This window comes from Somniosus microcephalus, chromosome 30 (assembly GCF_052327205.1).
Source record: "Somniosus microcephalus isolate GS21.2 chromosome 30, FLI_Smic_1.0, whole genome shotgun sequence".
In the NCBI taxonomy this organism is placed as follows: Eukaryota; Metazoa; Chordata; class Chondrichthyes; order Squaliformes; family Somniosidae; genus Somniosus; species Somniosus microcephalus.
In genome coordinates this window covers 30,729,127-30,851,022 of record NC_141016.1, presented here as the reverse complement: position 1 = coordinate 30,851,022, position 121,896 = coordinate 30,729,127, and the positions used below count along the sequence as shown (strand labels likewise).

Here is a 121,896-nt window from a genome sequence, read left to right as displayed (position 1 = left end):
GAGAATGGTATAACCAAAAGAGGCCAGTTCCATCCTCCAAAGTTGTATTTTATTATTCTTAATTTTGGTTCGTTTTCGATTATCGAGCATGAAGGCGACTGATCGTTGGTCCGTGATCAATGTAAAGTGCTGGCGAGCTAGAAAATGGTTCCACTTCCGTACTGCCTCTATGATGGCTGTGGCTTCTTTCTCAACCGGAGGATAATGTAGCTCGGCACCTTGTAAGGTCCTGGACATAAATGCTACAGGACGACCTTCCTGATTCAGAGTAGCCGAGATCGCCACCTCCGAGGCATCACATTCAACCACGAAAGGGAGATTCTCATCAATGGAGTGAAGAGCCGCTTTCTCCAACTGTTTTTTGAGAAGGTTAAAGGCTGCAACAGCCGCTGTTCCCAGTGGAAATGATCTAGCATGCAGCAAGGGTTGGATTTTGTCCGAAAAATGAGGAATCCATTTAGCGTAGTATGCAAACAGACCGAGAGCCCGACGTAAAGAAGCCGGATTCTTAGGTGACGGGAGCTCTTGGAGCGGGCGAAGTCTTTCTGGGTCTGGCTGAATGATACCATTGCCTACGCAGTAGCCAAGGATGTTGATGGTCGGTTGCGACTCAACAGATTTGGATTCATTCAGGGTCAAATTACGGCGATGGAGGGCATCCCGAAATTTTTGGAGGTTGGAGTCGTGTTCCTGTTGATCGTGACCTGCAATGGTAATGTTATCAAGATAGGGAAAAGTGTCCCTTAGGTTTTCCTGCTTAACCAGGCCATCCATTGCCCGTTGAAAGACAGCCACTCCATTAGTAACCCCGAATGGGAGGCGACGAAATTGGTACAGCCGTCCATTAGCCTCAAAGGCTGTGTACTGCTTATCTGAGACCTTCAAGGGTAACTGATGATAGGCACTTTTTAAATCGTAAGTTGAGAACACTTTGTATTCGGCCAGTTTATTAACCATATCATCAATGCGTGGCAATGGGTAGGCGTCCAAGTCGGTATATTGATTGATGGTTTGTGAATAATCGATGCATAGTCGCTGTTTGTGAGGTTTTAGAGGGTTCTTGACAATGACGACTTGAGCCCGCCAGGGCGACGAACATGGTTCAATGATATCCTCTGCTAGAAGTCGAGAGATTTCAGCCGCAATAAAAGATTGGTCTTCCTGATTAAAGCGCCGCGATTTCGTTATTATCGGTTGGCATTGAGGCGGAATACTGGCAAATAATGAGGGTTCATCAAGTGAAGCTGCTGATAATGCACAAAATGGTAATTTAGACGGTATATTAGAAATAGTAAGTCCGGGTTTGGATCCACCAAACTCAATGGTGAGTTTCTTATGCTGTTTTTGGAAGTCCAGTCCTAAGAGGAGATCACTACATAAGTCCTTGAGCACCGAAAGTCGGGTGGAGGGATACATACGACCATGAAGTGTCATATCAACAACACAAAAGCCGGAGATTCTGGTATTAAGTGATGACTGGGCCATCGCAATTGCCTGGTCCGATGGGAAGACATGTAGTTTCAATTTCGCAACAATCTGTTCCTTAATGAAACTATCAGTACTTCCTGAGTCAATTAAGGCATCTAAGGTATGCCCTTTAATTGAAATTTTTGTGGCAGCATGAGACAGGTTCTGTGGGCAAGCAGCTGTAATTGGTGTCGTTGCACAGAGAGTGGCTAAAACTCTCGGTGTGCTTCTTCGGGAGAGAGCTCGAGAGGAAGCTTGATAGGTCCTAGCTGGAGCATCTTGATAGGCCCTAATTGGGGCAGTTCGGTAGGCCTTAGCTGGATTGGCCCTCGTAGAGGCCCTTGATAGGCAAACTTTAGCAAAGTGTCCTTTTTTCCCGCAATAACTGCAGATTGCATTGCGAGCAGTGCAGGTTTTCCTAGGGTGAAAAGCATCTCCACAAAAGAAGCATTCCTTCCTAGATTGCCAAGAGGCTGCTAAAGTGGGGTCGTCCTCCTCTTCTTCATCAGAATTATCAGAATTAGATTCCCCCATGATAGGGTTCACCTGAGACCGCTTGAATTGTCTGGTTGCAGCTACAGCAGCAGATCGAGATCTGGGCAGCTGATAGAGGTCTGCATTTCTCTTTGCCAAATCCAGTGAACAAGCTAGGTCAAAAGCTTTTTGTAGCTCAAGTGTTTTACTTTCTAGTAGACGCTGGCGTATAAATGGAGAGGCAATCCCGCAGATGAAAGCATCACGAATCATTTCTTGGCGGTACAGCTCAGCTGAGGCTGCCTGAAAGTTACAATCTACGCTGAGCCTGCGAAGCTCTTGCAGGAATTCGTCAATTGATTCCCCTGGCCCTTGTCGGGCTGTGGCCAGTAGATGTCTAGCATAGACCTCATTTGGGGTCTTGGCATACAGTTTCTTAAGTGCCCGAATCACCTCATCGTAATTATCCCATTCATCAACATATTCGAACACTTTTGGGGTCACATAATTGATAAGTATCTTCAATCTAGCAGGAGCATCCGCTTCACATTCATCCAGAAAATTCTCAAAAGTACGGTACCAATGCTTCCATACCCTGCCAGCTGCTGGTGCATTCGGGTCCAAGTCCAGACGAATAGGTCTAAGGATTTTCTCCATGATGGGTGGTTCCCTGGATCCTTAATTCCGAGTTTGTCCGAAGGTCTAGTATTCGTGAGTGTAAATACTAAGTTACTTAAATTGATGTAAGAAAAAGGAGGCTTACCATCAAGTAACTTTAAAGTAAGCTTTAAGTAACTTATAAACACACTATATACAAGAGAGGTCTTTACCATGCCTCTGGTAGAAGCCTCTTACAATACTGAACAGACCAGTATTTATACCAGTCCAACAGGAAGTGACACATGACAGGAAGTGAGGTATGTACACAGTTCATAGTTCACAGTTCACAGTTCACAGGAAGTGATGACATAACTTCCCGGAAGTTATTATTTTTATCACATGTTCCTTAGACCTTAAGTGCTTCATCCGGATTTCAGCACTTCGGGAGTTTTCATCACAAGCTGGGCAGACCACATCCTCGTAATATTCAGTGTCACTCAACAGGTCATGGTAATATTCGGGTTCGTCCTGAGTTAGGCCAGCGAGAGAGCCTTCTTCTTCCTCCTCACCCATCTGGACGTTAGCTGACGGTGGTTCCTTCCCTAGACATCTTTCTTGAAAAGACTTCTTCATGCATTCATATTCATCCCGCTCTTCCTGGGTTATCTGCCATTCCTTCACGACGGACCTCATTTGTGAGTTCAATACCTTCCCTTCCATCGGGAATTGCGTTATCAGGCTATTTAATCCTTCTACTGAAGTAACGGTTTCCACATTCTTCTGTTCACCTTGACGTGATTCAACGTACTTTTGGCATCCTTGTAAAATTTGTGTTGCCACCTCAGCTATCTCCGTGACTTTTGAGAGCTCCGAACTCGTTCCCCCTGAAGATTGAAGCTCGTGTTCAAATTGTTCCCCTTGCAGAGTCTTGTCCTTCAGCATATGAAGGAGTTGGCTGACCGTTAACTCTTCCCTGGGAACACGGTGGATCAGAGTCTTCTCCATTTCATCCACCTTTTCCTCCAATACTTCCACCTTCTGTTCCTCTTGAACTTTGGCTTTCAGCGCTCGGAAAAGTTGCGCCCTGATGCTCTCTAGTTCATGTTCAGGGACCATTCTTACAGTCTCTGAGTTTCTTACAGTTTCCTTTTCTTCCACTGAAAGGATTCCCAGTTGAATCTGTTCTTCAAGTTGTTGAACCTCGGTCATTGCTGCCTCATATTTGTCTTGGGTGTCCTTCAATGTTTTTATGAGTTCTTGAACATCCTGTCTTTCATGCTCTGCCATGTTTTTCACCTCTAATTTCTCATCTATGGATGGAACTTCTACCGATGAGTCTGTCTTGGCCTTGAGCTCATCAAGAATTTCCTGCAGCCTTTGGACTTCTTGCTCATGTTCAACCTTTAGTTGTTCATATGCTTCTACTGAAACTAGCTTTTTGGAGGTTGCCGAGTTAACCCCCTCCAGAATTGTAGCCTGGGCCTGTTCATACTGTTCTTTCAACTTCTCACACTCTGCTTGTAAGGAGTCGTAGAGAAGAACTGGAATAAAATCCTGGCTTCCTGAAGATTCCTCTTCCTTTGGTTCGTTCTGTAAATATTCTAGTTCCTGAACAGCATCAGGGGAATGTGATTGATATTTGGCCACGATGGCTCTATGGTCGCTCTCTGCTTGAGCTAGCTGTCTCTGTTGTCTTTCCAGGTTCTCCCATTCAGTGTCCCAGAACTTTTCCATATTTTTCATCTCTTGTACGAGACAGTCACGCAACTGTTCTAATTGTTGTCGTGCTTTGACATAAGTTTGCGTCCGAGCTCGGTGTTTTTCCGTCGTGGATGAATCCTTTGCTTGAACAGGCTCAGAATTCTCTGTCAACCTGGAGTTCTGCTCTGCCGCTTTATTCTTCTTGGTACCATAAGTCCTTCTGCATGTCTTCGTTTTCTTCCCCATCGTCGGCAAGTCCCTTTTAGCCTTGTCTTCCATATTCGAATTGGTCTTATCATCATCCATTTCAGAATCTGAGCTAATAGCTTGCACCGAGTCCTCCCTCATTATGGCTTTTAGGTAATGCCATTCCATGTCTATTTTCTTAATCCACTCCCGTCCTAGAAGTGGTGGTCCTCCCTCAGGTAATACGTACAAGTTCATTCTTGGGTGTTCTTTACCCCTATCTCTCACCTTGACTCTTATTTTCCCCACGGGATATACGTTATGCCCCGTGTATGTCTGTAATACGAACTTGGTATTTCTTAAAGGTATGTGAGAGAATAGCCGGTGGTAGTCCCTTCGGTTGATGACTGATAGAGCTGATCCAGTGTCCAGCTCCATTCTTACTTGGACTCCAGCTATTTTTAGTATGACCCAGATGGTCTGTAGATCCGTTTCTTTACCCACATTGTGGATTCTCAGACTACCCAGCTCCTGGTTGTTTGGGTCTGAGTCTGAATTCTGTTCGTCTGAACTCTTCTCAGCCACCTTGTGTACCTTGTACTTTTCTTGTGGTGGCTTCCTTTGATTGTTGGTCTTTTTCCCGGACCGGCATACCTTCGCGATGTGACCCAGTTTGCCACATTTCCTACACTCTTGGTTCTTAAACCAGCATTGATTCTGGTCATGCGTTGTCTTCCCACAACGGTAGCATTTTGTTGTGCTTGAAGTAATTTGGTCCACCCCGAGTGCCGCCGCCTTTAGTTGCATTTCCGCCGTTCCTTTCGCTGCGGCTTCGTGCGATGCAGCTATAAGGACAGCCCTGTCCAGTGTGAGGTCGTTCTCTTCCAGTAGTCGCTTCTGCGTCCCTTCTTTGGACAATCCGCATACGAACTTGTCCCGCAGCGCTTCTGTCAGATTCCCTCCGAACTGGCAGTATTTCGCTAGCCTACGCAGTTCGACCAAGTATTCCGCATTGCTTTCGTCTTTCCTCTGCGTTCTTGCGTAGAATTTGAATCGTTCAGCCAGCGTCAACGGTGTGGGGTTCAAGTGGTCCTTCAGCACAGCCACAATCTCTTCGAAGGTCTGATCCGCTGGTTTATCTGGTGCTATTAGATGCTTCAAGAGCCCGTATGTTTTTGCCCCCATCGAGTTTAGCAATGTTATCGCCTTGTCGTCTTCCTCTATTTTGTTGGCTTCGCAATAGATCTCTATGCGTTCCACGTACGTGGCCCAGTCTTCTATTTCAGAATTAAAATCGTTAATATTCCCTCTCTTAGGCATCTTTCTTCCCTTGGGAGCAGCACCAGTATTTCTTTAAGTATTCTTATTTATTTGTTTTTTTTTTTTTTAAGATGGCGGTTTTCCCGCGAAACTGGCGGTTTCCCGCTCTTTCCTTCTCTCCCCGCCCACTTCACTGGCGGTATGTCAGTTAAGATGGCGGTTTTCCCGCGAAACTGGCGGTTTCCTGCTCTTCCTTTCTCTCCCCGCCCCCTTCAATGGCGGTTTCCCGCTTCTGTCGTCTCCTCCGCCTAATGGCGGCTTCCCGCATTTCTTCCTGGTGGAAGGGGTACGCTTTCCCCACAGCGGACAGGTTCAGCCGCTGAGCTGGCTCTCGCACAGCTCCCCTTACTCGGCTCTGTCTTTTCCTCCCGCCCGCACGGCTCCACCGGCGCTGGGTACCCCCCCGTTAACGGAGGACAGTTCAGCCGCTGGACTGGCTCTCGCGCAGCCTCTCTCTCCGTACCCGGCTCTGTCGCTCTCTCTCCCGCACGTTCGGTTCTACCGGCCCTGGGTGCCCCGTTGGTGAAGAACAGTTCAGCCGCTGGACTGGCTCTCGCACAGTCTCTCTCCCCTTGCTCGGCTCGGTCTCTCCCTCTCCCGCACGTTCGGTTCTACCGGCTCTGGTTACCCCGTTGGTGGAGGACAGCTCAGCCGCTGGACTGGCTCTCGCGCAGTCTCTCTCCCCTTGCTCGGCTCTGTCTCTCTCTCCCACCCGCACGGTTCCTGTTCGCCTCCCAGCCCTCTCGCAGACCGGTGTTTCCCTCCCCGGCTGCAGCTGGGTTTCTCTTCCCGCGCCTACTCCCAGTCTCAGCGCTTCGTGGCTGTGGTCGCTGCCCGGCTTTTCCCGCCGATCGAGGTCCGACTGTCTCACGACGCCGTTGGACCCGACTTTCTGAGCAGCTCCGTTCCCCCTCGACCGTGGTCGAGTGCACAGCCCTTATCCTCCGGATATTCTCTACACCTTCCCCTACTCACAGTCTCCGCGGCCGCCTTGTTCCCTGCTGATCGGCTCACTCCGCACCGTGGTAGAAGGGTAGTCAGTGCCTGTTGCTGATGGAAGCTTTTGTTGCTAAAGTCTTCCTCCTTCCTCCTGCTGCAGCCTCGTGTTTTCTTTCAGCAGCACGACGAGGGCGGTTGCCTCTCTTCGACGCTCTTCGTTGCTTTGGTAGTCTTGCCGCAGGGTACGATCGGACTCGTCGCCACTGTAAAGTCTGTGGGTTGTACAGTTAACAACAACACAGACTTCAGGAGTAACAAACAAACAGGTCTTTACTATTCGAAGGTCAGGGCGAATCTGCCCCAGCAATCCTGCCACAACACTTATATACTGGTGTGGTCACTATCGGTATTACAGTATACAGAAGCCAAACAAATAGTGCCACACCTAAAGTAGTTCTCTTAAAGGTGAACGGTTACATTCAATAGTTCCCTTAAAGGTAGACGGGTACATACACTACAGCTATGTTGGCATCCAGGGCATTGCTGGTGAAGAACGTGGTGGCGGCATTCACCAAGCAACCCTCCTGTCTCATCTGCCAGCCCAGTGATATGGGAAACTGAGGCAATACCAATGTGGCCGTGGTAAGTATGGACCATGGTTACCACAAGTGGGTTAAATGACAACTTCTAAAGATTTGAGGAGTATTGGGAGATTTAGAACAGAGGGCAGGCGAAACTTCTTCACTCCAAGAGTTGTGAGGCTGTGGAATTCACTCCCAGGGTTAGTGGCTGAGGCAGAAACGATGTCAACATTGAAGATTAGATTGGAGAGGGGGGAGTAGGAAACGGGGTTGAAGTGATGTGGAAACAGGACGGGTAGAACTGATTTGGACGATTGGCTTGTGACACGGGCTGGTTGGGCTGAATGTCTTGCTGCCTCGACCAAGCCACGTCACAGCCAACACGGAGAAAACCAGAGTGGCCGCTGAGTGAAGTACTTTCCGGCTTTATCTCCGAGTGTAGAAATAGAACAGCACCTTCTGAACCAGAGGGCGATTCGCCCCCGTCCTTGCTGGGTGTTTTATAATGGACCAAAATATCAAAATAACAGTGAGGCTAACAGCACGTGCCGTTATTTATGCACAAATGCTGCAGCAACTTCAGGCGAGTGGCTAAGCGCTGAAATCCAAATGTTGCTGTCCGAGTTGCACCACTCCGCCATTAGCTTCGCAAAAACGGCAGCTTGCTGTCTAGTTTACCATTGAAATGCATTGCATGGCGTCAAGTTGTTGTATTTGCGCGATAATTATGAACTAACTCGCTGAAGAAAGTTAAATCAACAACAACTTGTATTTATATAGCGTCTTTACCGTAGTAAAATGTCCCAAGGCACTGCACAGGTGTATTGTAAGACAAAAAATTTGACACCGAGCCACATAAGGATAAATTAGGGCAGGTGACCAAAAGCTTGGTCAAAGAGGTAGGTTTTAAGGAGCGTCTTAAAGGAGGAAAGAGAGGTCGCGAGGCAGACACGTTTAGGCAGGGAATTCCAGAGCTTAGGGCCTCGGCAACAGAAGGCATGGCCACCAAAGGTTGAGTGTTGGAATAGTCAAGTCTAGAGCTAACAAAGGCCTGGATGAGGGTTTCAGCAGCGAATGAGCTGAGGCAAGGACGGAGATGGGCGATGTTACGGAGGTGGAAATAGGTGATCTTAGTTATGCTGCAGATATGTGGTCAGAAGCTCATTTCAGGGTCAAGTATGACACCAAGGTTGTGAACAGTCTGGTTCAACCTCAGACAGATGTTAGGGAGAGAGATGGAGTCGGTGGCTAGGGAATGGAGTTTGCGGCGGGGACCGAAAACAATGGTTTCGGTTTTCCCAATATTTAATTGGAAAACATTTTTGCTCATCCAGAACTGGATGTCGGACAAGCAATCTGACAATTTAGACACTGTGGAGTGGTTGAGAGAAGAGGTAGTGAGGTAGAGCTGGGTGTTGTCAGCGTACATGTGGAAAATGACGCTGTGTTTTTGGATGATGTCGCCAAGGAGCAACATGTAAATGAGAAATAGGAGGGGGCCAAGGATAGATCCTTGGGGAACACCAGAGGTAACGATGCAGGAGCGGGAAGAGAAGCCGTTGCAGGTGATTCTCTGGCTACGATTAGATAGATAAGAATGGAACCAGGCGAGTGCAATCCCAGCCAGCTGGACGACGGTCGAGAGGTGTTGGCGAAGGATGGAGTGGTCAACCATGTCAAAGGTTGCAGACAAGTCAAGAAGGACGAGGAGGGATAGTTTACCTTTGTCACAGTCACAAAGGATGCCATTTGTGACTCTGATGAGAGCCGTTTCGGTACTGTGGCAAGGGCAGAAACCTGATTGGAGGGATTCAAACATGGAATTGCGGGAAAGATGGGCACGGATTTGGGAGGTGACAACACGTTCAAGGACTTTGGAGAGGAAAGGGAGGTTGGAGATGGGGCGGTAGTTTGCAAGGAAGGAGGGATCAAGGTTTGGTTTTTCTGAGGAGAGGGGTGCTGACGGCAGATTTGAGGGAGAGGACAGTACCTGAGGAGAGAGGACCGTTAACAATATCAGCTGACATGGGAGCCAGAAAAGGAAGTTGGGTGGTCAGCAGTTTGGTGGGAATAGGGTCGAGAGAGCAGGAGGTGGGTCTCATGGACAAGATGAGTACAGAGAGGTCATGAGGGGAGATCGGAGAGAAACTGGAGAAAGATGTGAGTTTAGGGCTTGGGCAGGGGGGAACCTTAGAGGAAGTTTGGCCCAGTGGGCTAGGGGAAGGAAGGGAAGTGGCAGAGGCAGCTGAATGGATGTTCTCAATCTTAGTGACAAAGAAGTCCATGAGCTCCTCACACTTGTTATCGGAGGTGAGGGTGGAGGAGACAGGGGAGAGGGGTTTAAGAAGACGGTTAGCAGTAGAGAATAGGAGCTGGGGTTTATCTTTGCATTCCAGAATGATTCTGGAATAGTGAGCTATTTTGGCAGACGAGAGCAGGGCCCGATAATGCTTCATGTGGTCCAGCCAGATCTGGCGGTGAATGGCTAAACCAGTTGTCCGCCATATCCGTTCGAGTCTGCATCCCTTGGACTTTAGGGAGCGAAGATGAGGGCCGTACCGGGGGAGCAGCCAGGATGAGAGAGAGTGATCGTTTTAGTAGGGACTCGGGCATCAACGGTGGAGGTGAGGGTGTGGGTGAGCAGATCGGTAGCTGCAGAAATGTTGTGGTGAATGGAGGGCCAAAGGCTGGACAGTTGGGATTACATAAGTGCTTTTGTAAGAGAGTTGGGACAGGATATTTTCCAGGGGCGGCGACAGAAGGAAGTAGGGGGGGTGGCGGGGGGTGGAAGGGGAATGTGGGTGGAGAGCGATACGAGGAAATGGCCAGAGATGGCCTTATCTGCAATTGACACGATGGGAGTAGCAACGCCACGAGAGATGGCAAGGTCGTGAATATGGGTTGGGGAGTTTACATGGAGGGAGAGATTAAGGGAGGATAGGAGGTGAGTGAACTCAGAGGAGAGAGAGCATGATGAATTGAGATGGAAGTTGAAATCACCGAGGATGAGAAGTCGTTCGGTGCAGAGGCTGAGGGAGGAGAGCAGTGAAGATATCTCAGTAATAAAATTTTTATGGTACTTGGGTGGGCGGTAGAGAAGGAGAATTTTAAATGAGAGGTGAGGGGGTGGAACAAGGTGAGATGCTCAAAGGAGGAGAAAGTGCCAGAGGAGTAGGGGGACAGACCAAGGTGGGATTTGGTGACGAGAGCCACACTGCCACCACGGCGGTCTGGGCGGGGCAAGTGGTGGAAGGTCTAGCCAGGTGGGGAGGCTTCATTTAAGTGTAAGGTGTCATCAACCCTCAACCAAATTTCCGTCAGGGCCATAATGTCGATGCAATCATCCACGATAAACTTATGGGTGGCAAGGGCCTTGTTCACAGCGAACGGACATTCTGGATGGAGATGCGGAGAGGGTCGGTGATGGCTGCCCCACTGCCAGCGTCCTTAGGGTCAGTGCTGGTGGGGGAGTTGGACGGGGAGGAGATTGGCAGGATTTGTCCCCAGTGGGCACGCTGGGCGGGAAGGTCGGCGAGAGAGTAGGATGGGGCAGTTGGGGTTGCTGCTCGTAAGGTGGCAGCGACAAGTGCCTCAATAGGCCCTTCGGAGGATGCCAAGAGAGGCACAGAGGGAAGCTATGGGCTTAACTAAGAGGGAGTCAAGCCTGGGACAGCAGCAGAAGAGTAGGGAGGTCGAAGAGTAATGAAGGATTGGGGTAGGGATTTGGGAGAGCAGAGTATCTGAGAGAGGAGAGATGAAAGGAGGCATGACGACAGAAGAGTGCGATCAGGGAGGGATAGAGAGAAAAGGAAAATAGGGGGAAAAAGTGAAATGGCTCGGGTTCGGAGCAGCAGCCAAAATGCACAACCGAATGGACACGGGAAAAGCTCAGGTTGCATCGGCCTGTTTAAATGTAATAATTAATGGAATACATATTTCCTGGTAGCAGGGAATAGGTTGGAGACAATAGTAGGAAGACCAGGGTCAAAGTTAGAGGTCCTATGGAAGGACAAGCCGACGTAAGCAGGATGGGGCCGGTACGGAGCATCGACGAACCGCTGTCCAAGGCAGGTGAGTGAAGTCCAGAAGCTATCTGAAGGGTAGAGAGTTCGAGGATGGAGGTTGTTGCCATAGGAATGAGAGTCGGTAGCGGTGCAGAAAGATGATGGCTAAATTGACACAAGTTGGAGGTCACTGTAGATTAAAGCAGCGGAGAAAAAGTAAAACCATAAACCAGTGACCAGCACAGCTGAAAACCGGTAAAACGAGTCACCGGACCAGTCAAGTCAATATACCTTTTTAACGACGTGATAAGTGTTAATTACTGCCAGTCAGCCTCTCTGGCACTGAAAATTAACTATTACAAGTGGAGTCTCGCTCCTTCAGCTTTTAATTGTTGTTGGAGATTTTGAAAATGTAAAGTTTTACTTTTCCATTCGAAACTGGCTAAGTGACAGGAAACAGAGAGTAGTGATGAACAGTTGTTTTTCGGACTGGAGGAAGGTACACAGTGGTGTTCCCCAGGGGTCGGTACGAGGACCACTGCTTTTCTTGATATATATTAATAAATTGGACTTGGGAGTACAGGGCACAATTTCAAAATCTGCAGATGACACAAAACTTGGAAGTATAGTGAACAGTGAGGAGAAGGATAGTGATAGACTTCAAGAGGACATAGACAGGTGGTGGAATGGGTGGACACGTGGCAGGTGAAATTTAACACAGAAAAGTGCGAAGTGATACATTTTGGCAGGAAGAACGAGGAGAGGCAATATAAGCTAAAGGGTACAATCCTAAAGTGGGTGCATGAACAGAGAGACCTGGGGGTATATGTGCACAAATCATTGAAGGTGGCAGGGCAGGTTGAGAAAGCAGTTTAAAAAAGCATACGGGATCCTGGGCTTCATAAATAGCGGCATAGAGTGCAAAAGCAAGGAAGTTATGATGAACCTTTATAAATCACTGGTTTGGCCTCAACTGGAGTATCGTGTCCAATTCTGGGCACCACATTTTAGGAAGGATGTGAAAGCCTTAGAGAGGGTTCAGAAAAGATTTACGAGAATGATTCCAGGGATGAGGGACTTCAGTTACGTGGATAGACTGGAAAAGCTGGGGTTATTCTCCTTAGAGCAGAGAAGATTGAGAGATTTGATCGAGGTGTTCAAAATCATGTGGGGTCTAGGCAGAGTAGATAGAGAGAAACTGTTCCCATTGGCGGAAGGGTCGAGAACCAGAGGACACAGATTTAAGGTGATTGGCAAAAGAACCAAAGATGACATGAGGAAAAACTTTTTTACGCAGCGAGTGGTTAGGATCTGGAATGCACTGCCTGAAAGGGTGGTGGAGGCAGATTCAATCACGGCTTTCAAAAGGGAGTTGGATAAGAACCTGAAGGAAAAAAATTTGCAGGGCTACGGGGAAAGGGTGGGGGAGTGGGACTAGCTGAAGTGCTCTTGCAGAGAGCCGGCACGGGCTCGACGGGCCGAATGGCCTCCTTCTGTGCTGTAACCATTCTATGATTCTATCTCTTTTTTCTCTGGCTCTTAATTATTTTGTAATTCATTCATGGGATGTAGACGTCTCTGGCAAGGCCAGCATTTATTGCCCATCACTAGTTGTCCTTGAGAAGGTGGTGGTGAGCCTCCTTCTTGAACCGCTGCAGTCCGTGTGGTGAAGGTGCTCCCGCAGCGCTGTTAGGGAGGGAGTTCCAGGATTTTGACCCAGCGACAATGAAGGAACGGCGATATATTTCCAAGTCAGGATGGTGTGTGACTTGGAGGGGAACTTGGAGGTGGTGGTGTTCCCATGCACCTGCTGCCCTTGTCCTTCTAGGTGGTAGAAGTCGTGGGTTTGGGAGGTGCTGCCGTAGAAGCCTTGGCGAGTTGCTGCAGTGCATCTTGTAGATGGTACACACTGCAGCCACGGTACGCCGGTGGTGGGGGGAGTGAATGTTTAAGGTGGTGGATGGGGTGCCAATCAAGTGGGCTGCTTTATCCTGAATGGTGTCGAGCTTCTTGAGTGTTGTTGGAGCTGCACTCACCCAGGCAAGTGGAGAGTTTTCCATCACACTCCTGACTTGTACCTTGTAGATGCTGGAAAGGCTTGGGGGAGACATGAGGTGAGTCATTCACCACAGAATACCCAGCCTCTGACCTGCTCTTGTAGCCACAGTATTTATGTGGCTGGTCCAGTTCAGTTTCTGGTCAATGGTGACCACCCCAGGATGTTGAAGGTGGGGGATTTGGCGATGGTAATCCTGTTGAATGTCAAGGGGAGGTGGTTAGACTCTCGCTTATTGGAGATGGGCATTGCACTTGTGCGGCACGAATGTTACTTGCCACTTTTCAGCCCAAGCCTGAGGCCCGGCATTTATGGTGGGTAATGACGGCGAACTACCATTACCCCTCTGAAACTGACCGCAACTTCAGGATTTAGCGCATGTGCATCTAAACACGGAAATCCTGAAGTTACAGTCATTCACTGCACCAACACTGGCTGCGCTGTGATCCCCACCTCCTCTCATAGCCGGCAATCGGTGTAATCAATGAAATCAGTGAAACTGACAAAAACCTGGGCTTTTCCACAGTAATATCACTGTTAAATACCCCATTAAAAGTTAGGCCTTGTTGGATTAGGTGTAACTGGGGTTTTAACAGTGTATTGACTGCTAAACAAACATGTTGGCCCTGAAAAAATAATTTTCATATTTGTGGAGTGTCAAATTTCTCCATTAGGATAAAAAAATTACAATTTAAAAAAAAACTTTAAAAAACTTTAAAGTTTGTTCATGATATTTCAGCTTTTACCTTATCCCAATATAAAAGTCCCAATCTTTATTTCGCTCCCTGTAATATTTTTAAAAAGTCTGGATAAAAGCAGCTTCTCATTTCCTCATTTCCGGCCTGTGAAAATTCTGCAATGTGATTGGCTGCTCAGACAACTTGATGACGTCACAACAGCATCACACTAGGGATTCCCATTGCAGAGCACTGAAATCAATTGAACGTCGAAAAAGACAAACGTCTCGCCACACAGATCGGGAGATTCATGTGGGCAGCTTTCTTCGGGGCTTGCGACGAGCACATTTGCTTCGCCGCTGACCGCAAATCACGGGCCTGAAAGTCGTCCAGTTCTTGCAGCATGCGGGCACGGACTGCTTCATTATCTGAGGCGTTACGAATGGAACTGAACACGGTGCAATCATCAGCGTACGTCCCCACTTCTGACCTTATGATGGAGGGAAGGTCACTGATGAAGCAGCTGAAGATGGTTGGGCCGAGGACACTGCCCTGAGGAACTCCTGCAGCGATATCCTGGGGCTGAGATGATTGGCCTCCGACAACCACAACCATCTTCCTTTGTGCTAGGTATGACTCTAGCCAGTGGAGAGTTTTCCCCCTAACTCCCATTGACTTCAATTTTACTAGGGCTCCTTGATGCCACACTTGGTCAAATGCTGCCTTGATAGCAAGGGCAGTCACTCTAACCTCACCTAGAACAGAAGAACAGAAGAAATAAGAGCAGGAGTAGGCCATACGGTCCTTCGAGCTTGCTCCGCCATTCAATAGGATCATGGCTGATCATTGACCTCAACTCCACTTTCCCGCCCGATCTCCATATTCCTTGATTCCCCTAAAGTCCAAAAATCTACTGATCTCAGTCTTGAATATACTCAAAGATTCAGCATTCACAGCCCTCTGGGGCAGAGAATTCCAAAGATTCACAACCCTCTGAGTGAAGAAATTTCTCCTCATCTCAGCCTTAAATGGCCGACCCCTTATCCTGAGACTATGCCCCCTAGTTCTAGACACTCCAGCCGGGGGAAACACCCTCTCAGCATCTACCCTGTCAATCCCCCTCATAATCTTGTATGTTTCAATGAGATCACCTCTCATTCTTCTAAACTCCAGAGAATATAGGCCCATTCTACACCTCTAGAATTCAGCTCTTTCGTTCATGTTTGGACCAATGCTGCAATGAAATCTGGAGCCGAGTGGTCCTGGCGGAACCCAAACTGGGCATCGGTGAGCAGGTGAGTAAGTGCCGCTTGATAGCACTGTCGACAACGCACACAACAGTCCAACTTATGGGGTTCATGGCCAAATGTGCACATTCCAGGCCAATGACTTCACATCTGGCTGACTTGTGCACAGCTGTTGCTCTGCACCACAAATGGGCAAAGAATAAAAGGTGATGTTGGGCTTCAAGTATTTCCCCAGTGCAGCAATAAGACAGGGTAACTGTTGGACATTTTACTACATTAAAGGCGCTATATAAATACAAGTTGTGGTTCTTTGAGAACCATGGCAACATTAGAGTTAAGGTGAATTTGCGGTTTAGGCTTCCCGCGGGGAAATGCCTCAGATCCGCAAATAAAATGCCCGCCTACCTGGTGGTCCGGGAGGTACGGAGATTCGCAGTTCTTGGCCTCTCTGGGTACCCAGGGGCGCAGGAGGTTCGCGAGCGACCCTGGGATCACGTGGGCCGACCCAACGAATGAAAGAATGGAATCCCCATTCATGCTTATGGAGGTTCCTTAAGTACGGAAATCCCATAAGCATGAATGGGAATGCCCCAAAAAATACATCTAGACATCAAATACATTTTTAAAAAATCACCAGTTAAAATGAATTAAAATGCCATTTAATTAAATATTTAAAACAAAAATGTAATATTTTGAAAAATAAATTTACATGTTTTAAAGGGGCTAAAAATAAACTTACAAGTTTTTGAATGAATAAAATTACAGGAAACTCTTAGGTATCCGGCACTGACGGGACCGGCGTGTTGCCGGTTGATCAAAAATTCCGGATGACGGAGAGAGTTATCTACCGAGGCTATTTTTAACAAAGAAAAATAAAAAAAATCAAGAAATGTGCAGTATACAGTAATTGGGTACTCACCTACAGAATGTTGTGTTAAATGGATGGTGGAAGATGCTTGATTAAGTACAGTACTGCCAGTTGAGGGTAATGCAATGCAATGACTACCAGCAGCGTGGGAGACACACAGTACCCCTGTAAAATGGCGGATCAGAAGAGACTACCGGCAGCGCGGGAGAGTCAGACTCCTGTTACAGGGGTATTGAGGTGTTCCGACTTCCGACAGCGCCAAGAAGCCGAGTAGTGGCAGTTTGGAGAACGGCCCCCACTGACTAACTTGGTCACCGCGGGAGACTCGGACTCGGCAACATTGCCGGTTATTGAGGCGTTGTTTTCAGAGTGAGAATTTTGCCGGTTAATAGAGAATTCCGGATATTTAGGTGCCGTTTAAGCGAGAGTTTCCTGTATTGATAACATTTTACTTTTCTGTTTTTTAAACTCTTACGCTGGTAAAAGCAGGTCGTACACTTGCTTTTTCCAGGCGTGAGAATTTCACGGGCATTCGCTGGGCAGAAACTGGGCAAATAGCCCGACTCTCCGCCCGCGGAGGCCCTTTTCCCGCGGATGTGGAGCATCTGCCAAGAAAATTCGTGACAGATGGCAAGCTCCGGGTTTTAGCGCATGCGCAGCACAGGCCTAAACCCTTACACGCCTCGTACGCACCCGTAGGGGCCGCAAATTACGGTCCGTTATCTAGGTACCAGTGTAAAGCAAAGAAACGATTTGTGATAAAACCCTTGCATTAGCAGAGTCTTTGTGATCATGGATAATATGACTAAAGCGGTTGCTATGGAAATTAATGGAATATTTAATCCAACTGTCCTGACTGTGTACAATCAATTGGCAGATTCTTTTTTGTGTGGCGTTTTATTAATTTGAGTGGGGATGAAATGCTTATGTCTCTTTAAATAGCTTACCCTAGCTCGTTTATCCGTTCAAACTTCCACCCTATTTCTAACCTGCCCTATATTTTTAAGGTCATTGAAGATGCTGTTGAGACCTAATAATGTGTTCCTTTTCTCATAACGGGTTGTAATCGAATGCTGAAATCCCCATCCACACCTTCATCACCTCAAGAATTAATTTCTCAAATGCTCTCCCCAGCGACCTCCCCGCACCACAGATTTAAGATAATCCAGGATTCTGCAGCTTAAGCCCTCTCAACAACCGTCACCCTCATCCTTTTTTTCAGGTCCGCTAGCTCCCCGTGCTCCACAGAACCAGTTTCAAGATCCATTTTCTCATTTTCAATCCCTCCAGAGCCCACAACTTAGGAAACCATCTCCAGTCATTCATCCCACCAAAACTTCCCTTGATTTGACCACAAGCTTGTCTCCTTTCTCCTCCACGCCACATTGGAAGCTGATCCTTTACCCATTGCACCCCTGCCCTCTAGAACTCTCTTACTAAACCACGTTGTTTTATGTTATCTCTCACTCTCCTTAAAAGCCTCCTATTAACCTACGTCTTCAATGGTGCCTTTGTTTTCCCTCAAGCTCATTCACTTGGTGCTCCATGCCACCATGAAGCACTCTGAGACAGTCTCTTATGCAGGGAGTGCTATATGGATTATTACTATTCTTTGGGGGAAACATTTGGTTGCTTTGCGCCTCCCATTAGCACCCTAAGAGGACGCTAACGGGGCGGAAAGCAACTAGCGCCTGGGCACGGCGCCGCCAACGCCTCCTGTGAAATTCAGCGGGAGGTTACCAGCGGCGGTAACCGTTAGTGCCCCGCGGCGCTGCGCCACCAGCGGTGTCGTCATCTCCCTGCGCGATCTTCAGTAGCTCCCCTGACTTATCGCCGGACGCTATGTCCGATGGGGTTAGGGGGGCCTACCTGCAGCCGGGGCAGCACTATTTAAAGGCGAGATGCCAGGCAGCCATTTTTGTTGCTGGCCACCTGCCAGCACCTGCCTCTGCTCCCATCCCTGGCCTCCTGAGCACCCCCCCCCCACCCCGCGGAGTGCCGGCTGCGCTCCATGAGCACTTCTCTTGAGTGCCGGGCTCTTTTGCCAGCACTCCAATCCCAGTGGCCCAACTGGGCCCCGGGTGGCACTGCGCAAGACCCCTCCCCTTTAAGAAGGGGAGGAAGGCCTGCAATACCGTGGCGCGACGTGACACAGCGCCACGTAGCGCCGCCATATTCCCTCGCAGCGGCCCAAGAGGGAGGCAGGGTGCTTCCAATAGCACCCCGCTTCCCTCTTGGGGCGCTACCACTCTTTTTTGGCAGTGGGGGCACTAATTTTTTCGGGAAAGTAGCGCCCCGGCGAAGTTAGTGCCCCAAAGGGGGCGCGACTCAATTTGTTCCCCTTTATGGTTTTTTTTGTAATTTATTCCACAACTTCATTCTCCTTTGTATAAAAGAGATCTGCTGGACTTACCTTCTTACTCTTAACTCACTCAATTTATCGTGGCTTTTGGGTCTTTTTAAATCTCCTTACCATAGTGACGTAAGAAAATTACTAGGCACTTGGTCTGAGTATAAGCTTAATGAGATCCCCTCTCATTCATAAGAACATAAGAAATAGGAGCAGGAGTAGGCCAATCGGCCCCTCGAGCCTGCTCCGCCATTCAATAAGATCATGGCTGATCTGATCCTAACCGCCAATCCACTATCACAGAACCATCTCCTGAATCTAACAGAATTAGACACACGAAATAGGAGCAGGATCAGGCTACACGGCCCCTGGGCCCGCTCCGCTACCCACAGGGCCATGTCCGATCCGAACCTAGACTCATGTCCAAATTCCTGCCCGCTCCCCGTAACCCTTAATTCCCTTTACTTCTAGGAAACTGTCTATTTCTGTTTTAAATTTATGTAATGATGTAGCTTCTACAGCTTTTTGGGGCAGCATATTCCATGGATCTACCACCCTCTGAGTGAAGTAGTTCCTCCTCATCTCAGTTTTGAAAGAGCAGCCCCTTATTCTAAGACTATGCCCCCTAGTTCTAGTTTCACCCATCATCGGGAACATCCTCCCCGCATCCACCCGATCCAACCCCTTCACAATCTTATATGTTTCAATAAGATCGCCTCTCATTCTTCTGAACTCCAATGAGTAGAGTCCCAATCTACTCAACCTCTCCTCATATGTCCATCACCTCATCCCCGGGATTAACCGAGTGAACCTTCTTTGTACTGACTCGAGAGCAAGTATGTCCTTTCTTAAGTATGGACACCAAAACTGTACGCAGTATTCCAGGTGCGGTCTCACCAATACCTTGTACAACTGAAGCAATACCTCCCTATTTTTATATTCTATCCCCCTAGCAATGAAAGCCAACATTCCATTGGCCTTCTTAATCACTTGCTGCACCTGCATACTAACCTTTTGAGTTTCGTGCACCAGGACTCCCAGATCCCTTTGTACTTCAGTACTTTCCAGTTTCTTGCCATTAAGATAATAACTTGCTCTACGATTTTTCCTGCCAAAGTGCATAACCTCACACTTTCCAGTATTGTATTCCATCTGCCAAATCTCTGCCCACTTACTTAGCCTGTCTATGTCCCCTTGAAGGTTTTTTATGTCCTCCTCACTCACTACTTTCCCTCCCATCTTAGTATCATCTGCAAACTTTGATATGTTACACTCGGTCCCCTCCTCCAAATCGTTAATATAGATTGTAAAGAGTTGGGGACCCAGCACTGACCCCTGTGGAACACCACTAGTTACTGATTGCCAGTCTGAGAATGAACCATTTATCCCAACTCTCTGCCTTCTGTTAGATAGCAAATCCTCTATCCATGCCACAATATTACCCCCAATCCCGTGATTTTTTATCTTAAGCAATAATCTTTTGTGTGGCACCTTGTCAAATGCCTTTTGGAAGTCTAAATACACTACGTCCACTGGTTCCCCTTTATCCACCCTATATGTTACTTCCTCAAAGAACTCCAGCAAATTTGTCAAACATGACTTCCCCTTCATAAAACCATGCTGACTTTGTCCTATTAAATTATGATTATCCAAATGTCCTGTTACTGTCTCCTTAATAATGGACTCCAAAATTTTACCTACCACAGATGTTAGGCTAACCGGTCTATAGTTTCCAGCCTTCTGTCTACTGCCCTTTTAAAATAAGGGTGTTGCATTAGCAGTTTTCCAGTCTGCCGGGACCATTGCCGAGTCCAGGGAGTTTTGGAAAATTATTACCAATGCATCCACAATCCCTACCGCCACTTCTAAGGAGTTGGTGTAGGGGGGAGGGTTTTACTTTCCTGGATCACTGGGCCTGCTTCTGGGAAAGGTGGGACTTGTACAAGTCGGACGGGTTGCACCTGAACCAGAGCGGGACAAATATCCTTGCGGGGAGGTTTGCTAGCACTGTTGGGGGGGGTTTAAACTAACTTGGCAGGGGGATGGGATACAGAGGGGAGCTGAAATAGGGGGTGATGTGCTGCCAATTATAGAGAAAAAAACAAGTCAGCTTGGTAGACAGGGCAAACATATAAGGGCAAGGCTGGATGGCATCTATTTTAATGCAAGGAGTCTTGCAAATAAGGTGGATGAACTGAAGGTGTTGATAAACACATGGGAGTATGATATTGTTGCTATCACGGAGACATGGTTGAGGGAGGGGCAAGACTGGCAGCTCAATATTCCGGGGTACAGAATCTTCAGGCGAGACAGAGGGGGAGGTATAAGAGGAGGGGGTGTCGCAATATTAATTAAGGAGTCAATTACTGCAGTAAGGAGGGATGATATATTAGCAGGTTCCTCTAATGAGGCCATATGGGTGGAGCTTAAAAACAAAAAGGGGGCAAGCACTTTGCTGGGAGTGTACTATAGGCCTCCAAACAGTCAGGGGGAGATAGAGGAACAGATATGTAAGCAAATCTCAGAGAAATGTGCAAATAATAGGGTAATAATAATGGGGGATTTCAACTTCCCCAATATTAACTGGGATAGTCAGAGTGTGAAAGGCTCAGAGGGCGTAGAATTCTTAAAGTGCATCCAGGAGAGCTTTTTGAGCCAGCATGTAGAAAGTCCTACAAGAGAGGGGGCGGTACTGGACCTAATTCTAGGGAATGTGGCTGGCCAAGTGGAAAAAGTGCTAGTAGGTGAGCACTTTGGTGACAGTGACCATAATATGGTAAGATTTAAGGTGGTCATGGAAAAGGACATGGATGGGCCGGAAATAAAGGTTCTAAATTGGGGGAAGGCCGATTTTAATAGGATAAGGCAGGATCTGGCCAAAATGGACTGGGATCAGCTACTTGTAGGAAAATCCGCATCGGAGCAATGGGAGGCTTTCAGAAGGGAGATTGAGATCATACAATGGCAACATGTTCCCGTAAAGGTCAAGGGTGGTTCCAAAAACCACAGGGAACCTTGGATGTCAGGGGATATACGAGAATGGATTAGGAAAAAAAGGAGGGCTTTTGGCAGATACAAAAGGCTAAAGACGGAGGAAGCCCTAGAGGAGTACAAAAAGTGCAGGGGGATACTTAAAAAAGAAATGAGGAGATCAAGGAGGGGCCATGAAATAACACTGGCGAGCAAAATAAAGGAAAATCCTAAGATGTTTTATAAGTATATTAAGGGTAAGAGGATAACTAGGGAAAAAATAGGGCCCATTAGGGACAAAAGTGGCAATCTGTGTGTGGAGCCGGAAGATGTAGGAGGGGTTCTAAATGAATTTTTTGCATCTGTTTTCACTATGGAGAAGGACGATGTAGACATAGAAATAGGGCGGGGGGACTGTGATATGCTCGAACATATTAACATCGAGAGGGAGGAGGTATTGGCGGTTTTAGCTGGCCTAAAAATGGATAAATCCCCAGGCCCGGACGAAATGTATCCCAGGTTGCTGTGTGAGGCAAAGGAAGAGATTGCGGGGGCTCTAACACATATATTCAGGACCTCTCTGGCCACAGGGGATGTGCCAGAGGACTGGAGAACCGCTAATGTAGTACCATTATTCAAGAAGGGAAGTAGGGAAAAACCGGGGAACTACAGGCCAGTGAGCCTAACATCAGTGGTAGGAAAATTATTGGAAAAAATTCTGAGGGACAAAATTTGTCTCCACTTGGAGAGGCAAGGATTAATCAGGGATAGTCAACATGGCTTTGTCAAGGGAAGATCATGTCTGACTAATTTGATTGAATTTTTTGAGGGGGTGACTAGGTGTGTGGATGAGGGTAACGCAGTGGATGTGTTATACATGGATTTCAGTAAGGCCTTCGATAAAGTCCCGCACAGGAGACTGGTCAAGAAGGTAAGAGCCCATGGAATCCAGGGTGCCTTGGCACATTGGATACAAAACTGGCTCAGTGGCAGAAGGCAGAGGGTGATGGTCGAAGGTTGTTTTTGTGACTGGAAGCCTGTGGCCAGTGGGGTACCACAGGGATCGGTGCTGGGTCCCTTGCTGTTTGTGGTCTACATTATTGACTTGGATATGAATGTAAAAGGTATGATCAGTAAGTTCGCGGATGATACAAAAATTGGTAGGGTGGTAAATAGCGAGGAGGGTAGCCTCAGTCTGCAGGACGATATAGATGGGTTGGTCAGATGGGCGGAACAGTGGCAAATGGAATTTAACCCGGAAAAGTGCGAGGTGATGCACTTTGGGGGGACTAACAAGGCAAGGGAATACACAATGAATGGTAAGGCCCTAGGCAAGACGGAAGGTCAGAGGGATCTGTGTGTGCAAGTACACAGATCCCTGAAGGCGGCGGAACAGGTGGATAAGGTGGTAAAAAAGGCATATGGGATACTTGCCTTCATTAGCCGAGGCATTGAATATAAGAGCAAGGAGGTTATGATGGAGCTGTATAAAACACTGGTTAGGCCACAGCTGGAATACTGTGTGCAGTTCTGGTCGCCACACTACAGGAAGGATGTGATCGCGTTGGAGAGGGTGCAGAGGAGGTTCACCAGGATGTTACCAGGGCTGGAGCGCTTCAGCTATGAAGAGAGACTGGGCAGATTGGGTTTGTTTTCCTTGGAGCAGAGGAGGCTGAGGGGGGACATGATTGAGGTGTACAAAATTATGAGGGGCATAGATAGGATGGATGCTGAGGAGCTTTTTCCCTTAGTAGAGGGGTCAATAACTAGGGGGCATAGATTCAAGGTAAAGGGCGGGAGGTTTAGAGGGGATTTGAGAAAGAACTTTTTCACCCAGAGGGTGGTTGGAGTCTGGAACTCACTGCCTGAAAGGGTTGTGGAGGCAGGAACCCTCACAACATTTAAGAAGCATTTGGATGAGCACTTGAAATGCCACAGCATACAAGGCTACGGACCAAATGCTGGAATATGGGATTAGACAGGGCTTGATGGCCGGCGCGGACACGATGGGCCGAAGGGCCTCTATCCGTGCTGTATAACTCTATGACTCTATGACTTCCCTCAAGACCCTAGGATGTAAGCCATCAGGTCCAGGTGATTTATCCACCTTGAGTCCCATTATTTTACCGAGTACCACTTCCTTAGTGATTTTGATCGTGTTTAGCTCCTCCCCCCCCCTTTAGCCCCCTGTTTGTCCAGTGTTGGGATATTCTTAGTGTCTTCTACTGTAAAGACTGATATAAAATATTCATTCAGTGTTTTTGCCATCTCCATATTTCCCACCATTAATTTCCCGGTCTCATCCTCTAAGGGACCAACATTTACTTTAGCCACCCTTTTTCTTTTTATATAACTATAAAAACTCTTACTATCTGTTTTTATATTTTTTGCTCATTTACTTTCATAATCTATCTTCACTTTCTTAATCAATCTTTTTGTTATTTTTTGCTGTCTTTTAAAGTTTTCCCAATCCTCTATCCTCCCACTAGATTTGGCTACCTTATATGCCCTTGTTTTTAGTCGAATACTATTCTTAATTTCATTACTTAGCCACGGAAGGCTGTCTTTTCTTTTACACCCTTTTCTTCTCAGTGGAATATATATTTTTTGGAAGTTGTAAAATAACTCCTTAAATGTACACCACTGATCATGTATCGTCTTACCCTTTAATCTATTTTCCCAATCCACTCTACTCAATTCCGCTCTCATACCTTCATAGTCTCCTTTATTCAAGCTTAGCACGCTTGTTTGAGATCCAACCTTCTCACCCTCTAATTGAATATGGAATTCAACCATGTTATGGTCACTCATTCCAAGGGGATCCTTTACTGGGGCATTTTTAATTAATCCTGTCTCGTTACACAGGACCAGATCTAAGGTTGCTTGCCCCCTGGTCGGTTCAGTTACATACTGCTCAAGAAACCCATCCCTAATACACTCAATGAACTCATCCTCAAGGCAGCCCTGCCCAATTTGATTTGTCCAATTAATATGATAGTTAAAATCCCCCATAATTATAGATGTTCCCTTATTACAAGCCTCAACTATTTCCTGATTGATACTCCGTCCAACAGAGTTGCCACAGTTTGGAGGCCTATAGACTACGCCCACTAGTGTTTTTTTCCCCTTATTATTCCTTACCTCCACCCAAACTGTTTCATTGTCCTGATCTTTTGACCCAATATCATTTCTCTGTATTACAGTGATTCCTTCCTTTATTAACAAAACCACCCCACCTCCCCTTCCTTCCTGCCTGTCCTTCCTGATCGTTAAATAACCTGGTATGTTTAATTCCCAGGCATTGTCACCCTGCAGCCATGTTTCTGTAATGACCACAAGATCATACCCATATGTAGTTATTTGTGCCATTTACTCATCTATTTTGTTACGAATGCTACGTGCATTCAGATAGAGAACTTTCAAATATGTTTTGTGACACTTAGTTCCTGCTTTTGCCCTTTTTATTACTTTACCTTTTACTCCATATCTTCTGCCCCTTCCTGACCTGAAAGTATTAAACAAGGCTTTAATCAACTGTTTTTCAACATGGAGATCTAGTTGTGTCCTTCACTAGTTCCTGTTAAAGAATGTCCTGAGCAAGCTGGGCCCGTGCCCGAGTATTTATACTCTCCCTGGACAGCGCCACCAGCAGGTTGCCCAGTGTCATTTCCACATGAATGACAAGATTCATGTCACATTGATCATTTTGGCTCTCATATCTTACATCACTCTCATGAGTTCTAACTCCCAATATCTACAAGAGTGCCTGTCCTAGCCTTACGATCTAAGGTGAACGGACAGCAAACCCGGTTTGGTAATTGTATTAAGGGACAGGACTATCTGATGCCTCCTTAAGAATTCACTTGCGTCTTCATAAATAGTAGAGATCAGAGCAACCTCAATTAAAAGTTTAAATTATGAGCCAAATTGACAGTAGGCAATTTTTTTATCGAATAGAAAAAATAATAAAGGACCACAATTCTATGAACTTATCTGATCCTTTGTAATTTTTTAAGTGTAAAGGACGGCACATAGGAAGGAACAATGGCCGACACACTGACTCCAGACTGGGGTTGAAATGGCTGTGGTTGAGGTTGAAAGAGACTCTATGATCAACGTGTCCAACCAATGCAGAGCCGTATCAACAAATCCAACACAACATTGGATTAAAGAGCCAAAACAGTGAAGTACAAGTTAGAGGAAGCCGCGATCCAACTGTACAGAGCGCTGGGCAGATCGCACCTTGAGTACTGGGTCCAGTTCTGGTCAGACCGCACCTTGAGTACTGGGTCCAGTTCTGGTCAGACCGCACCTTGAGTACTGGGTCCAGTTCTGGTCAGGGTGCACCTTGAGTACTGGGTCGAGTTCTGGACTTCTTTAATTTTGAATACCTAACTTCTCACATTCAAAAAGTAACCGTGAGTCAAGCAATGTTCCCGTTAAGCTGTGTCTGGAGGTCCCACGCAGGCTGCTCAACGGCTTTACAACTGAAATAACCGCGCATACGCGAGAAATTGAATGGGCCGCGCAGCCAGTTAAAGGGCCCGTGCACCCAAAAAGTATTACAGGGAACATTGCGTGAGTCAAGTATCATCGATGCTTCAATCTTTCAGTAAATGGGTTTTCAGCTTCAGTTCCAGAACTAAAGTCATTTGCTAATGACATTAACATTTATAAAGTACGGAATATCATTAATGTCAAATTCTAACGTTTCTCGTCTGTGAACAAAGCAATGCATTTCCCCTGCTTTTACCAAACCAGCCTTAATCTATGTGGTCCTGAACAGCATTTGATACATGACTGTCATTGCACACATATGGAATATGGAATTTATTCCATTAAAGAGTAGGAGTGAATTAATATTTCTTAGATTTGCAAAATGTAGCTAGTGATGAGCTTGAGTCACTGGGGGGAATTTTAACCCCAAAAAACAGGTGGGTTGGGTCAGGTGGGTAGTTAAGGAGTTAAAAACTGAACCTCAAACCCAACCCACTTCCAATGGCTCACTTCTGGTTTGTACGGAGGCAGGGCGAGGGTGCCGTCTTTTGGATGAGACGTTAAACCGAGGCCCCGTCTGCTCTCTCAGGTGGATGTAAAAGATCCCATGGCACTATTTCAAAGAAGAGCAGGGGGAGTTCTCCCCGGTGTCCTGGACAATATTTATCCCTCAATCAATATCTCTAAAACAGATGATCTGGTCATTATCACATTGCTGTTTGTGGGATCTTGCTGTGCGCAAATTGGCTGCCGCGTTTCCCACATTACAACAATGACTCCACTTCAAAAATATTTCATTGGCTGTAAAGCGCTTTGAGACGTCCGGTGGTCGTGAACATAAGAACATAAGAAGTAGGAGCAGGAGTAGGCCATACGGCCCCTCGGGCCTGCTCCGCCATTCAATAGGATCATGGCTGATCCGAATCTAGACTCACGTCCACTTCCCTGCCCGCTCCCCGTAACCCCTAATTCCCTACAAGGCGCTATATAAATGCAAGTCCATTTAAATATTATAATGAGGCCACAGGCCTACCCGCCCGACAGCCAACCAGCCTTTCCATCTGGCTGGCTGTGGACAGGAATCAGTGCTTTGAAATGCTAAACAGGTCCTGCCTTTAAATTTGGCAGGGCCTGTGGGAAAACTGTTCTCCCGAGTTTCCTGACTGCTTTCCAGCAACCCCCGACCCCCACTCCCTACCCGCCGCCAAATTAAAATTCCGGCCTTCGTGTTAGAACTTTCCCAATATATATATAAACAACTTGGACATAGTCATGGATGGAACATAATTCAAATCCAGCATCAATATCAAATGAAGGGGCAGAAGAATACTGAGGAAAAATGTAGGAGGATGCATTTGGACATTTAACAGGTTAGAGGGATGGGTAGACATCTGCCAAATGCAGATACAATCTACTTCTGATAATTCAAAGCTGCTTTAATTCAATTTATCACGTAATTTAACTTTTTTGCCCCCATTTTGCTGGGTTATTTACGGTGCTTAATTCAAATGATTGGTTTGTTCAATTTTTTTCTTGCAAAATAAGACTTTGAATTATCAGAAGTAGAAGTAGCAAGACTCTAAGATTCAATAGCAACTTTCAAAAGGGCATTGGATATATATTTGAAAGGGAGACATTTGCAGAGCCTCCCCCTGTGCTGGAAGAAAGACAGACTGGCATTTCTATAGTGCCTTTCACGACCACAGGACGTCTCAAAGTGCTTTACAGCCAATGAAGTACTTTTTGAAGTGCCATCACTGTTGTAATGTGGGAAACGCGGCAGCCAATTTGCGCACAGCAAGCTCCCACAAACAGCAATGTGATAATGACCAGATAATCTGTTTTTAGTGATGTTGGTTGAGGGATAAATATTGGCCAGGACACCGGGGATAACCCCCCTGCACTTCTTCAAAATAGTGCCATGGGATCTTTTACATCCACCTGAGAGAGCAGACGGGGCCTCGGTTTAACGTCTTGATGTAAAAATACTACAGAGCACTTGGTTTGAGTATAAAACAAGGCTTTAATCAACTGTTTCACAACCATGAGATTCTAGTTACATCACTAGTTCCTGGTTACAGAAACATCCTGAGCAAGCTGGGCCCACGCCCGAGTATTTATACTCCTTGGACGGCGCCACCAGCTGGCCACCCAGTGTTACTTCATGAGTCATGATAAGATTCATGACACGTCTCATCTGAAGACAGCACCTCTGACAGTGCAGCACTCCCTCAGCACTGCACTAGAGTGTCAGCCAATGCTTTTTGTGCTCAAGTTTCTGGAGTGGGACTTGAAACCACAACCTTCTGACGCAGAGGCAAGTGTGCTACCCACTGAGCCACAGCTGATTCTATGATAAATACAAACTAAACCAATCACGAAATATGTGGATATTTGCAAATGAGCCGGTGTCTCAGACCTGTTACTAGGGAGTCGATAACAACAAACTTCACAACATAGTTTCAGGGTAAGCCTGGTATAAGATTCTGACTTATTTGGCGACTGCAATTTTCTGCTTCAGCACTCCTGGGCAACACTTGGAGCACATATTGGGGCATTGTGCACCCGCAGCCTGTGATTAACATTAACGGTGGGAAGATCGTTGGTTGGGCTCGGGATTTGGGGATTTGTGCACCCAGTGTGTGCCGAGACCGCTGAAGCAGAAATCCCAGCCAATGACTGGGTTTTAAAGAAACAGCCTCCAAATCAACACTTAGACGAAAATACATCGTTTGAGTCACACCCTCTCAGATCTCTTTCTCATTTCTCTTTCAGATTTTCTCTGGCTCAGGGTGGTGGGATGGCGCAGACACTCACGAGGCTGCATAGTAAGTAATTATTGTGTTGGACGTTTTACTCCATTGTCAGGGTGCGGGAGGTCTCTCAGCTCAAACTGAACACTTTCAAGTGGTGTCAGTGCTATGACAGGATTGAAAGAGATGAAACTACAACCATTGTGGAAACAGACTGCAACTGACGTCCTTCATCACTATGACTAGAGCCAAAGGTTAGATAAGCTCAAGGAGGTCAAAGTGCCAGGATCTGATGGGATATACTCAAGGACCTTGGGGCACCCCTAGAAATTATATTTCAGGGTTCTATTGCGTGTGGATGTGTGCCAGAGACTGGAGAATGGCCAATGTAAAACTCAATTTCAAAAGGGAGACAGAGCTAACCTGGGTAATTACAGGCCAGTTTGCAGAGAGGGGAATTTTAGAATCATTAGTTAAAGATGAAGTGACTAAATATCTAGACAAAGAGAAAATACTTGGAGGCAGCCAACATGTATCTCAGAAAAGAAGATGGTGCTTGACAAACCTGATACAGTTCTTACACATGGTGACGGACCTGGTGGATGGGGAAATGCAGCGGATGTGGTGTGCATGGACTTTCGGAAAACCTTTGACAAGATACCACATAGAAGACTATTGGAGAAGATGAAGGGGTATGGGATTAGGGGAAGGGTAGCAAATTGGATTAAAAAATGACTAGAAGGGGGGAAAATAGAATTTACTCAGAGTGGTTGGAAGTGGGTAGTGGTGTCCAACAGAGTCCTGCTCCGGGACCACTTCTGTTCACTGTGTATATCAATGATTTGGGAATAGGTTCAGAGGGAGTGGAGTCCAAATTTGAAGATGAGACTAAAGTACGTAGTAGAGTGAATAATTTTAAGGGCTGAAGGAAGCTGCAAGTGAATATTGATAAGGTGGAGCAACGGACAAAAAAGTAGAATTCAATGTCAGTGAATGTGATGTGCTACATTTTGTGAAAAAATAAAGTAATAATTATACTTTGAATAGGGGAAGAGCAGAGGGATTTGTGAGTTCAGGGTTACAAGACATTAAGAGGAGAGCCTTAAGTGGATAAGGCCATAAAAAAGATTGATGGAATACTGGGTTTTAAGGAAATGGCAAGACCACAGTTGGAGGACTGTGTGCAGCGTTGGGCTCCACACGATAGGAAGGATGTTGAGGCAATAGAGAGAATAGAGTACAGCTCAGATTCACTGGGGTGCTGCCTGGTGTGAGGAAATACAAATATGAAGAAATACTTGAACAACTGGGGCTGCTTTCATTAGAACAGAGGAGATTGTGGGGTGATTTGATATAGATGTTTAAAATGGTGAAAGGATAAGGCAGATTAGATAGAAATCGACAGCTTCCAGTAGTTAAGGGGTTTACAGTAAGGGACATAGATATAAGATTAAAGGAAAGAGATTTAGGACAGAAAGCAGGAGGAACGTTTTTACACAGAGGGTTGTGAGACTGTTGGTGATTGAAGCAGAGACCATGACATTTAAGAATAGATTCGATAGGTAGTTGAAGGAAAAGGGGGATAAAGGGATATGGGAACTGGGCGGGAACGTTGGATTAGGACACTGCTCGGTGGAAGATAAGCACCAGCACTGGATGGGCCGAATGGCCTGTTTGCGTGATGTAATTCACTGACAGGGTGAAGATGATACATTCATCATGATCACACAAAGATTTAAGAGGCTAAACCTATTCACTTTCCATTTTTTAAGTGCTAATTTGTATTCTTTTAGATACATTTTATTGTGACAGAACAGAGCCCAGTCATGCCTTGAACAGAAACATTTCTATATTGTGTTGTTTTATATAATGATTACCTTTGTCTGGCTGTATTTTTAAGAGTTCTTTTGTCTTCGTGCCAGAAGATTACTTGATGGTCTTGGCTGTAGCCTTTGAACTCAAATTATTGATCTTTGGAAAAAGAATGAGTATTTTACTTGTCGACTCTAATCAGACTTTATAGTGTCTGCTGTGGCCGCCTGTCAAAAGCAAATTAATCAATTGATGGCCCGGAGACCACCATTCGACCCTAGCTACGTAACGTTAGGAATGGGTAATATCGCCATTGAGAGGAGTCCATCTTGGCTTTGAATGAGCCGCCTTCAACATGAAAATAATGAGAAATCTAATTGAGGGGAAGCCAACACAATATGCCCAGAAATTCGGGTCGGGGGCTTAACCTGAAAATAATGGTCTAAGAATGTGATATTTACCACCTTTTGGAATCGACAGGAGAATACACTGGGCACCTCAAGTAGCGTCCACAGTGTATATGACCAGGATAAAAGGGCAATTGTAGTCCTGTGACACACTGTCCCATTGATGTCATGCATAAGAATGCCAGTTTAAGTTCACACAAGTCTGCGTATTTTAGCTGTATCATTACTGTAAACACAAGTAAACGGCATTGGCAAGACTGTAACAATGTACTGAGTCTGCAAAGAATCTACAATCTGATGATGGATGCAAAGCCAATCTCTCGCTCTCTCTCCATCTTGCAGTGTGATTTATCATCTAAGTCGCAATGGAGCCAACTTCCAGATGTTTGCCCCAAACGTGCAGCAAACGCACGTCATTGACCACACCAGGAATCAGCCCGTGTCAGGAGACCACAGGTTTGAGACTGGAGAGTATTACACACAGGCACAGAGACAAATATAACATGTGGGGCTTCTTTTAACTCCCCCTTCGCCCAGCAAAAATGGCGTGTGGGAGGGGTTAAGATTGAACCGAGCTCACTTACCAGCCTAGGGTCGCTCCATTCCCTGGTGTCCGAAGGCTCCTGAGCCAATCTCCTGCTCGCTGCCCCTGACGTCAGTCTTGCTGGTTTTGGGTGGGAGTCAGTGCTGCAAAATTTAAATGAGGCCTGGGAGTTAAAACGGCTGCGATTCCCCATGGAGACTCCCCCCTGCCCGGACACCCGCCCACCGAACATCATGCCCCCAGTAAAGCTCAAGGCCGTGGTGTCTGAGAGGGAGGAGGTCAATTAAAGTTTTACTGTGGCGGTACCACCAGGTGTCCCTTACTTATAATGTACATAATTCACTTTGACTTAACTATGTATGTATATAACTTACCTGTTCGGGCCGTTGCCCCTTTAAGAACGCACTGACGTCACATCGCGCATCACGTGACTCACCCAGATGCGAGCCGGCCCAGCGCGGCCTTCCACTCCCGCGACGGTCATCGGCACAACTTGGCCTCCCGCGCCCGCGATGGCCGCCGGCCCGGTTCGGCCTCCCGCTCTCGCGACTTCGGCCGCAACGGCCAGCCTCAGTGCCGGGTAAACGCGCCGACGTGGGTCACGTGACCGCCCAAGCGCGGGCAAACGTGTCGACATCACGACGCAGGTCACGTGACCACCTAAGCGCGGGAAAATGCGACCGAGCGTGATGACGTCATCACGCAATCCACGGGACTGCGGACTCAGTCCTCGTGGCGTCCCCGCTGGGGAAAGACCTACTCCAAGGCTCTCCTGCATCGATCGCGATTACCTGCTGTATTTCATCTGTTCCTGCATTAAAGAACTTCTTGATTGTTTCTCCTGAAGTCGAACTCAATTATTTAGTAGGAATTCGTCCAATACCTGCTTAGGTGAACCCGAGTTCCTACATTACAACACATTGAAAACTAGAGAAAACCATCCAAACTGTCAATTCCACCACTGGAACACAACTATTTGCACAACTCCGCCCCCCCCCCCCCCGCATGGGTACAAGCACAATGGACCAAAGCTCGCACAATATCTGAATGTCTCTGGATTTGGATTCCATTGACGTCCCCTCTGCCACCTAAGGCGCGGTTACGAGATTTGGAACCTTGATGTACTGTTTGACCATCGGCAGAGCTTCCGCCCCACTTCCACTCAGTTGCCACAATCACATTCCTCCTCCTCAGTAACATTGCCTGCTTGTTGCTCCTAACTATTCCTCTCCACCATCAAAATCCTAGTCCCTTGCCTTCATCCTCTTGGGGCTTGACTTCTTTGACGTCCCAGCCAGTGTCCCTGAATCAATCCTCGACAACTCATTCAAAATGCCGCAGCCACGTTCTCACCCACACAAGGTTCCCATGCTCTCATCGTATCCCATGTCCTCTCCAGCAGCCCCTAATTACCTTTGCCGAGTGACCGTTCTTCAGAAGCTCGCTAATCCTGTCCTCACTTGGCAACCCCACATATAATTATCACTGTGCAGTGATCAGGAGGAAGAGCTCCGGCTGATTTTTTTTTCCTAATCCAGGCGCATCTAGGCCCACACCTGTGATCAGCTAAATCAACAAAGGCCAACAATCACCCTGGGCTCTTCTGATTTGTGTGTCTTGGTGCCACCCTAGCCTTACTGTTTAACTTCCTGCCTTATTCTGTGTGCCTAACTGCACTGTATGAATTTCCCTGCAGGAATGTCATGATTGAGTCAGCCCGTTTGGCTCGTGGCAAGATTCAGGACATAACCCGACTGGAAGTTAGCAACTTTGACGCCATCATTTTCCCTGGAGGCTATGGAATTACCAAAAACCTGTGAGTGTCCATTCTCCATGGACACTCATAGAAGTGTATAAAATTCTGACAGGTCTAGACAGACTGGATGCAGAAGGAATGTTTCCCTTGGCGGGTGAGAACAGAACTAGAGGACATAATTTAAGGATAAGGGCTAAACCATTTAGGACAGAGATGAGGGGGAATTTCTTCACTCAGAGAGTGGTGAACCTGTGGAACTCATTGCCACAGAGGGCAGTGTACGCCAGCTCATTAAATATATTTAAGAGGGAATTAGATATATTTCTACGGGCAAAAGGGGTTAAGGGTTACGGAGAGAAGGCGGGGACGGGATACTGAATTAAAGGATCAGCCATGATCTCATTGAATGGCGGAGCAGGCACGAAGGGCCGAATGGCCTACTCCTGCTCCTATCTTCTATGTATCTATGTATCCATGTTTGTAACTGGTTTAAGGACTAACCAGTCTGGTAACCAGCCCCTAAACACTATCTAGAGAAGAACACAAGACAAGTCTGAGTTTAAAATGAAGGTAAAATATTCACATGGTTATAGATACACCAGACTCCAGGGTCCCTGGAGCCAGCTCCACTTTGCCAGTTTGTCATGCTTCCCATTCTACAGACCTATCCGCCTTTACCTACTCGCACTACCCATGTGTCTTGTATTTTTCTTTTATTTTTCTCGTTATGTCTTGTTTTGTCTCATATGAATATCACTTCTTCCATTTAAACATCTCTTGTTCTCTATCAAAACACTTTACAGGTCATTCCATGCATTTTCCTCTGTGTGCGGTCATTGTGTTTTCTCCCCTCTTGCCCTTCTCTCCTCCTCCTTCTCCTCCCCCTCTCCCCTCCCACTCCCCCTCTCTCCCCTCCCCCTCCCCCTCTCCCCCCTCTCGCCTCCCCCTCTCTCCCCCTCCCACTCTCTCCCCCTCCTCTCTCCCCCTCCCCCTCTCCCCCCTCCATTCCCCTCCCCTCCCCCTCCCTCCTCTCCTCCCCTCCACCTCCTCCTCCCCTTTCCCCTATCCCCCTCCCCCTCCTCTCCCCTCCCTCTCTCCCCTCCCCTTCTCTCCCTTCCTCCCTCTCCTTCCTCTCTCCCCCTCTACCCTCTCCCCCTCTCCCCCCCTCTACCCTCTCCCCCTCCCTTTTCCTCCTCCTCTTCCTCTTTTCCCTATTCTGCTCCTTTTTAAACGCTGTCCATCTGTCATGTCTTCCAGTTCTGAGGAAGGGTCTAATCCTGAAACATCGGACATGTTTCTCTCTCTCCACAGGTGCGACCTGACCTGCAGAGTGTCCCCGGCATTTTCTGTTGTTATTTCAGTGTTTCCAGTTCGGTTATATTAAGGGTGGACCCAGCGTCGCAGGATCGGCCCCCAACCTCCCTCATCTATCTGGCACCTGCCAATCCGATTCAATCGCAGGTCAAGGGGCCATTAGTCCTCCTAAAGTCCCTCGACTGTCCCCCTCATCGCCGCTGTGAGCCCCACTGCTCAAAGCAGCTAGGCTCAGTGTGCTGTTTTTGTGTGTTGTGGGTTCGAAGTTTCTATCATTTGCCTTGTGTTCCTTAGATCAACGTTCCATATTGATGGAAAAGACTGCAAGATAAACTTGGACATCGACCGCATACTAAAGGAGTTTCGCCGGAAAAACAAACCAATTGGATCAGTGACACCGTTTCTTGATATGCCTGCAGACTTCTCCCACCCCCTCCAATTTTCTTTGCATTTCTTGTCTTCTTCTGAAGATGCTGAAATAGGGATCCAAGGATGCCACCAGCCCTTTTTCCAGAGACATTCTTCACAAGTGAAATCATTCCAGGAAAAGATAAAAGTGATGAACATGTGGATAGATAATCGTGGGATCCTTACTTATAATTTCCTGATATTTGCTTCCAGCAGGCAAGGCTGGAAAAGCACACGTTAGGGTTACAGGACATCGTGACTGAAATCAATGCTGTCCTCTTCCAAAGCCCCTGCATGCACACACATTAAATAAAATAAATAAGACTTGCATTTATATAGCACCTTTCATGACCATCGGACGTCTCACAGCGCTTTACAGCCAATGAAGTACTATTTGAAGTGGAGTCACTGTTGTCATGTGGGAAACGCGGCAGCCAATTTGCTCACAGCAAGCTGCCGCAAACAGCAAGGTGATAATGACCAGATAATCTGTTTTTAGTGATGTTGATTGAGGTTTAAATATAGGCCAGGACACCGGGGAGAACTCCCCTGCAACGTTCCAACAGGAATCACTGGGTAATGATCAGGAATGGGAACGCTAACGCTTTCCCCTCCTAACCGAGGGAAATGGCTGCTGAAACACGGCACCGTGGTCCTTGTGTGGCCTAGGTCCTGCTGAGGGCCCCAGCCTTGACCACTGATCTCGACTCTTCCTGAGTCCCCGAGAGCCCGATAGAGGTGGGGTGAAACTACGCACCTGGCGTGTGGAGCTCGCCCAGAGATAATGGCCCGCAAGTTGTGGTGGGTAATAACAGCGAATGAATGGCATTCACTGTTGTTACACCTTTGAAACTGACCGCAACTTCAGGATGTAGCGCATGGGTGTCCTAACGCGGAAATCCTGAAGTTGCGGTCAGTCATTCGCTGCTCCGACACTGGCTGCGCTCTGCCCCCCTCCCCCCCAATCCCAACCCGCTGCCGGCAATCAGTGTAATCCGGAAAACTGACGAAAACTGCAGCTCTTCCACGGTAATATCGCTGATGTAAGAAAATTACTAAGTACTTGGTTTGAGTGTAAAGCAAGGCTTTAATCAACTGTTTCACAACCATGAGTTTCTAGTTACATCACTAGTTCCTGGTTACAAAAACGTCCTGAGCAAGCTGGGCCCACGCCCGAGTATTTATACTGTACTTTCCCTGGACGGCGCCACCAGCTGGCCGCCCAATGTTATCTCATGAGTCATTTCTACATGAATGGTAAGATTCATGACACACCCCATTAAAAGTTAGACCCTTTTGGATTAGCAACTGGAGTTTTAACAGCATATTGACTGCTAAACAGTCGTTATGGCCCTGAGAAACTAATTTAAATTTTATGGAGTGTCAAATATATCCATTTTAATAAAAAGTAAACAAAATTTAAAACATTAAAAAAAATTGTTATTTTTAAAAAAAGTTTGTTCATCTTTATTTCAGGCTTGCCTTTTCCCCCATGTGAGAGCCCCAATCTTGGTTTGGCTCTCTAGAACATTTTTTAAAGTGAGAATCAAAGGAGTTTACTCACTTCCTGGTTCTGCATTATGATTGGCTGCTTAGACAGCTTGTTGACGTCACAGCAGCTCGTGCTAGGGGATTCCCACTAAACTACACGGATTTCAGCTGCATGTCGGAAAAGCCGGACTTCTCGCCACGGAGATCGCGAGACCTTTGTGGGAAGCTTACTTCGGGGCCAGCGGCGAACGTCTTTGCTTCCCCACTGACCGCAAATTATGGGCCATTATTTAAAATCTCACCATAATTATTTGAGAGGTCTTATGTTATCAGTGTTTAAAATGATAGGGGCGACACAGAGAAGCTATTTCCTTCGGTGGGGGAATCGAGAACAAGGGGAATAATCTTAAAATTAAAGCTAGGCTGTTTAGGATGGAAATCAGGAAGCGCTTTTTCCACACAAAGGGTGGTAGTAATCTGAACGTCCCTCCCCCAATAGGTGGTGGATGCTGGAGAACAGTTGGAGCGTTCAAGATTGAGATTGCTGGATTTTTGTTGGTTGAGGGTATCAAGGGAGATGGAGCTAAGGTGGGTGAATGGAGTTGAGGTACAGATCACCCATAATTGAATGGTGGAGCAGGCTCAAGAGGCCGAATGCCCTCTTCCTGTTCCTCTGTAACAGGCTCGAGAGGCTGAATGCCCTCTTCCTGTTCCTCTGTAACATGCTCGAGAGGCTGAATGGCCTCCTCCTGTTCCTATGTAACAGGCTCGAGAGGCTGAACGCCCTCTTCCTGTTCCTCTGTAACAGGCTCAAGGGACTGAATGGCCTCCTCCTGTTTCTCTGTAACAGGCTCGAGAGGCTGAATGGCCTCCTCCTGTTCCTCTGTAACAGACTCAAGGGGCTGAATGGCCTCCTCCTGTTCTTGTGTAACAGGCTCGAGGGGCTGAATGCCCTCTTCCTGTTCCTCTGTAACATGCTCGAGAGGCTGAATGGCCTCCTCCTGTTCCTATGTAACAGGCTCGAGAGGCTGAACGCCCTCTTCCTGTTCCTCTGTAACAGGCTCAAGGGACTGAATGGCCTCCTCCTGTTTCTCTGTAACAGGCTCGAGAGGCTGAATGGCCTCCTCCTGTTCCTCTGTAACAGACTCAAGGGGCTGAATGGCCTCCTCCTGTTCTTGTGTAACAGGCTCGAGGGGCTGAATGGCCTCCTCCTGCTCCTGTGTAACAGGCTCGAGGGACTGAATGGCCTCCTCCTGCTCCTGTGTAACAGGCTCGAGGGGCTGAATGTGCCTCCTCCTGTTCCTGTGTAACAGGCTCGAGGGGCTGAATGGCCGCCTCCTGCTCCTGTGTAACAGGCTCGAGGGGCTGAATGGCCTCCTCCTGTTCCTGTGTAACAGGCTCGAGGGGCTGAATGGCCTGCTCCTGTTCCTGTGGATGTGACTGTCATAATTAAATTCCCTCAAAGTTTGGAGCTTCCCAATGTTCCGTGAGTAAATACAGCAATGTGAGAGTGAAATAACAACAGAAAGTGCTGGAAACACTCAGCGGGTCAGGCAGCATCGAGGAGAGAGAAACAGAGTCAACGTTTCGGGTTGAAACTTCGTCAGAACTGGAAAAGGTTAGGGAAGAGAGATTTTTAAGCAGGGGCAGGGAGGAGGGGTGGAAAGAACAAAAGGGAAAGCCTGTGACAGGCTGGAAGGCAGGAGAGATTGACTGACAAAAGGGATGATGGTGCGAGGCAAAAGGAGAGGTAATGGGACAAGTTAAGAAACAAAAGATGGCTCCAGGTGATGTGTGAATGATGAGAGTGAAGCTGGTTAACACTGAGTTAGTGTGAGAGTAAAGCTGGTTAACACTGAGTTAGTGTGAGAGTGAAGCTGGTTTGCGCTGAATTAGTGGCGAGTGAAGCTGGTTAAAGCAGTTAGTGTGAGAGTGAAGCTGGTTAGCGCTGAATTAGTGGAGAGTGAAGCTGGTTAGTGCTGAGTTAGTGGCGAGTGAAGCTGGTTAACACTGAGTTAGTGTGAGAGTAAAGCTGGTTAACACTGAGTTAGTGTGAGAGTAAAGCTGGTCAGCTCTGAGTTAGTGAGAGAGTGAAGCTGGTTAGTGCTGAGTTAGTGGCGAGTGAAGCTGGTTAACGCTGAGTTAGTGTGAGAGTGAAACTGGTTAACGCTGAGTTAGTGTGAGAGTAAAGCTGGTTAACACTGAGTTAGTGTGAGAGTGAAGCTGGTTAGCGCTGAATTAGTGGCGAGTGAAGCTGGTTAATGCTGAGTTAGTGTGAGAGTGAAGCTGGTTAGTGCTGAGTTAGTGGCGAGTGAAGCTGGTTAACACTGAGTTAGTGGCGAGTGAAGCTGGTTAACGCTGAGTTAGTGTGAGAGCGAAGCTGGTTAACGCTGAGCTAGTGTGAGAGTGAAGCTGGTTAACGCTGAGCTAGTGTGAGAGTGAAGCTGGTTAACGCTGAGTTAGTGTGAGAGTAAAGCTGGTTAATGCTGAGTTAGTGTGAGAGTGAAGCTGGTTAACGCTGAGCTAGTGTGAGAGTGAAGCTGGTTAATGCTGAGTTAGTGTGAGAGTGAAGCTGGCTAACACTGAGTTAGTGTGAGAGTGAAGCTGGTTAACGCTGAGTTAGTGTGAGAGTGAAGGTAGTTAACGCTGAATTAGTGTGAGAGTGAAGCTGGTTAGTGCTGAGTTAGTGTGAGAGTGAAGCTGGTTAACACTGAGTTAGTGTGAGAGTGAAGCTGGTTAACGCTGAGTTAGTGTGAGAGTGAAGCTGGTTAACACTGAGTTAGTGTGAGAGTGAAGCTGGTTAACGCTGAGTTAGTGTGAGAGTGAAGCTGGTTAACGCTGAGTTAGTGTGAGAGTGAAGGTAGTTAACACTGAATTAGTGTGAGAGTGAAGCTGGTTAACACTGAGTTAGTGTGAGAGTGAAGCTGGTTAATGCTGAGTTAGTGTGAGAGTGAAGCTGGTTAACACTGAGTTAGTGTGAGAGTGAAGCTGGTTAACGCTGAGTTAGTGTGAGAGTGAAGGTAGTTAACGCTGAATTAGTGTGAGAGTGAAGCTGGTTAACACTGAGTTAGTGTGAGAGTGATGCTGGTTAACGCTGAGTTAGTGTGAGAGTGAAGCTGGTTAACACTGAGTTAGTGTGAGAGTGATGCTGGTTAACGCTGAGTTAGTGTGAGAGTGAAGCTGGTTAACACTGAGTTAGTGTGAGAGTGATGCTGGTTAACGCTGAGTTAGTGTGAGAGTGAAGGTAGTTAACGCTGAATTAGTGTGAGAGTGAAGCTGGTTAACACTGAGTTAGTGTGAGAGTGAAGCTGGTTAATGCTGAGTTAGTGTGAGAGTGAAGCTGGTTAACACTGAGTTAGTGTGAGAGTGAAGCTGGTTAACGCTGAGTTAGTGTGAGAGTGAAGGTAGTTAATGCTGAATTAGTGTGAGAGTGAAGCTGGTTAACACTGAGTTAGTGTGAGAGTGATGCTGGTTAACGCTGAGTTAGTGTGAGAGTGAAGCTGGTTAACACTGAGTTAGTGTGAGAGTGATGCTGGTTAACGCTGAGTTAGTGTGAGAGTGATGCTGGTTAACACTGAGTTAGTGTGAGAGTGATGCTGGTTAACGCTGAGTTAGTGTGAGAGTGATGCTGGTTAACGCTGAGTTAGTGTGAGAGTGATGCTGGTTAACGCTGAGTTAGTGTGAGAGTGAAGCTGGTTAACGCTGAGTTAGTGTGAGAGTGAAGCTGGTTAACACTGAGTTAGTGAGAGAGTGAAGCTGGTTAATGCTGAGTTAGTGTGAGAGTGAAGGCAGTTAATGCTGAATTAGTGTGAGAGCGAAGCTGGTTAATGCTGAGTTAGTGTGAGAGTGAAGCTGGTTAACACTGAGTTAGTGTGAGAGTGAAGCTGGTTAACACTGAGTTAGTGTGAGAGTGAAGCTGGTTAGTGCTGAGTCTTAAACCTGGACAAAGCAAACTACGTAGGTATGTGGGGCAAGTTGGCTAAGGTAGATTGGGAAACGACATTAAAAGATATGATGGTAGATAAGCATTGACAAACATTTAAAGAAATAATTTATAATTCGCAATTAATATATATTCCCTTAAGGAATAAAAACCCCACAGGAAAAGTGGTCCAACCGTGGTGAACTACAGAAGTTAAAGATAATATTAGATTAAAGGAAAAGGGTTATAATGTTGCCAAAAAGAGTAGTAAGTCTGAGTATTGTGAGGATTTTAGAATTCAGCAAAGGAGGACCAAGAAATTGATAAAGAAAGAGAAAATAGAATATGAGAGTAAACTAGCGAGAGACATAAAAACAGACTGTAAAAGCTTCTCTAGGTATGTAAAAAGGAAGAGATTAGCAAAAGTAAACATGGGTCCCTTACAGGCAGAGACAGGAGAAATTATAATGGGGAATAAAGAAATGGCAGAGATATTAAACAAATATTTTGTATCTGTCTTCACGGTAAAAGTCACAAAAACTTTTAGGAAATAGTGGGGAACCAAAGGTCTAGTGAGAATGAGGAACTTAAAGAAATTAGTATTAGTAAAGAAATAGTACTGGAGAAATTAATGGGACTAAAAGCCGACAAATCCCCTGGACCTGATGGCCTACATCCTAGGGTTTTAAAAGAGATTTTGAGGTTGTAACTAGCAGAGTAGATAAGGGGGAACCAGTGGATGTAGTGTATTTGGATTTTCAAAAAGCATTTTATAAAGTGCCACACAAGAGGTTATTACACAAGAATAGGGTTTCTGGGATTGTTGTAATATATTAGCATAGATTGAGGATTGGTTAATGGACAGAAAACAGAGAGTAGGAATATACAGGTCATTTTCAAGTTGGCAGGCTGTAACTAGTGGGATGCCGCAAGGATCAGTGCTTGGGCCTCAGCTATTTACAATCGATATCAATGACTTAGATGAGGGGATGAACTGTAATTAATCCAAGTTTGCTAATGATACAAAGCTAGGTGGGAAAGTAAGCTGTGAGGAGGGCGCAAAGAGGCTGCAAAGGGATATAGAGAGGTTAGGTGAGTGAGCAATGAGGTGGCAGAAGGGAAATAATGAGGAGAAATGTGACGTTATTCACTTTGGTAGGAAAGCTAGAAAATCAGAATAAAAGCTGAGACTGGGAAATGTTGGTGTCCAGAGAGAACTTGGTGTCCTTGTACACAAATCACAAAAAACATAGAAGCATAAAAGATAGGAGCAGGAGTAGGCCATTCGGCCCCTCGAGCCTGCTCCGCCATTCAATGAGACCATGGCTGATCATCCAAATTCAGTACCCTGTCCCTGCCTTCTCCCCATATCCCTTGATCCCTTTAGCCTTAAGAAATATATCTAACTCCTTCTTGAATATATTTAATGAATTGGCCTCAACTGCCTTCTGTGGTAGAGAATTCCACAGGTTCACCACTCTCTGGGTGAAGAAATTCCTCCTCATCTCTGTCCTAAATGGCTTACCCCTTATCCTTAGACTGTGACCCCTGGTTCTGGACTCCCCGGCCATCGGGAACATCCTTCCTGCATCTAGTCAGTCTAGTCCTGTTAGAATTTTATAAGTTTCAATGAGATCCCCTCTCATTCTTCTAAACTCCAGCGAGTATAAGCCCAACCGACCCAATGTCTCCTCATACGTCATTCCTGCCATCCCAGGTATCAGTCTGGTGAATCTTCGCTGCACTCCCTCCATGGCAAGAACATCCTTCCTCAGATAAGGCGACCAAAACTGCACACAATACTCAAGGTGTGGTCTCACCAAGGCCCTGTACAACTGCAGCAAGACATCCTTGTTCCTGTACTCGAACCCTCTCGCTACGAAGGCCAACATGCCATTTGCCTTCTTAACCGCCTGCTGCACCTGCATGCTTACCTTCAGCGACTGGTGCACAAGGACACCCAGGTCTCGTTGCACTTCCCCTTCTCCCAATCTATTGCCATTCAGATTGATGTGCCTCAATAATTCCGAGACTCGATGTTAGCGAAACAAAACAAGGCTTTTATTAACTTAGAAGGTAACACGCAGTGGAGAGAGGTATCTTCCATCTGGAGGTCTGCAGTACTGGATATGAGGCCAGACTGAGCTTGCTTACATAGGGGCCAGGTATGGGCGGAGCCCTACACACAATACATTACAATATACAATACAATGGTGAGGAGACGGAACTGAGGTAAGGGAACTGAAACCTGAAACCAACCACAGTCACAGGCAGTGATGAATGGAATATTTCATCACACAGATAATAATCTGCCTTCCTGTTTTTGCCACCAAAGTAGATAACCTCGCATTTATCCACATTATGCTGCATCTGCCATGCATCTGCTCAATCACCCAACCTGCCCAAATCATACTGGAGTTTCTCGGCATCCTCCTCACAGCACACACATCCACCCAGCTTTGTGTCGTCTGCAAACTTGGAGATATTACGCCTAGTTCCCTCGTCTAGATCATTAATATATATTGTGAATAGCTGGGGTCCTAGGACCGATCCCTGCGGTACCCCACTAGTCACTGCCTGCCACTCGGAAAAAGACCTGTTTATTCCAACTCTTTGCTTCCTGTCTGCCAACCAGCTCTCTATCCAAGTCAATACCTTGCCCCCAATCCCATGTGCCTTAACTTTACACGCTAATCTCTTATGCGGGACCTTATCGAAAGCCTTCTGAAAGTCCAAATACACCACATCCACTGGTTCTCCCTTATCTATTCTACCAGTTACATCCTCAAAAAATTCCAATAGATTAGTCAAAATTAACATGCAGATGCAGCAAACAATTAGGAAAGCAAATGGTATGTTAGCCTTTATTACAAATGGATTGGAGTATAAGGGGAAAAATTGGTCACGCCCCCTTTGGGGTGCTAACTTCGCTGGGGTGCTACTTTCAGCATCCCGAAAATGTTAGTGCCCCCACAGCCGAAATTCAATGGTAGTGCCCCAAGCAGGAGGTGGGGTGCTACTGAAAGTGCTCACCCTTTCTCTTGGGGCGCTCCAGGCCAATATCGCGGCACATCGCGCCGTGGTACTGCAGGCCTTTCTCCCCTTATTAAAGGGGAGTGGCCTTGCGCAGCACGACCCGGGGCCCTGCTGGACCACTGGGGAGTGGGGTGTCGGCAAAAGAGCCCGGCACTCGAGGAATGCTGGGCTGCCCGATCGTGGCCGGCACCCGGCAGGAGGAGGGCAGCAGGGGCAGGCAGGCAGCCAGCAGAAAAAATGGCCGGTCGGCACCTCCCCTTTAAATATTGCCACCCCGGCCGCACATACGCCCCCTTGACCCCGTCGTACATAGCGTCCGGCGTTACGTCAGGGGGCACGACCCAAGTTTGCGGCTGGGGTGCGAGTGGGACACTGCATACGGCAATGACATCATCTCCGGAGGCACAGCGCCACAGGGCACTACTGGCTACCGCCGCTGCTAACCTCCTGCTGAATTTTGTGGGTGGTGTTAGCAGCACTGCACCTGGGCGCTAGTTGCTTTGTGCCCCATTAGCGCCCCAAGAAGGAACGCTAACGGGTGGTGCAAAGCAACTGAATTTTGCTCCCAAGAAGTCTTACTGCAATTATATAGGGCCCTGGTGAGACCACACCTGGAGTACTGTGTACAGTTTTGGTCTCCTTACATAAGGAAGGATATACTTGCCTTAGAGGGAGTGCAACGAAGGTTCACCAGACTGGTTCCTGGGATGGGGGGATTGTCCTATGAGGAGAGATTGAGTAGACTAGGCCTATATTCCCTAAAGTTTAGAAGAATGAGAGGTAATCTCTTTGGAACACATAAATTCTTAAGGGGCTTGACAGGGTAGATGCAGGGAGGATGTTTCCCCTGGCTGGGGAGTCTAGAACCAGGGGTCACAGTCTCAGAATAAGGGGTTGGCCATTTAGGACTGAGATGAGGAGAAATTTCTTCATTCAATGGGTTGTGAATCTTTGGAATTCTCTACCTCAGAGGGCTGTGGATGCTCAGTCATTGAGTATATTCAAGACAGCGGTCGATATATTTTTGGATACTAAGTGAATTAAGGGATATGGAGATCGGGCGGGAAGGTGGAGTTGAGGTAGAAGATCAGCCATGATTTTATTGAATGGCGGAGCAGGCTCGAAGGGCTGAATGGCCAACTCCAGCTCCTATTTCTTATGCTCTTATGTTCTTAGATCACCTTTACATGAGCTATCTGTGTAAACATGAGACCTGAATCCTGGAGTGCGTGGATCCCTGGCACACCAGGTCACTGTTTGAAGCCATGTTGTAACCATCTTCTTTCAATGCATTTGCCATGTTACTACAAATATCCGTAGAGTTCCTGACTGACCCGGGAAATGGTATTATTACTAATTATTGTTCTTCAGCCTTTCCTGCATGTCTGCAATCTTAGCTTGCCGAGTGCTCCCTGGAATCGAGGTCACCATGGGTCATGAGAGTAATGACAACAACCGCTGGCCTTATTGTAACATGACCAGTGCCGTCAAGAACATGGGAGCCAAGCACATGATGAAGGAACCTTTCATATCCTGTTCAGACAGCAGGAGTGAGTTACAGGCTGGAATCTAATCCAGGGGTTCGGGGGGTTTAATATATAGAATTGTTGAGATACCGCGGCAAACGTGGGAGTCGAGACCAGAGCTAGTAAAACACAACTGCTTTTATTCTACCTCATGGCAAAGAGAAACTGGAAAAGCCCGCGCATCCACTTAAATACTCCCCAGACAGGAAGTGCTCCCGGCAGCCTGTTCCTGCGGGAAACAAGTTGCTGGAGGAAAGGGCCCCCAGCTGGGGGCGCCTGCTTAAACTGTCCGTGCCGCCGTGAGCGGATTATGTCCAGTGGTGGCGTGTCGCCACAGAGCTCCCCCCAGAATCCGCTTAGGAGGAGTGGACGAGTCGTGACGGTGGTCTGATGGTTCTGCCGCAGCGGCTCTGAGTGGTCGCCGGTCTAGTTGGTGGGGCCGGGCGGTTCGCCGCCGGCTGTGCTGGCGGGACGGCCTCTAGTTGGAGGCCACGGGGACCTGTTCCCCTGGTTCTGTGTGTGCTGGTTTGAGCCGGTCGATGGAGACTGTGTCGACCCTGTCGCCGAGTCGCAGCTTGAAGACCTTGTCCCCGGTTTGTAGTACCTCGTACGGTCCGTCGTACGGGGGGCGCAGGGGCCCACGGTGCGCGTCGTGTCGCACGAAGACGAAGCGCGCCTGCTGTAAATTTGGCGGGACGTGAGGTGCGAGTTCGCCGTGTCAGTTGACCGGAAGTGGGGCGAACTGCTGAGCGGAAGAGAAAGAGTTGAGCCGCTGCTGTTCGGCCGACCAAGGCGTGGTAGCCTCCGGAAGGAATTCGCCTGGGACGTGCAGTGGTTGTCCGTAGACTAACTCTGCTGCCGAGGACTGGAGGTCTTCCTTGACTGCGGTGCATAGGCCTAGTAGCACCCACGGTAGGCGGTCAGTCCAGGTACTGTCCTGCAGGCCGGCGCGGAGTGAGGCCTTGAGTGACCTGTGGAAGCGTTCACAAAGCCCGTTGGCCTGCGGGTGGTACGCCGTGGTTCGGTGGAGCGTCACCCCGAGGTTGCGTGCTGTGGCCGTCCAGAGTTCGGAGGTGAACTGGGCGCCTCTGTCGGAGGTTATGTCGGCCGGTACGCCGAACCTCGCAACCCAGGTGTTAACGAACGCCCTGGCGATGTCGGCTGTGGTGGTGGAGGTCAGCGGCCGTGTGTAGCGGTCGACCATCGTGAGGAGATAAGTTTGGCCTTACGATGGCGGCAGAGGACCGACGATGTCGACGTGTACGTGGTCGAAGCGGCGGCTGGGTACCTCGAAGTCTCCCAGGGGTGCTTTTGTGTGCAGCTGTACCTTAGCCCATTGGCAGGCGAGGCAGGAGGTGGCCCAAGTCCGAACATCTTTGCTGAGGCCGCGCCAGACGAAGCGCTGGGAGAGGAGTTTGACGGATGCGCGGGAACCCGGGTGGGAGAGCCCGTGGAGCGCGTCGAAGATGCGGCGGCGCCAGGTTGCAGGGACGACCGGCCTGGGTTGGCCGAGTGAGACGTCGCAAGTGACTGCCGTGGCTTCGGGCCCGTGCGCGACCTTGGCTAGGCGTAGCCCTGGCAGGCTGGTAGCCGCCGAGAGGAGGTCTGGGTCCGTGAGCTGGGCCGCTGCTAGTTGCGTGTAGTCGACCGCGAGGTGATTCGCGCAGATGGCTGGATGGGAAAGGCAGTCGGCGACAACGTTGTCTCTACCGGAGACGTGCTGGATGTCCGTAGTAAACTCGACACGGCCGCGAGCTGGCGTTGCTGCCTAGCGGACCAGGGTTCGGTGTGCTTGGCCATCACATATGTGAGCGGCTTGTGGTCCACGTACGCGGTGAAGGGGCGGCCTTCCAGGAGGAACCTGAAATGGCGGACCGACAGGTGGAGCGCGAGAAGCTCGCGGTCGAAAGTGAAGTATTTGACCTCCGGGGGGCGCAGTTGGTGGCTGTAGAAGGCAAGTGGCTGCCACGCGCCATTGACCCACTGCTCGAACACGGCTCCGACCGCGTGGTCGGAGGTGTCGTTGGTGAGCGCGACCCGGGCATTGGCCCTCGGGTGCGCGAGCAGGGTGGCGTCGGCGAGCGCGTTTTTGGTGGCGTTGAAGGCGGCTGACGTGTCAGTGGTCCAGGCTACGTCCATCTTGCTGGATTTACCTCGGAGGGAGTCGTATAGGGGCTTCATGAGGGCTGCAGCTCTGGGGATGAACCTGTTGTAGAAGTTCACCATCCCGAGGAACTCCTGGAGGCCCTTGATGGTTGTGGGGCGGGGGAATTGCTGGACGGCCTGCACCTTGTTGGGCAGGGGGACGGCCCCAGCAGGGGTGATGTGGTGACCGAGAAAATCGATCTCGGTTAGGCCGAATTGGCACTTCGCCGGGCTGAGGATGAGCCCGTGTTGGGCTAGGCGCCCGAACAGGATGCGAAGGTGTTCGAGGTGTTCCTGTTTGGAGGAGCTGGCCACGAGAATGTCGTCGAGATAGACGAATAGGAAGTTCAGGTCCCGGAGGACTGAGTCCATAAGGCGCTGGAAAGCCTGGGCTGCATTCTTGAGGCCGAAGGGCATCCTCAGGAACTCGAACAGGCCGAATGGGGTGATGACGGCCGTTTTGGGGATGTCCGCGGGGTGTACGGGGACTTGGTGGTAACCGCGCACCAGGTCGACCTTGGAAAAGACGGTTCGTCCGGCCAGTCGGGCTGAGAAGTCCTGGATGTGTGGCACCGGGTATTGGTCGGGGGTGGTGGCGTCGTTGAGGCAGCGGTAGTCCCCGCAAGGGCGCCAGCCTCCGCCGGGCTTGGGGGCGATGTGGAGGGGCGAGGCCCAAGGGCTGCTGGAGCGGCCGATGATGCCGAGTTGTTCCATGGTGGTGAACTCGGCCCGCGCGATTTCCAGCTTGGCCGGGTTGAGTCTGCGGGCGTGGGCAGAAACTGGGGGGCCGGTGGTGGGGATATACTGCTCCACACCGTGTTTGGCGGCTTTGGCCGAAAAGGTCGGGTTAGTGAGGGCGGGAAACTCGGCTAGGAGTGCCGAGTAGCCGTCCGTGGCTCTGGCGAGGCAGTAGGTCGTCAGGCCGGCCGAACGGGCCGGGGTGAATGCGCCGGGGATGGGGGCCATAGTGTTGAAGTCAACGAGGCGGTGCCTCGGAATGTCGACAAGGAGGCCGTGGGCGCATAGGAAGTCGGCGCCGATGAGTGGGCAGAGGACCTTGGCTGTGAGGAACTCCCAGCGGTAGCGGCGGCCCGCGAGGTCAAGCGTGACCATGCGGGTGCCATATGTGCGGATGTCAGAGCCATTGGCTGCGGCCAGCGTTATACCCCGTGTGCCGCATTGGATTTCGAGGGCAGAGGCGGGGGTGATGCTGTGCTGGGCCCCTGTGTCGCACAGAAATTGGCGGTTGGTTCTGTCGTCGGTGACGTACAGTAGAGGCCCCTTTTGCCCCGCGGCCATCGCGGGGGCCGGTGCGGGGGGGGGTTTGAAAGTACACGGTGGCGTGCAGCGTTGGGCCCTAGCGCCAAAACGGGTGTGGTAGTAGCAGTGACCCGGAGTGGTAGGGCGGTCGGGCCTAGTGGGCCGGGAAGCCCGCGTGGTCGTTGCCGTGAGGTCGGGCGCGATGTCGCGAGCGGACTGTGCAGAGAGCAGCCGGTCGGCCTTTTTGGCTATGTCATTCAGGTCCGTGGAGCCAGACTCCACAATGAGCGGGCGGATGCTGGCGGGGAGCTGCCGAATGAAAAGCGTGCGAAAGAGGGCGCCGGTGTTTTTGTCGTCCGAGAGGGACAGCATGTGGGAAAGCAGATCCGAGGGTGAAGCGTCACCAAGGCCGGGAGGTCAAGGAGTTGGCAGTTGCGCTGGTAAGAGGACGTTTGAAATTTTTTAAGGAGCGCAGCCTTCAGATGTTCATACTTGCCTTCCGGTGGTGGATCCTGCAGCGCTGCCCAAACCTTGGGGACTGTGGCATAGGTGAGAGAGGAGACGAGGTAGTCGTACTTTGTGGCGTCGACTGTAATGTGTTTCAGCCAGAATCTGGACTCAGCTTGAACAAACCAGGCTTCGGCCAGGTTCTCCCAAAAGTCCGGTAGTTTCACCGTGACTGCGTTTGTTTCCGCCATGCTAGCTTAGGATTCGTCCTGAGCGTCGGGGTCACCAGTGTTGAGATACCGCGGCAAACGTGGGAGTCGAGACCAGAGCTAGTAAAACACAACTGCTTTTATTCTACCTCATGGCAAAGAGAAACTGGAAAAGCCCGCGCATCCACTTAAATACTCCCCAGACAGGAAGTGCTCCCGGCAGCCTGTCCCTGCGGGAAACAAGTTGCTGGAGGAAAGGGCCCCCGGCTGGGGGCGTCTGCTTAAACTGTCCGTGCCGCCGTGAGCGGATTATGTCCAGTGGTGGCGTGTCGCCACAGAATAACAGATACCCAGGAGTGAGTTACAGGCTGGAATCTAATCCAGGGGTTTATATATAGAATAACAGATACCCAGGAGTGAGTTACAGGCTGGAATCTAATCCAGGGGTTTATATATAGAATAACAGATACCCAGGAGTGAGTTACAGGCTGGAATCTAATCGAGGGGTTGAGGTGGTTTATATATAGAATAACAGATACCCGGGAGTGAGTTACAGGCTGGAATCTAATGGAGGGGTTCGGGGGTTTATATATAGAATAACAGATACCCGGGAGTGAGTTACAGGCTGGAATCTAATCCAGGGGTTTATATATAGAATAACAGATACCCGGGAGTGAGTTACAGGCTGGAATCTAATCGAGGGTTTGGGGGGGCGAGGTATATATATGATGTGGATGTTTTTTTCGGTATAGCCCCTTAACCAGTCTCCTCACGATGCACATGTTGATGAGAAGAACAAGGTGGTGATCACGACTCCGGCCTCCATGTGGGACACCGACCATCACTATCTCCAGATCTTCGGTGGAATCGACCAAATGGTCAAGCACGTTCTCCACGTGTCAAACAAGTAAAAACAAATTGTGTGGTGTGAGGGGAGTCACATTGACCAAAGCACACACCGAGAAATGAGTCTGATCGTCACAGCCAAGTGCTTAGTGTGTTATAAATCCTGAGACAGTCTCCCTACTTGGCATCGGTAGATACAATCGTAATGAGTCAGCCATGTAGAAAGTCATGGTTTAAGAACACAATCCGTGCTGAATCAGCTTTCCTCCCGTGGAAATATAACACGGTCATGTCATAGTCAAAGTACAGCACTATTATATTTTTAACAAAATGATTGAAAACCTATCAGTGACTCTGAGCCTAAGGCTGTGCACTGAGGCTGATACCGTATCTCGCCATGTAATATATGTTGGGGATGTGCTTCCCCGGTTTGGGCACTTCATTCATGTGTACAGCCAATGTTCACCCTGGTTTCATTATAATGGCTGGGAATTTGCGGTCAGCGGTGAAGCGAAGGCAGAGTAAGCTCTGGCGATCTCTGTGTCCAGGAGTTGGGGTTTTCCGAAGTAAAGACCGCAAATAAACAAAGAATGCAACGCACGAACTGAGCTAATCGTTTGTGGCTAACTTTTAAATACATTCAATGCTTCCGATTAGGCACTTTGCAGCCTTCCGGACTCAATACCGAGTTCAACAATTTCAGATCATAACCTCGGCCCCTATCACATTTTTACTTATAAGTTTTTCCACCCCTTTGTTTTGGGTCTTCCTTTCCCCCCCCCTTTCCTTTTGTTTCTCTCTCCCACATGGCAGCTGTCTCTTATCCTGCCAGTACACTTCACACCTAATCTCAGCTGTCTTTTGTCTCCACTGTCCTATTACCATCTCGTCTGGTTTCGAATACCTTTTAATGTCTCTTTTACTTCTTTTGTTCGATCGCAGCCCTGCCTTCGATCTATTTTCTTTTCTTTCCAGTTTTGAAGAAGGGTTTCGACCCGAAACATCAACTCAAATTTCTCTCCACGAATGTTGCCTGACCTGCTGAGTTTTTCCAGCATTTTCTGTTGTTATTTAAAATCTCCAGTCCTGGCTGACTGCTCCTCTCAGATTTCAAACTGGCTTCTTTCATAAGATTTTCCAACTGTGTCTGACTTGAACAGACAATTTTTTTTTATATCCGAGAAAAGCATTATTGAGACTTCCTGACCTTTGCATATCTGATCACATCAATCCAAAAAAGCACTTTCAGTCAAATACAAATGGAACCAATCACGCGGCATTGCTTAATTTTGAATGATCTCTCCCTCAAACCTGTGACGTACAAAACTTGCAAAGATTTTTCAGGCCAACATCTTTGGCTTTTGCTGGTTGCTAAAGTTCACGTGCATTATGACCGGGTTTAAGGGAGGTGCCACCAAACCAACACTAGAGAAAAAATATTTGTATCACACTATTAACTGTACCCACCCACACCAGCGTTTCCAGACTGCATGCCACTCCCACACTTATGCGTCCTTGTGTTAGAATACAATCCGCCGAGGAGAAATGCAATAACTGATATGCTGAGCCAGTCATTAATATTCCATTTTCAATCCTTGCTTTGTGCTCAGCTTGCCAATCTGAGCTGAGGCAGTGACAGCAGGAGCTGAAGGATTGATGGGAATTCTCCATGTTGTCCCTGGGTATCTGGCTCGGTTCCAAATCTTCCCACATCTCAACTCCCAAAGCTACCATTGCTCTGACTCAGCTCTTGTGCCTTGGCAAAACGTGCCCAGGTTCTTCACAGGAGCATAATCAAACAAAATTTGACACCGAGCCACATAAGGCGGTATTAGGGCAGATGAGCTAGGTTTTAAGGAGCGTCTTAAAGGGGGGGAAGAGAGTTAGAGAGGCAGAGAGGTTTAGGGAGGGAATTCCAGAGCTTAGGGCCTCAGCAGCTGAAGGCACGGCCGCCAATGGTGGGGCGATTATAATTAGGGATGCTCAAGAGGCCAGAATTGGCGGAGTGCAGATATCTCAGAGGTTTATAGGGCTGGAGGAGGTTACAGAGATAAGGAGGGGCGAGGTCATGAAGGGATTTGAAAACAAGGATGCGAATTTTAAAATCGAGGCGTTGCTTTACCAGGAGCCAATGTAGGTCAACAAGTACAGGGGAGATGGGTGAGCGGGACTTGGTGCGAGTTAGGACACGGGCAGCCGAGTTTTGGATGACCTCAAGTTTATGTAGGGTGGAACTTGGGAGGTCGGCCAGGAGTGCGTTGGAATAGTCAAGTCTAGAGGTAACAAAGGCATGGATAGGAGAAGGCCAAGAATAGATCCTTGAGGGACACCAGAGGTAACGGTGCAGGAGCGGGAACATAACATAAGAACATAAGAACTAGGAGCAGGAGTAGGCCAATCGGCCCCTCGAGCCTGCTCCGCCATTCAATAAGATCATGGTTGATCTGGTCTTAGCATCAAATCCACTTCCCTGCCCGCTCCCCATAACCCTCAACTCCCTTATCATTCAAATATCTGTCTATCTCCACCTTAAGTATATTCAATGACCCAGCCTCCACAGCTCTCTGGGGTAGAGAATTCAAAAGATTCACGACCCTCTGAGAGAAGAAATTCCTCCTCATCTCTGAGTGCGAGTCTGCAGAGACTGCTGTGAGTTTGGGTAAGTGTGAGAGTTCTTAAATTGTTATTTCTCTTTAAATCATTCTTGATAAGATTACTTAAGCAGTTTAAGTAAAGGGGAAAAGTTAAATATTTGGGATTCTGTTGGTTTAAGAAGAGTAAAACAAGGTTACACTGCAGTAGGAGTAAATTGGCACAGCAGGCAGTGGAAACCAGTTTTCTAACTAATCAGCAGGGGTGACTCATTTGGCTGTAAACAAACAAACAGTATAAAAAGACCAGTCCTAGTGCGAGCAAGCACTGAGTGCAAGTCTGCAGAGAGTGCTGTGAGTTTGGCTAAGTGTGAGGGTTCTTAAATTGTTATTTCTCTTTAAATCATTCTTGATAAGATTACTTAAGCAGTTTAAGTAAAGGGGAAAAGTTAAATATTTGGGATTCTGTTGGTTTAAGAAGAGTAAAACAAGGTTACACTGCAGTAGGAGTAAATTGGCACAGCAGGCAGTGGAAACCAGTTTTCTAACCAATCAGCAGGGGTGACGCATTTGGCTGTAAACAAACAAACAGTATAAAAAGACCAGTCCTAGTGCGAGCAAGCACTGAGTGCGAGTCTGCAGAGAGTGCTGTGAGTTTGGCTAAGTGTGAGGGTTCTTAAATTGTTATTTCTCTTTAAATCATTCTTGATAAGATTACTTAAGCAGTTTAAGTAAAGGGGAAAAGTTAAATATTTGGGATTTTGTTGGTTTAAGAAGAGTAAAACAAGGTTACACTGCAGTAGGAGTAAATTGGCACAGCAGGCAGTGGAAACCAGTTTTCTAACCACTCAGCAGGGGTGACTCATTTGGCTGTAAACAAACAAACAGTATAAAAAGACCAGTCCTAGTGTGAGCAAGCACTGAGTGCGAGTCTGCAGAGAGTGCTGTGAGTTTGGGTAAGTGTGAGAGTTAGGGTAAGTGGGGTGTTAGGTGCTCTTTTCAAACTTTAACTCTGTGGGTTGTAGTTAATAAGGCCTTTCTGGTGCAGCGTGACTGTTGGTAAACCATTTAACTGGTGTGATTAGAGGGATTGATTTAATTTAAATCCAATTAATTAAAGGGGATACTAGCATCTAAAATTGGGCAGAGGGTGTCTGTGATAAAAATGATAACTTCCGGGAAGTTATGTCATCACTTCCTGTGAACTATGAACTATGAACTGTGTACATACCTCACTTCCTGTCATATGTCACTTCCTGTTGGACTGGTATAAATACTGGTCTGTTCAGTATTGTAAGAGGCTTCCACCAGAAGCATGGTAAAGACCTCTCTTGTGTATATAGTGTGTTTATAAGTTACTTAAAGCTTACTTTAAAGTTACTTGATGGTAAGTCTCCTTTTTCTTACATCAGTGTCCATAACTAACAATAAAAATTTTAATTAATTACATAGAATGGAGCAGGTGATGTGTTACTGTTGTGAGATGTGGGAGCCGGTGAACCCCATTGAGGCTCACGGTGATTACGTCTGTGACAAGTGTTTGCTGCTACAGGAACTCCAGCTCCGTGTTGATGGGCTGGAGTCTGAGCTTCAGACACTGCGACACATCAGGGAGGGGGAGAAGTACCTGGACTCTGTGTTTCAGGAGGTGGTCACACCTATGAAGTTAATTAATTCAGATGTAGCCCATGGTCAGGGACAGGACAGTGTGACTACGAGTGAGGCAGGTACGGGGATCCAGGAGGTAGAGCTGGAGGAGCCGCAGCCCTTGCTCTTGTCCAACAGGTTTGAGGTTCTTACTCCCTGTGGGGACAGGAGCAGACACTGCAGGGAGGATGAGCAACCTGGCCACAGCACCGTGGAACGGGGGGCCATTCAAGAGGGGGGAGTAAATAGAAATGTTGTAGTGGTAGGGGATAGTATTATTAGGGGGATAGATAGAGTTCTCTGCAGCCGAGAGCGAGAGTCCCGAAGGCTGTGTTGCCTCCCCGGTGCCAGGGTTAAGGACATCTCCTCTGGGCTGGAAAGAAACTTGCAGTGGGAGGGGGTGGATCCAGTTGTCGTTGTCCATGTTGGTACAAACGACATAGATAGGACTAGGAAGCCGGTTCTGTTAAAGGAGTAAGAGCAGCTAGGGGTCAAATTAAAAAACAGAACCTCAAGGGTAATAATCTCTGGGTTATTACCTGAGCCACGAGCGAATTTGGCTAGGACAAATAAAATTAGAGAGTTAAATGCGTGGCTCAAAGACTGGTGTGGGAGAAATGGGTTTTGCTTCCTGGGACACTGGCACCAGTACTGGGGCAGGAGGGAGCTGTTCCGTTGGGACGGGCTTCACTTGGCCAGTGCTGGGATTAGAGTCCTGGCGGATCATATAACTAGGGCTGTAGAGAGGGCTTTAAATGAACTAGTCGGGGGGAGGTTCCTAGAGAGCAAATAATAAAAATAACAACAGAGAAGGTCATAGACTTAGGTAACAGTGGGGAAATTAAAAACCAGAGCATGTCAGGAAGGGGCAGAAGGTATGGAGTAAAAGGTAAAGTAACAAAAAGGGCAAAAGCAGGAACTAAGTGTCACAAAACATATTTGAAAGTTCTCTATGTGAATGCACGTAGCATTCGTAACAAAATAGACGAGTTAATGGCACAAATAACTACATATGGGTATGATCTTGTGGCCATTACAGAAACATGGCTGCAGGGTGACAATGCCTGGGAATTAAACATACCAGGTTATTTAACGATCAGGAAGGACAGGCAGGAAGGAAGGGGAGGTGGGGTGGCTATGTTAATAAAGGAAGGAATCACTGTAATACAGAGAAATGATATTGGGTCAAAAGATCAGGATAATGAAACAGTTTGGGTGGAGCTAAGGAATAATAAGGGGAAAAAAACACTAGTGGGCGTAGTCTATAGGCCTCCGAACAGTTGCAACTCTGATGGACGGAGTATCAATCAGGAAATAGTTGAGGCTTGTAATAAGGGAACATCTATAATTATGGGGATTTTAACTATCATATTAATTGGACAAATCAAATTGGGCAGGGCTGCCTTGAGGATGAGTTCATTGAGTGTATTAGGGATGGGTTTCTTGAGCAGTATGTAACTGAGCCGACCAGGGGGCAAGCAACCTTAGATGTGGTCCTGTGTAACGAGACAGGATTAATTAAAAATATCCTAGTAAAGGATCCCCTTGGAATGAGTGACCATAACATGGTTGAATTCCATATTCAATTAGAGGGTGAGAAGGTTGGATGTCAAACAAGCGTGGTAAGCTTGAATAAAGGAGACTATGAAGGTATGAGAGCGGAATTGAGTAGAGTGGATTGGGAAAATAGATTAAAGGGTAAGACGATACATGATCAGTGGTGTACATTTAAGGAGTTATTTTACAACTTCCACAAAGTATATATTCCACTGAGCAGAAAAGGGTGTAAAAGAAAAGACAGCCATCCGTGGCTAAGTAAAAGAAATTAAGGATAGTATTCGACTAAAAACAAGAGCATATAAGGTAGCCAAATCTAGTGGGAGGATAGAGGATTGGGAAAACTTTAAAAGACAGCAAAAAATAACAAAAAGATTGATTAAGAAAGGGAAGATAGATTATGAAAGTAAATTAGCAAAAAATATTTTAAAAAATAGTAAGAGTTTTTATAGTTATATAAAAAGAAAAAGGGTGGCTAAAGTAAATGTTGGTCCCTTAGAGGATGAGACTGGGAAATTAATGGTGGGAAATATGGAGATGGCAAAAACACTGAATGAATATTTTGTATCAGTCTTTACAGTAGAGGACACTAAGAATATCCCAACACTGGACAAACAGGGGGCTCTAGGGGGGGAGGAGCTAAACACGATCAAAATCACTAAGGAAGTGGTACTCGGTAAAATAATGGGACTCAAGGCGGATAAGTCACCTGGACCTGATGGCTTAGATCCTAGGGTCTTGAGGGAAGTGGCGGTAGGGATTGTGGATGCATTGGTAATAATTTTCCAAAACTCCCTGGACTCAGCAAAGGTCCCGGCAGACTGGAAAACTGCAAATGTAACACCCTTATTTAAAAAGGGCAGTAGACAGAAGGCTGGAAACTATAGACCGGTTAGCCTAACATCTGTGGTAGGTAAAATTTTGGAGTCCATTATTAAGGAGACAGTAACAGGACATTTGGATAATCATAATTTAATAGGACAAAGTCAGCATGGTTTTATGAAGGGGAAGTCATGTTTGACAAATTTGCTGGAGTTCTTTGAGGAAGTAACATATAGGGTGGATAAAGGGGAACCAGTGGACGTAGTGTATTTAGACTTCCAAAAGGCATTTGACAAGGTGCCACACAAAAGATTATTGCTTAAGATAAAAAATCACGGGATTGGGGGTAATATTCTGGCATGGATAGAGGATTGGCTATCTAACAGAAGGCAGAGAGTTGGGATAAATGGTTCATTCTCAGACTGGCAATCAGTAACTAGTGGTGTTCCGCAGGGGCCAGTGCTGGGCCCCCAACTCTTTACAATCTATATTAACGATTTGGAGGAGGGGACCGAGTGTAACATATCAAAGTTTGCAGATGATACTAAGATGGGAGGGAAAGTAGTGAGTGAGGAGGACATAAAAAACCTGCAAGGGGACATAGACAGGCTAAGTAAATGGGCAGAGATTTGGCAGATGGAATACAATACTGGAAAGTGTGAGGTTATGCACTTTGGCAGGAAAAATCGTAGAGCAAGTTATTATCTTAATGGCAAGAAACTGGAAAGTACTGAAGTACAAAGGGATCTGGGGGTCCTGGTGCACAAAATTCAAAAGGTTATTATGCAGGTGCAGCAAGTGATTAAGAAGGCCAATGGAATGTTGGCTTTCATTGCTAGGGGGATAGAATATAAAAATAGGGAGGTATTGCTTCAGGTGTACAAGGTATTGGTGAGACCGCACCTGGAATACTGCATACAGTTTTGGTGTCCATACTTAAGAAAAGACATACTTGCTCTCGAGTCAGTACAAAGAAGGTTCACTCGGTTAATCCCGGGGATGAGGGGATGGACATATGAGGAGAGGTTGAGTAGATTGGGACTCTACTCATTGGAGTTCAGAAGAATGAGAGGCGATCTTATTGAAACATATAAGATTGTGAAGGGGTTGGATCGGGTGGATGCGGGGAGGATGTTCCCGATGATGGGTGAAACTAGAACTAGGGGGCATAGTCTTAGAATAAGGGGCTGCTCTTTCAAAACTGAGATGAGGAGGAACTACTTCACTCAGAGGGTGGTAGGTCCATGGAATATGCTGCCCCAAAAAGCTGTAGAAGCTACATCATTACATAAATTTAAAACCGAAATAGACAGTTTCCTGGAAGTAAAGGGAATTAAGGGTTACGGGGAGCGGGCAGGAATTTGGACATGAGTCTAGGTTCGGATCCGACATGGCCCTGTGGGTAGCGGAGCGGGCCCAGGGGCCGTGTAGCCTGGTCCTGCTCCTATTTCGTGTGCCTAATTCTGTTAGATTCAGGAGATGGTTCTGTGATAGTAGATTGGCGGTTAGGATCAGATCAGCCATGATCTTATTGAATGGCCGAGCAGGCTCGAGGGGCCGATTGGCCTACTCCTGCTCCTATTTCTTATGTTCTTATGTTTAAATGGGTGACACCTTATTCTGAAACTGTGCCCCCTAGTTCTAGATTCCCCCACGAGGGGAAACATCCTCTCTGCATCTACCCTGTCAAGCCCCCTCAGAATCTTATTTGTTTCAATAAGATCACCTCTCATTTTTCTAAACTCCAATGAGTATAGGCCCAACCTGCTCAACTTTTCTTCATAAGTCAACCCCTTCATCTCAGGAGTCAAACTAGTGAACCTTCTCTGAACTGCCTCCAATGCAAGTATATCCCTCCTTAAATAAGGAGACCAAAACTGTCGCAGTGCTTACTTTTATACTCCATCCCCTTTGCAATAAAGGCCAACATTCCATTTGCCTTCCTAATTACTTGCTGGACCTGCATGCTAACCTTTTGTGTTTCATGTACAAGGACCCCCAGATCCCTCTGTACTGCAGCATTTTGTAGTCTCTCTCCATTTAAATAATAATTTCCTTTTTTATTTTTCCCTACCAAAGTGGATAACCTCACATTTTCCCACAGTAAACTCCATCTGCCAAATTTTTGCCCACTCACTTAACCTATCTGTATCCCTTTGCCGACTCTTTGGCGTAGAAATTCAGTTTGGGGCGGCCAGCTCGCTCGCGCCCAGAAAGTACCGCTGCGCGCGGAGCCACTTGCGCCTGCCGGAAATTCAGTTTCAGCGCCCCCAACTCGAAGGCGGCCGCTATTCAAGGGTTTCGGCGCCCCCGCTTGGGGCGCTGAAACTGAATATCGGCGCGCTAGGTGCCGCAGCGCCACCCGCTGCGGAGCGGCAGGCTGCGGTACTGCAGGCCTTCCTCCCTCTCTTAAGGGGGAGGTGCCTGCAACAGCGAGATCGCCGCTCGCTAGTGCCGGCAAATGAGCCCGGCACCACGGAGAAGTGCCGGGCTCCCAGAAAACAGCCGGCAATGCCGCGGGGGGGTGGGGTGGAGGAGGCCGGGGAAGGAGGTGCGGGCAGGCCGCCGCCGAAAAAGCGGCCAACCGCACCTCCGCCTTAACTCGCCCCACTAACGCTACAGGACGGCCCCGTTTTCTGATCGCTGTTTGCGGCCGCTGCGGAAGAGGCGGCTGCAACTAAATATGGCGGTCGGGCCGGTAGCGGGGCACTGCGCACACCGATGACGTCATCAGTGGCAGCGCAGCGCTACTGGCTAACGCCGCCATTACCGCAGCGCTGAATATCGGCGAAAGCTCAGCAAGTGGCGCAAAAGCCCTCTTTGGGCGAAAACTGGGCGCAAAGCCTACTGAATTTCTAGCCCTTTGTGTCCTCCTCACAACTTGCTTTCCCGCCTATCTTTGTATCATCAGCAAATTTGGCTACAGTACACTCGGTCCCTTCATCCAAGTCATTAATATAGATTGTAAATAGTTGAGGCCCCTGCACTGATCCCTGTGGCACCCCACTAGTTGCAGTTTGCCAACCTGAAAATGACCCATTTATCCCGTCTCTCTGTTTTCTGTTAGTTAGCCAATCCTCTATCCATGCTAATACAGGTAGACTACCCTTTATCCGGACTTCCGAAAACCGAAACCCTCTAAAAACCGAAGGTTTTTTCGTTCAGCGTAAGTCGTGCGTACGAACGAAAAAACCTTCGGTTTTTAGAGGGTTCCGGTTTCGGAAGTTCGGATAAAGGGTAAGTCGTGCGCACGACCCCCCGCCGACCCCCCCGTGGACCCCGCCGGCCCCGACAACCGCCGACCCCGCCAGCCCCGACAACTGCTGACCCCCCCGCGGACCCCGCCGGCCCCGACAACCGCCGACCCCGCCAGCCCTGACAACCGCCGACCCCCCCGCGGACCCCGCCAGCCCCGACAACCGCCGACCCCGCCAGCCCCGACAACCGCCGACCCCCCCCGCGTACCCCGCCGGCCCCGACCCCCGCCGACCCCGACTGACTTACGCTGAGCGTCAGCGTAAGTCGTGCTCACGACCCCCCGCCGACCCCCCCGTGGACCCCTGCCGACCCCCCCGCGGACCCCCGCTGACCCACCTTCCGAAATCCGAAATTCTCCTTTATCCGAATCTCGGCTGGTCCCGAGGTTTTCGGATAAAGGATAGTCTACCTGTATATTACCCCCAACCCCGTGAGCTCTTATCTTGTGTCGTAACCTTTTATGTGGCACCTTATCGAGTGCCTTCTGGAAATCCAAATACACTACATCTACTGGTTCCCCTTTATCCACTCTGCTCGTTACATCCTCAAAGAACGCTAGCAAATTTGTCAAACATGATTTCCCTTTCATAAAACCATGCTGACTCTGCTTGACTGCATTATGATTTTCTAAATGTCCTGCCACTACTTCATTAATAATGGAAGAGAAACATTGCAGGTGATTCTCTGGCAATGAACACAACAATTTATCAACAAACACAACTCTTTCTTAGAAAGCTGAACTATTTGTTACCAAACTCAACAATACATTTACAAACACATCAAATTATTTAAACACACTCCCCCCATTTGCTAATAACATGTTATTTACTCGCTTTCTCGATGATTTCCGACCCCTTTGGAATTCCCCCCTCCCAACCCTACCGCTCCTCCGTAATGTGGCCCCAGTGGCTGCAGCAAGGCTGGTGGAAGGCTGCGGAGTCTGGGAGCCAGAGACTGAAGATGGCCTTGCAGGACGCCTTCAGCCAGCTCTGGGCCTGGAGGGCCCGGCTGTAGACTGTCCCACCTCAGCATGTGCGGCAGCAGCCTGGGATGGCTGGGTTACAGGCTGCGGCAAGTGCAATGGTGGAGTGGTGGTGGGAGCAGGAATGTTGTCATCCTAAGAGAGGACAGGAGCTCCCTGCTCGACCGACACACTGCCACTCCCCCCCCCCAGGGCAGAACCTCAGCATCTGGAGCAATCTGCTCGAGCACTGATTGTTGGCCTGCTGCAGCACCGTGAGATCCCCGGTGGACAGTTGTCGACCCAGCGACGATGGCAGCAGCTATCACTTGCATGGCATCAATCTGAGACTGCATCAGAGCCACCAACCACTGACTCCATTACAGCACTAAGCCATTGCGTTGCCTCGGCTTGTGCTGCAATAGCTGCTGCCACCTCACCCATGACATGCGGCATGAAGTCTGGGTCCCCACGGTCTCTCTGCGAGGCAAACATCCTTTGCAAACTGCCAAGGATGGGCGCGATGGTTTGCGCAGAGATGAGTGCAATGCTGGCGGCGGACTCCTCCACGCCCCTAGCCAGTGCCTCCATGCTCTTGGGCACCCTTGCCATTGCACCAATGAGTTCGGTGTGCATGCTCATCGCCTGTGTGTTCATCGCCTCCATATCAAGGTCCTCATCTGATTCCCATGCAGCAGAACTCGCGCCCGCACTCACCCTCTGGGGATATGACCCCCAAGCTTCCCTTTCCCCATGGCGTTGCTGCAGCCCGCTGGGTCCCGGAGCTTCACCCACAGCAGACCCATTTCCTAGGCTCCCCTCCAGTGACTGCGTGGCCCCAGTATCGGATGTCTCGCTTCGGGAGACGCAGGCAGTGAGGCTCCGGCTTGGTGTTCCTCCTCCTCTCCCGCGTTGCTGCAGGACTTCAGGAGGGTGTGGAAGAAGGTCGTCCAGTACGTCTCGGTCAAAGGTGTGGTCCACAGCACTCAGGTGGTCAGGGTGAGGAAGAGGGACAGGCTGCTCAGATGGTGGCTGATTATCTGAAAGCATAAAGGCACAAGAGTGGAGTTAACGTCAGGGGAGGGGGGTAGGAAGGGAGCAAGGAATGGAAACAGTATACTTAGATGGAAAGTGGGAAAGGCTTGTGGTGTGAGGGGGAAGTGGTATGAGAGAAGAGGGCGAGGTGATGAATATACCGTTGTTGTCCCCAAGGGGGTCGACGTCTTGGACTGCCACAGCGCCCAGGACCTGGGCCGCAATGATGCTGCGCACTCGCTTCTCCAGCTGTGTGAGGGGCTACAGCTCCGCCTGACTTCCTCCCGTGCGTTGCTGCTCCCTCCTGTTATGAGCAAGCTTGGCCGGCAAGAAAAAGGGCAGCGTGTGAGTGCGTGTGCAGCCACGTGTTTTGGCAGGTGTGCCTACCATAGTTGAATAGCTGTTAATGTATGCAAGGCGTGAGATGTGGATATGACTTAGAGTAGGTGGGCATAGTTGGTAGATGAGTATTGGGGATGTGGCGGTTTATACAGTGTGTGCACAGAGTGAGGTTGAGATGGTGGCGTGTAGAGGTTTTTGAAGCATGCACTCACCCTGACCACCTGAGTGCAGTGGACCACACTTCTGGCCGAGACGTACTGGACGACCTTCTTCCACATCCTCCTGAAGTCCTGCGGCAATGGCCTCCTGCCAGTGTCCGGGAGCAGCACTGCCCGTCAGCGATCCACTGCCACGACCAGAACCTCCAAAGCCTGGTCGCTGAACCGGCGAGCTCTCTCCCTGGGCCTCTGATCAGCCATGAGAATTCTGAATGAAGGCTTGCAGCTCCTTGCAGGCCCAGGTCACAAGCAGCAATGATCAGGGTGAGGCTCTGCAGCATCACTGACCCTCCCCTTTAAGAACTGGAAGGCGCCAGTCTGTCTGAGTACTTGTAATTGACGGCGCCGGAACTTGAGTAGTGCTCTGCGGTTGCATTCCGCTCTCCACGTTAGCAGCCTAAGAGGAGTGTGTAGCGTTTGATTTAGGGTTCCACTTCCCTCTTGGGCGCTAAAACTGAATTTCATGGTCGCAAGCGCTAATTAGCACCGGGCGCTAAAGTTAGCACCAGGCGATGTTCGCGCCCCAAAATGGTCGATACCAAATTTTTCCCCCTTGGTGTGATACTTTGGTGGGCGGTACAGAACAATGATTTTAAAAGAGAAGCATGAGGAGTGGAACAAGGTGAGATGCTCAAAGGAGAAGTTGCCAGAGGAGTAGGGAGGCAGACCAAGGTGTGATTTAGAGAGAAGGACTACACCACCACCACCACGGTGGTTTGAGCGTGGAACAATGGTGGAAAGTATAGCCAGACGGGGAAGCTTCATTAAGGGGAAGAGGTCATAGAGTCATAACGGCCATTTGGCCCATCGTGTCCGTGCCGGCTCTCTGCAGAGCAATCTAGTCAGTCCCATTCCCCCCGCTCTATCCCCGTAGCCCTGCAAGTTTATTTCCCTCAAGTGCCTATCCAGTCTCTCCCTGAAAACATTGAGTGTCTCCGCTTCCACCACTTCCATCGGCAGCGAGTTCCAGGTCCTCACCACTCGCTGCGTAAAAAGTTTTTCCTCACGTCCCCCCTGTATCTCTTGCCCAAAACCTTAAATCTGTGTCCCCTAGTTCTTGCACCATCAACTAGTGGGAACAGCCTTTCCCTGCCTAGCCTATCCAAACCCGTCATAATCTTGTACACCTCTATCAAATCACCCCTCAACCTCCTTTGCTCTAATGAAAACAAATCCAGCTTCTCCAACCTGTCCTTGTAGCTAAGATCCCCCATCCCCGGAACCATTCTGGTAAATCTCCTCTGCACCCTCTCAAGGGCCTTCACATCCTTCCTAAAGTGTGGTGACCAGAACTGGACGCAATACTCCAGTTGTGGCCTAACCAGCACTTTATAAAGGTTCAGCATAACTTCTCTACTTTTGTACATAATACCTCTATTTATGAAACCCAAGATCCCATATGCTTTGTTAACCAAACAACAACAATGTGTATTTATATAGCGCCTTTAACATAGTAAAACATCCCAAGGCGCTGCACAGGAGTATTTTAAGACAAAAAAATTTGACACCGAGCCACATAAGGATAAATTAGGGCAGGTGACCGAAAGCTTGGTCAAAGAGGTAGGTTTTAAGGAGCATCTTGAAGGATGAAAGAGAGGTAGCGAGGCGGAGAGGTTTAGGCAGGGAATTCCAGAGCTTAGGGCCTAGGCAACAGAAGGCACGGCCACTAATGGTGGAACGATTATAATCAGGGATACTGAAGAGGGAAGAATTAGAGGAGCGCAGATATCTCGGGGTGTTGTGGGGCTGAAGGAGGTTACAGAAATAGGAAGGGCCGAGGCCATGGAGGGATTTGAAAACAAGGGTGAGAATTTTGAAATTGAGGCATTGCTTAACCGGGAGCCAATGTATGTCAGCGAGCACAGGGGTGATGGGTGAATAGGACTTGGTGCGAGTTAGGACACGGGCAGCCGAGCTTTGGATGACCTCAAGTTTACGTAGCCAGGAGTGCGTTGGAATAGTCAAGCCTAGAGATAACAAAGGCATGGATGAGGGTTTCAGCAGCAGATGAGCTGAGGCAAGGGCGGTGACGGGCGATGTTACGGGGGTGGAAATTATTTAACCACTCTCTCAATATGTCCCGCCACCTTCAGGGACCTATGCACATTAACTCCCAGGTCCCTCTGTCCCTGCACACCCTTTAAAACTGTGCCATTAAGCGTCATTACCCCTCAGCCACGTCTCTGTCAGGGTCATGATGTCAATGTGATCATCCACAATAAGCTCATGGATGGCCAGGGCCTTATTCACAAGTGAACATGGATTCTGGAGGGGCGCCGACAGACGATCCACTGGTTGAGTCCACAGGGTCAGAGCTGGGAGCGAGTGAGAGGGACAGCAAGGAGGTTGGCAAGATTAGCCCCCAGCACACGCACAGGGCGGGAAAGGGTGGGGAGAGAGCGGGATAGGGCAATTGGAGCAGCTGCTTGTTCGGAGGCAGCGACGGGTGCCTGAGTGGGCCTTTCAGAGGGATGCCAAGAGAGGCACAGAGGGACGGTGTAGGATTATTTAAGAGGGAGTCAAGCCTGGGACAGCGGCAGGAGAGTCGGAAAGACGGTGAGTGCTGAGGAATTGGGGCTTGTGAGGGTAGAGTACCCGAGTGCGGAGAAAAGAAAGGAGGCATGATGACGGGAGGGTTAAAGACAAAAGAGGAAGGAGGGAGGGAAAAGGGGAAATAGAAGTGATGGGCTCTGGCAGCCAAAATGTGCTCACGAGTGGACGCGGGGAATCGAAGCTACTTAGACCTGGTTACATGCTAGTTCAAGATAGCTATGCTTAAAATGCACGAGGAGTAGAGAGGAGACAACACGTGAGAAAAACTAGATTTAAAGTCAGAGGTCTTATAAAGATGATGGTGAGTGAAATCAGTGACAAACTGATGTCCAGGTCCATTTTGAGAGGAATACCACAGCTTCTGTTAGGAAACTCTCTGTTTGCTTCTGTGCGTATCCTACGGACCATTCGCACAAATATCTAGTGCTGAGGGAGTGCGGCACTGTCGGAGGTGCTGTCTTTCGAATGAGACATTAAACCGAGGCCCCGTCTGCTCTCTCAGGTGGATGTAAAAGATCCCACGGCACTATTTCGAAGAAGAGCAGGGGAGTTCTCCCCGGTGTCCTGGGCCAATATTTATCCCTCAATCAACATCACTAAAAACAGATTATCTGTTCATTATCACATTGCTGTTTGTGGGAGCTTGCTGTGCACAAATTGGCTGCTGCGTTTCCTACATTTCAACAGTGACTACACTTCAAAAAGTACTTCATTGGCTGTAAAGTGCTTTGTGATGTCCTGAGGTCATGAAAGGCGCTATATAAATGCAAGTCTTTCTTTTTGCCTTTTTAACCTGTGTTGCACAACGTATAGTGTCGTGAAACCTCTCTGTGCACTCTCCAGTTAGTCTGATAGCAAAATACTGCAGATGCTGGAAATCCGAAATAACAACGGAAAATGCTGGAAAAACTCAGCAGGCCAGGCAACATCCATGGAGAGAAAATAGAGTCAACGTTTCGGGTCGAAACCCTTTTTCAAAACTGGAAAGGAAATGAAATAGATCGAAAGGCAGGGCTGGGAGAGAACAAAAGAGAAGTGAAGAGACATTAAGAGGTATTCAAAACGAGACGAGATGGTGATAGGACTAGTGGAGACAAAAGACGGCTCCAGATTAGGTGTGAAATGCGCTGGCAGAATGGGAGACAGCTGCCGTGTGGGATAGAGAAAAAAAAAAGATGGGGGGGGAAAGGGCCAAAACAAAGATGTGGATAAAATATAAGCAAAAATGTAATGGGGGCCGAGGTTATGACCCAGTTAGTCTGCTTTGCAGTTCAGAACTGTTGTGCTGGTGTCCAAGCGCCCTGAACAAACTCATGCCCGCACAGCCACAAATGCACATTGCCAAAATTCTCTTTTCTTCCTTTCAAGAGCTCAAATACACTAAGGAACTATCACATCAGGTAACATTCTGCTTTCTGAAAGAAAGAGGGCAGTGTATCATTGGAAAGGTAATGTGACACGTGGTTTAGCGCTGTTTCTAACTCCTGTCAGTGTTAGATAGAGATAAAAGTGTCAGTTAGGAATTGCCTGACATGGTTAGCATTACAACGTTAGAATAAGCGTCCTTGTGTCTGCTGTGACCAACAGATTTGTTAATTTTCTTCATCCTCATTTGGTAAATGTTAACATTTCTGTGTTTTTCTCCTTTCCAAGTGGTAATTTTCTACATTTGTTATTCACCAACAATGTTGCACAAAACCTTTTTCTCCAATTCCACTTTTCTTCCCAATAACCCTCCAGAACAACACACCTGGGTAAACCGCTAACCATCCGTCAGGCTGCGTAATTGCACCCGCCACTGGCATCCTCTTCCTGCTTAACATCTGGGCAAAATCTGCATCGAATTTACCTATTGGCCCAGTAATTCGGGTCCCAACACGTGAGTAAGCACGGAGTACTCACGCGTGGACCCGATGGAAGTGCCGGTGTCTTGCATGCACAGCGTATGCGCGGGAAAACAGCACTTCCGGTCCGCTGAAAGCAGGGGTTAAGAGGTGAAACGCATGCGACGTATGAGGCAGCGCGTGAGCGTTGAACTTCCTTTTTTTTGACAGGTTTGCCCGTGCGTGAAGGCCTCCACTTTTTACACATTAAAAAAGCAGACGTAAGGACTTCATTTTAAAAGGTAAGTGGTCAATTAATTAAAATTGGAACATTTTTTCCACAGGCTTATTATTTTTAAATACTTTACAGTAAGGTAAGTGTATTTTTAGCTCTGATTTTTTTCAAAAATTTAAATTATTGTTTAAAATGGTTATTTCATGTTATTTATAGTTGATTTAAATAGTGTGATTTAAAAAAAATATTATTTCCAGGTTATGTACTGTTTTGGGCGCCCGGAGTTTTCATGAGTTTGACAGTTCTTCTGTCAAACTCATGAATGGGCTTTTCCCTCCTCCGATTGGTTGCCCAGTGCTCACGTGATCCCAGCCAACGCATCGCACTAAGTACGCCGCTGGATCACTCAAGCACAGCGCGCCGGGAGCTGAACCAGCCCACAGACAGGAAATCCACGCAGGCCCAGGCTTCAACTGCCGGCGCGCTAGGTAAGTGTAGGTCGGGGGCTTGCACCCGCGGGAAGCCCCCGACACGAATTTCTGGGCCATTGTTATCTCCAGAGTTACAACTCCCAGGATCCAATGTGACTCAAAGCTTCTGCAAGAGTCCGTTTGCTGGAGTTTGTGATGTTTCTTAGCTTTCTCAGCTACCGTGTGTAGACCAGAGAATGTTACTTTGATCCCCTGTCCCTGAGTTTTGGGGTGATTCTTGTGTCTGTGACCTTTAAGGTCCCTATATTATTTCTCACCATGTCATCTACCCCTACGTAGACTATCAGCACCGGGTTCCTTCCTGTGACCTTCAGTATTCCTTCTATCCTTTCCCCAATTGTCCTACTTTAGACAAGTCCCTATGCTGTAGACATTGTTCTTACAACACACGCGACTATCCTGAGAAAACATAAGAAAGAGGAGCAGGAGTAGACCATTCAGCCCTACGAGCTTGCTGTGCGCAAGTTGGCTGCTGCATTTCCTACATTACAACAGTGACTAAACTTCAAAAGTACTTCATGGGCTGTAAAGCACTTTGGGACATCCTGAGGTCATGAAAGGTGCTATATAAATGCAAGTCTTTCTTTTTTTCTTTTTAACCTGTGTTGCACAATGAAAGGTGCTCATAAGCCATGGCTGATCTTCTACCTCATCTCCACCTTCTCACACTATCCCCATATCCCTTGATTCCCTTAATATCCAAAAATCTATCGACCTCTGTCTTGAATATGCTCAATGACTGAGCCTCCACAGCCCTCTGGGGTAGAGAATTCCAAAGATTCGCTTGCAGGCTGTACCTTTGTCCAAGGCTACCTCTTCTTCTGTGACCTTCTGCAATGTTAGACAGTGCCTGGTATTGGCTGGTTAATTTGTTATAAAGAAGAGCAAATGATTATCAGGGAGTTTGAGACAGTAGTTGAAGGTGTAGTTATACTGCAACATTAAGGTAGTTGTAAAATGATTTCCAGAGTGGAGCAGTGCAAGGCTCCTGGGGGAGGCAGTCATTCACCATTTGGACTTGGCACCACAACAACAACGTGGATTCATATAGCGCTTCTAACATAGCAAAACATCCCAAGGCGCTTCACAGGAACATTATCAAACAAAATTTGACACCGAGTCACCTAAGGCGATATTAGGGCAAGTGACCAAAAGCTTGGTCAAAGGAGTAGGTTTTAAGGAGCATCTTAAAGGAGGAGAGAGAGAGGTAGAAACATAGAAACATAGAAGATCGGAGCAGGAGTAGGCCATTCAGCCCCTCGAGCCTGCTCCACCATTCAATGAGATCATGGCTGATCATCCAAATTCAGTACCCTGTTCCTGTCTTCTCCCCATATCCCTTGATCCCTTTAGCCTTAATAAATATATCTAACTCCTTCTTGAATATATTTAATGAACTGGACTCAACTGCCTTCTGTGGTAGAGGATTCCACAGGTTCACCACTCTCTGGGTGAAGAAATTCCTCCTCATCTCAGTCCTAAATGGCTTACCCCTTATCCTTAGACTATGACCCCTGGTTCTGGACTCCCCGGCCATCGGGAACATCCTTCCTGCATCTAGACTGTCCAGGCCTGACAGAATTTTATAGGTTTCAATGAGATCCCCTCTCAATCTTCTAAACTCCAGTGAGTATAAGCCCAATCGACCCAATCTCTCCTCATACGTCATTCCTGCCATCCCAGGTATCAGTCTGGTGAATCTTCGCTGCACTCCCTCCATGGCAAGAACATCCTTCCTCAGATAAGGCGACCAAAACTGCACACAATACTCAAGGTGCGGTCTCACCAAGGCCCTGTACAACTGCAGCAAGACATCCTTGTTCCTGTACTCGAACCCTCTTGCTACAAAGGCCAACATACCATTTGCCTTCTTAACCGCCTGCTGCACCTGCATGCTTACCTTCAGCGACTGGTGCACAAGAACACCCAGGTCTCTTTGCACTTCCCCTTCTCTCAATCTATTGCCATTCAAATAATAATCTGCCTTCCTGTTTTTGCCACCAAAGTGGATAACCTCACATTTATCCACATTATAGTGCATTTGCCATGTTTCTGCCCAATCACCCAACCTGTCCAAATCATACTGGAGTTTCACGACATCCTCCTCACAGCTTACCCTCCCACCCAGCTTTGTGTCATCTGCAAATTTGGAGATATTACATCCAATTCCCTCGTCCAGATCATTAATATATATTGTGAACAGCTGGGGTCCTAGGACCGATCCTTGCGGTACCCCACTAGTCACTGCCTGCCACTCGGAAAATGACCCGCTTATTCCAACTCTTTGCTTTCTATCTGCTAACCAGTTCTCTATCCAAGTCAATACCTTGCCCCCAATCCCATGTGCCTTAATTTTGCACGCTAATCTCTTATGCGGGACCTTATCGAAAGTAGAGAGGTTTAGTGGGGGAATTCCATAGCTTAGGGCCTAGGCAGCTGAAGGCATGGCCACCAATGGTGGAGTGATTAATATCGGGGATGCTCAAGAGGCCAGAATTGGAGGAGCGCAGATATCTCGGAGGGTTGTGGGGCTGGAGGAGATTACAGCAATAGAGAGGGGCGAGGCCATGGAGGGATTTGAAAACAAGGATGAGAGTTTTAAAGTCGAGGTGTTGCTTACCTGGAGCCAGTGTAGGTCAGCGAGCACAGGGGGTGATGGGTGAACGGGACTTGGTGCGAGTTAGGACATGGGCAGCCGAGTTTTGGATGACCTCAAGTTAATGGAGGGTAGAAGATGGGAGGCCGGCCAGGAGTGCGTTGCAATATAGGATATTACTAGAAGACATTAATAAACTTGAAGAATGGGCATATAATTGGCAAATTAAATTTAACGCAGATAAATGTGAGGTATTACATTTTGGTAAGAAAAATAGGGAGGTCACATATTACTTGGAAAATATGAATCTAAATGGGGTGGAAGAGCAAAGGGATCTCAGAGTACAAATACACAAATCACTAAAAGTGCGACACAGGTTAACAAGGCCATAAAAAAGCAACTAGGGTTTATTTCTTGAGGGATAGAATTGAAAAGTAGGGAAGTTATACTAAACTTGTATTGAACCTTGGTTAGAACACACTTGGAGTACTGTGTACAATTCTGGTCGCCATATTATAAAAAGGATATAGAGGCACTGGAGAGGGTGAAAAAAATATTTACAAGGATGGCACCAGAAATGCGAGGGTATACATATCAGGAAAGGATGAACAGGCTGGGTCTCTTTTCTCTTCAAAAGAGAAGGCTGAGGGGTGACCTAATAGAGGTCTTTAAAATTATGAAAGGTTTTGATAGAGTGGATACAGAGAGAATGTTTCCACTTGTGGGGAAGAGCATAACTAGAGGCCGTCAATATAAGATACAGGAAACTTTTTTTTATCCGGCACGGACGGGACCGATGTGGTGCCGGTTCATCAAAAATTCCGGATAACCGAGCGCTATAGTAAAAGATACGGAGCTGAGAGCTCCGTATAAAGCAACAAATCCTGTTGCTTAGCAACAAGTGTAGAACAATGGCCTCAAGTTTCAAGCGTCTCTGTAGCTTAGCAACAGCTGCAGCCACACCGCTGCACAGCACAGATGGAAGAAGGCAAATACAATATGAAGTAAAACCTACTCCTGAATTTTGCCGGTTAACCGAGATTTCCGGTTATTTAGCTGCCAGTAAATCGAAAGTTTCCTGTAGTCACCAAGAAATCCAATAGGGAATTCAGAAGAAACTTCTTTACCCAGAGAGTGGTGAGAATGTGGAACTCGCTACCACAGGGAGTGGCTGAAGCGAATAGTATAGATGCATTTAAGGGGAGGCTTGACAAGCACATGAGGGAGAAGGGAATCGAGGGTTACGCTGATAGAGTTAGATGAGGAAAGACGGGAGGAGGCTCGAGTGGAGCATAAACACCGGCATGGACTGGTTGGGCCGAATGTCTTGTTTCTGTTCTGTATATCCTGTGTAATCCTATGAATAGTCAAATCTAAAGATAACAAAGGCATGGATGAGGGTTTCAATTCCTTTAATCATCTTAAACATCTCAATTAAATCACCCCTTAATCTTCTATGCTCGAGGGAATACAGGCCTAGTCTATGCAACCTGTCCTCATAACTTAACCCTCTGAGCCCGGGTATCATTCGGGTGAATCTGCGTTGCTCCCCCTCCAAGGACAATATATCCTTCCTGAGGTGCGGTGCCCAGGACTGAACACAATACTCCCGATGGGTAACCAGAGCTCTGTAACATCACTTCCACCCCTCTGTATTCCAGCCCCTTGAGATAAAGGCAAACATTCCTTCAGCCTTTTAAATTAATTTTTGTACCTGTCGACTAGCTTTCAGTGATTTCTATGCATGGACCCCTAAATCTCTCTGATCATCCACAGTTCCGAGCTTCTCGCCATTTAGAAAATACGCTGATCTCTCTCTTTCTTAGGTCCAAAGTGGATGACCTCCCACTTCCCCAGAGTGGACTCCAGTTGTCACAGTTTTGCCCACTTACTTAATCTCTCAATGTCTCTTTGCAACTTTCTGCTCCCATCTACACTAGTTACTGTGCTACCTAACTCAGTGTTGTCAGAAAACCTAGATATGCTGCTATTTTCTTTCATCTAAGTCATTTATAAATATAGTGAAAAGCTGAGTCCCCAGTACAGATCCCTGGGGGACACCACTAGTCACATTCTGCCAATTTGAGTACATGCCCATTATGTCTACTACCTCCTAACCAATTCTCTATGGGCGTGTGTGCTGTGAGGAGGATGCAGAGAAACTCCAGTAGGATTTGGACAGGTTGGGTGATTGGGCAGAAGCATGGCAGATGCAGTATAATGTGGATAAATGCGAGGTTATCCACTTTGGTGGCAAAATCAGGAAGACAGATTATTATCTGAACGGCAATAGATTGGGAAAAGGGGAAGTGCAACGAGACCTGGGTGTCCTTGTGCACCAGTCGCTGAAGGTAAGCATGCAGGTGCAGCAGGCAGTTAAGAAGGCAAATGGTATGTTGGCCTTCATAGCGAGAGGATTCGAGTACAGGAGCAAGGATGTCTTGCTGCAGTTGTACAGGGCCTTGGTGAGACCACACCTTGAGTATTGTGTGCAGTTTTGGTCGCCTTATCTGAGGAAGGATGTTCTTGCCATGGAGGAAGTGCAGCGAAGATTCATCAGACTGATACCTGGGATGGCAGGAATGACATATGAGGAGAGATTGGGTCGATTAGGCTTATACTCGCTGGAGTTTAGAAGAATGAGAGGGGATCTCATTGAAACTTATAAAATTCTAACCGGACTAGACAGACTAGATGCAGGAAGGATGTTCCCGATGGCGGGGGAGTCCAGAACCAGGGGTCACAGTCTAAGGATAAGGGGTAAGCCATTTAGGACAGAGATGAGGAGGAATTTCTTCACCCAGAGAGTGGTGAACCTGTGGAATTCTCTACCACAGAAGGCAGTTGAGGCCAACTTATTAAATATATTCAAGAAGGAGTTAGATATATTTCTTAAGGCTAAAGGGATCAAGGGGTATGGGGAGAAGGCAGGGACAGGGTACTGAATTTGGATGATCAGCCATGATCTCATTAAATGGCGGAACAGGCTTGAGGGGCCGAATGGCCTACTCCTGCTCCTATCTTCTATGTTTCTATGTTTCTACACATGTCAATAGGTTGCCTCCAATTCCATTTGCTCGCCTTTATGTTAGCAGTCTCTTATATGGAACTTTATCGAATGTCTTCTGGAAGTCCATATAAATAACACCCATAGACACACCCTTACCTACCACGTCAGTTACCTCCGCAATACATTCAACTAGCTTCGTTAGATATGATTTACCCTTTACTAATCCCTGCTGGCTCTCTCCGATCAGTTTGTATTTGTTCAAGTTTCAGTCACTGTGTCCCTAATAACAGATCCTGGTAACTCCCCCACAACAGACGTTAGACTAATGGGGCAATCATTTTCTAGTTTACTTCTCCTACCCTGTCGCGTGGAGAAAGAAACGATCTCGTGGCCCACATGACAGACGCAGCGCGCTGCTTTTAACCGGCTTTGCGGTTTTGCCACAAGTTGATGCCGCCTGACATTTGCCGCCTCTGAAGTGCTGAAATGGGAACAGAGGAGGTACTGGGCCAAAAAAAGACCACGGCCCATCCCGGTAGTCGCATGAAGCAACGATAATGGAGCTGTTGAGTAATCAGTGCGATCAATCTCGATCAATGAGTCCACAACAGGCCCAGACACGAGGCGAGGAAAACCCCCAGTGGTGGCGAGCTTTGCGAACCATAGATCCAAAGCCAGCTGTTCCTCCCGAGCACGCCGCACTCACCGCACGTCACGGCTCACTTCATCCATGTACTCTATCCCAAATGCTAGGTCGATGGAGAGATTCAGTACATCTTCATTTTGGCTTGCAAGCAGCTCTTCACCTCCGGCTGTTGTTTAACCTTCACCCGATGTTAATATGTGGAGTCGACTCGTGTGTCGAGTCGACTGATTGTTTTTGGGCAGCAGGTGATCCTTGGTAATTGAAAAAGGGAATGAAGTGGCTGTAAGTGCGGTCTATTCAACTGCTGCAATCAGTTGCCTGGTCCAGCGAAGCTGCTCACTCAGTCACCATTAGTGTCTGATTACATCTGTAGTCCAGCATCCAGTTGTTAATGACAGAAAGCAGAAGGAGTGACTTGTACAATCTGGGCTGACTTCATTATCTCCTGTAATCGATCTTGTTTTCTCCGAATCCTTCAGCTTGATGCCCTTTTTATGGTGACGTCCATTTTAGTTAGCTTGTGCCAGCTGCAGGTCACCACAAAAAGCAGGTTGATACGCCGTTGGCCATCAGGTTTACACGGGCGGGTCCCCATGGGTCCAGCTCTCTGGCCCCGCAGAGCTTGCAATGCAGCAGCTGCACCAGGGCCTCATGCCCATTACACAGAGCTGCACAACAGGGATCCCAGCCATCCCAAACCGGGGCCAGGTATCCCAGAATGGGGCCTGGATCCTGTGGAACAGGCCCGGGATCCTGGAATGGAGCTGGGATCCCCGGAATGGGGCCTGGATCCTGTGGAACAGGTCCGGGATTCTGGAATGGAGCTGGGATCCCCGGAATGGGGCCTGGATCCCATAGGATGGGGCCGGGATTGCCTTGGCCATGCTACTCACGGCCAGTGTGATCTTCGGGCGCAAGATTCCGCGCTGTCCGACGTTACCGACCGCCACTCAGGCATAACTTCAGTTCAGCGATGTCGTTGCCATGCCGCGTTGGCTGGATCGGACGCAGGACAGCTAGAGTGGGTAAGGAGTTGGGTTGGAGAGGGTAAACAGGGACTAGCGACAGGGGATTGGGACTCAGGGTGTGAGGAAGAGTGAGGGGCAAAGGAAGAGAGTGACTGCAGACTGGAGGACCGGGGAGAGGGAGTCTGGGGATTGGGGGGACAGAGTGAGGCTGGGGGTTGGGCAGGAGAGAGAGGGGGACTGGGGAATGGGGGGGGTGCCATTATTTCCGGCAGAGTCAGGGGCTACATTGTGAGTGGGAGCAGCCCCGAGAGAGGAGAAGTCAGTAAAGGGGCGAGTGGGAGCTGCAGTGAGGGAGGAGCAGTCAGTAAAGGGGCGAGTGGGAGCGGCACTGAGGGAGGAGCAGTCAGTAAAGGGGTGAGTGGGAGTGACACTGAGGGAGGAGCAGTCAGTAAAGGGGTGAGTGGGAGTGACACTGAGGGAGGAGCAGTCAGTAAAGGGGCGAGTGGGAGTGACACTGAGGGAGGAGCAGTCAGTAAAGGGGTGAGCGGGAGTGACACTGAGGGAGGAGCAGTCAGTAAAGGGTCGAGTGGGAGTGACCCTGAGAGGGGAGCAGTCAGTAAAGGGGCGAGTGGGAGTGACCCTGAGAGAGGAGCAGTCAGTAAAGGGGCGAGTGGGAGTGACACTGAGGGAGGAGCAGTCAGTAAAGGGGCGAGTGGGAGCGACTCTCAGAGAGGAGCAGTCAGTAAAGGGGCGAGTGGGAGCGACACTGAGGGAGGAGCAGTCAGTAAAGGGGCGACTGGGAGTGACACTGAGGGAGGAGCAGTCAGTAAAGGGGCGAGTGGGAGCGGCACTGAGGGAGGAGCAGTCAGTAAACGGGCGAGAGGGAGTGACACTGAGGGAGGAGCAGTCAGTAAAGGGGCGAGTGGGAGAGACAATGAGGGAGGAGCAGTCAGTAAAGGGCCGAGTGGGAGTGACACTGAGGGAGGAGCAGTCAGTAAAGGTGCGAGTGGGAGTGACACTGAGGGAGGAGCAGTCAGTAAAGGGGCGAGTGGGAGCGACACTGAGGGAGGAGCAGTCAGTTAAGGGGCGAGTGGGAGCGGCACTGAGAGAGGAGCAGTCAGTAAAGGGGTGAGTGGGAGTGACACTGAGGGAGAAGCAGTCAGTAAAGCGGCGAGTGGGAGTGACACTGAGGGAGGAGCAGTCAGTAACGGGGCGAGTGGGAGCGGCACTGAGGGAGGAGCAGTCAGTAAAGGGCCGAGTGGGAGTGACACTGAGGGGGGAGCAGTCAGTAAAGGGGCGAGAGGGAGTGCCACTGAGGGAGGAGCAGTCAGTAAAGGGGTGAGTGGGAGTGACACTGTGGGAGGAGCAGTCAGTAAAGGGGCGAGTGGGAGCGACCCTGAGGATGGAGCAGTCAGTAAAGGGGCGAGTGGGGGCGACACTGAGAGAGGAGCAGTCAGTAAAGGGGCGAGTGGGAGTGGCACTGAGGGAGGAGCAGTCAGTAAAGGTGCGAGTGGGAGCGGCACTGAGAGAGGAGCAGTCAGTAAAGGGGCGAGTGGGAGTGACACTGAGGGAGGAGAAGTCAGTAAAGGGGCGAGTGGGAGTGACACTGAGGGAGGAGCAGTCAGTAAAGGGGCGAGTGGGAGCGGCACTGAGAGAGGAGCAGTCAGTAAAGACGCGAGTGGGAGGGACACTGAGGGGGGAGCAGTCAGTAAAGGGGCGAGTGGGAGTGACACTGAGGGAGGAGCAGTCAGTAAAGGGGCGAGTGGGAGCGACACTGAGGGAGGAGCAGTCAGTTAAGGGGTGAGTGGGAGTGACACTGAGGGAGGAGCAGTCAGTAAAGGGGCGAGTGGGAGTGACACAGAGAGAGGAGCAGTCAGTAAAGGGGCGAGTGGGAGTGACACTGAGGGAGGAGCAGTCAGTAAAGGGGCGAGTGGGAGCGACACTGAGGGAGGAGCAGTCAGTAAAGGGGCGAGTGGGTGCGACACTGAGGGAGGAGCAGTCAGTAAAGGGGCGAGTGGGAGTGACACTGAGGGAGGAGCAGTCAGTAAAGAGGCGAGTGGGAGTGACACTGAGGGAGGAGCAGTTAGTAAAGGGGCGAGTGGGAGTGACACTGAGGGAGGAGCAGCCAGTAAAGGGGCGAGTGGTAGCGACATTGAGAGAGGAGCAGTCAGTAAAGGGGCGAGTGGGAGCGGCACTGAGGGAGGAGCAGTCAGTAAATTGGTGAGTGGGAGTGACACTGAGGGAGGAGCAGTCACAAAAGGGGCGAGTGGGAGTAACACTGAGGAAGGAGCAGTCAGCAAAGGGGCGAGTGGGAGCGGCACTGAGGGAGGAGAAGTCAGTAAAGGGCCGAGTGGGAGTGACACTGAGGGAGGAGCAGTCAGTAAAGGGGCGAGTGGGAGTGTCACTGAGTGAGGAGCAGTCAGAAAAGGGGCGAGTGGGAGTGACACTGAGGGAGGAGCAGTCAGTAAACGGGCGAGTGGGAGCGGCACTGAGGGAGGAGCAGTCAGTAAAGGGGCGAGTGGGAGTGACACTGAGGGAGGAGCAGTCAGTAAAGGGGCGAGTGAGAGTGACACTGAGGGAGGAGCAGTCAGTAAAGGGGCGAGTGGGAGTGACACTGAGGGAGGAGCAGTCAGTCATGGGGCGAGTGGGAGTGACACTGAGGGAGGAGCAGTCAGTAAAGGAGCGAGTGGGAGTGACACTGACGGAGGAGCAGTCAGTAAAGAAGCGAGTGGGAGCGACACTGAGAGGAGCAGTCACAAAGGGGTGAGTGGGAGTGGCACTGAGGGAGGAGCAGTAAGTAAAGGGGTGAGTGGGAGTGACACTGAGGGAGGAGCAGTCAGTAAAGGGGCAAGTGGGAGTGACACTGATGGAGGAGCAGTCAGTAAATGGGCAAGTGGGAGCCGCACTGAGGGAGGAGCAGTCAGAAAAGGGGCGAGTGGGAGTGACACTGAGGGGGGAGCAGTCAGTAAATGTGTGAGTGGGAGCGACACTGAGGGAGGAGCAGTCAGTAAAGGGGTGAGTGGGAGCGACACTGAGGGAGGAGCAGTCAGTAAAGGGGCTAGTGGGAGCGACACTGAGGGTGGAGCAGTCAGTAAAGGGACGAGTGGGAGTGACACTGAGGGAGGAGCAGTCAGTAAAGGGGCGAGTGGGAGTGACACTGAGGGAGGAGCAGTCAGGAAATGTGTGAGTGGGAGCGACACTGAGGGAGGAGCAGTCAGTAAAGGGGCGAGTGGGAGCGGCACTGAGGGAGGAGCAGTCAGTAAAGGGGCGAGTGGGAGTGACACTGAGGGAGGAGCAGTCAGTAAAGGGGCGAGTGGGAGCGGAACTGAGGGACGAGCAGTCAGTAAAGGGGTGAGTGGGAGTGACACTGAGGGTGGAGCGATCAGTAAAGGGGTGAGTGGTAGTGACACTGAGGGAGGAGAAGTCAGTAAAGGGGCGAGTGGGAGTGACACTGAGAGAGGAGCAGTCAGTAAAGGGGCGAGTGGGTGCGACACTGAGGGAGGGGCAGTCAGTAAAGGGGCGAGTGGGAGCGACAATGAGGGAGGAGCAGTCAGTAAAGCGTCGAGTGGGAGTGACCCTGAGAGAGGAGCAGTCAGTAAAAGGGCGAGTGGGAGTGACCCTGAGAGAGGAGCAGTCAGTAAAGGGGCGAGTGGGAGTGACACTGAGGGAGGAGCAGTCAGTAAAGGGGCGAGTGGGAGAGAGACTGAGGGAGGAGCAGTCAGTAAAGGGGCGAGTGGGAGTGACACTGAGGGAGGAGCAGTCAGTCATGGGGCGAGTGGGAGTGACACTGAGGGAGGAGCAGTCAGTAAAGGGGCGAGTGGGAGCGACACAGAGGAGCAGTCAGCAAAGGGGCGAGTGGGAGTGACACTGAGGGAGGAGGAGTCAGTAAAGGAGCGAGTGGGAGTGACACTGAGGGAGGAGCAGTCAGTAAAGGAGCGAGTGGGAGCGACACTGTGAGAGGAGCAGTCACAAAGGGGTGAGTGGGAGTGGCACTGAGGGAGGAGCAGGAAGTAAAGGGGCGAGTGGGAGTGACACTGATGGAGGAGCAGTCAGTAAATGGGCAAGTGGGAGCCGCACTGAGGGAGGAGCATTCAGAAAAGGGGCGAGTCGGAGTGACACTGAGGGAGGAGCAGTCAGTAAATGTGTTAGTGGGAGCGACACTGAGGGAGGAGCAGTCAGTAAAGGGGTGAGTGGGAGCGACAGTGAGGGAGGAGAAGTCAGTAAAGGGGCTAGTGGGAGTGACACTGAGGGTGGAGCAGTCAGCAAAGGGGCGAGTGGGAGTGACACTGAGGGAGGAGCAGTCAGTTAAGGGGCGAGTGGGAGTGACACTGAGGGAGGTGCAGTCATGAAATGTGTGAGTGAGAGCGACACTGAGGGAGGAGCAGTCAGTAAAGGGGCGAGTGGGAGTGACACTGAGGGAGGAGCAGTCAGTAAAGGGGCGAGTGGGAGTGACACTGAGGGAGGAGCAGTCAGTAAAGGGGCGAGTGGGAGCGGCACTGAGGGAGGAGCAGTCAGTAAAGGGGCGAGTGGGAGTGACACTGAGGGAGGAGCAGTCAGTAAAGGGGCGAGTGGGAGCGGCACTGAGGGATAAGCAGTCAGTAAAGGGGCGAGTGGGAGCGACACTGAGGGAGGAGCAGTCAGTAAAGGGGCGAGTGGGAGTGACACTGAGGGAGGAGCAGTCAGTAAAGGGGTGAGTGGGAGTGACACTGAGGGAGGAGCAGTCAGTAACGGGGCGAGTGGGAGTGACACTGAGGGAGGAGCAGCCAGTAAAGGGGCGAGTGGGAGTGACACTGAGGAAGGAGCAGTGATTAAAGGGGCGAGTGGGAGCGACATTCAGAGAGGAGCAGGCAGTAAAGGGGCGAGTGGGAGCAACACTGAGGGAGGAGCAGTCAGTAAAGGGGCGAGTGGGAGTGACACTGAGGGTGGAGCAGTCAGTTAAGGGGCGAGTGGGAGCGGCACAGAGAGGAGCGGTCAGTAAAGGGGTGAGTGGGAGTGACACTGAGGGAGGAGCAGTCAGTAAAGCGGCAAGTGGGAGTGACACTGAGGGAGGAGCAGTCAGTAAAGGGGCGAGTGGGAGCGACACTGAGGGAGGAGCAGTCAGTAAAGGGGCAAGTGTGAGCGGCACTGAGGGAGGAGCAGTCAGTAAAAGGCCGAGTGGGAGTGACACTGAGGGAGGAGCAGTCGGTAAAGGGGCGAGTGGGAGAGACACTGAGGGAGGAGCAGTCAGTAAAGGGGCGAGTGGGAGTGACACTGAGAGAGGAGCAGTCAGTAAAGGGGCGAGTGGGAGAGACACTGAGGGGGCAGCAGTCAGTAAAGGGGCGAGTGGGAGCGACAATGAGGGAGGAGCAGTCAGTGACGGGGAGATTGGGAGAGGCACTGAGGGAGGAGCAGTCAGTAAAGGGGCGAGTGGGAGTGACACTGAGGGAGGGGCAGTCAGTAAAGGGGCGAGTGGGAGAGGCACTGAGGGAGGAGCAGTCAGTAATGGGGCGAGTGGGAGTGACACTGAGGGAGGGGCAGTCAGTAAAGGGGCGAGTGGGAGTGACACTGAGGGAGGAGCAGTCAGTAAAGGGGTGAGTGGGAGCGACACTGCGGGAGGAGCAGTCAGTAAATGAGTGAGTGGGAGCGTCACTGAGGGAGGAGCAGTCAGTAAAGGGGCGAATGGAAGTGACACTGAGGGAGGAGCAGTCAGTAAAGGGGCGAGTGTGAGCGACACTGAGGGAGGAGCAGTCAGCAAAGGGGCGAGTGGGAGGGGCACTGAGGGAGGAGCAGTCAGTAAAGGGGCGAGTGGGAGCGACACTGAGGAAGGAGCAGTCAGTAAAGGGGCGAGTGGGAGCGACACTGAGAGAGGAGCAGCCAGTAAAGGGGCGAGTGGGAGGGGCACTGAGGGAGGAGCAGTCAGTAAAGGGGCGTGTGGGAGCGGCACTGAGGGAGGAGCATTCAGTAAAGGGGCGAGTGGGAGTGACACTGAGGGAGGAGCAGTCAGTAAAGGGGCGAGTGAGAGTGACACTGAGGGAGGAGCAGTCAGTAAAGGGGCGAGTGGAACTGACACTGAGGGAGGAGCAGTCAGTAAAGGGGCGAGTGGGAGTGACACTGAGGGAGGAGCAGTCAGTAAAGGGGCGAGTGGGAGCGACACTGAGGGAGGAGCAGTCAGTAAAGGGGCGTGTGGGAGCGGCACTGAGGGAGGAGCATTCAGTAAAGGGGCGAGTGGGAGTGACACTGAGGGAGGAGCAGTCAGTAAAGGGGCGAGTGAGAGTGACACTGAGGGAGGAGCAGTCAGTAAAGGGGCGAGTGGAACTGACACTGAGGGAGGAGCAGTCAGTAAAGGGGCGAGTGGGAGTGACACTGAGGGAGGAGCAGTCAGTAAAGGGGCGAGTGGGAGCGACACTGAGAGAGGAGCAGTCAGTAAAGGGGTGAGTGGGAGTGACACTGAGGGAGGAGCAGTCAGTAAAGGAGCGACTGGGAGTGACACTGAGGGAGGAGCAGTCAGCAAAGGGACGAGTGGGAGCGACACTGAGAGAGGAGCAGTCACAAAGGGGCGAGTGGGAGTGGCACTGAGGGAGGAGCAGTCAGTAAAGGGGTGAGTGGGAGCGACACTGAGGGAGGAGGAGTCAGTAAAGGGGCGAGTGGGAGTGACACTGATGGAGGAGCAGTCAGTAAAGGGGTGAGTGGGAGCTGCACTGAGGGAGGAGCAGTCAGTAAAGGGGCGAGTGGGAGCGACACTGAGGGAGGAGCAGTCAGTAAAGGGGCGAGTGGGAGTGACACTGAGGGAGGAGCAGTCAGTAAAGGGGCGAGTGGGAGTGACACTGAGGGAGGAGCAGTCAGGAAATGTGTGAGTGGGAGCGACACTGAGGGAGGAGAAGTCAGTAAAGGGGCGAGTGGGAGCGACACTGAGGGAGGAGCAGTCAGTAAAGGGGAGAGTGGGAGTGACACTGAGGGAGGAGCAGTCAGTAAAGGGGCGAGTGGGAGCGTCACTGAGGGAGGAGCAGACAGTAAAGGGGCGAGTGGGAGTGACACTGAGGGAGGAGCAGTCAGTAAAGGGGCGAGTGGGAGTGACACTGAGGGAGGAGCAGTCAGTAAAGGGGCGAGTGGGAGTGACACTGAGGGAGGAGCAGCAAGAAAAGGGGCGATTGGGAGTGACACTGAGGGGGGAGCAGTCAGTAAAGGGGCGAGTGGGAGTGACACTGAGGGAGGAGCAATCAGTAAAGGGGCGAGTGGGAGCGACACTGAGGGAGGAGCAGTCAGTAAAGGGGCGAGAGGGAGTGCCACTGAGGGAGGAGCAGTCAGTAAAGGGCCGAGTGGGAGTGACACTGAGGGAGGAGCAGTCAGTAAAGGGGCGAGAGGGAGTGCCACTGAGGGAGGAGCAGTCAGTAAAGGGCCGAGTGGGAGTGACACTGAGGGAGGGGCAGTCAGTAAAGGGGTGAGTGGGAGTGACACTGAGGGAGGAGCAGTCAGTAAAGGGGCGAGTGGGAGCGACCCTGAGGAAGGAGCAGTCAGTAAAGGTGCGAGTGGGAGCAGCACTGAGAGAGGAGCAGTCAGTAAAGGGGCGAGTGGGAGTGACACTGAGGGAGGAGCAGTCAGTAAAGGGGCGAGTGGGTGTGACACTGAGAGAGGAGCAGTCACTAAAGGGGCGAGTGGGAGTGACACTGAGGGAGGAGCAGTCAGTAAAGGGGCGAGTGGGAGCGACACTGAGGGAGGAGCAGTCAGTAAAGGGGCGAGTGGGTGTGACACTGAGGGAGGAGCAGTCAGTAAAGGGGCGAGTGGGAGTGACACTGATGGAGGAGCAGCCAGTAAACGGTCGAGTGGGAGCGACATTGAGAGAGGAGCAGTCAGTAAAGGGGCGAGTGGGTGCGGCACTGAGGGAGGAGCAGTCAGTAAAGGGGCGAGTGGGAGTGACACTGAGGGAGGAGAAGTCAGTAAAGCGGCGAGTGGGAGTGACACTGAGGGAGGAGCAGTCAGTAAAGGGGCGAGTGGGAGCGACACTGAGGGAGGAGCAGTCAGTAAAGGGGCAAGAGGGAGCGGCACTGAGGGAGGAGCAGTCAGTAAAGGGCCGAGTGGGAGTGACACTGAGGGAGGAGCAGTCGGTAAAGGGGCGAGTGGGAGAGACACTGAGGGAGGAGCAGTCAATAAAGGGGCGAGTGGGAGTGACACTGAGGGAGGAGCAGTCAGTAAAGGGGCGAGTGGGAGCGACACTGAGGGTGGAGCAGTCAGTAAAGGAGCGAGTGGGAGCGGCACTGAGAGAGGATCAGTCAGTAAAGGGGCGAGTGGGAGCGACACTGAGGGAGGAGCAGTCAGTAAAGGGGTGAGTGGGAGTGACACTGAGGGAGGAGAAGTCACTAAAGGGGCGAGTGGGAGTGACACTGAGAGAGGAGCAGTCAGTAAAGGGGCGAGTGGGTGCGACACTGAGGGAGGAGCAGTCAGTAAAGGGGCGAGTGGGAGCGACACTGAGGGAGGAGCAGTCAGTAAAGGGGCTAGTGGGAGTGACACTGAGGGAGGAGCAGTCAGTAAAGGGGCGAGTGGGAGTGACACTGAGGGAGGAGCAGTCAGTAACGGGGCGATTGGGAGTGACACTGAGGGAGGAGCAGCCAGTAAAGGGGTGAGTGGGAGAGACACTGAGGAAGGAGCAGTGAGTAAAGGGGCGAGTGGGAGCAACATTGAGAGAGGAGCAGTCAGTAAAGGGGCGAGTGCGGCGGCACTGAGGGAGGAGCAGTCAGTAAATTGGTGAGTGGGAGTGACACTGAGGGAGGAGCAGGCAGTAAAGGGGCGAGTGGGAGTGACACTGAGGTAGGAGCAGTCAGTTAAGGGGCGAGTGGGAGCGGCACTGAGAGAGGAGCAGTCAGTAAAGGGGTGAGTGGGAGTGACACTGAGGGAGGAGCAGTCAGTAAAGCGGCGAGTGGGAGTGACACTGAGGGAGGAGCAGTCAGTAAAGGGGCGAGTGGGAGCGACACTGAGGGAGGAGCATTCAGTAAAGGGGCGAGTGGGAGCGGCACTGAGGGAGGAGCAGTCAGTAAAGGGCCGAGTGGGAGTGACACTGAGGGAGGAGCAGTCAGTAAAGGGGCGAGTGGGAGTGACACTGAGGGGGGAGCAGTCAGTAAAGGGGCGAGTGGGAGTGACACTGAGGGAGGAGCAGTCAGTAAAGGGGCGAGTGGGAGTGACACTGAGGGAGGAGCAGTCAGTAAAGGTGCGAGTGGGAGCGGCAATGAGAGAGGAGCAGTCAGAAAAGGGGCGAGTGGGAGGGACACTGAGGGAGGAGCAGTCAGTAAAGGGGCGAGTGGGAGTGACACTGAGGGAGGAGCAGTCAGTAAAGGGGCGAGTGGGAGTGACACTGAGGGAGGAGCAGTCAGTAAAGGGGCGAGTGGGAGCGACACTGAGGGAGGAGCAGTCAGTTAAGGGGTGAGTGGGAGTGACACTGAGGGAGGAGCAGTCAGTAAAGGGGCGAGTGGGAGTCACACTGAGAGAGGAGCAGTCGGTAAAGGGGCGAGTGGGAGTGACACTGAGGGAGGAGCAGTCAGTAAAGGGGTGAGTGGCTGCGACAATGAGGGAGGAGCAGTCTGTAAAGGGGCGAGTGGGAGTGACACTGAGGGAGGAGCAGTCAGTAAAGAGGCGAGTGGGAGTGACACTGAGGGAGGAGCAGTTAGTAAAGGGGCGAGTGTGAGTGACACTGAGGGAGGAGCAGCCAGTAAAGGGGCGAGTGGGAGCGACATTGAGAGAGGAGCAGCCAGTAAAGGGGCGAGTGGGGGCGGCACTGAGGGAGGAGCAGTCAGTAAATTGGTGTGTGGGAGTGACACTGAGGGAGGAGCAGTCAGTAAAGGGGCGAGTGGGAGCGGCACTGAGGGTGGAGCAGTCAGTAAAGGGGCGAGTGGGAGCGGCACTGAGGGTGGAGCAGTCAGTAAAGGGGCGAGTGGGAGTGACACTGAGAGAGGAGCAGTCAGTAAAGGGGCGAGTGGGAGCGACACTGAGGGAGGAGCAGTCGGTAAAGGGGCGAGTGGGAGCGACACTGAGGGAGCAGCAGTCAGTAAAGGGGTGAGTGGGAGTGACACAGAGAGGAGCAGTCAGTAAAGGGGCGAGTGGGAGCAGCACTGAGGGAGGAGCAGTCAGTAAAGGGGCGAGTGGGAGCGACACTGAGGGAGGAGCAGCCAGTAAAGGGGCGAGTGGGAGCGGCACTGAGGAAGGAGCAGTCAGTAAAGGGGCGAGTGGGAGCGACCCTGAGGAAGGAGCAGTCAGTAAAGGGGCGAGTAGGAGTGACACTGAGGGAGGAGCAGTCAGTAAAGGGGTGAGTGGGAGTGGCACTGAGGGAGGAGCAGTCAGTAAAGGGGTGAGTGGGAGTGACACTGAGGGAGGAGCAGTCTGTAAAGGGGTGAGTGGGAGTGACACTGAGGGAGGAGCAGTCAGTAAAGGGGCGAGTGGGACCGGCACTGAGGGAGGAGCAGTCAGTAAAAGGGCGAGTAGGAGTGACACTGAGGGAGGAGCAGTCAGTAAAGGGGTGAGTGGGAGCGACACTGAGAGAGGAGCAGAGAGTAAAGAGGCGAGTGGGAGTGACACTGAGGGAGGAGCAGTCAGTAAAGGGGCGAGTGGGTGCGACACTGAGGGAGGAGCAGTCAGTAAAGGGGCGAGTGGGAGCGACACTGAGGGAGGAGCAGTCAGTAAAGGGGCGAGTGGGAGTGACACTGAGGGAGGAGCAGTCAGTAAAGGGGCGAGTGGGAGTGACACTGAGGGAGGAGCAGTCAGTAACGGGGCGATTGGGAGTGACACTGAGGGAGGAGCAGCCAGTAAAGGGGCGAGTGGGGCGGCACTGAGGGAGGAGCAGTCAGTAAATTGGTGAGTGGGAGTGACACTGAGGGAGGAACAGGCAGTAAAGGGGCGAGTGGGACTGACACTGAGGTAGGAGCAGTCAGTTAAGGGGCGAGTGGGAGCGGCACTGAGAGAGGAGCAGTCAGTAAAGGGGTGAGTGGGAGTGACACTGAGGGAGGAGCAGTCAGTAAAGCGGCGAGTGGGAGTGACACTGAGGGAGGAGCAGTCAGTAAAGGGGCGAGTGGGAGCGACACTGAGGGAGGAGCATTCAGTAAAGGGGCGAGTGGGAGCGGCACTGAGGGAGGAGCAGTCAGTAAAGGGCCGAGTGGGAGTGACACTGAGGGAGGAGCAGTCAGTAAAGGGGCGAGTGGGAGTGACACTGAGGGGGGAGCAGTCAGTAAAGGGGCGAGTGGGAGTGACACTGAGGGAGGAGCAATCAGTAAAGGGGCAAGTGGGAGCGACACTGAGGGAGGAGCTGTCAGTAAAGGGGCGAGAGGGAGTGCCACTGAGGGAGGAGCAGTCAGTAAAGGGCCGAGTGGGAGTGACACTGAGGGAGGAGCAGTCAGTAAAGGGGCGAGTGGGAGCGACCCTGAGGAAGGAGCAGTCAGTAAAGGGGCGAGTGGGGGCGACACTGAGAGAGGAGCAGTCAGTAAAGGGGCGAGTGGGAGTGGCACTGAGGGAGGAGCAGTCAGTAAAGGTGCGAGTGGGAGCGGCACTGAGAGAGGAGCAGTCAGTAAAGGGGCGAGTGGGAGTGACACTGAGGGAGGAGCAGTCAGTAAAGGGGCGAGTGGGAGTGACACTGAGGGAGGAGCAGTCAGTAAAGGTGCGAGTGGGAGCGGCAATGAGAGAGGAGCAGTCAGAAAAGGGGCAAGTGGGAGGGACACTGAGGGAGGAGCAGTCAGTAAAGGGGCGAGTGGGAGTGACACTGAGGGAGGAGCAGTCAGTAAAGGGGCGAGTGGGAGTGACACTGAGGGAGGAGCAGTCAGTAAAGGGGCGAGTGGGAGCGACACTGAGGGAGGAGCAGTCAGTTAAGGGGTGAGTGGGAGTGACACTGAGGGAGGAGCAGTCAGTAAAGGGGCGAGTGGGAGTCACACTGAGTGAGGATCAGTCAGTAAAGGGGCGAGTGCGAGTGACACTGAGGGAGGAGCAGTCAGTAAAGGGGCGAGTGGCTGCGACAATGAGGGAGGAGCAGTCAGTAAAGAGGCGAGTGGGAGTGACACTGAGGGAGGAGCAGTCAGTAAAGGGGTGAGCGGGAGTGACGCTGAGGGAGGAGCAGTCAGTAAAGGGGCGAGTGGCTGCGACAATGAGGGAGGAGCAGTCAGTTAAGGGGCGAGTGGGAGCGGCACTGAGAGAGGAGCAGTCAGTAAAGGGGTGAGCGGGAGTGACGCTGAGGGAGGAGCAGTCAGTAAAGCGGCGAGTGGGAGTGACCCTGAGGGAGGAGCAGTCAGTAAAGGGGCGAGTGGGAGCGACACTGAGGGAGGAGCAGTCAGTAAAGGGGCGAGTGGGAGCGGCACTGAGGGAGGAGCAGTCAGTAAAGGGCCGAGTGGGAGTGACACTGAGGGAGGAGCAGTCAGTAAAGGGGCGAGTGGGAGTGACACTGAGGGGGGAGCAGTCAGTAAAGGGGCGAGTGGGAGCGACACTGAGGGAGGAGCAGTCAGTAAAGGGGCGAGTGGGAGTGACACAGAGAGGAGCAGTCAGTAAAGGAGCGAATGGGAGCGGCACTGAGGGTGGAGCAGTCAGTAAAGGGGCGAGTGGGAGTGACACTGAGAGAGGAGCAGTCAGTAAAGGAGCGAGTGGGAGCGACAGTGAGGGAGGAGCAGTCAGTAAAGGGGTGAGTGAGAGAGACACTGAGGGAGGAGCAGTCAGTAAAGAGGCGAGTGGGAGAGACACTGAGGGCGGAGCAGTCAGTAAAGGGGCGAGTGGGAGCGGCACTGAGGGTGGAGCAGTCAGTAAAGGGGCGAGTGGGAGTGACACTGAGAGAGGAGCAGTCAGTAAAGGGGCGAGTGGGAGCGACACTGAGGGAGGAGCAGTCGGTAAAGGGGCGAGTGGGAGCGACACTGAGGGAGGAGCAGTCAGTAAAGGGGTGAGTGGGAGTGACACAGAGAGGAGCAGTCAGTAAAGGGGCGAGTGGGAGCAGCACTGAGGGAGGAGCAGTCAGTAAAGGGGCGAGTGGGAGCGACACTGAGAGAGGAGCAGTCAGTAAAGGGGCGAGTGGGAGTGACACTGAGGGAGGAGCAGCCAGTAAAGGGGCGAGTGGGAGCGGCACTGAGGAAGGAGCAGTCAGTAAAGGGGCGAGTGGGAGCGAACCTGAGGAAGCAGCAGTCAGTAAAGGGGCGAGTAGGAGTGACACTGAGGGAGGAGCAGTCAGTAAAGGGGCGGGTGGGAGTGGCACTGAGGGAGGAGCAGTCAGTAAAGGGGTGAGTGGGAGTGACACTGAGGGAGGAGCAGTCAGTAAAGGGGCGAGTGGGAGCGGCACTGAGGGAGGAGCAGTCAGTAAAGGGGCGAGTGGGAGCGACACTGAGGGAGGAGCAGTCAGTAAAGGGGTGAGTGGGAGTGACACTGAGGGAGGAGCAGTCAGTAAAGGGGCGAGTGGGAGCGGCACTGAGGGAGGAGCAGTCAGTAAAGGGGCGAGTAGGAGTGACACTGAGGGAGGAGCAGTCAGTAAAGGGGTGAGTGGGAGCGACACAGAGAGGAGCAGAGAGTAAAGAGGCGAGTGGGAGTGACACTGAGGGAGGAGCAGTCAGTAAGGGTGCGAGTGGGAGCGGCACAGAGAGGAGCAGTCAGTAAAGGGGCGAGTGGGAGGGACACTGAGGGAGGAGCAGTCAGGAAAGGGGCGATTGGGAGTGACACAGGGAGGAGCAGTCAGTAAAGGTGCAAGTGGGAGCAGCACTGAGAGGGGAGCAGTCAGTAAAGGGGCGAGTGGGAGGGACACTGAGGGAGGAGCAGTCAGTAAAGGGGCGAGTGGGAGTGACACTGAGGGAGGAGCAGTCAGTAAAGGGGCGAGTGGGAGTGACACTGAGGGAGGAGCAGTCAGTAAAGGGGCGAGTGGGAGCGACACTGAGGGAGGAGCAGTCAGTAAAGGGATGAGTGGGAGTGACACTGAGGGAGGAGCAGTCAGTAAAGGGGCGAATGGGAGTGACACTGAGGGAGGAGCAGTCAGTAACGGGGCGAGTGGGAGCGACACTGAGGGAGGAGCAGTCAGTAAAGGGGCGAGTGGGTGCGACACTGAGGGAGGATCAGTAAGTAAAGGGGCGAGTGGGAGTGACACTGAGGGAGGAGCAGTCAGTAAACGGGCGATTGGGAGTGACACTGAGGGAGGAGCAGTGAGTAAAGGGGCGATGGGAGTGACACTGAGGGAGGAGCAGCCAGTAAAGGGGCGAGTGGGAGCGACATTGAGAGAGGAGCAGTCAGTGAAGGGGCGAGTGGGAGCGGCACTGAGGGAGGAGCAGTCAGTAAATTGGTGAGTGGGAGTGACACTGAGGGAGGAGCAGTCAGTAAAGGGGCGAGTGGGAGCAACACTGAGGGAGGAGCAGTCAGCAAAGGGGCGAGTGGGAGTGACACTGAGGGAGGAGCAGTCAGTAAAGGGGCGAGTGGGAGCGGCACTGAGAGAGGAGCAGTAAGTAAAGGGTTGAGTGGGAGTGACACTGAGGGAGGAGCAGTCATTAAAGGGGCGAGTGGGAGTGACACTGAGGGAGGAGCAGTCAGTAAAGGGGCGAGTGGGAGGGACACTGATGGAGGAGCAGTCAGTAAATGGGCGAGTGGGAGTGACACTGAGGGAGGAGCAGTCAGTAAAGGGGCGAGTGGGAGAGACACTGAGGGAGGAGCAGTCAGGAAAGAGGCGAGTGGGAGAGACACTGAGGGAGGAGCAGTCAGTAAAGGGGCGAGTGGGAGAGGCACTGAGGGTGGAGCAGTCAGTAAAGGGGCGAGTGGGAGTGACACTGAGAGAGGAGCAGTCAGTAAAGGAGCGAGTGGGAGCGACACTGAGGGAGGAGCAGTCAGTAAAGGGGTGAGTGGGAGAGACACCGAGGGAGGAGCAGTCAGTAAAGAGGCGAGTGGGAGAGACACTGAGGGCGGAGCAGTCAGTAAGGGGGCGAGTGGGAGCGGCACTGAGGGTGGAGCAGTCAGTAAAGGGGCGAGTGGGAGTGACACTGAGAGAGGAGCAGTCAGTAAAGGGGCGAGTGGGAGCGGCACTGAGAGAGGAACAGGCAGTAAAGGGGCGAGTGGGACTGACACTGAGGTAGGAGCAGTCAGTTAAGGGGCGAGTGGGAGCGGCACTGAGAGAGGAGCAGTCAGTAAAGGGGCGAGTGGGAGTGACACTGAGGGAGGAGCAGTCAGTAAAGGGGCGAGTGGGAGTGACACTGAGGGAGGAGCAGTCAGTAACGGGGCGATTGGGAGTGACACTGAGGGAGGAGCAGCCAGTAAAGGGGCGAGTGGGAGAGACACTGAGGAAGGAGCCGTGAGTAAAGGGGCGAGTGGGAGCAACATTGAGAGAGGAGCAGTCAGTAAAGGGGCGAGTGGGGCGGCACTGAGGGAGGAGCAGTCAGTAAATTGGTGAGTGGGAGTGACACTGAGGGAGGAACAGGCAGTAAAGGGGCGAGTGGGACTGACACTGAGGTAGGAGCAGTCAGTTAAGGGGCGAGTGGGAGCGGCACTGAGAGAGGAGCAGTCAGTAAAGGGGTGAGTGGGAGTGACACTGAGGGAGGAGCAGTCAGTAAAGCGGCGAGTGGGAGTGACACTGAGGGAGGAGCAGTCAGTAAAGGGGCGAGTGGGAGCGACACTGAGGGAGGAGCATTCAGTAAAGGGGCGAGTGGGAGCGGCACTGAGGGAGGAGCAGTCAGTAAAGGGCCGAGTGGGAGTGACACTGAGGGAGGAGCAGTCAGTAAAGGGGCGAGTGGGAGTGACACTGAGGGGGGAGCAGTCAGTAAAGGGGCGAGTGGGAGTGACACTGAGGGAGGAGCAATCAGTAAAGGGGCAAGTGGGAGCGACACTGAGGGAGGAGCTGTCAGTAAAGGGGCGAGAGGGAGTGCCACTGAGGGAGGAGCAGTCAGTAAAGGGCCGAGTGGGAGTGACACTGAGGGAGGAGCAGTCAGTAAAGGGGCGAGTGGGAGCGACCCTGAGGAAGGAGCAGTCAGTAAAGGGGCGAGTGGGGGCGACACTGAGAGAGGAGCAGTCAGTAAAGGGGCGAGTGGGAGTGGCACTGAGGGAGGAGCAGTCAGTAAAGGTGCGAGTGGGAGCGGCACTGAGAGAGGAGCAGTCAGTAAAGGGGCGAGTGGGAGTGACACTGAGGGAGGAGCAGTCAGTAAAGGGGCGAGTGGGAGTGACACTGAGGGAGGAGCAGTCAGTAAAGGTGCGAGTGGGAGCGGCAATGAGAGAGGAGCAGTCAGAAAAGGGGCAAGTGGGAGGGACACTGAGGGAGGAGCAGTCAGTAAAGGGGCGAGTGGGAGTGACACTGAGGGAGGAGCAGTCAGTAAAGGGGCGAGTGGGAGTGACACTGAGGGAGGAGCAGTCAGTAAAGGGGCGAGTGGGAGCGACACTGAGGGAGGAGCAGTCAGTTAAGGGGTGAGTGGGAGTGACACTGAGGGAGGAGCAGTCAGTAAAGGGGCGAGTGGGAGTCACACTGAGTGAGGATCAGTCAGTAAAGGGGCGAGTGCGAGTGACACTGAGGGAGGAGCAGTCAGTAAAGGGGCGAGTGGCTGCGACAATGAGGGAGGAGCAGTCAGTAAAGAGGCGAGTGGGAGTGACACTGAGGGAGGAGCAGTCAGTAAAGGGGTGAGCGGGAGTGACGCTGAGGGAGGAGCAGTCAGTAAAGGGGCGAGTGGCTGCGACAATGAGGGAGGAGCAGTCAGTTAAGGGGCGAGTGGGAGCGGCACTGAGAGAGGAGCAGTCAGTAAAGGGGTGAGCGGGAGTGACGCTGAGGGAGGAGCAGTCAGTAAAGCGGCGAGTGGGAGTGACCCTGAGGGAGGAGCAGTCAGTAAAGGGGCGAGTGGGAGCGACACTGAGGGAGGAGCAGTCAGTAAAGGGGCGAGTGGGAGCGGCACTGAGGGAGGAGCAGTCAGTAAAGGGCCGAGTGGGAGTGACACTGAGGGAGGAGCAGTCAGTAAAGGGGCGAGTGGGAGTGACACTGAGGGGGGAGCAGTCAGTAAAGGGGCGAGTGGGAGCGACACTGAGGGAGGAGCAGTCAGTAAAGGGGCGAGTGGGAGTGACACAGAGAGGAGCAGTCAGTAAAGGAGCGAATGGGAGCGGCACTGAGGGTGGAGCAGTCAGTAAAGGGGCGAGTGGGAGTGACACTGAGAGAGGAGCAGTCAGTAAAGGAGCGAGTGGGAGCGACAGTGAGGGAGGAGCAGTCAGTAAAGGGGTGAGTGAGAGAGACACTGAGGGAGGAGCAGTCAGTAAAGAGGCGAGTGGGAGAGACACTGAGGGCGGAGCAGTCAGTAAAGGGGCGAGTGGGAGCGGCACTGAGGGTGGAGCAGTCAGTAAAGGGGCGAGTGGGAGTGACACTGAGAGAGGAGCAGTCAGTAAAGGGGCGAGTGGGAGCGACACTGAGGGAGGAGCAGTCGGTAAAGGGGCGAGTGGGAGCGACACTGAGGGAGGAGCAGTCAGTAAAGGGGTGAGTGGGAGTGACACAGAGAGGAGCAGTCAGTAAAGGGGCGAGTGGGAGCAGCACTGAGGGAGGAGCAGTCAGTAAAGGGGCGAGTGGGAGCGACACTGAGAGAGGAGCAGTCAGTAAAGGGGCGAGTGGGAGTGACACTGAGGGAGGAGCAGCCAGTAAAGGGGCGAGTGGGAGCGGCACTGAGGAAGGAGCAGTCAGTAAAGGGGCGAGTGGGAGCGAACCTGAGGAAGCAGCAGTCAGTAAAGGGGCGAGTAGGAGTGACACTGAGGGAGGAGCAGTCAGTAAAGGGGCGGGTGGGAGTGGCACTGAGGGAGGAGCAGTCAGTAAAGGGGTGAGTGGGAGTGACACTGAGGGAGGAGCAGTCAGTAAAGGGGCGAGTGGGAGCGGCACTGAGGGAGGAGCAGTCAGTAAAGGGGCGAGTGGGAGCGACACTGAGGGAGGAGCAGTCAGTAAAGGGGTGAGTGGGAGTGACACTGAGGGAGGAGCAGTCAGTAAAGGGGCGAGTGGGAGCGGCACTGAGGGAGGAGCAGTCAGTAAAGGGGCGAGTAGGAGTGACACTGAGGGAGGAGCAGTCAGTAAAGGGGTGAGTGGGAGCGACACAGAGAGGAGCAGAGAGTAAAGAGGCGAGTGGGAGTGACACTGAGGGAGGAGCAGTCAGTAAGGGTGCGAGTGGGAGCGGCACAGAGAGGAGCAGTCAGTAAAGGGGCGAGTGGGAGGGACACTGAGGGAGGAGCAGTCAGGAAAGGGGCGATTGGGAGTGACACAGGGAGGAGCAGTCAGTAAAGGTGCAAGTGGGAGCAGCACTGAGAGGGGAGCAGTCAGTAAAGGGGCGAGTGGGAGGGACACTGAGGGAGGAGCAGTCAGTAAAGGGGCGAGTGGGAGTGACACTGAGGGAGGAGCAGTCAGTAAAGGGGCGAGTGGGAGTGACACTGAGGGAGGAGCAGTCAGTAAAGGGGCGAGTGGGAGCGACACTGAGGGAGGAGCAGTCAGTAAAGGGATGAGTGGGAGTGACACTGAGGGAGGAGCAGTCAGTAAAGGGGCGAATGGGAGTGACACTGAGGGAGGAGCAGTCAGTAACGGGGCGAGTGGGAGCGACACTGAGGGAGGAGCAGTCAGTAAAGGGGCGAGTGGGTGCGACACTGAGGGAGGATCAGTAAGTAAAGGGGCGAGTGGGAGTGACACTGAGGGAGGAGCAGTCAGTAAACGGGCGATTGGGAGTGACACTGAGGGAGGAGCAGTGAGTAAAGGGGCGATGGGAGTGACACTGAGGGAGGAGCAGCCAGTAAAGGGGCGAGTGGGAGCGACATTGAGAGAGGAGCAGTCAGTGAAGGGGCGAGTGGGAGCGGCACTGAGGGAGGAGCAGTCAGTAAATTGGTGAGTGGGAGTGACACTGAGGGAGGAGCAGTCAGTAAAGGGGCGAGTGGGAGCAACACTGAGGGAGGAGCAGTCAGCAAAGGGGCGAGTGGGAGTGACACTGAGGGAGGAGCAGTCAGTAAAGGGGCGAGTGGGAGCGGCACTGAGAGAGGAGCAGTAAGTAAAGGGTTGAGTGGGAGTGACACTGAGGGAGGAGCAGTCATTAAAGGGGCGAGTGGGAGTGACACTGAGGGAGGAGCAGTCAGTAAAGGGGCGAGTGGGAGGGACACTGATGGAGGAGCAGTCAGTAAATGGGCGAGTGGGAGTGACACTGAGGGAGGAGCAGTCAGTAAAGGGGCGAGTGGGAGAGACACTGAGGGAGGAGCAGTCAGGAAAGAGGCGAGTGGGAGAGACACTGAGGGAGGAGCAGTCAGTAAAGGGGCGAGTGGGAGAGGCACTGAGGGTGGAGCAGTCAGTAAAGGGGCGAGTGGGAGTGACACTGAGAGAGGAGCAGTCAGTAAAGGAGCGAGTGGGAGCGACACTGAGGGAGGAGCAGTCAGTAAAGGGGTGAGTGGGAGAGACACCGAGGGAGGAGCAGTCAGTAAAGGGGTGAGTGGGAGTGACGCTGAGGGAGGAGCAGTCAGTAAAGGGGCGAGTGGGAGCGGCACTGAGGGAGGAGCAGTCAGTAAAGGGGCGAGTAGGAGTGACACTGAGGGAGGAGCAGTCAGTAAAGGGGTGAGTGGGAGCGACAATGAGAGAGGAGCAGACAGTAAAGGGGCGAGTGGGAGTGACACTGAGGGAGGAGCAGTCAGTAAAGGTGCGAGTGGGAGCGGCACTGAGAGAGGAGCAGTCAGTAAAGGGGCGAGTGGGAGGGACACTGAGGGAGGAGCAGCCAGTAAAGGGGCGAGTGGGAGGGACACTGAGGGAGGAGCAGTCAGTAAAGGGGCGAGTGGGAGTGACACTGAGGGAGGAGCAGTCAGTAAAGGTGCGAGTGGGAGCGGCACTGAGAGGAGCAGTCAGTAAAGGGGCGAGTGGGAGGGACACTGAGGGAGGAGCAGTCAGTAAAGGGGCGAGTGGGAGTGACACTGAGGGAGGAGCAGTCAGTAAAGGGGCGAGTGGGAGTGACACTGAGGGAGGAGCAGTCAGTAAAGGGATGAGTGGGATTGACACTGAGGGAGGAGCAGCCAGTAAAGGGGCGAGTGGGAGTGACACTGAGGGAGGAGCAGTCAGTAACGGGGCGAGTGGGAGTGACACTGAGGGAGGAGCAGTCAGTAAACGGGCGAGTGGGAGTGACACTGAGGGAGGAGCATTTAGTCAAGGGCCGAGTGGGAGTGACACTGAGGGAGGAGCAGTCAGTAAATTGGTGAGTGGGAGTGACACTGAGGGAGGAGCAGTTAGAAAAGGGGCGAGTGGGAGTGACACTGAGGGAGGAGCAGCCAGTAAAGGGGCGAGTGGGAGCGACATTGAGAGAGGAGCAGTCAGTAAAGGGGCGAGTGGGAGCGGCACTGTGGGAGGAGCAGTCAGTAAATTGGTGAGTGGGAGTGACACTGAGGGAGGAGCAGTCAGTAAAGGGGCGAGTGGGAGTGACACTGAGGGAGGAGCAGTCAGGAAAGGGGCGAGTGGGAGCGGCACTGAGAGAGGAGCAGTCAGTAAAGGGGTGAGTGGGAGTGACACTGAGGGAGGAGCAGTCATTAAAGGGGCGAGTGGGAGTGACACTGAAGGAGGAGCAGTCAGTAAAGGGGCGAGTGGGAGTGACACTGAGGGAGGAGCAGTCAGTAAATGGGCGAGTGGGAGTGACACTGAGGGAGGAGCAGTCAGTAAAGGGCCGAGTGGGAGTGACACTGAGGGAGGAGCAGTCAGTAAAGGGGCGAGTGGGAGTGACACTGAGTGAGGAGCAGTCAGTAAAGGGGTGAGTGGGAGTGACACTGAGGGAGGAGCAGTCAGTAAAGGGGCGATTGGGAGCGACACTGATGGAGGAGCAATCAGTAAAGGGGTGAGTGGGAGAGACACTGAGGGAGGAGCAGTCAGTAAAGGGGCGATTGGGAGCGACACTGACGGAGGAGCAGTCAGTAAAGGGGCGATTTGGAGCGACACTGATGGAGGAGCAGTCAGTAAAGAGGCGAGTGGGAGAGACACTGAGGGAGGAGCAGTCAGTAAAGGGGCGAGTGGGAGGGACACTGAGGGAGGAGCAGTCAGTAAAGGGGCGAGTGGGAGGGACACTGAGGGAGGAGCAGTCAGTAAAGGGGCGAGTGGGAGTGACACTGAGGGAGGAGCAGTCAGTAAAGGTGCGAGTGGGAGCGGCACTGAGAGGAGCAGTCAGTAAAGGGGCGAGTGGGAGGGACACTGAGGGAGGAGCAGTCAGTGAAGGGGCGAGTGGGAGTGACACTGAGGGAGGAGCAGTCAGTAAAGGGGCGAGTGGGAGTGACACTGAGGGAGGAGCAGTCAGTAAAGGGGCGACTGGGAGCGACACTGAGGGAGGAGCAGTCAGTAAAGGGATGAGTGGGATTGACACTGAGGGAGGAGCAGCCAGTAAAGGGGCGAGTGGGAGTGACACTGAGGGAGGAGCAGTCAGTAACAGGGCGAGTGGGAGTGACACTGAGGGAGGAGCAGTCAGTAAACGGGCGAGTGGGAGTGACACTGAGGGAGGAGCATTTAGTAAAGGGCCGAGTGGGAGTGACACTGAGGGAGGAGCAGTCAGTAAATTGGTGAGTGGGAGTGACACTGAGGGAGGAGCAGTCAGTAAAGGGGCGAGTGGGAGCAACACTGAGGGAGGAGCAGTCAGTAAAGGGGCGAGTGGGAGTGACACTGAGGGAGGAGCAGTTAGAAAAGGGGCGAGTGGGAGTGACACTGAGGGAGGAGCAGCCAGTAAAGGGGCGAGTGGGAGCGACATTGAGAGAGGAGCAGTCAGTAAAGGGGCGAGTGGGAGCGGCACTGTGGGAGGAGCAGTCAGTAAATTGGTGAGTGGGAGTGACACTGAGGGAGGAGCAGTCAGTAAAGGGGCGAGTGGGAGCAACACTGAGGGAGGAGCAGTCAGTAAAGGGGCGAGTGGGAGTGACACTGAGGGAGGAGCAGTCATTAAAGGGGCGAGTGGGAGTGACACTGAAGGAGGAGCAGTCAGTAAAGGGGCGAGTGGGAGTGACACTGAGGGAGGAGCAGTCAGTAAAGGGCCGAGTGGGAGTGACACTGAGGGAGGAGCAGTCAGTAAAGGGGCGAGTGGGAGTGACACTGAGTGAGGAGCAGTCAGAAAAGGGGCGAGTGGGAGTGACACTGAGGGAGGAGCAGTCAGTAAAGGGGCGAGTGGGAGCGGCACTGAGGGAGGAGAAGTCAGTAAAGGGGCGAGTGGGAGTGGCACTGAGGGAGGAGCAGTCAGTAAAGGGGCGAGTGGGAGCGACACTGAGGGAGGAGCAGTCAGTAAAGGGGCGAGTGGGAGTGACACTGAGGGAGGAGCAGTCAGTGAAGGGGCGAGTGGGAGCGACACTGAGGGAGGAGCAGTCAGTAAAGGGGTGAGTGGGAGAGACACTGAGGGAGGAGCAGTCAGTAAAGAGGCGAGTGGGAGAGACACTGAGGGAGGAGCAGTCAGTAAAGGGGCGAGTGGGAGGGACACTGAGGGAGGAGCAGTCAGTAAAGGGGCGAGTGGGAGTGACACTGAGGGAGGAGCAGTCAGTAAAGGTGCAAGTGGGAGCGGCACTGAGAGGAGCAGTCAGTAAAGGGGCGAGTGGGAGGGACACTGAGGGAGGAGCAGTCAGTAAAGGGGCGAGTGGGAGTGACACTGAGGGAGGAGCAGTCAGTAAAGGGGCGAGTGGGAGTGACACTGAGGGAGGAGCAGTCAGTAAAGGGGCGAGTGGGAGCGACACTGAGGGAGGAGCAGTCAGTAAAGGGATGAGTGGGATTGACACTGAGGGAGGAGCATTTAGTAAAGGGCCGAGTGGGAGTGACACTGAGGGAGGAGCAGTCAGTAAATTGGTGAGTGGGAGTGACACTGTGGGAGGAGCAGTCAGTAAAGGGGCGAGTGGGAGCAACACTGAGGGAGGAGCAGTCAGTAAAGGGGCGAGTGGGAGTGACACTGAGGGAGGAGCAGTCAGGAAAGGGGCGAGTGGGAGCGGCACTGAGAGAGGAGCAGTCAGTAAAGGGGTGAGTGCGAGTGACACTGAGGGAGGAGCAGTCATTAAAGGGGCGAGTGGGAGTGACACTGAAGGAGGAGCAGTCAGTAAAGGGGCGAGTGGGAGTGACAGAGGGAGGAGCAGTCAGTAAATGGGCGAGTGGGAGTGACACTGAGGGAGGAGCAGTCAGTAAAGGGGCGAGTGGGAGCGACACTGAGTGAGGAGCAGTCAGTAAAGGCGCGAGTTGGAGCGGCACTGAGGGAGGAGCAGTCAGTAAAGGGCCGAGTGGGAGTGACACTGAGGGAGGAGCAGTCAGTAAAGGGGCGAGTGGGAGTGACACTGAGTGAGGAGCAGTCAGAAAAGGGGCGAGTGGGAGTGACATTGAGGGAGGAGCAGTCAGTAAAGGGGCGAGTGGGAGTGAAACTGAGGGAGGAGCAGTCAGTAAAGGGGCGAGTGGGAGCGGCACTGAGAGAGGAGCAGTCAGTAAAGGGGTGAGTGGGAGCGGCACTGAGGGAGGAGCAATCAGTAAAGGGGCAAGTGGGAGCGACACTGAGGGAGGAGCAGTCAGTAAAGGGGCGAGTGGGAGTGAAACTGAGGGAGGAGCAGTCAGTAAAGGGGCGAGTGGGAGCGGCACTGAGAGAGGAGCAGTCAGTAAAGGGGTGAGTGGGAGCGGCACTGAGGGAGGAGCAGTCAGTAAAGAGGCGAGTGGGAGTGACACTGAGGGAGGAGCAGTCAGTAAAGGGGCGAGTGGGAGTGACACTGAGTGAGGAGCAGTCAGAAAAGGGGTGAGTGGGAGTGACACTGAGGGAGGAGCAGTCAGTAAAGGGGCGAGTGGGAGCGGCACTGAGGGAGGAGAAGTCAGGAAAGGGGCAAGTGGGGGCGACACTGAGAGAGGAGCAGTCAGTAAAGGGGTGAGTGGGAGTGACACTGAGGGAGGAGCAGTCAGTAAAGGGGCGATTGGGAGCGACACTGATGGAGGAGCAGTCAGTAAAGGGGTGAGTGGGAGAGACACTGAGGGAGGAGCAGTCAGTAAAGGGGCGAGTGGGAGTGGCACTGAGGGAGGAGCAGTCAGTAAAGGGGCGAGTGGGAGCGACACTGAGGGAGGAGCAGTCAGTAAAGGGGCGAGTGGGAGTGACACTGAGGGAGGAGCAGTCAGTGATGGGGCGAGTGGGAGCGACACTGAGGGAGGAGCAGTCAGTAAAGGGGTGAGTGGGAGAGACACTGAGGGAGGAGCAGTCAGTAAAGAGGCGAGTGGGAGAGACACTGAGGGAGGAGCAGTCAGTAAAGGGGCGAGTGGGAGCGACACTGAGTGAGGAGCAGTCAGTAAAGGGGCGAGTGGGAGCGGCACTGAGGGAGGAGCAGTCAGTAAAGGGGCGAGTGGGAGCCGCACTGAGGGATGAGCAGTCAGTAAAGGGGCAAGTGGGAGCGACACTGAGGGAGGAGCAGTCAGTAAAGGAGTGAGTGGGAGTGACACTGAGGGAGGAGCAGTCAGTAAAGGGGTGAGTGGGAGGGACAGTGAGCGAGGAGCTGTCAGTAAAGGGGCGAGTGGGAGCAGCACTGAGGGAGGAGCAGTCAGTAAAGGGGCGAGTGGGAGCCGCACTGAGGGAGGAGCAATCAGTAAAGGGGCAAGTGGGAGCGACACTGAGGGAGGAGCAGTCAGTAAAGGGGCGAGTGGGAGTGAAACTGAGGGAGGAGCAGTCAGTAAAGGGGCGAGTGGGAGCGGCACTGAGAGAGGAGCAGTCAGTAAAGGGGTGAGAGGGAGCGGCACTGAGGGAGGAGCAGTCAGTAAAGAGGCGAGTGGGAGTGACACCGAGGGAGGAGCAGTCAGTGAAGGGACGAGTAGGAGCAGCACTGAGGGAGGAGCAGTCAGTAAAGGGGCGAGTGGGAGTGACACTGAGGGAGGAGCAGCCAGTAAAGGGGCGAGTGGGAGCGGCACTGAGGGAGGAGCAGTCAGTAAAGGGGCGAGTAGGAGTGACACTGAAGGAGGAGCAGTCAGTAAACGGGCGAGTGGGAGTGACACTGAGGGAGGAGCAGTCAGTAAAGGGGCGAGTAGGAGCAGCACTGAGGGAGGAGCAGTCAGTAAAGGGGCGAGTGGGAGCGACACTGAGGGAGGAGCAGTCAGTAAAGGGGTGAGTGGGAGAGACACTGAGGGAGGAGCAGTCAGTAAAGAGGCGAGTGGGGGAGACACTGAGGGAGGAGCAGTCAGTAAAGGGGCGAGTGGGAGCGGCACTGAGGGAGGAGCAGTCAGTAAAGGGGCGAGTGGGAGCGGCACTGAGGGAGGAGCAGTCAGTAAAGGGTCGAGTGGGAGCGACACTGAGAGAGGAGCAGTCAGTAAAGGGGCGAGTGGGAGCGACCCTGAGAGAGGAGCAGTCAGTAAAGGGGCGAGTGGGAGTGACACTGAGAGAGGAGCAGTCAGTAAAGGAGCGAGTGGGAGCGACACTGAGGGAGGAGCAGTCAGTAAAGGGGTGAGTGGGAGAGACACTGAGGGAGGAGCAGTCAGTAAAGAGACGAGTGGGGGAGACACTGAGGGAGGAGCAGTCAGTAAAGGGGTGAGTGGGAGAGACACTGAGGGAGGAACAGTCAGTAAAGAGGCGAGTGGGAGCGACACTGAGAGAGGAGCAGTCAGTAAAGGGGCGAGTGGGAGCGGCACTGAGAGAGGAGCAGTCAGTAAAGGGGCGAGTGGGAGCGACACTGAGGGAGGAGCAGTCAGTAAAGGGGTGAGTGGGAGTGACACTGAGAGAGGAGCAGTCAGTAACGGGGCGAGTGGGAGCAGCACTGAGGGAGGAGCAGTCAGTAAAGGGGCGAGTGGGAGCGACACTGAGGGAGGAGCAGTCAGTAAAGGGGCGAGTGGGAGTGAAACTGAGGGAGGAGCAGCCAGTAAAGGGGCGAGTGGGAGTGACACTGAGGGAGGAGCAGTCAGTAAAGGGGCGATTGGGAGCGACACTGATGGAGGAGCAGTCAGTAAAGGGGTGAGTGGGAGAGACACTGAGGGAGGAGCAGTCAGTAAAGGGGCGAGTGGGAGCCGCACTGAGGGATGAGCAGTCAGTAAAGGGGCAAGTGGGAGCGACACTGAGGGAGGAGCAGTCAGTAAAGGAGCGAGTGGGAGTGACACTGAGGGAGGAGCAGTCAGTAAAGGGGCGAGTGGGAGTGACCGTGAGCGAGGAGCTGTCAGTAAAGGGGCGAGTGGGAGCAGCACTGAGGGAAGAGCAGTTAGCAAAGGGGCGAGTGGGAGCCGCACTGAGGGAGGAGCAATCAGTAAAGGGGCAAGTGGGAGCGACACTGAGGGAGGAGCAGTCAGTAAAGGGGCGAGTGGGAGCGGCACTGAGAGAGGAGCAGTCAGTAAAGGGGTGAGTGGGAGCGGCACTGAGGGAGGAGCAGTCAGGAAAGGGGCGAGTGGGAGCGGCACTGAGAGAGGAGCAGTCAGTAAAGGGGTGAGTGGGAGTGACACTGAGGGAGGAGCAGTCATAAAAGGGGCGAGTGGGAGTGACACTGAAGGAGGAGCAGTCAGTAAAGGCGCGAGTTGGAGCGGCACTGAGGGAGGAGCAGTCAGTAAAGGGCCGAGTGGGAGTGACACTGAGGGAGGAGCAGTCAGTAAAGGGGCGAGTGGGAGTGACACTGAGTAAGGAGCAGTCAGAAAAGGGGTGAGTGGGAGTGACACTGAGGGAGGAGCAGTCAGTAAAGGGGCGAGTGGGAGCGGCACTGAGGGAGGAGAAGTCAGTAAAGGGGCAAGTGGGGGCGACACTGAGAGAGGAGCAGTCAGTAAAGGGGTGAGTGGGAGTGACACTGAGGGAGGAGCAGTCAGTAAAGGGGCGATTGGGAGCGACACTGATGGAGGAGCAGTCAGTAAAGGGGTGAGTGGGAGAGACACTGAGGGAGGAGCAGTCAGTAAAGGGGCGAGTGGGAGTGGCACTGAGGGAGGAGCAGTCAGTAAAGGGGCGAGTGGGAGCGACACTGAGGGAGGAGCAGTCAGTAAAGGGGCGAGTGGGAGTGACACTAAGGGAGGAGCAGTCAGTGATGGGGCGAGTGGGAGCGACACTGAGGGAGGAGCAGTCAATAAAGGGGTGAGTGGGAGAGACACTGAGGGAGGAGCAGTCAGTAAAGGGGCGAGTGGGAGCGGCACTGAGGGAGGAGCAGTCAGTAAAGGGGCGAGTGGGAGCCGCACTGAGGGATGAGCAGTCAGTAAAGGGGCAAGTGGGAGCGACACTGAGGGAGGAGCAGTCAGTAAAGGAGCGAGAGGGAGTGACACTGAGGGAGGAGCAGTCAGTAAAGGGGCGAGTGGGAGTGACAGTGAGCGAGGAGCTGTCAGTAAAGGGGCGAGTGGGAGCAGCACTGAGGGAGGAGCAGTCAGTAAAGGGGCGAGTGGGAGCCGCACTGAGGGAGGAGCAATCAGTAACGGGGCAAGTGGGAGCGACACTGAGGGAGGAGCAGTCAGTAAAGGGGCGAGTGGGAGTGAAACTGAGGGAGGAGCAGTCAGTAAAGGGGCGAGTGGGAGCAGCACTGAGAGAGGAGCAGTCAGTGAAGGGGTGAGTGGCAGCGGCACTGAGGGAGGAGCAGTCAGTAAAGAGGCGAGTGGGAGTGACACTGAGGGAGGAGCAGCCAGTAAAGGGGCGAGTAGGAGCAGCACTGAGGGAGGAGCAGTCAGTAAAGGGGCGAGTGGGAGCGGCACTGAGGGAGGAGCAGTCAGTAAAGGGGCGAGTGGGAGTGACACTGAGGGAGGAGCAGTCAGTAAAAGGACGAGTAGGAGCAGCACTGAGGGAGGAGCAGTCAGTAAAGGGGCGAGTAGGAGTGACACTGAAGGAGGAGCAGTCAGTAAAGGGGCGAGTGGGAGTGACACTGAGGGAGGAGCAGTCAGTAAAGGGGCGAGTAGGAGCAGCACTGAGGGAGGAGCAGTCAGTAAAGGGGCGAGTGGGAGCGACACTGAGGGAGGAGCAGTCAGTAAAGAGGCGAGTGGGAGTGACACTGAGGGAGGAGCAGCCAGTAAAGGGACGAGTGGGAGCGTCACTGAGGGAGGAGCAGTCAGTAAAGTGGCGAGTGGGAGTGACACTGAGAGAGGAGCAGTCAGTAAAGAGGCGAGCGGGGGAGACACTGAGGGAGGAGCAGTCAGTAAAGGGGCGAGTGGGAGCGGCACTGAGGGAGGAGCAGTCAGTAAAGGGGCGAGTGGGAGCGGCACTGAGGGAGGAGCAGTCAGTAAAGGGTCGAGTGGGAGCGACACTGAGAGAGGAGCAGTCAGTAAAGGGGCGAGTGGGAGCGACCCTGAGAGAGGAGCAGTCAGTAAAGGGGCGAGTGGGAGTGACACTGAGAGAGGAGCAGTCAGTAAAGGAGCGAGTGGGAGCGACACTGAGGGAGGAGCAGTCAGTAAAGGGGTGAGTGGGAGAGACACTGAGGGAGGAGCAGTCAGTAAAGAGACGAGTGGGGGAGACACTGAGGGAGGAGCAGTCAGTAAAGGGGTGAGTGGGAGAGACACTGAGGGAGGAGCAGTCAGTAAAGAGGCGAGTGGGAGCGACACTGAGGGAGGAGCAGTCAGTAAAGGGGTGAGTGGGAGTGACACTGAGAGAGGAGCAGTCAGTAAAGGGGCGAGTGGGAGCGGCACTGAGAGAGGAGCAGTCAGTAAAGGGGCGAGTGGGAGCGACACTGAGGGAGGAGCAGTCAGTAAAGGGGTGAGTGGGAGTGACACTGAGAGAGGAGCAGTCAGTAACGGGGCGAGTGGGAGCGGCACTAAGGGAGGAGCAGTCAGTAAAGGGGCGAGTGGGAGCGACACTGAGGGAGGAGCAGTCAGTAAAGGGGCGAGTGGGAGTGACACTGAGGGAGGAGCAGCCAGTAAAGGGGCGAGTGGGAGCGGCACTGAGGGAGGAGCAGTCAGTAAAGGGGCGAGAGGGAGTGCCACTGAGGGAGGAGCAGTCAGTGAAGGGGCGAGTGGGAGTGACACTGAGAGAGGAGCAGTCAGTAAAGGGGCGAGTGGGAGCGACACTGAGGGAGGAGCAGTCAGTAAAGGGGCGAGTGGGAGTGACACTGAGGGAGGAGCAGTCAGTAAAGGGGTGAGTGGGAGCGGCACTGAGGGAGGAGCAGTCAGTAAAGGGGTGAGTGGGAGCGGCACTGAGGGAGGAGCAGTCAGTAAATGGGCGAGAGGGAGTGCCACTGAGGGAGGAGCAGTCAGTGAAGGGCCGAGTGGGAGTGACACTGAGGGAGGAGCAGTCAGTAAAGGGGTGAGTGGGAGTGGCACTGAGGGAGGAGCAGTCAGTAAAGGTGCGAGTGGGAGCGGCACTGAGGGAGGAGCAGTCAGTAAAGGGGCGAGAGGGAGTGCCACTGAGGGAGGAGCAGTCAGTGAAGGGGCGAGTGGGAGTGACACTGAGAGAGGAGCAGTCAGTAAAGGGGCGAGTGGGAGCGACACTGAGGGAGGAGCAGTCAGTAAAGGGGCGAGTGGGAGGGACACTGAGGGAGGAGCAGTCAGTAAAGGGGTGAGTGGGAGCGGCACTGAGGGAGGAGCAGTCAGTAAAGGGGTGAGTGGGAGCGGCACTGAGGGAGGAGCAGTCAGTAAAGGGGCGAGAGGGAGTGCCACTGAGGGAGGAGCAGTCAGTGAAGGGCCGAGTGGGAGTGACACTGAGGGAGGAGCAGTCAGTAAAGGGGTGAGTGGGAGTGGCACTGAGGGAGGAGCAGTCAGTAAAGGTGCGAGTGAGAGCGGCACTGAGGGAGGAGCAGTCAGTAAAGGGGTGAGTGGGAGTGGCACTGAGGGAGGAGCAGTCAGTTAAGGGGCGACTGGGAGTGACACTGAGGGAGCAGCAGTCAGTAAAGGGGTGAGTGGGAGTGACACTGAGGGAGGAGCAGTCAGTAAAGGGGCGAGTGGGAGCGGCACTGAGGGAGGAGCAGTCAGTAAAGGGGCGAGTAGGAGTGACACTGAGGGAGGAGCAGTCAGTAAAGGGGTGAGTGGGAGCGATACTGAGAGAGGAGCAGACAGTAAAGGGGCAAGTGGGAGTGACACTGAGGGAGGAGCAGTCAGTAAATGTGCGAGTGGGAGCGGCACTGAGAGAGGAGCAGTCAGTAAAGGGGCGAGTGGGAGGGACACTGAGGGAGGAGCAGTCAGTAAAGGGGCGAGTGGGAGTGACACTGAGGGAGGAGCAGTCAGGAAAGGGATGAGTGGGAGTGACACTGAGGGAGGAGCAGCCAGTAAAGGGGCGAGTGGGAGTGACACTGAGAGAGGAGCAGTCAGTGAAGGGGCGAGTGGGAGTGACACTGAGGGAGGAGCAGTCAGTAACGGGGCGAGTGGGTGCGACACTGAGGGAGGAGCAGTCAGTAAAGGGGCGAGTGGGTGCGACACTGAGGGAGGAGCAGTAAGTAAAGGGGCGAGTGGGAGTGACATTCAGGGAGGAGCAGTCAGTAAACGGGCGAGTGGGAGTGACACTGAGGGAGGAGCAGTTAGTAAAGGGGCGAGTGGGAGTGACACTGAGGGAGGAGCAGCCAGTAAAGGGGCGAGTGGGAGCGACATTGGAGAGGAGCAGTCAGTAAAGGGGCGAGTGGGAGCGGCACTGAGGGAGGAGCAGTCAGTAAATTGGTGAGTGGGAGTGACACTGAGGGAGGAGCAGTCAGTAAAGGGGCGAGTGGGAGCAACACTGAGGGAGGAGCAGTCAGTAAAGGGGCGAGTGGGAGTGACACTGAGGGAGGAGCAGTCAGTAAAGGGGCGAGTGGGAGCGGCATTGAGAGAGGAGCAGTCAGTAAAGGGGTGAGTGGGAGCGGCACTGAGGGAGGAGCAGTCAGTAAAGGGGCGAGTGGGAGCGACACTGAGGGAGGAGCAGTCAGTAAAGGGGCGAGAGGGAGTGCCACTGAGGGATGAGCAGTCATTAAAGGGGCGAGTGGGAGTGACACTGAGGGAGGAGCAGTCAGTAAAGGGGTGAGTGGGAGTGACACTGAGGGAGGAGCAGTAAGTAAAGGGGCGAGTGGGAGCGACCCTGAGGGAGGAGCAGTTAGTAAAGGGGTGAGTGGGAGTGACACTGAGGGAGGAGCAGTCAGAAAAGGGGCGAGTGGGATTGACACTGAGGGAGGAGCAGTCAGTAAAGGAGTGAGTGGGAGTGACACTGAGGGAGGAGCAGTCAGTAAAGGGGCGAGTGGGAGCGACACTGAGGGAAGAGCATTGAGTAAAGGGGTGAGTGGGAGAGACACTGAGGGCGGAGCAGTCAGTAAAGAGGCGAGTGGGAGAGACACTGAGGGAGGAGCAGTCAGTAAAGGGGCGAGTGGGAGTGGCACTGAGGGAGGAGCAGTCAGTAAAGGGGCGAGTGGGATCGACACTGAGGGAGGAGCAGTCAGTAAAGGGGCGAGTGGGAGCGACACTGAGGAAGGAGCAGTCAGTAAAGGGGCGAGTGGGAGCCGCACTGAGGGGTGAGCAGTCAGTAAAGGGGCCAGTGGGAGTAACACAGAGGGAGGAGCATTCAGTAAAGGGGCGAGTGGGAGCGACACTGAGGGAGGAGCAGTCAGTAAAGGGGCGAGTGGGAGTGACAGTGAGCGAGGAGCAGTCAGTAAAGGGGCGAGTGGGAGGAGCACTGAGGGAGGAGCAGTCAGTAAAGGGGCGAGTGGGAGCCGCACTGAGGGAGGAGCAGTCAGTGAAGGGGCAAGTGGGAGCGACACTGAGGGAGCAGCAGTCAGTAAAGGGGCGAGTGGGAGTGAAACTAAGGGAGGAGCAGTCAGTAAAGGGGCGAGTGGGAGTGACCGTGAAAGAGGAGCAGTCAGCAAAGGGGCGAGTAGGGGCAGCACTGAGGGAGGAGCAGTCAGTAAAGGGGCGAGTGGGAGTGACACTGAGAGAGGAGCAGTCAGTAAAGGGGCGAGTGGGAGCGACACTGAGGGAGGAGCAGTCAGTAAAGGGGCGAGTGGGAGTGACACTGAGGGAGGAGCAGTCAGTAAAGGGGTGAGTGGGAGCGGCACTGAGGGAGGAGCAGTCAGTAAAGGGGTGAGTGGGAGCGGCACTGAGGGAGGAGCAGTCAGTAAAGGGGCGAGAGGGAGTGCCACTGAGGGAGGAGCAGTCAGTGAATGGCCGAGTGGGAGTGACACTGAGGGAGGAGCAGTCAGTAAAGGGGTGAGTGGGAGTGGCACTGAGGGAGGAGCAGTCAGTAAAGGTGCGAGTGGGAGCGGCACTGAGGGAGGAGCAGTCAGTAAAGGGGCGAGAGGGAGTGCCACTGAGGGAGGAGCAGTCAGTGAAGGGGCGAGTGGGAGTGACACTGAGGGAGGAGCAGTCAGTAAAGGGGTGAGTGGGAGCGGCACTGAGGGAGGAGCAGTCAGTAAAGGGGTGAGTGGGAGCGGCACTGAGGGAGGAGCAGTCAGTAAAGGGGCGAGAGGGAGTGCCACTGAGGGAGGAGCAGTCAGTGAAGGGCCGAGTGGGAGTGACACTGAGGGAGAAGCAGTCAGTAAAGGGGTGAGTAGGAGTGGCACTGAGGGAGGAGCAGTCAGTAAAGGGGTGAGTGGGAGCGATACTGAGAGAGGAGCAGACAGTAAAGGGGCAAGTGGGAGTGACACTGAGGGAGGAGCAGTCAGTAAAGGTGCGAGTGGGAGCGGCACTGAGAGAGGAGCAGTCAGTAAAGGGGCGAGTGGGTGCGACACTGAGGGAGGAGCAGTAAGTAAAGGGGCGAGTGGGAGTGACATTCAGGGAGGAGCAGTCAGTAAACGGGCGAGTGGGAGTGACACTGAGGGAGGAGCAGTTAGTAAAGGGGCGAGTGGGAGTGACACTGAGGGAGGAGCAGCCAGTAAAGGGGCGAGTGGGAGCGACATTGGAGAGGAGCAGTCAGTAAAGGGGCGAGTGGGAGCGGCACTGATGGAGGAGCAGTCAGTAAATTGGTGAGTGGGAGTGACACTGAGGGAGGAGCAGTCAGTAAAGGGGCGAGTGGGAGCAACACTGAGGGAGGAGCAGTCAGTAAAGGGGCGAGTGGGAGTGACACTGAGGGAGGAGCAGTCAGTAAAGGGGCGAGTGGGAGCGACACTGAGGGAGGAGCAGTCAGTAAAGGGGCGAGAGGGAGTGCCACTGAGGGATGAGCAGTCATTAAAGGGGCGAGTGGGAGTGACACTGAGGGAGGAGCAGTCAGTAAAGGGGTGAGTGGGAGTGACACTGAGGGAGGAGCAGTAAGTAAAGGGGCGAGTGGGAGCGACCCTGAGGGAGGAGCAGTTAGTAAAGGGGTGAGTGGGAGTGACACTGAGGGAGGAGCAGTCAGAAAAGGGGCGAGTGGGATTGACACTGAGGGAGGAGCAGTCAGTAAAGGAGTGAGTGGGAGTGACACTGAGGGAGGAGCAGTCAGTAAAGGGGCGAGTGGGAACGACACTGAGGGAGGAGCATTGAGTAAAGGGGTGAGTGGGAGAGACACTGAGGGCGGAGCAGTCAGTAAAGAGGCGAGTGGGAGAGACACTGAGGGAGGAGCAGTCAGTAAAGGGGCGAGTGGGAGTGGCACTGAGGGAGGAGCAGTCAGTAAAGGGGCGAGTGGGAGCGACACTGAGGGAGGAGCAGTCAGTAAAGGGGCGAGTGGGAGCGACACTGAGGAAGGAGCAGTCAGTAAAGGGGCGAGTGGGAGCCGCACTGAGGGAGGAGCAGTCAGTAAGGGGGCGAGAGGGAGTGCCACTGAGGGATGAGCAGTCATTAAAGGGGCGAGTGGGAGTGACACTGAGGGAGGAGCAGTCAGTAAAGGGGCGAGTGGGAGAGACACTGAGGGAGGAGCAGTCAGTAAAGGGGCGAGTGGGAGCGACACTGAGGAAGGAGCAGTCAGTAAAGGGGCGAGTGGGAGCCGCACTGAGGGGTGAGCAGTCAGTAAAGGGGCCAGTGGGAGTAACACAGAGGGAGGAGCATTCAGTAAAGGGGCGAGTGGGAGCGACACTGAGGGAGGAGCAGTCAGTAAAGGGGCGAGTGGGAGTGACACTGAGGGAGGAGCCGTCAGTAAAGGGGCGAGTGGGAGTGACAGTGAGCGAGGAGCAGTCAGTAAAGGGGCGAGTGGGAGGAGCACTGAGGGAGGAGCAGTCAGTAAAGGGGCGAGTGGGAGCCGCACTGAGGGAGGAGCAGTCAGTGAAGGGGCAAGTGGGAGCGACACTGAGGGAGCAGCAGTCAGTAAAGGGGCGAGTGGGAGCCGCACTGAGGGAGGAGCAGTCAGTAAAGGGGCGAGAGGGAGTGCCACTGAGGGATGAGCAGTCATTAAAGGGGCGAGTGGGAGTGACACTGAGGGAGGAGCAGTCAGTAAAGGGGTGAGTGGGAGTGACACTGAGGGAGGAGCAGTAAGTAAAGGGGCGAGTGGGAGCGACCCTGAGGGAGGAGCAGTTAGTAAAGGGGTGAGTGGGAGTGACACTGAGGGAGGAGCAGTCAGTAAAGGGGCGAGTGGGAGTGAAACTAAGGGAGGAGCAGTCAGTAAAGGGGCGAGTGGGAGTGACCGTGAAAGAGGAGCAGTCAGCAAAGGGGCGAGTAGGGGCAGCACTGAGGGAGGAGCAGTCAGTAAAGGGGCGAGTGGGAGTGACACTGAGAGAGGAGCAGTCAGTAAAGGGGCGAGTGGGAGCGACACTGAGGGAGGAGCAGTCAGTAAAGGGGCGAGTGGGAGTGACACTGAGGGAGGAGCAGTCAGTAAAGGGGTGAGTGGGAGCGGCACTGAGGGAGGAGCAGTCAGTAAAGGGGTGAGTGGGAGCGGCACTGAGGGAGGAGCAGTCAGTAAAGGGGCGAGAGGGAGTGCCACTGAGGGAGGAGCAGTCAGTGAAGGGCCGAGTGGGAGTGACACTGAGGGAGAAGCAGTCAGTAAAGGGGTGAGTGGGAGTGGCACTGAGGGAGGAGCAGTCAGTAAAGGTGCGAGTGGGAGCGGCACTGAGGGAGGAGCAGTCAGTAAAGGGGTGAGTGGGAGTGGCACTGAGGGAGGAGCAGTCAGTTAAGGGGCGACTGGGAGTGACACTGAGGGAGCAGCAGTCAGTAAAGGGGTGAGTGGGAGTGACACTAAGGGAGGAGCAGTCAGTAAAGGGGCGAGTGGGAGCGGCACTGAGGGAGGAGCAGTCAGTAAAGGGGCGAGTAGGAGTGACACTGAGGGAGGAGCAGTCAGTAAAGGGGTGAGTGGGAGCGATACTGAGAGAGGAGCAGACAGTAAAGGGGCAAGTGGGAGTGACACTGAGGGAGGAGCAGTCAGTAAAGGTGCGAGTGGGAGCGGCACTGAGAGAGGAGCAGTCAGTAAAGGGGCGAGTGGGTGCGACACTGAGGGAGGAGCAGTAAGTAAAGGGGCGAGTGGGAGTGACATTCAGGGAGGAGCAGTCAGTAAACGGGCGAGTGGGAGTGACACTGAGGGAGGAGCAGTTAGTAAAGGGGCGAGTGGGAGTGACACTGAGGGAGGAGCAGCCAGTAAAGGGGCGAGTGGGAGCGACATTGGAGAGGAGCAGTCAGTAAAGGGGCGAGTGGGAGCGGCACTGAGGGAGGAGCAGTCAGTAAATTGGTGAGTGGGAGTGACACTGAGGGAGGAGCAGTCTGTAAAGGGGCGAGTGGGAGCAACACTGAGGGAGGAGCAGTCAGTAAAGGGGCGAGTGGGAGTGACACTGAGGGAGGAGCAGTCAGTAAAGGGGCGAGTGGGAGCGGCATTGAGAGAGGAGCAGTCAGTAAAGGGGTGAGTGGGAGCGGCACTGAGGGAGGAGCAGTCAGTAAAGGGGCGAGTGGGAGCGACACTGAGGGAGGAGCAGTCAGTAAAGGGGCGAGAGGGAGTGCCACTGAGGGATGAGCAGTCATTAAAGGGGCGAGTGGGAGTGACACTGAGGGAGGAGCAGTCAGTAAAGGGGTGAGTGGGAGTGACACTGAGGGAGGAGCAGTAAGTAAAGGGGCGAGTGGGAGCTACCCTGAGGGAGGAGCAGTTAGTAAACGGGTGAGTGGGAGTGACACTGAGGGAGGAGCAGTCAGTAAAGGGGCGAGTGGGAGCGACACTGAGGGAGGAGCATTGAGTAAAGGGGTGAGTGGGAGAGACACTGAGGGCGGAGCAGTCAGTAAAGAGGCGAGTGGGAGAGACACTGAGGGAGGAGCAGTCAGTAAAGGGGCGAGTGGGAGTGGCACTGAGGGAGGAGCAGTCAGTAAAGGGGCGAGTGGGAGCGACACTGAGGGAGGAGCAGTCAGTAAAGGGGCGAGTGGGAGCGACACTGAGGAAGGAGCAGTCAGTAAAGGGGCGAGTGGGAGCCGCACTGAGGGGTGAGCAGTCAGTAAAGGGGCCAGTGGGAGTAACACAGAGGGAGGAGCATTCAGTAAAGGGGCGAGTGGGAGCGACACTGAGGGAGGAGCAGTCAGTAAAGGGGCGAGTGGGAGTGACACTGAGGGAGGAGCAGTCAGTAAAGGGGCGAGTGGGAGTGACAGTGAGCGAGGAGCAGTCAGTAAAGGGGCGAGTGGGAGGAGCACTGAGGGAGGAGCAGTCAGTAAAGGGGCGAGTGGGAGCCGCACTGAGGGAGGAGCAGTCAGTGAAGGAGCAAGTGGGAGCGACACTGAGGGAGCAGCAGTCAGTAAAGGGGCGAGTGGGAGTGAAACTAAGGGAGGAGCAGTCAGTAAAGGGGCGAGTGGGAGTGACCGTGAAAGAGGAGCAGTCAGCAAAGGGGCGAGTAGGGGCAGCACTGAGGGAGGAGCAGTCAGTAAAGGGGCGAGTGGGAGCGACACTGAGGGAGGAGCAATCAGTAAAGGGGCGAGTGGGAGTGACACTGAGGGAGGAGCAGCCAGTAAAGGCGCGAGTGGGAGCGGCACTGAGAGAGGAGCAGTCAGTAAAGGGGTGAGTGGGAGCGGCACTGAGGGAGGAGCAGCAAGTAAAGGGGCGAGTGGGAGCGACACTGAGGGAGGAGCAGTCAGTAAAGGGGCGAGAGGGAGTGCCACTGCGGGAGGAGCAGTCAGTAAAGGGCCGAGTGGGAGTGACACTGAGGGAGGAGCAGTCAGTAAAGGGGTGAGTGGGAGTGACACTGAGGGAGGAGCAGTCAGTAAAGGGGCGAGTGGGAGCGGCACTGAGGGAGGAGCAGTCAGTAAAGGGGCGAGTTGGAGCGACACTGAGGGAGGAGCAGTCAGTAAAGGGGCGCGTGGGAGCAGCACTGAGGGAGGAGCACTCAGTAAAGGGGCGAGTGGGAGCAGCACTGAGGGAGGAGCAGTCAGTAAAGGGGCGAGTGGGAGCGGCACTGAGAGAGGAGCAGTCAGTAAAGGGGTGAAGGGGAGTGACACTGAGGGAGGAGCAGTCAGTAAAGGGGCGAGTGGGAGTGATACTGAGGGAGGAGCAGTCAGTAAAGGGGCGAGTGGGAGCGACACTGAGGGAGGAGCAGTCAGTAAAGGGGCGAGTGGGAGCGACACTGAGGGAGGAGCAGTCAGTAAAGGGGCATGTGGGAGCGACACTGAGGGAGGAGCAGTCAGTAAAGGAGCGAGTGGGAGTGAAACTGAGGGAGGAGCTGTCCGTAAAGGTGCGAGTGGGAGTGACACTGATGGAGGAGCAGCCAGTAAAGGGGTGAGTGGGAGCGGCACTGAGGGAGGAGCAGTCAGTAAAGGGGCGAGTGGGAGCGACACTGAGGGAGGAGCAGTCAGTAAAGGGGCGAGTGGGAGTGACACTGAGGGAGGAGCAGCCAGTAAAGGGGCAAGTGGGAGTGAAACTGAGGGAGGAGCAGTCCGTAAAGGTGCGAGTGGGAGTGACACTGAGGGAGGAGCAGCCAGTAAAGGGGCGAGTGGGAGCGGCACTGAGAGAGGAGCAGTCAGTAAAGGGGTGAGTAGGAGCAGCACTGAGGGAGGAGTAGTCAGTAAAGGGGCGAGTGGGAGCGACACTGAGGGAGGAGCAGTCAGTAAAGGGGCGAGTGGGAGTGACACTGAGGGAGGAGCAGCCAGTAAAGGGGCGAGTGGGAGCGGCACAGAGAGCAGCAGTCAGTAAAGGGGCGAGTGGGAGCGACACTGAGGGAGGAGCAGTCAGTAAAGGGGCGAGTGGGAGTGACACTGAGGGAGGAGCAGCCAGTAAAGGGGCGAGGGGGAGCGGCACTGAGAGAGGAGCAGTCAGTAAAGGGGCGAGGGGAGTGACACTGAGGGAGGAGCAGTCAGTAAAGGGGCGAGTGGGAGCGACACTGAGGGAGGAGCAGTCAGTAAAGAGGCGAGTGGGAGAGACATTGAGGGAGGAGCAGTCAGTAAAGGGGCGAGTGGGAGCGGCACTGAGAGAGGAGCAGTCAGTAAAGGGGTGAAGGGGAGTGACACTGAGGGAGGAGCAGTCAGTAAAGGGGCGAGTGGGAGCGACACTGAGGGAGGATCAGTCAGTAAAGGGGCGAGTGGGAGCCGCACTGAGGGATGAGCAGTCAGTAAAGGGGCATGTGGGAGCGACACTGAGGGAGGAGCAGTCAGGAAAGGAGCGAGTGGGAGTGAAACTGAGGGAGGAGCAGTCCGTAAAGGTGCGAGTGGGAGTGACACTCAGGGACGAGCAGCCAGTAAAGGGGCGAGTGGGAGCGGCACTGAGAGAGGAGCAGTCAGTAAAGGGGTGAGTGGGAGCGGCACTGAGGGAGGAGCAGTCAGTAAAGGGGCGAGTGGGAGCAGCACTGAGGGAGGAGCAGTCAGTAAAGGGGCGAGTGGGAGCGACACTGAGGGAGGAGCAGTCAGTAAAGGGGCGAGTGGGAGTGACACTGAGGGAGGAGCAGCCAGTATAGGGGCGAGTGGGAGCGGCACTGAGAGAGGAGCAGTCAGTAAAGGGGTGAGTGGGAGCGGCACTGAGGGAGGAGCAGTCAGTAAAGGGGCGAGAGGGAGTGCCACTGAGGGAGGAACAGTCAGTAAAGGGGTGAGTGGGAGTGACACTGAGGGAGGAGCAGCAAGTAAAGGGGCGTGTGGGAGCGACCCTGAGGGAGGAGCAGTTAGTAAAGGGATGAGTGGGAGCGACACTGAGAGAGGAGCAGTCAGTAAAGGGGCGAGTGGGAGTGACACTGAGGGAGTAGCAGTCAGTAAAGGGGCGAGTGGGAGCGGCACTGAGAGAGGAGCAGTCAGTAAAGGGGTGAGTGGGAGTGACACTGAGGGAGGGGCAGTCATTAAAGGGGCGAGTGGGAGTGACACTGAGGGAGGAGCAGTCAGAAAAGGGGCGAGTGGGAGTGACACTGAGGGAGGAGCAGTAAGTAAAGGGGCGAGTGGGAGCGGCACTGAGGGAGGAGCAGTCAGTAAAGGGGCGAGTGGGAGCGACCCTGAGAGAGGAGCAGTCAGGAAAGGGGCGAGTGGGAGTGACACTGAGGGAGGAGCAGTCAGTAAAGGGGCGAGTGGGAGTGACACTGAGGGAGGAGCAGTCAGTAAAGGAGTGAGTGGGAGTGACACTGAGGGAGGTGCGGTTAGTAAAGGGGCGAGTGGGAGCGACACTGAGGGAGGAGCAGTGAGTAAAGGGGTGAGTGGGAGAGACACTGAGGGAGGAGCAGTCAGTTAAGAGGTGAGTGGGAGAGTCACTGAGGGAGGCGCAGTCAGTAAAGGGGCGAGTGGGAGTGGCACTGAGGGAGGAGCAGTCAGTAAAGGGGCGAGTGGGAGCGACACTGAGGGAGGAGCAGTCAGTAAAGGGGCGAGTGGGAGTGACACTGAGGGAGGAGCAGTCAGTAAAGGGGCGAGTGGGAGCGACACTGAGGGAGGAGCAGTCAGTCAATGGGTGAGTGGGAGAGACACTGAGGGAGGAGCAGTCAGTAAAGGGGCGAGTGGGAGTGATACTGAGGGAGGAGCAGTCAGTAAAGGGGCGAGTGGGAGCGACACTGAGGGAGGAGCAGTCAGTAAAGGGGCGAGTGGGAGCCGCACCGAGGGATGAGCAGTCAGTAAAGGGGCAAGTGGGAGCGACACTGAGGGAGGAGCAGTCAGTAAAGAGGCGAGTGGGAGTGACACTGAGGGAGGAGCTGTCAGGAAAGGGGCGAGTGGGAGTGACAGTGAGCGAGGAGCAGTCAGTAAAGGGGCGAGTGGGAGCAGCACTGAGGGAGGAGCAGTCAGTAAAGGGGCGAGTGGGAGACGCACTGAGGGAGGAGCAGTCAGTAAAGGGGCAAGTGGGAGCGACACTGAGGGAGGAGCAGTCAGTAAAGGGGCGAGTGGGAGTGACACTGAGGGAGGAGCAGTCAGTAAAGGGGCGAGTGGGAGTGACAGTGAGCGAGGAGCAGTCAGTAATGGGGCGAGTGGGAGCGACACTGAGGGAGGAGCAGTCAGTAAAGGGGCGAGAGGGAGTGCCACTGAGGGATGAGCAGTCATTAAAGGTGCGAGTGGGAGTGACACTGAGGGAGGAGCAGTCAGTAAAGGGGTGAGTGGGAGTGACACTGAGGGAGGAGCAGTCAGTAAAGGGGCGAGTGGGAGTGACACTGAGGGAGGAGCATTGAGTAAAGGGGTGAGTGGGAGAGACACTGAGGGAGGAGCAGTCAGTAAAGGGGCGAGTGGGAGTGGCACTGAGGGAGGAGCAGTCAGTAAAGGGGCGAGTGGGAGCGACACTGAGGGAGGAGCAGTCAGTAAAGGGGCGAGTGGGAGTGACACTGAGGGAGGAGCAGTCAGTAAAGGGGCGAGAGGGAGTGCCACTGAGGGAGGAGCAGTCAGTAAAGGGGTGAGTGGGAGTGACACTGAGGGAGGAGCAGTAAATAAAGGGGCGTGTGGGAGCGACCCTGAGGGAGGAGCAGTTAGTAAAGGGATGAGTGGGAGCGACACTGAGAGAGGAGCAGTCAGTAAAGGGGCGAGTGGGAGTGACACTGAGGGAGGAGCAGTCAGTAAAGGGGCGAGTGGGAGCGGCACTGAGAGAGGAGCAGTCAGTAAAGGGGTGAGTGGGAGTGACACTGAGGGAGGGGCAGTCATTAAAGGGGCGAGTGGGAGTGACACTGAGGGAGGAGCAGTCAGTAAAGGGGTGAGTGGGAGTGACACTGAGGGAGGAGCAGTAAGTAAAGGGGCGAGTGGGAGCGACCCTGAGGGAGGAGCAGTTAGTAAAGGGGTGAGTGGGAGAGACACTGAGGGAGGAGCAGTCAGTAAAGGGGCGAGTGGGAGAGACACTGAGGGAGGAGCAGTCAGTAAAGGGCCGAGTGGGAGTGACACTGAGGGAGGAGCAGTCAGTAAAGGGGCGAGTGGGAGCGACACTGAGGGAGGAGCAGTCAGTAAAGGGGTGAGTGGGAGTGACACTGAGGGAGGAGCAGTCAGTAAAGGGGCGATTGGGAGCGACACTGAGAGAGGAGCAGTCAGTAAAGGGGCGAGTGGGAGTGACACAGAGAGGAGCAGTCAGTAAAGGGGCAAGTGGGAGCAACACTGAGGGAGGAGCATTCAGTAAAGGGGCGAGTGGGAGTGGCACTGAGGGAGGAGCAGTCAGTAAAGGGGAGAGTGGGAGCGGCACTGAGGGAGGAGCAGTCAGTAAAGGGGCAAGTGGGAGCAACACTGAGGGAGGAGCATTCAGTAAAGGGGCGAGTGGGAGTGGCACTGAGGGAGGAGCAGTCAGTAAAGGGGAGAGTGGGAGCGGCACTGAGGGAGGAGCAGTCAGTAAAGGGGCGAGTGGGAGTGACATGAGGGAGGAGCAGTCTGTAAAGGGGTGAGTGGGAGAGACACTGAGGGAGGAGCAGTCAGTAAAGGGGCGAGTGGGAGTGACATGAGGGAGGAGCAGTCAGTAAAGGGGCGAGTGGGAGCGGCACTGAGGGATGAGCAGTCAGTAAAGGGGTGATTGGGAGTGACACTGGGGGAGGAGCAGTCAGTAAAGGGGCGAGTGGGAGTGACACTGAGGGAGGAGCAGTCAGTAAAGGGCCGAGTGGGAGTGACACTGAGGGAGGAGCAGTCAGTAAAGGGGCGAGTGGGAGAGGCACTGAGAGAGGAGCAGTTAGTAAAGGGGCAAGTGGGAGTGACACTGAGGGAGGAGCAGTCAGTAATGGGGCGAGTGGGTGCGACACTGAGGGAGGAGCAGTCAGTAAAGGGCCGAGTGGGAGTGACACTGAGGGAGGAGCAGTAAGTAAAGGGGTGAGTGGGAGTGACACTGAGAGAGGAGCATTCAGTAAAGGGGCGAGTGGGAGCGACACTGAGGGAGGAGCAGTCAGTAAAAGGGCGAGTGGGAGCAGCACTGAGGGAGGAGCAGTCAGTAAAGGGGCGAGTGGGAGCGACACTGAGGGAGGAGCAGTCAGTAAAGGGGCGAGTGGGAGTGACACTGAGGGAGGAGCAGTCAGTAAAGGGGCGAGTGGGAGTGACACTGAGGGAGGAGCAGTCAGTAAAGGGGCGAGTGGGAGCGGCACTGAGAGAGGAGCAGTCAGTAAAGGGGCGAGTGGGACTGACACTGAGGGAGGAGCAGTCAGTAAAGGGGCGAGTGGGGGCGACACTGAGGGAGGAGCAGTCAGTAAAAGGGCGAGTGGGAGCAGCACTGAGGGAGGAGCAGTCAGTAAAGGGGTGAGTGGGAGAGACACTGAGGGAGGAGCAGTCAGTAAAGGGCCGAGTGGGAGTGACACTGAGGGAGGAGCAGTAAGTTAACGGGTGAGTGGGAGTGACACTGAGAGAGGAGCATTCAGTAAAGGGGCGAGTGGGAGCGACACTGAGGGAGGAGCAGTCAGTAAAAGGGCGAGTGGGAGCAGCACTGAGGGAGGAGCAGTCAGTAAAGGGGCGAGTGGGAGCGACACTGAGGGAGGAGCAGTCAGTAAAGGGGCGAGTGGGAGTGACACTGAGGGAGGAGCAGTCAGTAAAGGGGCGAGTGGGAGTGACACTGAGGGAGGAGCAGTCAGTAAAGGGGCGAGTGGGAGCGGCACTGAGAGAGGAGCAGTCAGTAAAGGGGCGAGTGGGACTGACACTGAGGGAGGAGCAGTCAGTAAAGGGGCGAGTGGGGGCGACACTGAGGGAGGAGCAGTCAGTAAAGGGGCGAGTGGGAGTGACACTGAGGGAGGAGCAGTAAGTAAAGGGGTGAGTGGGAGTGACACTGAGAGAGGAGCATTCAGTAAAGGGGCGAGTGGGAGCGACACTGCGGGAGGAGCAGTCAGTAAAAGGGCGAGTGGGAGCTGCACTGAGGGAGGAGCAGTCAGTAAAGGGGCGAGTGGGAGCGACACTGAGGGAGGAGCAGTCAGTAAAGGGGCGAGTGGGAGCGACACTGAGAGAGGAGCAGTCAGTAAAGGGGCGAGTGGGAGCGACACTGAGAGAGGAGCAGTCAGTAAAGGGGCGAGTGGGAGAGACACTGAGGGAGGAGCAGCCAGTAATGGGGTGATTGGGAGCGACACTGAGAGAGGAGCAGTCAGTAAAGGGGCGAGTGGGAGTGGCACTAAGGGAGGAGCGGTCAGTATAGGTCCGAGTGGGAGTGACACTGAGGGAGGAGCAGTCAGTAAAGGGGTGAGTGGGAGCGACACTGAGGGAGGAGCAGTCAGTAAAGGGGCGAGTGGCAGCGATACTGAGGGAGGAGCAGTCAGTAAAGGGGCGAGTGGGGGCGTCACTGAGGGAGGAGCAGTCAGTGAAGGGGTGAGTGGGAGCGATACTGAGGGAGGAGCAGTCAGTAAAGGGGCGAGTGGGAGTGACACTGAGGGAGGAGCAGTCAGTAAAGAGGCGAGTGGGAGTGACAGTGAGGGAGAAGCAGTCAGTAAAGGGGCGAGTGGGAGCGACACTGAGGGAGGAGCAGCCAGAAAAGGGGCGAGTGGGAGCGGCACTGAGAGAGGAGCAGTCAGTAAAGGGGTGAGTGGGAGCGGCACTGAGGGAGGAGCAGTCAGTAAAGGGGCGAGTGGGAGCGACGCTGAGGGAGGAGCAGTCAGTAAAGGGGCGAGAGGGAGTGCCACTGAGGGAGGAGCAGTCAGTAAAGGGCCGAGTGGGAGTGACACTGAGGGAGGAGCAGTCAGTAAAGGGGCGAGTGGCAGCGGCCCTGAGGGAGGAGCAGTCAGTAAAGGGGCGAGTGGGAGTGACACTGAGGGAGGAGCAGCCAGTAATGGGGTGATTGGGAGCGACACTGAGAGAGGAGCAGTCCGTAAAGGGGCGAGTGGGAGTGGCACTGAGGGAGGAGCAGTCAGTATAGGTCCGAGTGGGAGTGACACTGAGGGAGGAGCAGTCAGTAAAGGGGTGAGTGGGAGCGACACTGAGGGAGGAGCAGTCAGTGAAGGGGCGAGTGGCAGCGATACTGAGGGAGGAGCAGTCAGTAAAGGGGCGAGTGGGAGAGACACTGAGGGAGGAGCAGTCAGTAAAGGGGCGAGTGGGAGAGACACTGAGGGAGGAGCAGTCAGTCAAGGGCCGAGTGGGAGTGACACTGAGGGAGGAGCAGTCAGTAAAGGGGCGAGTGGGAGCGACACTGAGGGAGGAGCAGTCAGTAAAGGGGTGAGTGGAAGTGACACTGAGGGAGGAGCAGTCAGTAAAGGGGCGAGTGGGAGTGACACTGAGAGAGGAGCAGTCAGTAAAGGGGCAAGTGGGAGCAACACTGAGGGAGGAGCACTCAGTAAAGGGGCGAGTGGGAGTGGCACTGAGGGAGGAGCAGTCAGTAAAGGGGCGAGTGGGAGCGGCACTGAGGGAGGAGCAGTCAGTAAAGGGGCGAGTGGGAGCGGCACTGAGGGAGGAGCAGTCAGTAAAGGGGCGAGTGGGAGCGACACTGAGGGAGGAGCAGTCAGTAAAGGGGCGAGTGGGAGTGACACTGAGGGAGGAGCAGTCAGTAAAGGGGCGAGTGGGAGCGACACTGAGGGAGGAGCAGTCAGTAAAGGGGCGAGTGGCAGCGATACTGAGGGAGGAGCAGTCAGTAAAGGGGCGAGTGGGAGCGACACTGAGAGAGGAGCAGTCAGTAAAGGGGTGAGTGGGAGAGACACTGAGGGAGGAGCAGTCAGTAAAGGGGCGAGTGGGAGAGACACTGAGGGAGGAGCCGTCAGTAAAGGGCCGAGTGGGAGTGACACTGAGGGAGGAGCAGTCAGTAAAGGGGCGAGTGGGAGCGACACTGAGGGAGGAGCAGTCAGTAAAGGGGTGAGTGGGAGTGACACTGAGGGAGGAGCAGTCAGTAAAGGGGCGATTGGGAGCGACACTGAGAGAGGAGCAGTCAGTAAAGGGGCGAGTGGGAGTGACACAGAGAGGAGCAGTCAGTAAAGGGGCAAGTGGGAGCAACACTGAGGGAGGAGCATTCAGTAAAGGGGCGAGTGGGAGTGGCACTGAGGGAGGAGCAGTCAGTAAAGGGGAGAGTGGGAGCGGCACTGAGGGAGGAGCAGTCAGTAAAGGGGCGAGTGGGAGCGACACTGAGGGAGGAACAGTCAGTAAAGGGACGAGTGGGAGTGACACTGAGGGAGGAGCAGTCAGTGAAGGGCCGAGTGGGAGTGACACTGAGGGAGGAGCAGTCAGTAAAGGGGTGAGTGGGAGTGACACTGAGAGAGGAGCAGTCAATAAAGGGTTGAGTGGTAGCGGCACTGAGGGAGGAGCAGTCAGTAAAGGGGTGAGTGGGAGAGACACTGAGGGAGGAGCAGTCAGTAAAGGGGCGAGTGGGAGTGACATGAGGGAGGAGCAGTCAGTAAAGGGGTGAGTGGGAGAGACACTGAGGGAGGAGCAGTCAGTAAAGGGGCGAGTGGGAGTGACATGAGGGAGGAGCAGTCAGTAAAGGGGCGAGTGGGAGCGGCACTGAGGGATGAGCAGTCAGTAAAGGGGTGATTGGGAGTGACACTGGGGGAGGAGCAGTCAGTAAAGGGGCGAGTGGGAGTGACACTGAGGGAGGAGCAGTCAGTAAAGGGGCGAGTGGGAGTGACACTGAGGGAGGAGCAGTCAGTAAAGAGCCGAGTGGGAGTGACACTGAGGGAGGAGCAGTCAGTAAAGGGGCGAGTGGGAGAGGCACTGAGAGAGGAGCAGTTAGTAAAGGGGCAAGTGGGAGTGACACTGAGGGAGGAGCAGTCAGTAATGGGGCGAGTGGGTGCGACACTGAGGGAGGAGCAGTCAGTAAAGGGGTGAGTGGGAGAGACACTGAGGGAGGAGCAGTCAGTAAAGGGCCGAGTGGGAGTGACACTGAGGGAGGAGCAGTAAGTAAAGGGGTGAGTGGGAGTGACACTGAGAGAGGAGCATTCAGTAAAGGGGCGAGTGGGAGCGACACTGAGGGAGGAGCAGTCAGTAAAAGGGCGAGTGGGAGCAGCACTGAGGGAGGAGCAGTCAGTAAAGGGGCGAGTGGGAGCGACACTGAGGGAGGAGCAGTCAGTAAAGGGGCGAGTGGGAGTGACACTGAGGGAGGAGCATTCAGTAAAGGGGTGATTGGGAGCGACACTGAGAGAGGAGCAGTCAGTAAAGGGGCGAGTGGGAGTGGCACTGAGGGAGGAGCGGTCAGTATAGGTCCGAGTGGGAGTGACACTGAGGGAGGAGCAGTCAGTAAAGGGGTGAGTGGGAGCAACACTGAGGGAGGAGCAGTCAGTAAAGGGGCGAGTGGCAGCGATACTGAGGGAGGAGCAGTCAGTAAAGGGGCGAGTGGGAGCGACACTGAGAGAGGAGCAGTCAGTGAAGGGGTGAGTGGGAGAGACACTGAGGGAGGAGCAGTCAGTAAAGGGGCAAGTGGGAGCAACACTGAGGGAGGAGCACTCAGTAAAGGGGCGAGTGGGAGCGGCACTGAGGGAGGAGCAGTCAGTAAAGGGGCGAGTGGGAGCGGCACTGAGGGAGGAGCAGTCAGTAAAGGGGCGAGTGGGAGTGACACTGAGAGAGGAGCATTCAGCAAAGGGGCGAGTGGGAGCGACACTGAGGGAGGAGCAGTCAGTAAAGGGGCGAGTGGGAGCGACACTGAGGGAGGAGCAGTCAGTAAAGGGGTGAGTGGGAGAGACACTGAGGGAGGAGCAGTCAGTAAAGAGGCGAGTGGGAGAGACACTGAGGGAGGAGCAGTCAGTAATGGGGCGAGTGGGAGAGACACTGAGGGAGGAGCAGTCAGTAAAGGGGCGAGTGGGAGCGGCACTGAGGGAGGAGCAGTCAGTAAAGGGGCGAGTGGGAGCGACACTGAGGGAGGAGCAGTCAGTAAAGGGGCGAGTGGGAGTGACACTGAGGGAGGAGCAGTCAGTAAAGGGGCGAGTGGGAGCGACACTGAGGGAGGAGCAGTCAGTAAAGGGGTGAGTGGGAGAGACACTGAGGGAGGAGCAGTCAGTAAAGGGGCGAGTGGGTGCGGCACTGAGAGAGGAGCAGTCAGTAAAGGGGCGAGTGGGACTGACACTGAGGGAGGAGCAGTCAGTAAAGGGGCGAGTGGGGGCGACCCTGAGGGAGGAGCAGTCAGTAAAGGGGCGAGTGGGAGTGACACTGAGGGAGGAGCAGTCAGTAAAGGGCTGAGTGGGAGTGACACTGAGGGAGGAGCAGTAAGTAAAGGGGCGAGTGGGAGTGACACTGAGAGAGGAGCATTCAGTAAAGGGGCGAGTGGGTGCGGCACTGAGAGAGGAGCAGTCAGTAAAGGGGTGAGTGGGACTGACACTGAGGGAGGAGCAGTCAGTAAAGGGGCGAGTGGGGGCGACACTGAGGGAGGAGCAGTCAGTAAAGGGGTGAGTGGGAGCGACACTGAGGGAGGAGCAGTCAGTGAAGGGGTGAATGTGAGCCGCACTGAGGGAGGAGCAGTCAGTAAAGGGGCAAGTGGGAGCGACACTGAGGGAGGAGCAGTCAGTAAAGGGGCGAGTGGGAGTGACACTGA

At 52.5% G+C, this 121,896-nt stretch overlaps 1 protein-coding gene and 1 long non-coding RNA gene across 3 annotated transcripts; one reads left to right on the top strand and one right to left on the bottom strand.

Annotated features, from left to right (window-relative positions):
- The first annotated feature begins 7,209 nt into the window (after nt 1-7,209).
- Nucleotides 7,210-49,878, top strand: gatd3l (glutamine amidotransferase class 1 domain containing 3, like). Its single transcript, XM_085971322.1, is given in 7 exon segments — nt 7,210-7,329; nt 28,713-28,765; nt 31,252-31,365; nt 33,150-33,269; nt 34,818-34,922; nt 44,752-44,908; nt 49,741-49,878. Coding segments are annotated over 7 exon segments (807 nt in total).
- On the bottom strand, nt 15,959-66,743 carry LOC147098089 (uncharacterized). Of its 2 annotated transcripts, none has more exons than XR_015074266.1 (4): nt 66,548-66,743; nt 31,494-31,596; nt 30,568-30,661; nt 15,959-16,105 (listed from the first exon to the last, which is right to left on the bottom strand). It is a non-coding gene; the product is annotated as an uncharacterized LOC147098089 (long non-coding RNA). The 2 variants fall into 2 exon arrangements; XR_015074265.1 differs by lacking the exon at nt 15,959-16,105 and adding an exon at nt 24,913-24,945.
- Nucleotides 66,744-121,896: the final 55,153 nt, after the last annotated feature.